Genomic DNA, 144,179 nt, shown 5'->3' with positions numbered 1-144,179 from the left:
TGCATACTTCAAGTTACTCTCAACATTTCTCTGCGTCTGATATTTTGTAAGTTATCAAAATCTATCTTCATGTCATCCTTTTTATAAATCCATAAAAACATAATTCCAAACTTTAAACAAAAACTAGTCTAAGACAACTCTATGTGTTCAGTTTCTCTTTGATCTACAGCAGAACCAGTTTCCTTCCATCCTGGTTTTATAAAACCCCAGGAACCAGCAGGGGTACCTGTGGAATCTGTAGACAGAGTATTTGTTTTCCAATCAGAACCTTCCCCATATAAACAGTGTGAATTAAGTTATAGGAATAAAATAAGATAAGGATGAGAAAAAAAATAATCAATCGCTCTACTAGTACGGATCTGGTAGTGAAACGCACATATAGATTAAGAAATAGACGGATGCTACAGTCAGCGAGGCCGACGTGCCCATAAGGCGGCCATTATGGGTCAGACCAGATGAATGAATAGGAGGCACCTCAGATCTCAATTTAATCACATGTGAAACAAGTCACAACAATCTCTTACATGACAAAACCCCTTTAAAGACCAAAACAAATTTTGAAATTACCTTTTGTTAGGTTACACATATTTATTCAGATTCAAATAATTTAAAATGAAGTCAAAATGGAAGAGACATGATGCCTACATGCAGTTCTAAGTTTTTTGATTAAATATTAATATGATAAACACATTAAAGACATTAGTATATTATTTTATATAAATATATATTATTTAGTGTATTATTATTATTATTTTCTATTTTTAATGATTGTACTTTGATAAGTAATATAATCTATAGTGGAAACATTTTTGTACTGAAAATTTAAATAGGAGGGTAAAATTATTGTTGGGTATCTTCATTAATTTTAATAATGATTTTTATTTTGTTTGTTTTTGTCAAGAATTTGTTCAAATAACAGTGAATGGTAAATTAATGTTGTGTCTGACTAAAGAGTTTTGGACCTTATAAGTTTGCACTTCTTCCAAAACTCTTTTTCAAAGTACAAATTTTTTAGTTATAATATATACACACACACAAAGAAATATAATTATACTTTATATAATGTATATTTTTAGTTAAATAAACATATATATCGATACAGTTATATATTTACAGTTATGTATAATGTATATAATTTTTATACATTTTTAGATATAATATGTATTTTTATAAATCCTCATTCGCACTTTTTAGAAATCAGGGTGTTTTAAATACTTTTCCCTGCTTCCATTTCTGCTATCCATTAGCGCCTCTTGTTTTGACACCAGAAAAGCAGTAACTGCGAAACATGAGGATAATCTGACATAAAATCCTACTTTTGAAAGGTAATCCCACTGGATCTGATTTGTAGTCTCCCTTTATTTCTGCAACCCTCGGATGAATTAAAGTCGGGCATCCTAATAGGTAGCTCTGTAAGTTTGTCAAATGTCAATTCAAAATAGTCATTTTTATCAACTAGTTGGTCCCATGTAGCCAATAAAACAAAGTTTTCAGTCAGACCATTTATCTGGAAATCGGTAGAGAATTCAACAGATTCTGAGTATTTGAAGTCATAGCAGGATTTGCTTCCATTGATGTGTATTGTCTCCAATGCTACATTCACACTGCATGCAGCAGAAGCAGCAAAGATCATGCTGCTTCATTTTTGATGCTTGAACAAATTTAGTTCTGACGCGCAGCTGAAACATCTTTGCTGCTCTTGCTGCACGGTCAAAAAGTGGGTCTGATGTGCGTTCGGCAGAGCTGCCCTATCCTTTCTTTGCCTGTAACAAGGGCGGATGGAATTGAGAGAGTCTCTTAGCTTATTTCAATGAATAATACTACATTCAGACCGCAAGGGTTGAAAGACCAAGGGCTGGAAGGCCAATAACCTCCCTCTCCACAATGTGAAAGCTCATGTCCGGGGTCATGGCGGCTAAGACAAGCGGGCACATGGATTAATATATGAGCTCAGCTCAGAAAGGAATTGGTAAAAATACCAGAGGTGCCAAACATTAGCTCCTGGTAGACAGAACAGTTGCCCGAGACTGCAGAACCTAAAACACTAACCTGAGCACTGCCTGGATTGATTACAAGAAAGCCTAAGGATCAAAGCCAAATACTTGGATCACTGAATGCCTTGAGCTATGCAACATCAACAGGACTCTAAGATCTTTTATTGCAAACTCAATGAGGTTGTAGAAAACCACCCTTGAGGCCAATGGCAGGACACTTGCCCAAGTCTCCATCAAATGTGGCATATACCAAGGAGATGCGCGGTCTCCACTGCTGTTCTGTACAGGTCTGAACCCCCTCAGCCATAATCAACAAGACTGGCTACGGATACTGACTCAGGAATAGGGCCACAATCAGTCACGTCCTCTACATGGCTGACATTAAGCTATGCTAAGGATGAGCAAGACATCGACTCACTGATCCATACCTCCCGTATCTACAGGACAGACATCGAGATGTCATTTGTACAATAGAAGTGTGGTCTGGCAGTGACTTACAGAGGGATGTTGGTCCACACATAGGGGCCTCACTCCAAGAAAGAACAATAGCAGATATTGAGGACAGTTACAAGTACCTTGGAATCCCGCAAGTAAATGGCAATCTCGAAGAGGTGACAGTGAAGGCGACTAACTACACTCTACTAGTAATCAGATACCCTGCAGTAATAAAAAGCTGGCCAAAGGATGAGATACAAGCCACAGATCTTAAGACATTTAAGCTCCTAACCATGCACGGAGCAACCCAATTCCAGCACCCTGAGACTGTACGCTAGCCGAAAGGAAGGAGGCGAAGGACTAGTGAGCATGAGAGCCTGTCATGTTTAGGTTTACAGACACTGAATAAGAGCAATCACAGAGGCAAGAATCAGTTAAAGGGTTTTATTGAAGGTTTGAGGCTGTACAGAGTAAAGTCCAACAGGCCGGGTTTTCAGGATACTGCTGGAAGAGGTTGGGTGACAGGTGACATTGTGGTGGTAGAAAAAACTAGAGGAGAGCTGTTGTGGTTGACATAGCAATACCAGGTGACTGCAACATCAGGAAAAAGGAAAATTAGAAACTAGAGAAATACCAGAGACTCAGAGAAGAGCTGGAGCAAACCTGGAAGGTCAAGCCATCAGTGGTACCAGTAGTCATTGGAGCACTCAGGACAGTGACCCCCCAAACTTGAGGAGCGGTTACAGCAGATCTCCCCAGGACATAGTCCCTCCAGCGTGTTCTGGGTCTCCCCCTGGGCCTCTTTCCGGTGGGACGTGCCTGGAACACCTCACCAGGGAGATGTCCAGGAGGCATCCTAATCAGATGCCAGAGCCACCTCAACTGGCTCCTCTCGATGTGGAGGAGCAGCGGCTCTACTCTGAGTCCTCCCCAGATGACTGACCTCCTCACCCTATCTATAAGGGTGAGCCCAGACACACTACATAGAAAACTCATTCATACACATATGTATATGTATATATAGAGTGAGAGATATGTGTATATATATTTGTGTATACCTGTATACCATATCATAATAAAAAAATCCTATTACTCTTTAACCTACTAAGAATATTTATTCTTAAGCCAACTTTGATCCCGTAAAGCCACCTTTTGTCCCTATAACTCTTCGTCAGACCTACAGTATATTAATCTCAGTGCTCCCCACCAATAGTTAAATCTGAAGGAGCCTCTCTAGAGGTGAAACATCTTCTAGGAAATTTCACATCCAGTTGCCTAGATGTAATTTTTCAAGCTTGACCATGACCTGGATGATTAAGAATCTTCACAGATATATGTTAATAGCCCCTTTTACACTACCCTTTTGAAACTGTGCCAAGATCGGTCCGAGCATGGTAACCGAGATGGCCTGCACAACTGAACAGCGTTAACATGGTACTAGTTCTTCAGTAGGGCTGCACGCGGGTCTGGCTCGATACTCAGATAACAAAGAGTGTATGAGCAGACCGCATCATCTCCTTACAGTCAGCCTCAGTGATCATGGAATTTCAGAGACTCATAAAAATACTAGCTTCCCTACCATGCCACACATTTTCCAGTGATTATTCTGCTTTGCAGTGTAATGAACCTCAACGTCTGTTATTGTTTCCTGTAAGTTCTTAATAGACTATTGTTTGTTGAATCCACTTCCCAAAAGCTGACTCTGTTAAGCAAATTCACCAAAGGGTGCCTTCTTCGACTGACTCTCCGCCAATATTCCTGAATATTATGGGCACCGCCATGTTGTTTTGCTTGTTTACATCTAGAGATCAGTAGTACCATAGATCATCTCTAAGAGGCAGGGAACTGTGCAAGCGGAACCAACCATAGTCGTAAGGAACCAAGCTCAGCACAGTTAACTGATCCAAGCTCTGGACGGATCGGTTGTTCAGAGGGCAGTGTAAATGGGGCTTATGTCTATGGACATGCACACTAAAGCAACTGGCATACTAAATATGGTGACAGCAGGTTTTTGAGCTAAGCTAAGCTAATATATGGCATTGGTGTGGACTTCATGCCGAGGACGTCGAACAAAAGATGGTTTGTATGACATGCTACAAAACCATTGCTGCAAAAGGTTGCAGTACACATTTATTCCACCACCTTAAAAGTCATCCTCTGCAAAATAAAGAATGCTGTAAACTCTGCATGTCTCCCCGTACACCAAAAAAAATTTTCAATAAATCAGCTGTGAGACAGAAGATGTTAGTCACCTCATTTGAAAAAGTGAACCCTTATGAGAGAAAAAGTTAAAAAGAAGGGACGTTCTGTTAATGTTCTCAATTTTACAATTTTTTGTGCTTCTTTAAAATTCCTTAAAATCTCAGCATGTAAAGATTAGTGCAAATAGTTTTGAGATGCTCTAATAACACACTTTTGTTTTTGTAATTTAAGGTCAATTTCTTTTTTGATACTGCATTTTTTTTTTATTACGCGCAACAAAGCCCTGCTTTATTTTACATTTTATTTAGTATTGTTGTTTTTTGTTTTTTTTTCCCCGTTTGGTTGCTGGCATCTTGTTAAAGATCTAATACTGACACCGAAAGACAATGTGACAGAATTTTTTGTGAAAAGCTTTAAGCTTTTACATCTAAAACAAAAAGTTTGAAAGAGTATATTAGTACAATTTCATGCACTCTATTACTAAATGGTACTAAATTACTGAGGTAATTTAAGCATGTTGTGATATATACTGTGTATTGCGAATATAGCTTAAATATTTCATGATAAGTCTAAAGTCTTAATATCACATTTTCTTCATATTGCCCAGTCCTAGATTTGAGTCACCTTTTTCAGTCTAACTTGTGTGAATAAACTTTCATTTAACATCACAGATAAGTCAGATGACACTGAGTACCCCGGCAGAAACTTCACTGTAAAATCCACCGAGAAACCTGATCTGAACCCGGCTTCACAACCCACAGAGGACCCATGTATAAACCATACTGCAGAGGTTTATCAGCTTAGGATGCTGCTGTGTGTTTATGGGAACATTAACAGACCAGCTAATGTTGATATACAAACATGTGAGTAAAACTTGGTGTTATTTTCTTAAGTCAGGCCATAGAAACATGTCCTTCGAAGTAAGTTAGATGTATTTCATGATTTTGCAACAGAACAAAATGTGTGTGTATATATATATATATATATATATATATATATTGAATAAAAACAAAATATTTTTTCTATGATATATTAGATATGAACACATCTCCAGTAGATCTCAAGAATCAGTTCCTTTCTTTCTTCCCACTGATCTGGAACACTGCTCACTGGAAGGTTTAGCTTCTAGTGGACAGTTGGCAGTTGGCACATCAGACCGACACTACATTCCCAGAGGTGCTTGTATTTCCAAGCAATACAAGGCTTTGTCTATATAAGACTCAAACTCACTGCGGATCCAGACATTTGAATTGAGAAAGCTTTCTGGAGAGGTGGAGAACCGTCTTCAAATCTTGGAAACCAAGTCCAGTTGATATTTTTTGAATTTTTACGGAATCCTGCAGCATTTGCAGCAAGATGCTACATATTTTCTATAGGTCTGTTATCGAGAGTGAGATCTCTTCTGCCATCATCTGCTGGGGTAACAGCATCAGTGCAAATTACTTGAAGAAGCTCAACAAGCTGATAAACAACTCCTCTAGAAGCTCTGGAGATGATTTCACAAAGAAGAATGCTTCATAAAGTGAAGAAGATTATGGAAAACACAGAGCTTGTTGCTAAACAACAACAGTGTCTTCAGTCAGAGGCTTTTCCAGATTGGTGCAAGACAGACCGCTACAGAAGTTTCTTGCTGCCTACAACTATGAACACCTACAACAACTAGTTAAAGAAAACCCTCTCTGAGTTGCTGCAAAATTGAATTTCCCTTTACGAGTAATAAAATAATTTTGAATTGAACTGAATTAAGTCAAAAATTTAAATCACATGGTTATATAATCCATAGCAGTTATCCAGTACATTAAAGCTCAAGAAAAAAAACAAAAACAAAAAAAAAAACTAAACTATAGTTTGTTATGGTGGAAATGTTTCAGGCATCATCTGAAGAACTCTGACCATTCAAAGATTAAAAAAGGGAGGATTTCCAAGGTTTTAGGTTTTTGGGAAGAGCCGTCTTGCAGATCTAAACTTAAATGAAGAAACTTAAATGTTTCTGGCACAACTTGACTGACTCCCAATGAGCCGGTAGAGGATCAAACAACTGTTGAAATAAAGACTCAGAATTTTAAATGTATTCTTAAAGCATTTAACCCTTGAATTTCTGACTACGGAACAGGACGAGTATAAAAGGGAACCTTTAAAGAGTTTAGGAAAATAAGCCCTATATCTGGTCTTAGTGCATACATTTTTTTTTTTTTTTACTCCTGCTGGGAAAACAATATTAATTGTAAAACCTGCAACATTCTGTTGACGCGCTGTTGATTCCTGGCATTCATCCATCGTTTGTCCAGCCTTCTTTTTGCAGGGGCCTGTTTGTTGGAAAAACAGTTTCCAAAGGTATGTGCAAGCATGCACTACATTTCCTTTACCCGTGAAACTTGGAATGGCGGTAGAAAAGATTGCTTGGAAAGAGGTGCAGACCTGGCGATCATCGACAGCAAAGAAGAGCAGGATTTCCTAAGAAAATTCCAAAAAAGTCTTTGGATTGGATTAACTGATGCTGATGTTGAGGGAGAATGGAAATGGGTCGACGGTAGTCTACTGAACATAAGGTTGGTAAATTGTGGATCAACGGCTCTAAAGTTGAGCGATACCTGATTATATCAAGGTTCACAGTGGGCTCTTTTCTATTTTTCTAAGGATAAAAAATAAATGTATGTTTTTTAAAAAATGCTTCAAATCCAAAATATAAATGTGATTTTTAAATAAAATAAATGTAACCATTTCGAAAGCAACCCACATCTGAGCATGACAAGCAAAATTTTTCTTTAGATGTTCCCATTAAGACTGTTAGTTATGAGCATTGTTCAGTTCAGATGTTAACCTGTTCTTCATCAAAAGCACAAGAGAAATCTAGTTATCCGCCTGTGTTACTATCCTATATTTGTAAATTAAAATTTGTTTCAAAAGATAAATACCTATCCTAGATTGCAGACACATTTGGGCCCACAAGATACACTGCCAAAAATATGACCATAGCAGAAATATTTTGCAGAGTCAGTTTTGAGAATCATAATTGCCTTCCAAATTAGAATTGCCTATTATTGCACAAAAACTCACTTCACATGCACTGTGAGAATACTTGGAGCATGGTTTAACACTGTATTATAGCAAAATGCATGTAGCGACAGTGAAGATAACTTCTTTTCATCAAGAACAAATCTCCAGCAAAAACGTACAAGCAGCCTTCTACCAGGGCTGTAGGCTGATTTATACTGTTAAACCAGAGCGTCTGCGTGTGTTTTGCAGTGAACACAGAGATGTCCTCGCCCACTCCGTAGACATTCTGGTGCACCTCTCCCAAATTTTAGGTGACTTCAGACAGTGCCGCAGACAGGAGGCCTCTGATTGGTCAAATCTACCTGTTTGGTACCTTACCAGCTTGTTTTGTTTGTATTACCTCCATTGTTGAAAACGACTCGTGAAGATGGACCGCTAGAAGATTGAGATGCGCGAGAACGCTGGGAGCCTTTTACCACCTGAATCCCTGCTCTTTTTCACCCTCATGTCCCTCCGTTGTCACAGAAACTTGCCCCCACTTCCTTACCGCCTCGGCCGTATCTAGACCCACAGCTATATAGACCATGCTTCAATATTGGGCATAAATCAAAAGTATCTGTGACATGCTCACTGCGACACACTGCTGCAGGAATATAACCAGCCCTTGACTCGGGGTTCAAGGAGACAGAAGCAAACATACAACAGCAACATGGAACAACTAATCTATACATATTTTCTGTTTTAGCAAGGGTAAAATACCTTTACAATTGCCTCTGTCTGGGAAGGAAACAGTGAAGCAGAGCTCTGAGCCGATTTTCATGTGAAAGAGATGAAAGTGCAGTTACAATAAAAGCCGAGCCCATATGAAGAGAACTTTGTTTCAAAGTAGATGTGTCAGTAATGCTTAATTTTAGGGCTACAACTAACAATTGTTTTGCAAATCATTTATTCTGTTGATTATTTTTTTCAATTAATCAATTAATAATTGGATAGGAAAAGGTTCTTTAAGGAAGACTTTTTTGAAAATGAAACCACATGAAACTAAAAATCTTCCACTTGTAGGAGTTATGGATAGAGGATATTGACAGGCAAAAACTTTTGTTTTATGATAAATGCAAAACGTTTACATATTTCTTTTACAATTTTGGTATAATTGTTACTCAAGGGGGGTTGCCCCGTCAGCTAAAAGCATGTTTCAAAGTCTCTATACTCCAGTTACAGATTTATCGATTACTAAATGAGTTGATGATTATTTCAGTAATCAATCATGATTAATCTGATTAATTGCTTCAGCCCTACTAAATTTGTAATTATTTGTAATTTGTGAAAAACATTTTCTGCTCATTTAAAGTATCAGTGTCTGCAAAGCCAGGCATACCATGTACAAGTTTTTGCCCTTTTTCTGCTGATTCTCCAGTCGTGCAAGAATTTTTTGGATTTTGTTCATGAAGATATACAGGGGGTAACTTCTATGAGCCGATTTAGCTTAAACCTGCACTGGGCATGTGCAAACAGGGGAATTTTTCTTCTTCAAGATTGACAAGTCTGAGGAGCACCATCTTTTGGTGCCGAGTCTGACCTGTGGTTTTCTGGATGTACAATGTGATCAGTTAGTTTGCATCAGAGCATCGGGACATACAGTGTAAAAGCAACCATTATCAGCTGTGAGCTTTTAAACTTTGTGGTTTCATGGTACAGTTTGAGCTGTAGCTGAGTACAACAATTGAAAAATACGTACAGTATATAATCATTTTTGTATATAACTTAAAAAAAAGACATTCTTAAAACAATGTGAAATACATTAAAAAATCTGATATTTACTAAATCAGAAAGGTTCCTATGCATACAAACCATTTCATTAATAAACATGGAGGTGACACAGCAGACACTCGCTCTCCCAAGAATGTGGTGAACTGTTCGTCTGAAAAGAGTGTGTCTCATCTAACTGTGTCATAATACAAATACAACTGACAGGATCTCCTAAACATCCGGAAAAACGTTTGCAATGTTTTGGAGAACATCACACCAATTATCTGTCATGACCCCGGCACTGGTGGCTGGTTTGATTGCTTATTCCACTCACCTGTTTAACTCTGCCCGGTTTCTCATTACTGCTTATCTGATCCACCTGTTTCCAGCTCCTATATATTCTTTTCCAGCTACCAGTGCCAGATTATTCAAGCTGTTGGTGAGAATAACTTTGGCTACTGATCTTTTCTCTGATTTTCTGATTCTGACCTTTTTCTGCCCTGCGGATACCGAGTTTTGCTTTGCCCCTGTCTGCTCTGTTAATCTGCTCTGTATTGGACTGATTCCTGGATTCTACTGGCTTACCGAACCTGGACTGTTCTTCTGACCTCGGCTGGGATTCCCCTTCTGTACCTCATCGGCTGATGTTCTGATCCGTGAACTTGGTTCTGCTACAACTTCGGCTTTCAATATTCCCTTCTGGGGACTGTTGCTCCTCGGCATCAGCTGACATGAGCTCCACTCATCAGCTCCGCAAGCGGAGGACAATCTCCGTCTCGGATTTATCTCCTTCCTCTCGGATTGGACTGAACTCTGAACCAGGTCAGTGACTGTTGCTTTAGTAGTCATCAGCCCTTTATTCTTAGTCACTGACCTGAGTTTCTGTTCCTACAAAGGATCCGGTTTATCCACTCCAGCTGACGACCAGCAGCATGCTGTTAGTAACATAAAAACTTTGTGAACTCATTCAGATATGTCTGTTTTGAATATTACATCAAAGGTTTCGAGTTTCTGACATTATCATCAAACCACCCTGAATCCCTTTCACTTCGCATACAGAGCAAAATGACGCAATCTGCGATGCCCTCACCCACCTGGAAAAGAAGGACTCTTATGTGAGAATTTTGTTCATTGATTTCAGTTTGGTATTCAATACCATAATACCACAATTCATCTGCCAACTGGACAAGTTGGGGTGAGCAATTTCTTCTGCAACTGGATGTTAGACTTCCTTACTCAGAGGCTCCAACAGTATGTGTTGGCAACTCCATCTTGAGCAGCAACATCCTTAACACAGGAGCCCCCCAAGGTTGTGTGCTCAGTCCTCTGCTCTTCACCCTGCTGACACATGACTGCACAGCAATCCAGAGCTCCAGTCCCACAGTGAATTTTGCGGATGACACTACTTTGGTGGGTCTCATAACGAATGAAACCCACTACAGGGAGGAGCTTAGGCTTCTAGGCAAGTGGTGCAGCGACAACAATCTCCTCCTAAACATCAGTAAGACCAAGGACATTGTTGTGGATTTCTGAAAGCGCCACACCAACCACCCATCTCTAACCATCAATGGTGCTGCAGTAGAGACTTGGCAGCACCAAATTCCTGGAGGTGTCATGATTTTTGTCCTGCCCTCTTTGTGTTCACTCTACCTCTCCTGATCAGCACTGATTGTTCCCACCTGGGCAGCTCTCTACTTAAGCTCCTGCTTTTCCCCTGCTCTGTGCGAGATCGTCTGCCTTTCACAGCTTTCAAGCTCTGCTGCATGAGCCAAGAATTTCCCTACCTGTCTCTGACCACTGCCAAAGTCCTGACCATACCATTGAGTGAGTTCTAACCTTTCTGATTTATGCTGAACCCTGCAAAACTCTGACTCTGATTAAGCCCCCTGGATTTTTGAAAACCCTCTGCCTGAGTGATCTTTTGTGCATGACCCTGGACTAAAAAGGATTTCAAACTGGATTGTAGATGTCTGTACCTCTGGTCTCGTTAACCGCCACTCCCCAAGCCCTCAAGGTTCCCTACCACTAATTGGACCAAGCCCTGCTGGAGCTGAACCTGGACTACTAGAGACTCCCAGAACTGACAGAACCATTGTTTGTTATTTTCAAATAAATCTTTTTACTCAATCTTGTGTTTGGCTGTGTGTTGGGTTCTGGCCTTTTCTGAAACCCTGACAGGGAGTGCATATCAGCAAGGAGCTGATATCACTTGTGAAGAAAGCCCAGCAAATTCCCTACTTTCTGCGCAAGCTCAAGAAGGCAAGTTCTCCACAACCCATCATGAGCTCATTCTACAGGGACACTATCAAAAGGCATCCAAACAGCTTCATCACACCGTGAAGTGGAAGCTGCATGCACTACAATAGGAAAGCCCTACAACTACCAGGAATACTGGTGCCCCCACTACCGACCAAAAGTGTCAAGTAACGAAGTACAAATACAGTTAAAAAGTGGCAGGCACATATACACACTGTTGTAATTCCTACACAGTTCATCTGATTTGGATGTAAATACCCTCAAATTAAAGCTGAAAGTCTGCAGATAAAGCACATCTTGTTTGTTTCATTTCAAATCCATTGTGGTGGTGTATAGAGCCAAAAAGATTAGAATTGTGTTGATGTCCCAATATTTATGGACCTGACTGTACTTCGTTACTGTACTTAGGTACACTTTTTAGGTATCTATACTTTACTCCATTACTTATTTTTCTTCCTACTTCCTATTTCTACTCATTACATTTTCACACAAGTATCTGTACTTTCTATTCCTTAGATAAAAAAAAATGTTACTTGTTACTCTTGACTTCGGTTTAATGTTTATAAATATTTATTTCATGTCATGTGTGCACCATTGGCTCCATCCACATCTAGTGAAAACTAGTGTAATTGGATGAGTCATATAACGCAAACACTAATTGGTTAGCTAAAGGAAATCATCAGAAGCGAGCAAGTGTTCTTCAGACTGCAAACGTGAATTGTCTATGCCATGCTACAATGTTGGATTCAGAAAAAGATGTTGAAATGTCTGAAAGGACGGACACAGGCGAGAGCGTATCGGGAGATGGAGACGGAGATCTAAAAGACCTCCCTCATCCTTGGTCCTATCTCAAAGAATTTTTAGAAATAGTCGTCATCTAGTGGCATCTGGCTGGGTTTTTTTAAGTTTTGTCATGATGGGTTCACTGAGGAGACCCAGTTATGCAGAACACCACGGAGACGGAAACAATAGTAAAAGTTTAACAGAGTTTATTGTCACAAGCACATGGAAATATGACTGGAACTGGTTCAGGCCTGGGGACTGGTTCACTGGAGTCTGTGTAGATAACAGAGCAGTTAGCTTAGGATCAATGGGGTTTGGTTTTGAGATGTTCAGACTTGTACCTTGAGGGTTCCGGTTTGAACTTAGAGAGAGGAGTTGTTGGGTCCAGAGAAGGTTTGTTTCAGCAGAGTCCGAATACTGCTTCAGCGTCTTACTTCTGATGAGGGTGCAGACCTTGGTTAATGGTTTCCAGCTCTTGGTCCAGAGCTGCATGGGAATCCAGAGATGAGTCTTCGGGTTTGGCTCAGAGGGCAGGCTCGGCAGCCTAAGCTCATCCAGAGCTTACGGAGAAAACTGGTTTCCTGGAAACAGAGACACAAAGGATTAGAATCCTAGCAGGACTCAAGGAACAATTAGATTTCTCAGAGGGTTCTTTGGCTCAGGTGCTAACCAACGAGATTCAACACTGCGGCGTCGAGGCAAGGTCTGAAGACAGCTTTTATAGTGTGGATCCTCTGATGATGGAACAAGCCACAGGTGCGTCGCAGGCTCGGCTCAGGAGGATCCACGGCGGACTCTGCTGGAGAAAGGTGGTACTTCTCCAGCTCCCAACAAGTTTACTTTATACTTTTATACTTTAAGTAGTTTTTGGAGCGCAAACTTTTTCACTTTTACTTGAGTAAAGAGGTCAAGTTGATACTTCAACTTTTACCAGTGTTTTTAAACTGCAGTGTCTATACATCTACTTAAGTAACAAATGTGTGTACTTTTGACACCACTGGTACCGACCTTGCAAGACATATATACATTATACCTTGCCTGCAAAGCAATCACAATTACATCTGAAGGTGTTCTACTTTCATTTCAAAATGGCAGCATTTACTAAAACCAAATAGTTTAGCAGCAATATTTACAGCAAATTAGGTTAAAGAGATTAGTTTTAGGGATTATAAGGGGCTTTCATTTTGAAATTCTACTGTTTGAAGGGACTGAGTATGGAGATTCTTCGGGGCTTTAAAGGGGAAAGTCGTTTTTTTTACATTGGGCCCTTGATTTTATGTTATTACATCATGTTCTTCTCACCCATATGAGTTTTGTGTCATTTGGAGCTGTTCTGAAGATATTCCGTTCATAGGCGGATCTACTGGGGTGGCATAGGGTGGCAAATGATACCCTAAATGACAGCTTGCCACCCCTGCTGCCACCCCAGTTGGCGGTAGGGGTGGAAAGGCTTATAAATTATGTATAGTTTGAGAATTCCGACCACTAATTTCCAATGTCAGACTGCAGTGAATGCAGCACGAGATGATGCGAGAGCGACTGAGACTGATTTGTTTTGAAAACCGAATGGGGCAAAGCGAGGGAGCCAGGGGTCATGGATCTGGATGGATGGATGGATGGATGGATGGATGGATGGATGGATGGATGGATGGATGGATGGATGGATGGATGGATGGATGGATGGATGGATGGATGGATGGATGGATGGATGGACGGACGGAAGGACGGACGGACGGACGGACGGACGGACGGACGGATGATACTCTGCCTTTTCAACCTACTGTACTTTTTATTTTAAACATTATAACAAAAGTAATTACCCTCTGGGATTATTAAAGTATTTCTGATTCTGATTATTTGATGGCCTTTGTGGCAGGGATAGAGATCCATATTTTATGTCACACACAGAGTATACATCTAGATAGATAGATGGATAGATAGATGTTGCAGTATCTATAACAACCCAAACACACAGGATTTCAGAATTAGACATCCCCAGTTATTAATTTCATATACTCATCAGATCTGAATGTCTGTGATGATGGGATTCAGGTTTCTAACCCACATGCAGAACACAACAGAGGCAGATGAAAAGTTTGACTGTTTATTGAGATAAACACAAGGTTATATTAATAATACTGAGAAGCAGGTCCGGCACTGGTCACACAGGGTTCTCTGTAGAGAGGGACAGTTTGGTTAGCCAGGATGCTGAAGATCTTAGCCAGAGGAATTGTGCAGGTTTGTACCTGTGACGTGTTTCAGGTTTAGCAGCTGAGGAGGGGAACCGGGTTGGGTCCAGAGGCTTGTGGTTGGCAGAGGGCTAAGCAACGGCAGGGCTCGACTTCAGACTAATCAGTGTTCAGATCCAGAGTCTTCTTCCGATCCTCTTCTTGAGGGCGGGCAGGCAGTTTCAGACATTTTGTTTCTTTAGGTGAGCTCCAGAGAGCCAGCAGGCAGATTTCAGCAGATGAAACTCTTCCAGAGTTCCAGGGTTCAGTCTGGTTTCTTCCTAGGAGGCAGAGAAGACAAAAACTGATCAGGTTTAAGTTCAAGGTTCAGGGGAGTCAGAGAATCAGACAGGCTGGTTGGCTCAGGCTTCGCTAACCATAACTGGCTTAACACTCTGGCACTGGAGTGTAGTCCTGCCGCTGCTTATAAGCTGGTCTCATGATGACTGATGGATCGCAGGTGTGGTCGTCAGCTCAGCTCCAGGAGACCTAGAGGCGCCCTCTGCTGGAGGAAGGTGGACAGACCTCCAGATCCCAACAATGTCCTGTTAAAAAACTTCACATCGCGTTCCCCCCGATGTCATTTACATTGAGTTGCAATAAATGCAAAACTCTCTGCAGGTTCTTGTCTTTGTCGTCCACTCTATTCAGCTGGCTTTTGAAACACACGGCGAGAAGGTGGGGGCTGGTTGGTGACGGTTACGGGGGCGAGAAACGCAAAAGTAACACAATAGTTACTTTTACAAGTAACTAGTTACTTTTATTGTGGAGTAACTCAGTTAGTAACTCAGTTACTTTTTGGGAGAAGTAACTAGTAACTATAACTAATTACTTTTTCAAACGTGCCCAACACTGACTATGACAGAAAAGAAACTATCAAGTTTGGTTGTACTCAAATCGAAACGCACAAAGGCATTGAATCTAAATAAATTTGTGAAGCGTTTTGCTGAGCAACATGGAAATCCCCACATTCAGCTGTTATAGTCATGTTTAACTTTATGTTATGCTCTCTGGTGAGCCTTTACAGAGTTGTTACATTTTGGTTTGGCACCTGAGAAAATCTGATATTTTCTTTAATAAAACCAAAAGAGTTAAAAGTAAAGTTAAAAATGTGATACTGGTGTAAATCCTGCTTAATATGAAGCAGAGTTGTTGTTTCTTTTTTTGTATATATAGTATGAAACTATCCAGAAATTACCTGTATGAACCTACTCACAAAATGTTTTGTACTTTTTCAGACTGGAAGCAAAATTTATTTTTATGTTGCTTCTTTCAGATTTGTGGAGATTTTGATGTAACATACAGTACCCACCTTTTGTTGATTTTTTTGATACAGCAGCTCTATCTACAGCATATTTATACGCATGAAATGTCCTTTTCATGTTGCCTTAACTGCTGTATGTCAAGTTACTGAGGAACAAATGGGGTAAATGTGTGTTCAGAGTAAACATACATGGATGTCTGGTACCTTGTTCGTGTGCCTTGACCCATTTATTTCTACTGTGTAGTAATGCAGACTTTAGAACAGCTCAGTCCATAGATCTCTGATGGGTAAGTTTATCTTTCTATAGTTTCTTCTTGTGCAAATGCTGCAAAGCTCCCTCTCTGACAGTCAGTCTCACACATCTGCGACTCAGCACCTGTGTCTTACTTAATACCTTTCCTGTGATAATGCCCCTTTAGAAGTAGTGTTATCATTCTTCTATCTCCTATTAAGTGAGATCACATTGTACGATGTATTATTAATATGAACTGTTTCACATGAAACACTTACTGTACATACTATTCTCACCAAACTGTGATAACTGTGATTAAATTCAGTGTAAACAATTGCCATATGTTGCCACCCTTTTATAAAGTCCCCCCCCACTTGCCATCCCATAAATATTTTTCTAGATCCGCCCCTGATTCTGTTCGGTTATATCCAAGTAACGTCTTCCTATGGGCAGTAGACTTGAAGCACAAACTAAACTGTTCATAATTTATTCTTTATGGTACGCCAGCATTCATAACATGTAGACGAATCACTGTCCCCCAGACATCCGCGGTTATATTTTTTTTAATTTCTATTTTGTACGGAGTGTGTATGACATCATCCGCGCACGCCGGCTACCACTGATTCTTCCTGTACGCTGAAGTCCTGCTAGTTTTACTCACATGCCTAGAAGATGTCTAGTGCTACTACAATAGATGATATTGCTCTTGAAATGGAATTGAACGATTCAGATTAGCTAGCAAAATAAATAGAAGGGGTAGAGCGTAGCCGCCTGGTGTAATGTACATTGGTTAAATAAAGTTATTTAGAAAAAAGAGAAAAATCCAGTCATACACGCACCGCTTTGTTTTTAAAAGATATAAAAATAAAAAATATATCTGCGGATGTCTGGGGGACAGCGATTCGCATGCATGTTATAAATGCTGGCATACCATACAAGAATAAATTATGAACCCAGCTGACCCAGCTTTATAATTCAATTCAATTCAGTTTATTTATATAGCGCCAAATTCACAACACGTCATCTCAAGGCACTTTACAGTTCAACCAGATCATACAGTCAAATTGATACAAAGTTTTCTATCTAAGGAAAACCAGTTGATTGCATCGACTCATTGACTCAAATACAATCCCTCACACTAAGCATGCTTGTAGCGACAGTGGAGAGGAAAAACTCCCTTTTAACAGGAAGAAACCTCCAGCAGAACCAGGCTCAGTGTGCCGAGGCCGACTGGGGTTCAAGGAGACAGAAGCAGAGACACAAAAAGCAGCTGTAAAAGGCGGCCCCGTCCAGGAAACACACAGCCAGGCAGACAAGCTCCAAGGCAGCTCCCATGCCAGAGGACCAAGAGAGCACATCCACTCAGTCACGGTCAGAGAAACAGGACCACACTGGAAAACAGGCCGATCTCCAACATCTATAAACAAGGGTGTTGATGGAAGCAGCACAGCTGATGTTTCTCTCCAGGATGACATCACAGCCAAACAGGAACAGACGAGGCAAAGCTATTCTGAGGAAAAGCAGAGAGAGCAGAACAATAGAGATTGAACAGATTCTGCAGAATAGGATAACAGAGAGAGAATGAAGCAGAATGATGAAATGGGGGTCCCTATGTCCTCCAAAAGTCTAAGCCTATAGCAGCATAACTATAGAGATAGCTCAGGATAACCTGAGCCACTCTAACTATAAGCTTGATCAAAAAGGAAAGTTTTAAGCCTAGCCTTAAAAGTAGACAGGGTGTCTGCCTCACGGACTAAAACTGGTAGTTGGTTCCACAGGAGAGGAGCCTGATAACTAAAAGATCTGCCTCCCATTCTACTTTTAGAAATTCTAGGAACCACTAGTAAACCTGCAGATTGAGAGCAAAGTGCTCTGTTAGGAACATAAGGAACAATCAGATCTCTGATATAAGATGGAGCTTGGCCATTTAAGGCTTTATATGTGAGAAGGAGGATTTTAAATTCTATTCTGGATTTAACAGGAAGCCAATGAAGAGAAGCCAGGATAGGCGAGATATGATCTCTCTTTTTAATTTTCATCAGAACTCTGGCTGCAGCATTTTGGATCAGCTGAAGGCTTTTAACTACAGTTTGTGGACTTCCTGATAGTAAAGAATTACAATAGTCCAGCCTTGAAGTAACAAATGCATGGACTAGTTTCTCAGCATCACCCCTGGACAGGATATTTCTAATTTTTGCAATTTTCCTCAGATGAAAGAAGGAAATTCTAGAAACCTCTTTGATATGGGATTTAAATGACAGGTCCTGATCAAAAATAACACCAAGATTTTTTACTTTATTATCTGAAATCAGTTTAATCCCATCCAAATGAAGTGACTGGCTAATCAGCTTCTTTTTCAGAGACTCTGGTCCAAAGACTATAACTTCTGTTTTGTCTGCATTCAGAAGCAGAAAGTTAAGATTCATCCAGGTTTTTATGTCTTCAAGACATGCCTGTAATCTAAGTAATGGGTTAGCTTCATCTGGATTTATAGACAGATATAGCTGGGTATCATCAGCATAACAGTGGAAATTAATCCCATGCTGTCTAATAACTCTACCAATTGGGAGCATGTATAAAGTAAAGAGAATTGGTCCTAGCACTGATCCCTGTGGTACTCCACAGGTAACCTTTGAGCATGAGGAAGATCTGTCATTAACATGAACAAACTGAATTCGATCAGATAGATAAGATTTAAACCAGTCTAGTGCTGTTCCTTTAATTCCAACAAAATATTCAAGTCTTTTTAAAAGAATATTATGGTCAACTGTATCAAATGCAGCACTAAGATCCAACAGGACGAGCACAGATACAAGTCCATTATCTGAGGCCATGAGAATATCATTAGTGACTTTCACCAGAGCTGTTTCAGTGCTATGATGAGCTCTAAAGCCAGACTGAAACTCTTCAAAAAGTTCATTATGGTGTAAGTGATCGCAAACTTGTTTGGCAACTACTTTCTCAAGAATTTTGGATAAGAAAGGAAGATTGGATATAGGTCTATAATTAACCAAGTCATCTGGGTCAAGATGACTTGGTTAAGCAGAGGTTTAATTACAGCAACCTTAAAAGCTTTAGGTACAAATCCCTGTAACAGAGATACATTAATCACATCTAAAATGGAGGAGGAGATCAAAGGGAATACCTCCTTAAATAACCTGGTTGGAACTGGATCTAATATACAAGTTGAAGGCTTTGATGAAGACAATAATTTTGCTAATTCAGAAAGTTCCACTGGATCAAAGCAGTCTAAACCCGGTTCAGATTCCATGACTACCTCAGGTACAATCGCGGATAGAGGAGTGCTTATGATCTTATTTTTAATAAGATCAATCTTATTTATAAAGAATCCCATAAAATCATTGCTGCTAAGAGCAGGTGGAATGGACGGTTAAACAGAGCTATGGCTCTGGGTGAGTTTGGCAACTGTATTAAAAAGAAATTTAGGATTATTCTTATTCTCCTCTATTAATGAGGAGAAGTATGCTGCTCTTGCTTTACAAAGGGTCCTCTTATACAGCAGTAAACCATTTTTCCAGACTAGGAAGGACTCCCGTAGGCCTGTGGAGCGATATTTTATCTCCAGTTTCCTAGCATTTTGCTTCAAAGTATGCAGCTCTGCATTAAACCAAGGAGCAAGCTTTCTATTTTTAACGGTTTTCATTTTCAAAGGAGCTGCGTTGTCTAAGGCAATACGCAGAGAACTAGCAACCCCATCAACAAAATCATCAACCTGTGAAGGGTAATAAGCTATGCTTTTGCACTCTGCAGCACTGCTCAGCGACACAGAGGAGAGAGAAAGTGAAGCAGATTCTTTAAATTTATAACTGCACTATCTGATAAAGATCTACTAAAATTGAACCTTCTTTTGGGGGAGGAGAACTCTGTTAAAGTAATCCTGAAGGTTATTAGAAAGTGGTCAGAGAGGACAGGGTTGTGAGGAAATACTGTTATTTCTTCACATTCTATGCCGTATGTCAGCACAAGATCCAAAGTATGAAGAAGAGAATGTGTGGGACTATTCACATTTTGAACAAAGCCAATAGTGTCTAAGATAGCATTAAAGGCTGCTCTTAAGCTATCGCCTTCAATGTCAGCATGGATGTTAAAATCTCCCACTATGATGACCCTGTCAGTATTTAATACCAAATCAGAAAGGAACTCTGAAAACTCATCTAAAAATTCAGAGTAAGGACCTGGTGGACGATACAAAGTTACAAAAAGAAGAGGTTTTCTTGCCTTGAAATTTGGATCAGGGAAATTAAGGGTTAAATGTTCAAAAGAGTTGTAGGTATTAACTGTTTTGGGAGTAATCAGTAAGTCAGACTGGAAGATTGTTGCTACTCCTCCTCCTCGCCCAGAACTTCTGGGTATGTGAAAATTTAAATAGCTTGAAGGAGTTGCCTCATTTATGCTCACATAATCCTCTTGCTGCAGCCAGGTTTCTGTAAGGCAACACAAGTCAATGTGATTATCACAAATCAAGTCATTAACTAGCAGACTTATAGAGGAAAGTGATGTTATGTTAAACAGACCGCATTTAATTGTTTTAACTTTTTCCCCAATTGAAGTTATTTTGATTTTAATTAGATTATCATGATTTACTCCTTTGGGAATCTTTGCTAATTTATTCGATTTTGGTCGTGGGCAAGACACTGTCTGGATGGAGTAAAGAGTGGGTAACAGTAGAGAAGCTGCAGAGATGTGTGTTAAACTACAACTCTGCTTCCTGGTCTGCATCCTGGGTGGTCAGGGTTTAATAAAATAAAAAAAGGAAATTTTGGGGCCTAGCCTTAAAAGTAGACAGGGTGTCTGCCTCACGGACTATAACTTGTAGTTGGTTTCACAGGAGAGGAGCGTGGTCACTAAGACAGCTGGCTCCCATTCTACTTTTAGGAACCACTAGTAAACCTGCAGATTAAGGATAAGCAACGTTTTCTTTTACAGTCCATCAATAACCATTGATGGACTGTAAAAGAAAACGTAATGGTAACATGGTAATAACAGCATGTTACACTATATTACTAGGAAACATGAAAAACTTTATGGAGAATTTTACTAAGTGCTGTGCAAATTTTAGGCAGACAAGGTAAAGTCAGACTTCTTGGATTTCAAACCATTATTACCGGGTAACTAGACAGCAATAAATGAATGTGTATCTGTTAAAATGCAGATTATTACCTGGTATGTAACAGAAAACCAAACCTAGAAGACAGCAAGGCAATCTTCTTTACTAAACTCTTATATATATGTAATTTGAGTTCAGTTTTATATTTGTAGGTGGTGGCTAATAATAGAAAATGTTATGTGGTAACCTAATGGTGATTTCAATGTTACATAGTCACATACAATTGTAATAATTACATGCAGGTCATTATTTTAAAATCATATACCTTAATCTTGAAGTAATTAGCCCAAAAAAGTTCTTCTTGTTACCAACTGCTAAAGCGCGACTTGCTATGTTTTTACCATGTTCTTACATGTTTATTGATGTACTGTAGAAGAAAGGGGTACCCATAATTTTAACTACAGACTCTGGACTTTCAGGTAAAGAGATGCTTTTCTGATTTATTTATTTTAAATAAGTGTTAATACAGTGACTTTGGGCTCATGGGCTTATGTTTTCTTAAATAAGTTTATATGCAAAGCAAGCAATTTTTACATACATTTTCAGTTGTGATAACACTGGCTAAATGTCTTTTTCTGACAAAAAAATCTCTCCACTCTTGCAGGACATGAGGTTTCAGACACGTTAACCTTTCTTCATTGCTGGACCAAATGGATTATAAAAATTACTTTATTTTAATAACAAGCTCAGTGTTTATTAAAAAGGAGATGATTATATGTCACATCTATAAACTTGTAGCGGTTAAACATATAATAACCGTAATGGTCAGAGATATGTTCCTCCCCGTTCTTTTCCATTAATTCTTCTTATGCATTGATCATGCACACTCCAAAGCATAACTGTGTGCCTGACCTGAACTAAATATAGGACGATTAAAGGAGCTTAATTACGGTAAGTGATGGAACATAAACACAAAATTAACCAAATGCTTAAAAAAAATTTATTTCTCATAACTACATTCTAATCAGATGTCTGAGATGTGTGGGATAAAAGGGAGTTGTAGCAGCAAGCCATGTTTTTAGAATGAAGTCTCTAAACTTAAAACAAATATTTTCTTATTTTATTTGTTTGGGTTTTTTTCAGTTTCTGGACTCAATCTGAGCCAAACAGTGCAGATGGAATAGAAGAAGACTGCGGAGAAATGACGTCCTTTGAAAAGGAAAACAACTGGAATGATGCACCATGTAAGAAAAAAAACTTTTGGATCTGTGAAAGAAAGCTGAAGGTAAATAATTTTATGGAATATTTTAACTGAGAACTGGACTTAAGAGTATTTGAATAAGGTTGAGCAAATCGGTTGAAAAGGTCAAATGAAAAAATACTGTTTTGGTTTGGTCAAATTGTGAACATTCTGGTCCACAAAGACAAAGAAGGCAGGTGGTTTGAAAGGGGTGTGACAGAAGCTATTGATGATAAGAAAGAAAAAAAGCCTTAAACAGAGGGGTGGAATGAGGTTTCAACTCTCAAAAACCTACAACACATCGATAGAGTTGATTCCTTCCCAACATCATGTCAATAGTCGTCTCCATGCAGGGATCAAAACATCTTGCCTGTTTAGCCAGGCCAACTACGACCCTAACGACTCCCCTTTATAGAGGTATAGGCAGGGCCGTGCATACATAGACACTAGGTGGTGCTAAAGCACTAGGAAGTTTGCCCTTTATCGAAGAAAATGCCCTTTTGGAACTCGTTTTTTTTTTATTATTATTATTAATATTATTAAGATTATAATGAGGTCGGTTTTGAAATGATCTTTTGAAAACCTGAGCCATTAAAAAACGACTGAAACAATGCCCCGAAATGAGCCACCTCCTTGCTAACACCCGACCAGCCTATCTCTCTTCCTTTGTCACGTGAACTCGCGCGGTCGCCCGCAGGGCATGCCAGATGCACAGCATCATAGCAGTTCAGTAAGCGTCTTCAGATAGCAGGAATGGTCGCTGACAGGCTGCTTCTCCCGTGCCCCATTAGCCAGGTAATACACAGATCAAGCAAAATTATTTTGTTGTACATTAAAATGTCTCATTCAGCAGCACCAAACAAGCATTTTTGCCGACTGGTCACCTAGGGTGGCCAGATGTCCGGCTTTAGGGCGGACAGTCCGGATTTTCATTGCACTGTCCGGCGTCCGGCGCTGCACCCAGCCGGACGTGTATTTGTCCTCCTTTACTCCCAGATTCCACATACTCCGTCAGCACTCCACCCCGCTCACGTACGGAGTACTTGTCTGTCATGTAAATCAATGAGAGCTGTTCCACATCCTCCGCTCGTCACTGCCCACGTACGTCTTCTCCTTCACCGTCAAAATACGGAGCTGAGCTATTTTTTGCTCCCCTCCGGTCCGTCCAGATCAAGACCCGCTATTGCAATCGCACCAAACAGAAAAAAGAATGTAGAGAAGACCCGGTTTGTCAAATTAAATTATAGTAAAAACAGATCGGTATCTAGAAATTAGAGCATAGTTTGTATATATTCCCAAAAACTAAGAGCAATTAATTAAATAATCAGACCAGGAAGAAGTTGTGAGATTCTAGAGTGAATCTCACAACTTTAAAAGAAAATTCTTATTGCAGGAATGGATGAAGAGATGATGAGTTTGGAAGCAGAGAATAAACAGAGTTCATACAAACTATGTATGATCCTAGTTATCCCTGTTACAAAAATCCACAACAGAAAGAAAATATTTGGGCAGAAACTGAACATCTGCTGGATGATGATGGGGATTTTTTTAATATGTCAGATTAAATTAAGCGTTCACAGGTTTTATACAGGAATGAGGAACTCTAATTTAATGCTCTTTTAATGCTATTAGAAATAATTTTAATGCCATCAACAAGTATCATGTACACAAGTTATTAGTTTACATGAAATAAGGAGCTGTAAGCACAGTTCCATGACTCAAGTTTATATATATATATATATATATATATATATATATATATATATATATATATATATATATATATATATATATATATATATATATATATATATATATATATATATATATATATATATATGTATAGATATGGATAGATAGAGAACATGGTGAAATCATCTTTACTCTCGACAGGCTGCGGCCATGTCATGAATTCCTCTTTTCCAGCCACTTTTTGCAGCTTGCATCGTCCTATTCTCTAGCTCTTTCTCGAGCTTCTTTTCCAAACAACTGCTTTATGATCAATTGCAGGAGTTCTGCGCAAATTAATCGTGTTAAAAAATGGTCACTTTTTAAACACCACAATGTATTAAATAAATACAAATGCTGGGAACCAATTCTTTTTTACATTTCTGTAATATTTTGTTCTATTCAGCTACACAAGCATCCTCTTTTAGTAATTTATTGATATGCCGCACAATGTCCTCCTTTTTGGTGCTATAGAAATGGCCACCCTATGGTCACCTGATAAACTAGTTGTCTCTTTGTAAGTATTCTGACTTTAATCTCAGAATTCTGACTGAATTCTGACAATAAAAAAGTCAGAATTTTGACTTTTTTCCCATGTTAAACTGAAATGAAATTTAAAAATCAGTTAACTTTTTTTTTTTCAGTGGCCCTAATCCTCTTCCGTACACATCTATGTGTTAAGACAAACGTTTTCTGTTGTATAGGTTTTGTTAGGTCACATAAATTAACACATTTTGGTCTCTTATTGTCTTAATTGTATATTGATTTAGTAATTGCAGCACAATGCCAAGAAAGGAGGGTTAATCGTATTGAAAAATCTTAAAAGCTGTTCACATTTTATTTTTAAGTGGTTTGTACAAAATCAGCAGGTATTAAAATAGCTATTATTTTGTAGGCTACCATAAGTCATATCCACGTGACAAGACTTCCAGGCATGTTGCCCTAATAGCCCATTATTTAAACTAATGTGGCTATTATTATTATTATTATTATTATTATTATTATTATTATTATTATTATTATTATTATTATTATTATTATTATTGTCATGATGGTTATTATTATTATATTGTAGCCAGTCACAGCAGGGAAGCTCTATACCATCAACATCTACCAGGACAGGAGATGAGGAAGAGTTCAGGGAAGACACAGAGAAATAAAAAGACCAGGATGAGGGAGAGCAGAGGGGTGAGGGAAAACAGGGAGATGAGCCAGATGAAAGAAGTATGCTTTAGTCTGTTCTGTTGGTGATCTGAATTTTTCCAATGAAAACTAACGTTTAGAGAATGTTACAAATAAAAGTCAAATTTCATTCAACATGCGTGTATTTAAAAAACATATATAATTAAGTGTTCCACGTGCGCTAAAAAGTAAGGTCTGAAATTTTCCGCATTTGTGGTTGACATGATGTAGAGCAAATATAATACAATAAAAATTGCATTTTCTCAAGAATGTCTTTCTACTGCTGTTCCAAAAAGACCTATAATTTCCGAGAATAAAAAAAACAACAACTTTGAGTCATGTTTGAACTGATACAGGTTGTTCTAGTCACCCAATTTTATAATTTATATATTAGGAAACTAGAGGATGTTAGCTTTCAAATAATGTATTGCACATGTATGTTGGACTTACAGTTCCTAAATTATTTTCTTTTCCATTTGGGTATGCAAAATAGGCGAGGATTACCCAAAATGAGGTGGATGTTAAGAGGTTAATGTAAATACCAAAATTAATAAAAACATTTTTTTTGCATTCTGTCGATTTACTTAATATCATAATTTTGATTTTTTTTTGGTGTTTGTTTCATGTTGGTTTATCCTATGTGACCATAACTAAAGAATTTTGATTACTATGGTGTCACTAAACAGCTATGTTTTATATGTCTGCTTCCCCCTGATTTTGGAACATTTCATACTTCTTCACAAGACCAAAACACATGTTATCTTTGGCTCCTTAACATCATTTATCACAGGTTGTATCTGTATAAGTGTACTCAGTCTTGGGTAACATATTTTTTCCTCTTTCTGTCATCAGTGAACTTGATGAGAAGGGGAAGCAAAAGAAAGGCTTCTTAGCTGTCTCTGACCTCAGAATGTCAACTTCCATCAAGGTTGAGACAAAGTGAAGATAGAATCCTCAAAGCTCACCCTGATCCGTCTTTGCTGCAGTTCTCTAAACTGTAATAATCTCCTTTGTGACTGAGCAGGTCTATCCATCTGGAATTGTTTAAGACAACTTGATCACTCTATCTTTTTTTATATATAATTTAAATTGTCTGCTGGGGATTTTATGCATAACCATACTTTGCACATTTATTGAAGTCACCCTTCTTTAGCAATTGCTGTAAAATATGTATTCCTATGTTATACTCAGAATTGATTTCTTTTTAAAGTTTAATTTCTATTTTAACTTACAGTTCATTTTGTATATCTGAGGCACTGATCTATGCTGTAACTCAGCCGCTGTCTTATCTCTGTGGACATCCTTTGTTTCACAAGGTGACTTGCAAAACAGTTAGACAAACACTCCAAATGTTGCTCTATAATGATAACCATCTGTGTTTAAGTTAGATGTAGAATTAACTGGGAAAATCTGCCATTACCTCATTTTGAGTTAGCCTTCTGTTGAACAAAGATAAGAAAGATATGTGCAGGGTAAAATAGGTATTGAACAAGCCACCCATTTTCTTAAATCATACTGTGTATTGCTATAGGTGCTGTTGACATGACATTTTCACCAGATGTCAGTAACAATCCATGCAATCCACACAAAAAAATAAAACAATACATGCAACATTTTTTTTCCATAGAGGAGCCACCTTGAAGCTGTCATTGCCAACAAATGCTTTTGTAAGGTTTTTGGAAGTTGACATTCTGAGTTTAAAGACAGAAATGTGTTGACTACATTTAGTAGGTGTGTTCAATTATTTCCCCTGTCCCATTCCACTTTATTGCACATAACTTAATTTCTAGACTTGTATGGTTTGATTTCTTTGTATATGTGGATTGCATGGCTTGTTACTGACATCTGGTGAAAATGTCACGTTAATGGCAACTCTAGAAATATATTTACTGAGAAAAATGTTGGCGTGTTCGATACTTGTTTTAAGCTTTTTATATTCTGAATGGGCATCGTTCCAGGATAAATTTGAGGTGAACTGTAGTTCTGCATTGTCTGCATTGATAAAAAGGTGTTCATTGACCTATTGTCTAGGCCTGAGATAAACTCGTTCTCTCTCCCGTGCTAATTAGCTTGTTATACTTGGATTAATTTCAGTTAATACCTAAAGATGTTTTTTTTTTCCTTTTTGCATTAGCCTGAGAACTTTCCCTCACAAATAGAGAACCACGTTGAAACGGTCTCAAATTTTACCTTACTACAGTTCCCTTTCTTATTTTCAACTTTTCTGTTTGCCTTTGAGTGTATTTGCATGCTTTCATTTACATTTCCTTTTTTTTCCAGTGCAGGTGGACCTCTAGTGACCTGAGGGACACTAGATGTTATTTCTGTTGTATGCTTTAATAACTGTCCTTTTTCCAAACCCCCTTAATATCAGAATAAACTGTCCTGAAATAGACAAAAGAAAAGTTCTGAATAAACTCACATTACCTTGTTTTTGCTTCATTTCTGAAATATGTTTAAATTTTAGGGGTGACAGAGGCATCTGATGTAAGAGTTTGCTTTCAGTGCCATTGTGACCTTGGGCAAGACACTTGGCCCACATTGTGTACTGATGGTGGTCAGAGGGCCTGGGCCCCGGGGCAGCTGTGGCTAATATCAAATTTGCCATCACTGGTGTGTGAGTGAATGGGTGAATGACTCAATGTGGCGTAAAGCGCTTTGGTCAAATCTCGTGACTTTCCTAAAAATGTGCTACATAAGTACGGGCCATTTCAGTGATTACTTAATTTCTAATACATCTCTGAATGTACTCTGCTCGAAAAAATTAAAGGAACACTTTGAAAACACATCAGATTCCAATGGGGCAAAAAATCATGCTGTTTATTTATACTGATATGGACTGGGTGATGTGTTAGGAACAAAAGGATGCCGTATCATTTGATGGAAATGAAAATTATCAACCTACAGAGGGCTGAATTCAAAGACCCCCCCCCAAATATTACAGTGAAAAAATTATGTGGCAGGCTAGTCCATTTAGCTGAAATTTCATTGCAGCAACTCAAAATGGTATTCAATATTTGTATGGCCCCCACGTGCGTGTATGCATGCCTGACAAAGGCGGGGCATGCTCCTAATGAGACGACGGATGGCGTCCACGGGTATCTCCTCCCAGATCTGGACCAGGGAATCACTGAGCTCCTGCACAGTCTGAGGTGCAACCTGGCGGCGTCGGATGGATCGAATCATAACTTCCCAGAGGTTTTCTATTGGATTTAGGTCAGGCGAGTGTGGGGGCCAATCAATGGTATCAATTCCTTCATCCTCCAGGAACTGCCTGCATACTCTCGCCACATGAGGCCAGGCATTGTGGTGCACCAGGAGGAACCCAGGACCCACTGCACCAGCATATGGTCTGACGATGGGTGCAAGGATTTCATCCAGATACCTAATGGCAGTCAGGGTGCCCTTGTCTAGCCTGTATAGGTCTGTGCATCCCTCCATGGATATGCCTCCCCAGACTATCACTAATCCACCACCAAACCGGTGCTGAACGATGTTAGAGGCAGCATAACATTCTCCACGGCTTCTCTACACCCTTTCACATCTGTCACATGTGCTCAGGGTGAACTTGCTCTCATCTGTGAAAAGCACAGGGTGCCAGTGGCGGACTTGCCAATTGCAGTGCTCTGTTGCAAATGCCAAACAAGCTCCATGGTGCCGGGCAGTGAGCACAGGGCTCACTAGAGGACGTCGGGCCCTCAGGCCCCCCTCCTGAAGTCTGTATCACATTCACACCAGTGGCCTGCTGGAGGTTGTTTTGTAGGGCTCTGGCAGTGCTCCTCCTGCTCCTCCTTGCACAAAGGAGCAGATACTGGTCCTACTGATGGGTTGTAGATCTTCTACTGCCCTGTCCAGCTCTCCTGAAGTAACTGCTTGTCTCCTGGAATCTCCTCCATGCTCTTGAGATTGTGCTGGGAGACACAGCAAACCTTCTGGCAATGGCACATATTGATGTGCCATCCTGGAGGAGTTGGACTACCTGTGCAACCTCTGTAGGGTCCAGCTAGTGCCTCATGCTAACAGTAGTGACAGTGACCCCAGCCAAATGCAAAACTGGTGAAAAAGAGTCAGAAAAGATGAGGAGGGGAAAAAAATGTCAGTGGCCTCCACCTGTAAAATCATGCCTGTTTTGATGGTCGTCTCATTGTTGCCCCTCTAGTTCACCTTTTGTTAATTTCACTAACACCAAAGCAGCTGAAACTGATTAACAACCCCCTCTGCTACTTACCTAACCAAATTAATATCCCAGAAGTTTAATTAACTTGATGCTATACTCTGATTACAAAGTGTCCTTTAACTTTTTTGAGTAGTGTATTATATCCGCCGTACTTTTTTGTTTAATTTCCTCACAAAGACTTGATAATAAAATATTACACAGAGAACCTCTAACACTGCCTTAAAACACCATGACAATCCAGAACATAATTTAAAAAAAAGTTAAAATAGTAAAAGGAAATAGAGAAAACATTTTTTGACAATACAAACAAACATTTGCATCCTAAACAGAGAAACTATGATGGAGAAATAATTAAAGAAGAACTATATGCCTTTTTACCTGGGTCTTTATCCAAAAAATAAATATCAGAGTATGAAATATTTATTCTGGGTATCAATTTTAGTTGAATTATGGATTGCTAAATAATAAAAAAAACACCAATCTAAGATTATCATCTTACTTCATGTGCAAAGAAAAACATATTTTTTTTACTGTAAAGGGTTTGTTGTTTGACAGAAAACAAAATTATTTTTTCTTCTGGTGGCTCTTTGAGATTATTTAATTATAGGGGTTCTGTTAACCTGCAAGCATATTAAGAATTTGCACAATGTTTAATCCATTCAGTTAATTTCAGTGGTTCTCACTAGTTCCCTAGTCTGACTCTTCATCACATTTCATTACTTAATATGTGATCTTCAACATTTTCATGGAACAGTCTGCTAAAGTTTTCTGTTGATTTGAAATTCAAGTCTTTTCAAGTCTATTTAATTTTGTAAGAGAGTTGCAATATATTACTGCTGATGGTATGATGTTTTTTGTGTGTAATAAAAGAACAAAAAGCAAATAAGATGTTTTATAAATGTCTGTTTGGATATTGAAAGCATGTAAGGGGCTGTGAAATATATATGAAGTTAAAAAATACTTTTTTAGCAACTGAATGAAAATTGAACATATCTTTTAGAATTAAACTGATTAGAATTAACCCGGAGTTGGGTCATGATCTTGGCACTGATGACTGGCTTAATGGTTCATTCCATTCACCTATCTAGCTGCGCCTAGTTTCCCATCACTGTTCATCTTTTTCACCTGCTCTAGTCTCTATTTAAACTGCTTGCTCCCAGTCACCAGTGCCAGATTATTCTCGAGCTTTCAATGAGAGTTCTCTACCATACCTGTTTTTCTGATTGATTGCCTGATCCTGACCTGTTCTGCCCTTGGATCTTTAAACGCACCTGTTCCTGTTTTGGATTTGTTTGCCTGACCTGTCCTGCTGGTTTCTACCTGGTTTCTCACCCCTCCTTCTTCCGGGCACAGACTGAAGTCTAAAACCAGAGATTTCGGTCTTTGATGCTCTAGCTGCTGAGTTGTAGATCCCATAATAAACACTTTTGTGAATCACACCTATGTGTCTGCATCAAATTCTGGGTCCTCAGTTCTAAACCTCCACAGTTTGAGTCATAAGAGTAAATTATTAAAAATGAAACTGCATTTTAATCTCTTGTAAAGGATATAAAATGTACCTAGATACCATTCAGATTCTAATCAATATACAAGCTAACCCATTCATGTTTCTCTTACATATCAGTTACTACCTTCTGTTCTTGAAGTAATTAGTTTTTCTTGGTAGAAAGGTTCTCACACTGTTCATTCTAAATAGAGAAATGGACGTGGTCTGTGCCAACTTGCAAAATAAAAAATAATAATTCAGAGGTTCACAACCATTCACAGTGACAGGGATTCAGGAAGCCTTTTAAATAAATGAAAACATATCTTACTCAGTAGATTCCTGTGTTTGTTTTTTCAAACAGAGGATTTATAACCTTGTAGACATAGTTTGGAGTAATATGGTTTATTCTCCTTGAGAAATGTGAATTTAGTGTAATCCACTCAAATCTAACCCATATTGGGAGGTCATGCACTTTTAATTGTGTCCAGTAGATGGTGCTGCAGGCTCTGCTGCAAGCACAGTCTCGTCCTGTAAATTACCCAGAAAAGCACATACAGTTGAAAAGTATTTTCTCTGTTTGGTTTCTTTACTGATCAAATTAAAGAGAGACTGTTTTGATGTTAACCTGGATTTAGTATGTAAGTAGTAAGTAAAGCATTTATTAAGCACCTTTCACAGAAAACCATCACACAGGGATGTAGAAAACCAATAACATTAAAATTGAAATAATACAAATAAAATAGAACGGAACAATCAACTTTGCAACACAAAGTTTTCTGAAAAATCAAAGTCTAAACAGAGATTCAGTCTTATAACTAGTTTGATAGACGATTAATAAAACGATTGACGAGCTGAAAAAGCAGAATGACAGTCATGTGAGGTACATTCTATGTCCAGCAGCTCTATGCTCAAGCTCAGCGTTGAGTTATTTTTCTTCTTTTTCCTTTATGTTGAACAAAGTCGCAAAGGTTTTTTTTTTCTTAGCTGTATTAGTCAAGAGGCTTTAAAAAATCTGTTTTTTGTTCATCCGATAAACTAATCAGCTCAAAAGGGTTGCAGAAGATGAAAGCAGAAGGCTGAGAAAAGGGTTTAATTAGATCCATAAATGTCATCAAATGAGTAAATGTGAATGTCCAACAAGATAATTAAATGTACAATTTATTTACTTAATACATTATTGAATATTAAACACTTTTATAGTTAAATCAATTTTCAAGGAAATTATTGAAGACACATTAAAAGAGATTAATTTATTCTGGGATAAATTTATTCTAAATTACCTCCTAGATCTTCTTCAAAAATAGCTTTTTGGTCTTGTTTATAATTTTAAACCTTGCAGCCTGCTGGTCCTTCCAACCAAACACCTCACACGCACTTTCAGGCATGTATATGTGGTGAGCTATGGTTTGAAACAGTCATTGAAGCTCACCTTTCTTTGGTTCTTTGAAAATGGCCAAAGGTTGTAAGAGAAAAAAATGTATGAAAAGGAAAGAAAGGCCTCAGAAGAGGCAGATATATCCCAGAATGCTTTGCACGGAGAGCTCTCCTCGCTAGGCTTTATGGAAAGCTTTATGCCCGCTGTCGCCATAGACTGTCGCAAACTGACAGCGGCAACTAATAACAAAGATGGCGCAGGCGGTGGAGGAGGAGTTACCTGACCAACGGGGAGCAAAATGCAGTGATCATCTGTCCAGTATATAGTCCCCGCTCTGTATAGTGATTGAGGGATTAAGGGGTTAGACCGCACGTTCAGACACAGTAAGCTTGTATGAGCTATGAGATCAGAAACTTTCAAACAGAGCTTGTGCATGCTGTTGCACGAGTTCATAGGCATTCCCTCTAAGGAGCGGGTACAGGGTTGTGCATGTGCAGCCAAGAGGGTGGGTCTTTTACAAAATTAGCAAAAAATCTTTGTGGAAAGGGGTTTAACAGAGCAGCTCTTTTATTTTAGCTGACACCTGATTTTTCAGAACATCTGGAAAAGGGGCTCTCCCTTTCTGGTACAGCGTTTGACTAGTTTAAACCTTACTTGAAGGAAAGGACAGTAAGGGACTTTAATTTAGAGACGGGATGAAAATCATATCCAGGGATCCTCAGGGCTCCATTCTGGGCCCCGTCCTATTCAATATAAATATGCTCCCTTTGATTCAGATTATAGCAACCAACATCATCAGTCACCATAACTATACAGACGACACATCAGAGAGTTGCCTAGATGCTTAGAACAGATCAATATATAAATGCGACATCATTTTTCTCTAACTGAATAAAAACCAAACAGATCATAACCTTCAGACCAAAGGAGGAGAGATCCAGAGTTGGCTCAGAGCTCCAGCTACTACAGATAGAAGCCACTGATTATGGCCGAAATCTTGGTGACATAATGGACTCAGACCTGAACCTTCAGAGGAACATAAAAGTCATCCTTTTATTACCCGAAGAAAATGTCCAGGATAAAAGGACTAATGTCCAAACAGGATCTAGAAAAATTCATTCATGAGCTAATTTCTTTAATCGACAGGTCAGGTAATCAACATAAATCAGGATTTGGAGCATCTCATGAAACCAGTGGAAAAAAAGGCACCTGGGTGGGGGATTATGTTTTTTTTTAACAAAGGGTCAGATGAGTTTGCTTTTTTCCTTAAATTATTAAAATTATTTGAAAACATTTTTTTTTTTCACTCAGGTTATCTTTGTAGATGCAAAATAACCAAATAGTGGGGAAAAAAAGGCTCTAACAGAGAAGCATATATCGGAGCACGGTACAAACAACAGAAAGCTCATTCTCTAAATATGATCAACATGGTTAAAAGGAAAATAATGGGTTAAAAGTCACTGAGGTAGGCAGGGGTCGCAGTAAACTCATCAGACCTTAAGAAGTTGATGGTATTCAGTCTGAAAACGTCCTCTAGGGTGTCAGTCTGAAACAGCTCTCTTCTCTATCCTTCATCAGGCGGTGAGTACATATGACAACATTTATTAACTTCCCAAACTTCACACAAAGAAAATAGCAACCGCCTTGTAAATACAAATTATACCATTTGTTCTGAGGTGATTTTATTTAATGCAAAGAAAATCCTTGAAAATGTGAAAAAAATAAAATATGCTGATTTTAAACTTCAACTTTAAAATATCTACAGTTTGCTTTATGTGCCTTAGAACATTATTGACCTTTATATATTTACAAAGGTACATAAAATATATTAGAGCTTGCAAAGAAACACTCTAAAATTCAGACTACTTCAAAGGTTTGCTCTATAATTATTGTTCGTTTTTGTTCTAATTAATTACATCTGTAAGTATGTTTATTTAAATTGCATTAAGAAGTGCTTGCAAAATTAAACAGGTGAAAGTTAATAAAAGTAGAATAAAATATGCACCATAAATTGTCATAAATTGCATATCATAAAAGCTGAGATTCGACCAAAAGCTTCTTGAAATAAAAATGTAGGGAGTGCCTCACACATATAATTATTCCAAAACAGGAATAAGGATTTTATTATTGTATTAAATTGGTTAGATTATCTTTAAATTATTATTGAAGGGAAAATATCTTTATGTATTACCTGAATCTCTTTAATTAAACTATTGATACATTTAGCAGAACTAACTATTGATTTCAGCAGCTTTAACTCGTGTATGGATGTTTTTAATTGTTGTCTGTTGTTCTATGTGCGAATTTTCAGAGGGAAATTTTAAGAGAAAATTAAGGTTTTCAGCTGGTCCCCAAATGATGTTCTTAACATGTAATAAAGTATAACTGCTGGGATAAAAAGTTACTTTAATTAATTAATTGAATGGCTTATTTAATTTAATATATCACAATTTAAGAAATGAGCTCTTGAGATGAAATTGTTAATTTTTAGTCTTTTTTTATTGACAACTTGTTTAATTGTAGACAATCTAGATGGGAAGTATTCTTTTTTTCTCTGGCTTAGAATGAACTGCAGCTTTTTCTGTTATGGAAAATATCAGCTTTAGATTGAGAATAAGAATAAATGAGAATAAAATAATGGACTAAGAATTTTGGAAAGGTAAAATAATATATAGTGTGTAAATAAAAAAAATTTTGATAACAAGCAAAGAATTAATGGTAAATAGAACATGAGTAAGTAATAAACATAAGTATATATTATTAAAAACAATGTATTTTTATTAAACAACCAGGGAAATTTTGAAATATTTGTTCTTTCCTCAGGTAGCGGGACCTTCTCTAGCATCATTTTCTTTGGAACATTATCTTCTGCAATCTCTCAATGCAGACATTTAGCTTTTTTTTAGACCATTTTACATTCTAATAATGAATAATAGCCAAATATAAATACATACATATATATATATATATATATATATATATATATATATATATATATATATATATATATATATATATATATATATATATATATATATATATATATATATATATATATATATATATATATATATATATATATATATATATATTAGGCCATGAACAGTGTTTTTTAGGCAAGATATTTATTTCTTTTGCATTTCTGATTAAGGAAAAATCCACTAAAATAGATACAATTTTTTTACTATGATAGCAATCAGCAATTTGAAGATAATTCTTTAACAAACTAAAACCCAATAGTAAGCAGAAGGTAAAATTAAAACATCTTTTGTGGAAAAAGGATTAATTTGGACTACTTCTCTTAAGTAGTTTTTAAAGTGGAACACCTGAGTAAATCCTAAGAATTCTAATTTAAAAGATAATTTGAACCTTTTATCAACTAACAAAGATAGTTTGACTGAAATATAAAAGTTTACTCTAAGAATATGAATATATCAAATTGTTATCATGAAGAGGTCAATATTTGGTGTTGGGACTGCTCATCAACAATATTAATTTTTGCAACAATACTAATCAAACACAGTAACTCTTACTTGTATTTGCAAATGTAACCCCCAGTCCTTAGTATTTTTGTTTTTTTATACTTTGTGTTTATGTGATAAATCAAGTACTGTCTTTAAAATCAACTCTCCTCACAGGGTTCTTGGTTCTGTGTGGAATAATGAAGGGCGCCGGTCATGTCAACGTTGCGATGATAGAAGACATCGGAACAAACGGGGTCTCTAATTCAGAAATTAGCACAGATTTGGACAGAAGCACACAGGCTTGTGGTTCCACTGTGAGCTTTCATAACATCCAGTATAAGGTTCATGTGATGAGTGGATGCTTTCAGAAAAAGAAACTAAGTCCAAAGGAAATACTCGTAGACCTCAAGTAAGTGGTCATGTAAAATCTATCTATCTATCTATCTATCTATCTATCTATCTATCTATCTATCTATCTATCTATCTATCTATCTATCTATCTATCTATCTATCTATCTATCTATCTATCTATCTATCTATCTCATGGTGTCCATTTTAAGCTTAATGACTTCTCTTCAGTTTCAATTTCCTAAAGAGTTGCCTTTCTTTTAGGTACTTATTCAGTCTGCAGTAGGGAAAGTGGATTTTCATTAAAATACATAAAACGTTTTTCATAGATGGCTGAGATCACAAGAGTCCTCTAAGTCTGTCAAACTTAAGATTTCAGCTAATTATTTTTGGCCAAATATAGCAACATATTTTAATAACCCTTTCAAGTCAGTTCAATCCGGGAGAACTTAAAGAACATTGTTCTTGTCAATTCTGCAGGATTTGGCTCATTGTATCCCCCAGCATGGCAGAACAATAGTGAATGGACTCCTACAGTAGTTCCTCTCAGATGGTATTAACGGTTACTGACATTTCCCATGGAGGAATGAATAATTTCACAAGTGTTTTGACCTTCACCTGCCACTCTGTTAATTATATTATATTAAACATGGGTTCTTGCATATAATCTCTCTAATGCACTAAAGAGCAGGCTGCCAGGGGAACGAATTAACCAGGATCACGTGATCCATCTCCGGAGTTTTATTCAGCCTTATTTGTCTTTTTGTTTCACTGACTCTTTGTGACTTTTCTTTAAGAGCTTCAAAGGATTTGCACTAGTTTTTTTTCTGGGTTATTCAGTAGGTTTTAACGTTTCTACCCTTCATTAGATCTCATTGCTCTTTGTAAGAAATCCTGTAAAGGAAATTGTTAGAAGCAAGGAAGTCGCTGATCTTGGGAAAAGCTTTGCAGTGGAAATTATATTTCTGCTTGAAGAGTTTTAGCATATAGGGAACAGATCAAAGTAGACTTATTTTGGTTAAACATCTCAAAAATGTTATGGTAAAAACTAAAATCTGAAGTTACTGGTATTTATAGATATATTTTTGTTAAATTTGCTACTAATGCCTGTATGTATGTGTTTCAGTGGGATTATGAAACCTGGCTTAAATGCCATTCTTGGACCAACTGGAAGTGGAAAGTCTTCGTGAGTACCGATCGCCAGATAAACTGAAAAACGCTTACAGAGGCTTTAAAAGCTACAACACAGTTAAAAATAGGCCAGTTATGGTCAAATGAAAAAGTGTTACACTATAAATCCCTTTTAAAGCTTTTTTCTACTTGGGGCGTGCTTTGTAGGGGCAATGGTTAGCGAACATGACCCATGTCTGGAGGCCTTAGTCCTCGAAGCAGGTGACCCGGATTTGAATCCGTTCTGTCAGCCGACAGTCCATAAAAAAAAAAAGCGATCCACCAGTGCTGTAAAAACTTTAAAAAAAGAGGTTTTCTACTTTAATTCTGGTAAATGTAAACAACAATTAACCCAAATGACTTCTGTTAAAATGAAAAATTTGAAGAAAACAAAAAGATAGATTTTGAGGGAAATGCGAGGTCTTATAAAATCTTTTCAATAGATATCAGATGTATTGGTGCTTTGGATGTGTAAGATTGCAGAAAAGATGATGAGTTTGGTTAAAAGAAGTGATCACAATTATGCAAATTTCTCCAAAACGTCTCAGTAGCAACTGAAGATGATGCAGTAAGTGTTCTCTTCTCTAAATAAACAAACTTCACACACGACATGGGTTTTATCTCATCATGCTGAGGGAGTGAAAGAAAGATTCTAATTTTATAAATATGATGGAAAGCAATCAGTTAAGGTTTTTAATGTCAGTTGTTAAAATGTTAACAGTTAAAGAAAGCTCTGCAGACTGTATTAATCCACTGACTTACAGCAATCCCTCCACCTGAGCAAGTATATGATGACAGTGGGAGGATTAACTCCCTTCTTGTCGGACATAACCTCCTGCAGATCTGGCTTAGTTTTGAAAGGCATCTTCTACATCAGCTGGTTACAAAGAGGACAGAAACCTCTGTGATTCATGCACACAGTTTATTTGGAAACAGCAGTGGCTTCATATTGGCTAAAAAGATTAGCTCAGACTGAATATGACTGAAAAAGTGCAGATGGCCTAATTAGGTTAGGTGGAGCAGCAGAGCTTCTCTTAATAACTTTTTTTTATGTGGAAATGTTTATATTAAATACCTTTTTGAATATTAATGACTATTGTTTTTATCTAAAGCTTTTTGGATATTCTGGCTGGAAGGAAGGATCCTTTGGGTCTATCAGGAGAGGTCCTTATTGATGGAGCACCGCAGCCTCCAAACTTCAAGTGTCTATCTGGTTATGTGGTCCAGGTGAGTTAATTGTAAATATTTTTTTTTACTTGTAAATAAAAAGGGACACTTAACGGTCCTGAATGGTGATAATAATTAAAGGGTCATAGTGGTGCTCTTGGTGTTCTCTCCTCTCTAGGAAGATGCAGTGATGAGCACCTTAACTGTGAGGCAGAATCTTAGTTTTTCTGCAGCACTAAGGCTTCCACCATCTGTTCCACAAAGTGAAAAAGAAGATCGGGTCAATCATCTTATTAGGGAGCTGTGTCTCACCAAAGTGGCTGACAATAAGGTAGATGTCCATCACTGCTGCTCTGCTTTAGAAGTCAAAACATCTGGTTGGGACCAGCTAGTTTTTTTTTATATTCATATGCCTCTTCAGGTGGGCTCCCAAATGACTCGAGGAATCTCAGGAGGGGAGAGAAAGAGAACCAACATCGGTATGGAGCTGATTATTGATCCTGCGGTTCTGTTTCTGGATGAACCGACCACAGGGCTCGATGCCAGCACAGCCAACTCTGTCCTGCTGCTGCTGAAAAGGTGACAGAAACCCAGGAACCTAAACATGTATTCTCTATTTGTTGCCATTACATACAGAAAATTTTTGTTTTTTTATGTAACCCATAACTTCCTTTTTCTCTGAGATATAATTATGACACCATACAGACTCTTCTCTTCTCTCTCTTAAGTTAGAAAGATGTTTGTTCAGCTTCATAAGCCAGAAAAATTATAATAAATTATAAATTATACTGTTGTCTTTACAGTAAGAGCAGTAAGTAGAAGCTTTTAAAAACTGGAACTAGGTCAAACAACACTGGACCAGGGCTTGGGTTCAATCTGTCAATATAGAAACAAGGAGCAAGATAGTGAAAAATGAACAATATTCAAAGTTTCTTATTGGGAGACTGTATCCAAGTGTAGCCATAGCCACTATCTACATGGCAACTGCGTGGGAGGGGTGCAGAGATATGTCCTTTCATTTTACTCTACTGCAACATCTACTGCTTTGATCAGTAGAAGATAAGGATGGTGCTCCATGTCGTTAAGACTAGCGTGTGGAGTAAGGTACATGATCTATACAAGTATAGCTCTTTATTTCTTCTTCTATTGGCCTGGAGACATTTTCAAAGAGAAGATCACAATTATCTCTTAGAAATAACAGGACACTTTAAATACATATCTAAATGCCTTTGTTAGAAAACTGAAAAATTATCATTACTTGATCATTCTAGTGGGACAATTAGTAGAAATAACACAGAAATGGCTATAAAAAGACCAACACTGTAGAGGCTCTAGAGCAATAGTTCCCTAATCTTTCATCTTGTGATGCACAAAATCTCAACAAAAGGGACTATTGACACCAACTATTGGTTGAAAATTCATGCAATTCTACTAAAACACACCAGAGCACAACGACAAGTCAAATAACACCAACAGACACAAAATTTTTTTTTAATATATATTAAACCCTTTAGATAAAAAAAATGCTTCACCCTTTGCATCTTTGGGATTTAGTTAATTTGTTTTGGAGGACTTAGACCTCTTTTGTATTTTCAACCCAAAGTGAGGTCCTAACTTCCACTTCAGAACCACTGATCTAAACTGATTGTTTAAAGAGGAATGTTAAAATATCGCTCTTTCTGTATGTTCTAACCCTGTGAAATATTATTTAGGAGCATTAAGGACAAATTAGACTGTAAAGAGCAGGGATTTTAAGTATGGCGTTAATCCCTCAAATATTGTGGAAAATAATTTACAACAATATGGCTACACTGCAGTCTCAGACCCGAGTCCTAGAGGGTCTGTATCCTCCAACTTTTAGATACTAACCTAGTCCAACACATCTGAATCAAATTACTTATTTACCTCCACAGTTGCAGTGAACTTCTCCAAAGAACTGATAAGGACCTAATGATTTTATTCATGTGTATTAGAGCAGACCTACATCTAAAAGGGGTAGGAAAGTGGTGTGATAGTGTACCAGGGTACCAACAAATATGGTTTACTATGAATTCAAAACAACTTGTCAATTGCTTTGAAATCTTGTGGTGGGGCTTTAATGATCTCACTATGTGTTATCAGGATGGCCAGCCAAGGTCGAACCATAATCATGTCCATCCACCAGCCCCGCTACTCCATCTACAGACTGTTTGACACTCTGACTCTATTAGTTGGTGGGAAAATGGTGTATCACGGACCAGCCCCCAATGCTTTGGACTACTTTGCCAACATTGGTGATTATGGTTCTTCAAGAATCCAATTATACCACAATAAGGCCTGTTGCTGTTTACGATAGATTGTTGGTTGGGTTTTGATTTTCCAGGCTATCCATGTGAGCCCCATAACAACCCAGCTGACTTCTTTCTTGACGTCCTAAATGGAGACTTCACTAAGCCAGCCAAGGTTCATGACACAGCAGGTACATTTGCATACATACGTTACAGTCCACTCTGGACCATCAGAAACATCCAAATAAGGAGTGCTAAACTGCTTTTGCAAAAATTAGTAAATTGCTTGTGCTACTGGAAGCTGGAGAGCAGCTGTAAAAACCAAACGTTCCAAAAAATGAAGATGGAGGTAATTATATGTTTTAATAACAATGATAACTATGATGAATATTGTTGATAGCACACATTACATGTGTGTCTTAAAGTGTTTCAGTACAAACAAAAGTGAACAGCTCCTCCTCCGATTCCCCTCTGACAAAGATGGAGTCATGGTCAGACTTAAATAGTTTGACTGACCTCCACCAGCTGCTCACAACACCCAGAACAATGGAAAGCAGTGCTGACGCATAAAAATGATATACAACATAATGCTTCATACCTGTTAAGGGTAACAACTTTGTGATAGAGCCATAAAGTTTTTGTCAATTGTCATCAAAGTTGGTTGTATCTCTTTGAGCATTGTTTGCTCTCCTTATAATTTTTTTCATCCATTATGAACCAGAAATATGAATAGAAATGTGTCGATGCAATCAACTGGTTTTCCTTAGAAAGAAAACTTTGGATCAGTTTGACTTGATGATCTGGTGAACTTTAAAGTGCCTTGAGATGACATGTGTTGTGAATAGGCGCTTTATGAATAAACTTAATTGAATTGTATTGAAATAGAATGTGATTCTATTCTGTGTCTCAAAAATAAGTGGAATAGAGAAGATCAGAAGAAAAACTATCTGGATGGAAAAATAACCACAGCAAGAAGTAAAGAAGGAGGTACAATCACAGCAAAAATCTGAGAAAGTCATGTATTATTAGACAGGCTTCCTCAAGTATACCAAATCCAAAACTGTTGTGTAAGTTTTTCCTTGAAAAAGTTGTCTGAGGTGGTTAAAAATATAATCTGCAAAAATGGATAGGAAAGTTGAGTTGGCCTGCGTACCATTATGCTTTTGCTCGGCTGTGGGCCATACAGGGAATCACTTCCTTCTGTAAAAATATTTTTTTAAATAAGGGCATTTAATAAATATATATATATAAATTCATATATGTCTGACAACCTTGGTGGTAAAAATAATTTTTAGGCTCAAAAAAGACAAAAAAGGACAAACGCTTGGCATATGTTGTTTTATTCAAAGAATTATAATATATATAATATATATAATATATATATATATATATATATATATATATATATATATATATATATATATATATATATATATATATATATATATATATATATATATATATATATATATATATATATATATATATATATATATATATGTATATATATATACATATATATATATATATATGTAGTGTTTGCTGTTTATCCTTTGGCTCATTACGTGTTTTGTGAATGTAGAAATGGATTTCAGCAGTTCCCTTAGAATTTTCTCTCTCTCTCTCTCTCTCTCTCTCTCTCTCTCTCTATGTATCCAAACTAGATCTGACTTTTGAAGAACTTGGCACAACCAGGCAGAGCATTGAGGAACACCTTGTAGTCGAGTACAAGAAGAGCAGCTACTCCAGCGATACGGGAGCTGAATTGAGGCGTATTCTCCAAAATAAGGAATGTGTATCATCGCTTAGATCTCGCAGCATCACCTACAACAATCCCTTCCTTCACCAACTTCGATGGGTTTTTAAGAGAACCTTCCAAAACCTCATGCTGACTCCACAAACATCCGTGGCTCAGGTTAAATTCAGTTCTTCCTACTGTCTTGTCATTTTTGTCTCAAGAATACAACTATTTAATGATTACATTTTTTTTTTTCGTAACAGAAAACAAACTCATAGGTCTTTGAAGGGGCCATCTTGTGGCTCTCATTAGTCACCCCAGGGCAGTGAATGCTGTTAGAGGTCTCCTCTCTTTAAGAATTATTAACAGCTAATTGGCCCTAAATAGGTCAGAATAATCCCAGTAGAGGTGCTCTAGGTGGTATGGGTGCTCTAATCGGCTTTGGTGACTGTTGTGACCCTACTCCAGCCTCTTTGGGCTCAGATCTTAAGTGATATCATATCTGGCAAAAGCCCCTTAGGCCCAAGTCAGGGAGTCATCACATGATGGCGCCATTACTTGTCGCTTTTCATCGCCTTTGATTCCACATGAAGGCCTGATGGGAATGAGGTCAAGAAGCCTCAACCTCGCTGACTTATCCGCTAACCCTGGGAACCTCTCAGTCCTCCATTTACCTGCAAATTGTTAAACTTGAATTGTGAAGCTTTTCTTTCATTTTATTCTCCTTTTGCACTTATAATTTGCATATCATCAAACCAATTTTGATATCAGACTAAATTTGCCCAAATTATGATTTTATTTATCTAGGGATAATGCTATCCAAAATAACCCTGCTTCTTAAATAACGAATGAACTGTGTTTGACCACATTATTTTTTGTTTGAAATATTTTTCCTTAATGGCATCTTGCTTTAACTCTGCCCTTTGTACTCGGTATAAGCTACTGGATCCAGAATTTCCCTGAAGGAGTAATCCCAAGGGATAAATGAGGTCGAGTCTAAGTCTAAGTCTAGCCACATCTAGACCTGATTACTGTCAGACCTGCTCAAACAATAAATCAGTCAAAAAAAAAAAAAAAATGTCTGAAGTAGATTCAACAACAAATATAAAGATATATATTAGCCTGGAAATTGTTATGAAGCAATTTATAAGGCTTACAGTCTCCAGAGAATCACAATAAAATGTATTATCCACAAACAGAGAACAAAACAGGCAAGCATGGTTGTGGTTCTCTCTAGCAGATAATGCAAAGGATAAAACTCACAATTTATTAGGATTACAGAGGAGGGAATGCATAGACTTCAGAGTAAACCAAGGCTGAAAGCAACAAACAAAAGGAACTGTCTCCAGAAACGGCACTTACGTAATAAAAATAAATCAAACTAAATGACAATTTAGCTCCATAACTAAGTAAACAAGAGAAAACCGTAATGCAATACAACCTCCTCGCACTGTGACCATACACAGCATTTCAGAATAAGTAAGATGCAACAATGTGGCTGTTTAGGACAAGCAGAGAAGAGGGATGGCAACCAGTCCTCTTTTATATGCATCTTCCGCTGGGTCCACCAATCCGCCGTTTCCATTCTTCAGGAATCCAATCAGCAGTTGCCACCTGCACACTCAGATTTGCACTGATACAAAACCCTAGGGCTAGACCCGTATAAATGTTTTTGACCTTTATGCTGCAGCACTTTTAATTAAAACGCTTTATAGTGTTTGGCTACATCTAAGCAGAACAAAAATAAATGAGGAAACCTGCTTCTGTACAGGCTGCACTGTGATTGCCTCTCCTAATCTCTTCTGTGTCCAGGTGGGAGTCAATATTTTCCTCGCTCTCATCGTAGGAGCCATCTTCTTTGCAGTCCAAGATAATCAGAGTGGTCTTCAAAACAGGTCAGAGAAATGATCCAACATGTGTCTCTAAAGCTAAGGTTGTTTCTTAGTTTCTTTAAAGGAAAGTGCAAATGTTCAGCGTTAAACTAAAACTGTAGTTACATAGTTATAGAGTCCAGTCAGTGTCTCTGATTAATTTCAGAGTGAACAGTACTAAAAAGTCAATTAGAGCCCATAAAATGGCTCTCCTTTGTCCCTCTTTGTTTCTGTGCATAGTTTAGAGCAGGCATCCCCAAAATCAGTCCTCAAGGCCCACTTTCCTGCAGGTTTTTGGTGGTTTTTCTGCTCCAGCACAGCTGATTTTAATTGAAAGCTGAATAACAGGCTTTTGCTCAACTGCAATCATCATAATCAGCTGTGCTAAAGCAGGGAAACCTCTTAAACCTGGAGGACAGAGGCCCTCGAGGACCGATTTTGGGGATGCCTGGTTTAGAGGAAATGGGGGCCAATGTCAGCAGCCTGGTAAAGAAGGTGTGCATGTGGCTTAAATGTTCTGCATTCATCGCTCCTTTCTCAGTATCAACAACATTCAGCTACCAACAATGTGGAAAGCATAACTAATATACCCAGTCTGGTAGCAGTGCATCATGAAGCCGAGAACTTACTGTTTACTTTCTGTAAAAAAGAAAAAAAAAGAAAAAAAATCGAGCAATTTAAGACCACTTGATGGTTCTAGTGTATAACTTCCATAAAAATATACTCAAAAAGTTATCTATTATTTTCCTGAGAGTATCTGAAAGTACAAGAAACTAAAAAATACTAGGGAATGTAACCTCTATGTCAAAGACTAATAACCCTGGGCCTTTCCTGGAGCCTAAAGGATTTTTAATTTCTCCAGAATATAAACCATGTTCTCTATGGAGTGTTGGCCTAGTGGTTAGAGCAGTGCGATTGTGCTCTGAGAAGGTTGTAAGTACCTGGTTTGATCCACTCAGCCTGCACTCTGGGTCCCTGAGCAAGACCCTTATCCCCACACTGCTCCCCAAGGGGATGGGTTAAAATGCAGAGAGTGAATTTCCCCACTGTGGGACCATAAAGGGATTTACATTTACATGTTAGTAACCTGTGTATTCCATGAATCAATAAGTTCATTCAAGTAACCACCAAGTTTTGGGAAAGTTGTACCTGTATCTTTTCTTAAAGTACATTATAAGTTTCAGAAAGTATTTTGCATCCTACATTAATGCACTTGGAAAATAAGTGAGTTCAAGTAGGTTCCAAGAAGCTAAGATTTAAGTCACAGAAGGTACCTTGCAAGTTTCAGGGAAGTTGCAGAATGTAACCTCTTAGCCACTGAAGTTGCTGCACTTCATTAAATTACCTCTAAGCTCCAAGAAAGTAACCTTTAGTTTGAGGAATGAAATATTTAAGTAAAGGGAGTTTAGCATAAAAGTTCCTAAAAATAAAGTTTTTATTTTATGAAAGTAACCTGTAAGATTTATACAGCAAAAAAAAGAAAGTTCTGGGAAGAAGCATAAATGTTCCAGTAAATTAACTTGTTAGTTACAGAATAAACAACCAGTAAATTTCTGTTCAGTAAAAATAATCTGTGCTCATCTAAAATGTTTAGTTTGAGAACATTTTGGGAAATGACCTGAAAGTTTTGTAAAGCTAAGAATAAATGTAAGAAAATTGTAATTAAACTAACCTGTGTGTGTTTTTTAACATCTGACCCTTTAAATACCAGGAAGTAACCCGTATGTTTTATTAAAGTCATCTCTAAGTACCTTGGAAATTCTGGAACGTACCAAGTAGGGAAATAAGAGTTTGGCTCCAGGAATGCACACACTGTTTAATGTGCTGCTACCACTTTTATCTAGTGTGCAGAACTACAGAAGCTCTGAGCAACTTGAATTCTGGAGCCATGGTTGAATGAAAAAGGAATTATTTCTATAGTTTGCAGAGAATTAGACTGACTTTCCTCCTACTAACAGAGGCTTCTAGTTTTCTACAGATGGTGTATATATGGTTCTGTGGCTTCGTCTTGAAGTAGAAATAGTATCTTGTTTAATTTAAATATTTTTTATTCAATGGTTAGTTGATTTATGCAATTTATGTTGATTTATGATGTTGATTAAAAATCTTCTGAGGAGGATGATCACTGTTGTACATAATGTTCTTCGTGTTTTGAAGAATCCTTCTTTGTGAAATACTCTCCAGAGGTTCTTGAGCAGTTCCTAGAGCCTTCTTTATTGTTAACCTTGTTGAGGAAACATACAACTATAAAAAAAAAAAAAATCATAAAAAAAGCCACAATAATACTTTGGATTAAAAGCCTGCTGGGAAAAAAAGTTTGATTTAAAAATCCTGGAACTGTGGTGAAATGGTCAATTGGGAATTCTTACTGAGTTGTGGTACTGACACAAAAAATGTAGTTTTTATTATTTTCTCCATTTCATCTCCTCTTTCTGTCATCTTTTCTCCTCTTTAATCTTTTCTCCTGTTCTACTTTTATTGCAGTGTCCATATAATCTGTAAAACTCCCTGCATGAATCATAAGAAAGCTATTTATATGCATAAATCAAGCGGAACACTGTGGTGATAGCCATACTGCTCCACTTGTGAAAGAAAAATCTGTTGGGCTCTTTTTTGGCATTAACAGTTTAGGACACTAAAAAAATAAAGAAGTTAATATCAATGCAATATTGGTCTTCAGGCCCTTTACTAAAAGTTCATTTTAAGACCTCCAACATCTGCAATTTATTGAAAATGTATAAGTTCAGTGAACTATGATGGAACCAGGAGCTGCAAAAAATAAACCATGAAAGTAACTTTCCTTCTAAAATGGGCAGGAAATTAGTGAGGCGATGTGCTTAGGGGTGCCCCCTTGTGGGAAGATTGTGTTTTGTGTTTTTTTTTTAGGTTTACTTAAAATTCAATGGATTAAATAGTCAAACATCAAATAATTGAAGAAACTTTTCCAAATTACAGACAACACTCACCAAGGACTGCCCTCCCCGTAGCCTTTTTTTTAAGGATCTGAAATAAAAATTTTTTTTTTAGAAAAGGTGTCTGACTGCTATCTATCATTATTTGAAATGGGACCCGATGACTGCAACTTAAGAGAATGGATTCTGCTTTGTCATTCCCTGCAGGATGGGCGCCCTCTTCTTCATCACCACCAACCAGTGTTTCAGCACTGTATCTGCAGCCGAGCTCTTCATCGGAGAGAGGAACCTGTTTGTGTAGGTAGCCTTACAGGAAATCACCACATGTGTGGCTCAATGTTTGGACTCCTAAAATATGCCATCTGGTTCAAGGCATGAGTACATCAGTGGCTACTACAGGGTATCCGTCTACTTCCTGTCAAAAATCCTCTGTGACCTCATCATGCGCACTATCACCTCTGTTGTCTTCAGCATCATTGTCTACTTTTTGATCGGTAAGAAAGGCTCTCTGGAGTGTTTTTTTTTTTAAAGTCTTCTGGACCATATGCGTCTGAAAGTACTGATGGAAACCTTTTCCTCAGGGTTGAAGTCCACAGCGGAGGCCTTTCTCATCTTCACATTCACAGTGACTCTGGTGGCCTACACCGCCACAGCCATGACCATGGCCATCTCAGCTGACCAGAGCGTCGTGGGTCTGGCCAACATCTTCATGACCATCACTTTTGTTTTCATGATGGTGAGAAAAGCTGCAGTACAGAAAAAAATGTTTTAACTACGTCTAGTAGCTCCTTATTCAAACCCTTCCCTATATTTTAATACTTGTGATAAAAAATTAGGCTTTTTGGCTTTAAAAACACTTAAAATCCTTAAACTTTAGGTAAGCCATGTTAATTGGAAAGTTTAAGACCATGAAGATTCATCTATGAAGAATGAATCCTTCACCAAACATAGGGAACAATCTCAGTACATGTTTGAAGGAGCACATTGATCCCAATAACGTAACGCTTTCTTCTTTAAAATACAACAATAGCCATGTAATAACATGGTAATAACATAACAAGTTACACTATATTACTATGAAACAAGAAAAACATCATGGAGAATTTTAGTAATTGTTGTGCTTCAAGTTTTAGGCAAATAAGGTAAAGTTAGATTTCTTAGAATTCAAACAGGTATTGCCAGGTAAGTCAGTCATTGCACCGACAGCAATAAATTAAGGTGTTATTATCTAGTAAAAAGCAGTTTATTACTTGGTATATAACAGAAAACTAAACCTAGAAGACAGCAAGCCAAGCTTCTTAACTAAACTCTTATTTATATGTAACTTCAGTTCAGTTATATGCTTTATTTAACTGATCATAAGCTAAAATTTACTTTGTAAGCTGTTGGTAGGTGGTGGCCAATAACAGAAACTGTTATAGCAAGGCAAGGCAAGGCAAGGCAAATGTATTTGTATAGCACAATTCAGTACAAAGACAATGCAAAGTGGTTTACATGATTAAAATATAGGAAAATAAATCACAATCAAAGCAAGTAGGAAAAAATGTGGTAACCTAATGGTAATTACCCATCAAAAGTCTCCATTGTTAAATAGTAACATACAATTGTAATAATTACATGCAGGTAATTACTTTGAAATTATATACCTTCATTTTGGGGTAATTAAGAAATACATTTCTTCTTATTACCTAGTAATATAGTGTGACTTGCTATATTTTTACCATGTTATTACATGGTTATTTATATATTGAAAAAGAAAGCGTTACCCATAATTAAGGATTATATTATAATAAAGTGATGGAAGCAAAAAGGTATAAAGACACTGTTTCCACACTCTACTACTGGTAAAAAGCAGAATAATGTCTAAAAAAACAAACATGAATATTCAATGTATTCTCTGAGCTGAGTTACCCTGCTTACTACTTATGTATTGATCTTGTTATTTTATTATGTATTTGTTTAACTTTGACTTCTTTTTTTTATGCATAAAATGCTGGTTTATTCTGAGGAGCAATGTTCATTTTTAAAATATTGAAGCTTAAGTTATTTGTGGCTGTTTGACGTTTTTGCGCGACTGACTCTGGTTCAGAAGGCACTTTTTTATCCTGATTTCCATCTAGTTTTTTTCATAATAATATTTTCCTTTTATCTTTATTTCTCATGAAATGTTAGGATCCCAGTTTTTAGGATAGAGGTTGGAATAATAAAAAATCTGTTTGAAAGCTGTTAACAACTTTGCTTAAAAAAGAAAATTGAATCCATGACCAAAGCTGCTGATACACCTGTGAATTTTCCTGTGAGTCACACAGACGTTTTTCTTTCTTTGTTTTTCTTTTTACTTTAACCTAAAATAGACAGACATCAGCACACACCTTAAAACACCTCAAAAGCAGACTCAAAAGACCCCACCTCCCATCCACCCTCCCAAAGACTGTAGAGTCTGAAATGTAGCGTTTGACAGCGTTAAAAGAGGAAGCCTCTTATTTCTATAGGCTTTTCAAATCTGAATTAATCATATTTCTTAATGTAAAATGTCTTTGGGATGGATGAGACCATAATGCACGGCACATTTTGGGATAAACCGGTTCCGGATCCAACACGGCATATCACCACCCTCATCCCATACCATCTGTTACACACGATGGTAAAAGTATGCTGATGTGGGCTTGTTTTTCATCCACTGGACGTCTTGTCTAGTCATAGGCTGTGTCCAAACGTTCGCCCTAACTCCTAAATCCCTTAATAACCATATAGAGCGGAGACTATATAGTGGACTTTAAAGTGAACTCAGTTAACTGACTGTTCGGACAGATGATCACTACTTTGCGCTTCCCGTTGGTCACATGACTCTGCCTCCCGGCACGGTGCCTCCACCTCCAACAAATCCCATAGTGCTTTGCAAGATGAGCTCTCCACGTAAAGCATTCCAGGTATTATCTACTTATCTAGTGACCATGGATGATCACTACTTTTTAAGGTGCACTCTGGGAAAGTCCACAACTTTTTCATCCACTAGACATTTGGACACTCTTCTTAAATGGCTTAAACATTGTATAATGCTCTATATAGAGATTAGTGCGGACGTTCGGACACAAGCACTGAGTAAACCATGAAATCCTTTAGCAAAGTTTTCCAATGTGCCAGCAACTTTACGACAACTGAAGCTTGGTGCAAACCTTGTCTTCATCAGCACAGATGTCAGACATGACCTGTTAAAAGCCTTGTTTCCCCTTTGTTCCTCATGGAGAAGTGAGCAGAAACATATATCTACAAACCCCAATAAATTAAAGCTGCACCAGAAACAGCAGTGGGTTATAACTCACCCAAAGCAATGACAGAGACTTCAGTAAGTCATTCAATCTTCTGTTATGTTGTTCTCCATGGTTACCAAATTGCTTTCAAATTGGACGATAACTCTTTGGTGCTTAGCTTCTTTCTATCAACCAGTCCAAATGAAGAGAACCCTAAAGGACTAGCTGAAGCTTATCGTCTGCGGATTTTGTCTGTAGATCTTCTCTGGCCTCCTGGTGAACCTTCCCAGCATCGTGGACTGGCTGGCCTGGCTGAAGTACTTCAGTATTCCTCGATACGGCTTTGCAGTAAGTTTTTCCTTCGAACCATGTTTACAGCTGTAATGCTCAGGTTTTCCCAACATCAGACTTCATTTAAAAATCTGTTATGATTTCTTGGTTTTAACATCAAATTATGGTCATATTCAGGCCCTGAAGATCAACGAGTTTGTGGGTTTGAAGTTTTGTCAGGCGACCAATACGTCTGCAGTGATGGCCAACAGTGGCGTTAGCTCAGCGGGCCAGATGTGAGTAAACCATCCACATCCACAGGAATCCTAGTGGATAATACGGTAAATTCTGGTTTTATCTTTCGACTGTGTCCTTTCAGGTGTACAGGAGAACAGTACCTGGACTACCTGGGAATAGAGTCCAGCTCCTGGGGACTGTGGGAGAACCATGTGGCTTTGACCGTCATGATGGTCGTATTCCTCCTCATCGCCTACCTGAAGCTCCGCTACATCAGGAAGTTCACCTAAAGTGGATTCTGGGTTTAACTGTAACACATTACCCATGAAAAAATCCCTTCTTGAAACGGTGTGAAATAAATGTGTCCAAATGTAATGTGTCACAGTGAAGGTTAAATTACTAATTTATTACTGTTTACAGACACCATTGGGTTCAGGTTGGTTCAGGACGGTGCGGTAAAAAAAGGAGAGGCCTCATTATCTGCTTTCACCTTTTTTCTTTGTTAGTTTTTTTGTTACAGTTTAAAAATATATATATCAGACAAAGAAAAAGCATAATAAATACAGAATCCAGTAATTTGATGAATATTGTTTTGTTTTGTTTTTTTCGCTAAAGTAAACTTTCCTAATGAAATGAGTCGACAGAAAAGGAGTTTTCTCCGTAGTGTGTCTGGGCTCTCCCTTAGAGATAGGGAGAGGAGCTTAGTCATTCGGGGAGGACCGAGAGCTGCTGCTCCTCCACATCGAGAGGAGCCAGTTGAGGTGGCTCAGGCAACTGATTAAGATGCCTCCTGGACATCTCCCTGGTGAGGTGATCTGGGCACGTCCCACCATTAGGAGGCCCAGGGGGAGACCCAGGAAACGCTGGAGGGACTATGTTTCTCGACTAGCCTGGAAGCACCTTCGGGTTCTCCTGGAGAGGCTGGCCCTAGTGGCTGGGGAGAGGGATGTCTGGGCTTCCCTACTGAAGCTGCTACCCCCGCAACCCGACCCTGGATAAGCGGAAGAAGATGGATGTATGGATGCATGGATGAATGGATGGACATTAGAAAACTAGTGTTTTTTTTATATCTGGGTGCGTAGATTAATAACAAACTGTCCTTTACCTTATATATGAAATAAATCTGGTAAAAAATATTGTTTAACGATATATAAAGCAAGTTCTTAACATGTCTTATCTGACTAATAAGACTTAGACTTTTATTGTCATTTTGTATACACAGAATGTATAGAAAACAGAATTTCGTTTAGTACAGCTTTCCACACAGTAAATTAATATTTCCATTCTATAAAGTGCAGCAGTGACCAAAGGTAAACAGAGTGGGAGAAAAAACATGGTGCAAAAATCACATTGATATTGGAGTTCAGAGCATTAATATAAATGGTGTAAATATGCAGTATTTTTGGTTTGGTGTTATCAGTGTGATGCAGTCTGTGACATGATTTAGAGTTTTTTTTTAACTCTTCAGCAGTCTAATGGCGGTGGAGAAGAAACTGTTGTAAAACCTGCTGGACCTGCATTGATTGCTGCAGTCTCTTCCAAGAGGGCAGCAGGGAGAACAGTCCACGGTGTGGGTGTGAGGGGTCATTTATGATGTTACGGGCTCGGGACACAAAGCGCTGGGATGAAATGTCTTTAATGGAGGGAAGAGGAGCCCGGATGATCTTCTCTGTTGTTCTCACCTTCTTCCAGTCTGAGGCGCTGCAGCCTCCACACCACAAAGTGAGACAGCTGGTCAGAATGCTATCTATGGTGCTTCTGTAGAAGGTGGTGAGTATGGGTGGGGGCAGCTGGGTTCTCCTCATTCTCTGCAGGAACTACATGTGTTTCTGTGGCCTTTTGGTCAATGAGGAAGTAATTACAGTCCAGGTGAGGGTGTATGTAATGTCAAACCCCAGGAATTTGGTGTTGCTGACCCCCTCTAGAGGTGTTGCTGACCAGTGGACCGTGGTTAGGACGATTTCTCATGAGGTCGACGATGATCTCCTTCGCACTCTACACATTCAGGACCAGGCTGTTATCTCTGCACCAGCTCACCAGCAAAAGGATTTTAGATTTAGAAAGACCTCTTTTTTGACATAAAGTAAATTTAAAAATAGCATAACTGTGGAGTTTAATTATGAAATGTGGTTATGGGAACCAGCATCTGGCTGCAGATGTGCAATAATTTTGGTTAGACTCTGTGTAGAAGCATCTCCAGGATAGGTTGAAAGCTTTAATAGGCTTTATGAAACAGGACTCTGATCTTTTACTAACACCAAACATGAGACAAAAAAAACTTTTTTTACTTTTCATTACAAATTTTATTTTGAAAAACAGATTAAAAACAAGATTGTCAATCAGAGATTTTAAGGTAAATGCACGGGCTTCCCGTGAACACTAGTCGCACTCCAAGTTGAAGTTTGTTTTAAGTTACAATATGTATCATAATAAAATCATAAGCTGATTATTTCAAAGCTTAACTGATGAGCAGAAGATGAGTAAATATGACAGGAAGTCCACTCTTATTTATGTAAACATGAAATGTTTGGAAAATGTGGCAGTTAACAATCAGAGTATAACTCATACACAGAATATCTGATATGCTTATAAGGTGGTTTAATGCTATTATGCTTCATCCTCAGGTGTAGCTTGTGCTTCTCTCATCAGAATAACGCTTCTTGATTGGATAGATTCTCCATGCAGAAAATTAAACACATTCAGCATCATATTTGCTTTGAAAAATCTCCAAATTTGAAGTTTTGTTTTTCAAGTCTCTTTCTGGATTGGGGTCATTTTTAACTCGTCAGGTGTTTAGACGTGTGCGCCTCCATTTGAGCTCACGTCGAGGCCGTCTGCGGAAAGGGAGGACGGGGGACGAGCCCGTGGGCCCGCAGGAGTGTGGCTGACCTGGGAGCCCAAGTCGTCTGACTCCCAAAGCTCCAGCTCGTCCCTCACAAGTCGCTCCATCTGGTCCCTGTGGACGTCAGTGTCCCGACCCAAACGCTCATCCTGCAGGTAAAAATAGAGCATTTTTACACAGGGATGTAAGCACAGCTGAGCAGCAGTAGACTGTATGTAGGATGCTCAGATCTGAACAATTAAACAACAACAAAGACAGCAAAAAAGTTAAAAAAATAAATAAAACCCTTTACACCTAATGTCTGAACATGAGGCTTTTACTTGCCAGAGTGCTTTATGTATTAGCCGGCTGCTGGAGGAAATTAAGGAAAAAATTATTCTTCCTTCATTAGGCTCTGGTAGAAAACAGAATTCATAGTTCTGTCAATAACTGAATGTCATCCAGGTCTAAAGCAGCAGAGCCGCACCAAATCATCCCACTACCTCCACCATGTTGGGTTTTGGCATATTTCTCTGAAATATAGGCCGTTTGTCAATATGTGTACTTGTGCATTCTCGTGTACTAGTGAAACGTCCTTAGCCTTAGCCCTAGTACTGCTCCAATTCACAAGATCAGAAGTACGAGAACGGACAAAGTCCCCAGATGTTGTTCTCACCCCTCCCTATTTACCCAGCATGCATCAGAGCAGACTTGTCTGTTCTTGAGACTGACAGCTCTCCCAGCATGCACTGCGGCAGCAGCAGCTTTCAATGGAGCGCTCACAGAGCTCAGAGGATTAAGTTAAAAGTTTTATTTTCTGTTGTTGTTTTTAGATCATTTATACATTATACTTTAAGCGTCACCATTTACAGATTTAATGCATCAGTAAAAAAAAAATGTCCGAAGGTGAGAGGACCACGGCAACCAGCGAAGCTCTGAGGGCCCGGGCTAACCGCAGCCCGTCTGCAGCAGCCCTCTCTTGGTATAACCGTGTGTGAAGGACCGCTGCCTATGATGGCGGTTTATTTCTTTTATTTGGCAAAATGTTCAATTGATTTGTGTTTATCTGACTGTGTTAATTATTATTCCCCGTCTAAATGAAAACAGTCAGAATTCATTATTATCTAGAAACTATTAATAACAGGAGGTGAAATGCAGCTCCAGACGAGCAGAGCGTTTGGTGATGTCATCAGTACGCTTCTGTTCCAATTGACCGATATTTATGCTGAGTGCGCCCCTTCTCCCCAAGTCCTTACTTTCCTGTGTTCTTCTCAAGATATAATAACCGTTTTCCCCCTCTGTTATTAAAGTATAACCGCCGTCTATCACATACAGCGTCGCATCCTTCACTACATTTCCCAGCATGCACCACAGACCGGCCATCATGGCGGCGGCCGATCCAAACATTTCACCCGGTAATTTACACTAGTTCTGCAATTACAACGTCACCTTTCATTTAACATTTTACTTACTCACCAACATAGCGAACTCTGAAAGTATCCACTGCGTCAGCATCAGTATACATTCCGTAGTCGGCAATAAAACTTCCCAGTCAAGTTACACTTTCTCTTCCCTTAGTCCGTCAGAATACTGGTCCGTGTGGAAACACGTACCGCATCGGAGCCAGTCTCTTATTCATTGTCCCAGGGCATTGGAAAAGACTATTAGGGGGCAGGGGTGTTAAGTGGGATTTCAGTGTGTCTGATAATTGTTTGCATGATAATAAGTAGGTGAAATGGTAATGTTTGTATGGTTAAATTATTTCATAAATATGTATGTTTTTGTATGAATGATGATATTGTCTGTATTTATTTTTCTATAATGTTAACTGTGGTTTATTTGGGATTTGCCTTCCTGTTCAGTTGGGCTGTCCCAATTGGTTAATTATTGGTGGGTCTATTTAAGGGGCATACTCACAATGTCTTTGGAGGGCTGCTTAGAGGGCTGCTTAGAGGGACTGCTTGGAGGGCTGGTTGGAGAAACTCCTTTGGAAGTAAATAAATTGCTACACGCTTTTTAACTGGAATTTTGTCGTCCGCTGGTTCTTACCATTTAATTTTTGCAAGTCATCTGCTTACTCCTCCTCTGACGTGAGACGAGAGCTGGCGAGCCGTTTTTCTCACATGTGGTGTCAGAAGTGGGATCGTGGCGCCGAAGAAGTCTACGAAAAGGAGAGGAGGAGGAAGGCTGCAGTCAAGGTCTGCGATGTCAGTGGTCAGGCGGACCAAAGCTGACTCAATGGAGCTTCCTTGTGATGAGGAGGACTTGGTGGAAGAAGAGGGAGTCCAGCGCTCAGCTGATGATGCTGAGGGTGGAGCCACAGGAGGAGCAGCTGAAGTGTCCGGGGAGCTTGACCTGCGTTCACTGTACAACCTGCTACAGACTGCTATCAAGACCCAAGAGCATGAGTCCTACAAGCATGAACAGAGGTGGCGTAGCGTTCAGGTCCAGTTGAACAATGTGTGGGATGAGTTGGACTCTGGGCGAGAGGGGCCTCAGCGACCTGTGTTTGAAGCCGCTGTACCAGCACTGCCAGTCAGGCCACCAGTGCCATCTCCAGAAGCCCAGCGGAGTCCGGCAGCCACACCACCAGTGTCACAGCATCCAACGGTGCCACCTGAAGTTCTGCTGAATCCGGTGGTGGCGTCGGCCGCACCATTTCCTGTGCCAGTTCCAGCAGCCTCACTGTATCCAGCAATCGACCCAGCAGCGCCGTCCCCAGTGGCCTGGACCAGAGCAGCAGTGCCAAAGCTGGAAGAGGGGGACGACATTGAACAGTACCTCACAACCTTTGAACGACTTGCTGTCGCCTATAGGTGGCCGAGAGCCAACTGGGCTGTGTACCTGGTGCCATATCTTACCGGCCGAGCCAGGGCAGCTTATGTGGCAATGGACAGTTTTGATGCCACGGACTATGATAAAGTGAAAGACGCTATTCTCACCAAGTTCGAGATAAATGAAGAAGTCTACAGGCAGCGTTTCCGTGATCCAGAGGTCAGGACAGGGGAGACTCCACGGGAGCTGTACAACCGCCTGATGGACCTCTACAGGAAGTGGATTAAGCCATCCGGGAAGTCGGTGGAGGAAGTAGGAGAAATTCTGGTCCTGGAACAGTACCTGCGTACCCTAGCTCCAGAGGTGCGTGTCTGGGTGAAGGAGCACCGCCCAGCTACAGGCCAGCAAGCTGCAGAGCTGGTGGAAGCCTTCCTTGCTGCTCGTCAGGGGCCAAAGATTTTCCGGGTTCAGACCTTCAGCCGACCAGCTATTGGAGGTAAGTCTGGGGGATTCGGTGGTGGAGTTGGTCCTAGGGGGTCCGTACAGAGTAGGATACCAGATAAACGGGCCTACCCTTTTCCTTCTACTTCACAGCCTAGACAGGCCCCAGCCACCTCACAGCCTAGACAGGCCCCAGCACCCACAGCTACACAGAACAGGACTTTTGTTATCTGTCATTACTGCAGCCAACCTGGTCACATGATTCGGGATTGCCCCGTTAGGAAAGCTAAAAACCTGTGTAGCCTGTCAGGGCCTGGAACTGGAGTTGTTGCCAGATTACAGACTACACCGGTCAAAGTAAATGGCAAAACTACAGTTGCTCTCTTTGACTCCGGTAGCATTCACACCTTAGTCCAGCCCCATCTGGTAAAGCAGCCAGTTGAGTTGGGGAAAGGGCAGCTCAGGGTTTGCTGTGTGAATGGAGATGAGCATGTTTACCCGGTAGCAGACATTTGTCTGGAGGTCAAAGGTCAGATATTTTCATTGGACGTGGGAGTGGTTAAAGGACTGAGCTATCCTGTAGTGTTGGGGCAGGATGTGTTAATTCTGCCTGAGCTTATTCAGTCTTCTGAGCCAGTTAGCCTGGTTGTAACCCGCTCTCAGGCCAAGGCTCAGCAGAAAGAGTTTCTAGAAGAGGTTACTGCCCGAGCCCTGATAGAAACTATGCCTTTTAGCCACACTGACATAGACTTCCCTGAGCATGAGAAGTTACACAAAGGCCGCAGACAGAGAAGAAGGGAAAAGCTATTGGGATCAGTTCAGAAAATGGCAGAGCAGTTGCCAGTTCCAGAAGTTGATAAAGCAGACATGTGGGAGGGCTGCTTAGAGGGCTGCTTAGAGGGCTGCTTGAGGGACTGCTTGGAGGGCTGGTTGGAGAAACTCCTTTGGAAGGTCTGCTTTAAAAAACTTTATTTAATGTCAGCTTGCTGAGAGGCTGTCAGTTTTTTGTATTGCCTGCAATGGCCGGTTTTGTTTTCTTTATTTGAAAGTATTTTGTTTGTTTTGTTTTTTTTTGTCTTCACCATCGCCAGTAAATAAATTGCTACACGCTTTTTAACTGGAATTTTGTCGTCCGCTGGTTCTTACCATTTAATTTTTGCAAGTCATCTGCTTACTCCTCCTCTGACGTGAGACGAGAGCTGGCGAGCCGTTTTTCTCACATGTGGTGTCAGAAGTGGGATTTCAGTGTGTCTGATAATTGTTTGCATGATAATAAGTAGGTGAAATGGTAATGTTTGTATGGTTAAATTATTTCATAAATATGTATGTTTTTGTATGAATGATGATATTGTCTGTATTTATTTTTCTATAATGTTAACTGTGGTTTATTTGGGATTTGCCTTCCTGTTCAGTTGGGCTGTCCCAATTGGTTAATTATTGGTGGGTCTATTTAAGGGGCATACTCACAATGTCTTTGGAGGGCTGCTTAGAGGGCTGCTTAGAGGGCTGCTTGAGGGACTGCTTGGAGGGCTGGTTGGAGAAACTCCTTTGGAAGTAAATAAATTGCTACACGCTTTTTAACTGGAATTTTGTCGTCCGCTGGTTCTTACCATTTAATTTTTGCAAGTCATCTGCTTACTCCTCCTCTGACGTGAGACGAGAGCTGGCGAGCCGTTTTTCTCACACTTGGCAAGGACATGAGTCCGTACTCGCGTTCTTTTGAATCGAGAAAAGGCAATAGTATAGACAGATTGAATAGATCACACACTTTTTAAAATTATAATCTTGGGGAACATTAAGATTCCTTTTGGAATTGTTGCCCAAAAGCTGCTTTGCCCCGTTTCTTTCACTCGTTACAAGATTGTGAGTCAGCTAGGGCTGAAACAATAAATCGTATTAATCATTATTAAGCATTTAATTAAATAAATTGTGATCAAATTAGATCAAATGGAGTATGCTGTCCATTCACTAAAAGAAGCAATTTGCTGAAACCCCAAACATGCACCACCATTATACAGAATTAAAAGTCCACTCAGATGTTACAGAAATTAAACCCATAATAATAAGATCTAAGCTCCCTCTGCACTATGCATAAATCAGCAGTGGAAGTGTGATAATATTTACTTCATGTAGAAATGTTGGCAATTTGGGCTCATAATCAAGCCACCACTAGGGGGCACGCATGGGGCACTGTAATTACATTTCCAGATGGCGGCTGACTTTTTTTTTTTTTTTTTTAAACCAACCCAGCAGCACACTGTGGTCTCAGGCACACCTAGGGTTGCCAACCGTCCCTTGGAAAACAGAATAATTCCGTATTTAGAAATAGAAGTACCTGTCCCGTATTTATTGGAAAAGGAACACACTTTGTCCCATATTTTACTGAGAGAGTAAAAAATAGTCAGTAAGAAGCTAATGGAAAATGAAGAACAAGGGCACGTTAGATACAAAACTTACGGTAAACTTGTTCCTGGGCCCTGTCCTGCATTGTGACCAATGAGCTGACAGCATATATGTAACAATCCAGAATCCCCTAATCCCATTGGTCGAGCCAAGTGTTGCTCACAGAGTACATAGCGGGAGACAACAGAGCAGCAGCACTCAAAGATAAACAACTCATCACTGCCACAAGAGCTCAGAGGGAATACAAGGGGGAAAATAATAGGCTATTGCTACATAATTTGGCACTGAGCTAATGATTTTTTTTCTGTTTTACAACTGGAGCCTACAGTCATTCAATTTAAGGCACAAATATGTTTACAAGTTTGCACAAGTTTGCTGTTGCACCAAAAATGTGCACTATTTATTTATTGTTTTATATTAATTTTTACATTTTGAAGTTAAGCAGGACAGGCTTAAGTTTAAAATACCTATTTTATTCAGCAAAGTTTGTTATTTTGTATTAAAGTGAATTGCTGGATAATAATTTGTTTACCATGTTTTCATGTCACTCACAAATATGCATCTAATTTAATGCAGATTGGAGTCAAATAGTTAAAAAATTATTTTACACACAAAGGGGGGTAAAAAAAAATCACCACGCCAGGAGGGGTAACGGCAATCAGCTCGTGCCAGTCAGCTGGCACGCACATGAGGTGTCCCCTTGGCAATGCTAGGCACACCTGAACTCTGGACAGGAGCGAATCACACTTCATGGACAGCACAGAACTCCATGTTCATATAAAATCATTTATGTCTTACCTGTGCAGAAAAAAAAAAACAAAACAATATTTGTTGGTTCCCACCAATCTGAGCACTCAGATCAGACCTGAAACAGTTCTCGAGAGACCTTTTAGTTTTTCATTATTAAGGTAGAAGTCTTACTGTTGTTGTTCCTGCACTGAGAGAGCAAGGGGACAGTGACGCCCCCTGTTGCTCTGCTGCCCTGTGCTCCACACACAAGCAGTCGGGTCAGTTTACCCCCATCCAAATCACCCTTCCTAGTTGAAAGGGATGACTTATCATTTCACTCCAGCTAAGCTTACTATCATCATAATATATTAATGGATGTTTTTATAAGACATTTTTAATCTGCTGAGGCCATTTATTCTGAATATTTGCGTTGAAAACCAGGAAATATGATCAGCATAGGCTTTATGAGATTCAAAGGAAGGATGTTGCTCAACACCTTGTGCAGCTCTTCTGACCGAGTTCTTGTTTCTGGGTTTTTCTTTTTGATTGCTTTGGATTGCATCCAAAGCAATCATCACACAACGTGTCACTAATGAAACACAAACTAATGTTGATCCTGAAGCCTCTTACCTCGATGACTCCGTCAAGCAGCCTGCCCAGCACATCTCTTCTTTTCAGCTTAGCTCTCTCCATTCCCTCCAGCTTCACAATCACTGCATCGATCTTCGACACGATGCTGCCGATGGAGTGCTCCATGCGGTCCACTCTCCTCACCAGCCTGCCAGACACGAGACAGAGAGGTTTGGAATGTGATTTGACCCCATGCTGTCACCTTTTGATGTCATGGTTTACAGTCTAATTAGAAACCGTTTTGGTTGATCGTCCTCTCCTGGTTTTACTAGTAAACATTTTTACCATCAGAACCAGGGTTACGTCATCGCTCTGGTTTCGATAAGTGCTCTAATCTACAACCTTTGCTAAAGTAAGCTAACATCCAACTTAAATACATTACTACCCCGAAGCCCTAACGTCTTCCAAGTGATTGGTTCTGCTTCAGAAAGCTTTCTCTCTTCCAGTGTTTCCAGCTTTGGTATCTGTTACTCTTGTCCATCTTTAAATGTTCACTTTTTTATCTTTAGACCAGCAGGAAAACCTCATGGATTCCCTCAGATCCATCAGCTGGACCTAACCAAAGGATTTCTTTTTGTAGCACCCTGAAAATGCTCTAATAATCCCTAGATTTAGCTAACAGGGCTAAGAATAAAGAGTAGACAACCTCTTTCGTCAGCACAAGTTATTAGAGTTTGAACCTCCATCCACTTGGCCTGATTAGAGGAAGGCTTCCTGTCACATGACTGATGCTGGGCTGATCTGTGTAGGACGTAACACAGCGAGGACAGTAAGAACAGGAGCTGCATACACTTGGAACTCTTCGTAGGAGACTCCCCCAGAGCTGCTGCCACGGCGACGGGAGCTGTGACCAGAGTCCTCATCATCATCCTCCTCTGAGTCATCCTGAGTGCGAGGGAAGCTCCGCCCACTGCTGGGTCGGGTCAGAGAATTGCGCTCCATCTCCAGGTCCTCCTAGCATATGAGCAGAAACACACTGAGCGTCTGCGGGTGTCCAGGCTTTTTTCTTCCACAGTAACAAGGCGCTCGCCGCGTCACTCACTCTCTCTTTCTCCAGGTCGTCTCTCATCTGCTGGTGTTCGTGCTCCGTCAGCTCAGGGTCGCCGTCCTGATCGTACTTGGCGAAGATGGCTTGAATCTCTGCGTCCGTGTGTCCTTTTCTGAAGGAGACAAATAAATCGAACAGACGGTGAATTTAAGAACAAAAACAACCTTTCATCAGCTCTGGATGTGGTTGGAGACTCCCGTTACCCTTTCAGATCCTGACGGAGCTCATCAAAGTTCATTTTAGCGCCTGCTTGTTGCAAACCATTGGAAATGGGATCCACGGGCGTTTTCTTCAGCCTTAGCTTCATCAAAGCTTTGTTGCAGCCCTGTGGGGAGAAAACGGACTGAATTACTTTTTAAATAAACACGACTGTGAACATGTTTTATATCAGGTCCCACTGGCTGCCATTGCTTTCCTTTTTGTAGTCTTTACAATGACCATCTAGTAACTTTGCATTAATCTCAGCATCTTTCTGCTTCAACTGATCCGTCATCTCTTCCCATCATCTATCCGTTAGTTTTTCACTCATCTCTTAATCCCGTCACTCTAACTTCAGCCTTTATTATCGTTATATCAGTTATCCTCGTCTATTATCCTAAACTCTATGTTATCCCAGTTTTCTGACTCTTCTTCTTCATGCATACTTTTATTTTCCCTCTCAGCTCTCATTCCAATATCACTAAACTGATCTGTTTTCTTTTAGCCAATCCAACCCATTCTTATCTCATAATAAACAGCTAGTCCCTGAACGGATTAATCCTCCGTAATATACTTCCTGAGTTAACTCTAACAGTCTTGGACTGGTTGCATTGTCCTAAACCGCATCATCACAGACGGAGGAAACCCAAACACCGATTTAATGATGTATATATAGCCATATTCAATATTAAAGGCTTGAAAGCATTGGTCTGGTTTTAATGCATTATATTACTGAAAAACATTTACCTTTCAGTAATATTGTACTTTATTAAAAACAATTGTATACCCATCGTTTTGTCTCTCATCTCAAGAACACCATCCCTACTGTGAAGCATGGGGGTGGTAGCATCATGCTTTGGGGGTGTTTTTCTGCACATGGGAAAGAGTAACTGCACTAGGGCTGCAACAACGAATCGATAAAATCGATAAAAATCGACTTTTAAAAGCGTTGGCAACGAATTTCATCATCGATTAGTTGTGTCGAGCGATTAATGCGTAATGCAGCTGGTGCCGTGGGACGCCTCCCCCATCCCAACCCCGTTCTCCCGCGGCACTCCTGCAGGAGTCCCTCTCAGCGCTGCAGTCAGAGCCGCAGGATGTTTACCCTCAGCGTCCAGACTGCAAATGAAGCGCGCATTCGCCGGGATTGACGGCGCAAATTGATGACAATAATAAAAACTAGCCTGCGCTTTTTAAAGCGAAAAAAGCCGTAACATGCAACTTTTGTAAAAACAAATGAACATGGCACAGAAGCACCACTGTTATGATGCAGCACCTGAAAAGAAAACCCGTTGGAGCCTTCAATGGCAGTGAAGAGAGCTGATCAGCAGGATGAGTAACCGTGTTTGTTTGGTTTTAAAGTGGGGAAACGTAACGTTAGTTTCTCAGGTAGCTCATCTGATGCTTTCCTTACCTTGTTAGTAGGTTACAGACAGTGATAAGGTTGGCTACTTATTTTACTTTTAATTTCATTTGAATTAGCTTAAGCAGCGTTTATATTTTCTTTATAAATAAATTAACTTGCAAATTATGAGGGCAAGGCTTTTAAAGTTTAAATCTTCTGGCAAAGATAAAGTAAAGAAGATCCTGCAATTTATGGAAGTAAAGCAGAATAAAATCCAGCAAGATCAGTAATATGTCAATTAATTATATGCCACATTCCCATGTAAATATCTGTCTTTGGAGGATGTGTTTTTTTAAACACCCCTAGTTCTCTCATTTTTATTCCAAATACAATTTATAATTGAATTTGAATCACATGGCTATTTTTATCTCTATGGTTCAGTATTTTCTCAAGTAGCAACTTTAACTGCTATACTTTCCTGTCTTAAAAGGCAGAACTCTTCTAGTCTAAAAAAAACTCATTTGTTGAAATGGGGGGGCCTATTGTTTGATCCCCTAAGGGGCTTTTAAAAACAAAAAAGGCTTTTTTTTGCACTTTATGAAACAAAGTAGCCTATATTTTGTGGATGTACAGCTACATTTCTCATGTAAGTTTGCGTAGTTTTAACACAAACATTTATTTTTCATATTGCACCAGTACAGTTAATGAGCAACCTGTACTTGTGTGCTTGTTTGTTCTGTCTAAAATGTTTATTTTGGAATAAAGAGGTTAATATAAAAAATATTTTTTGTCTGATTCATCGATTAATCGAAGAAATAATCGGCCGATTAATCGATTTTTAAAATAATCGTTAGTTGCAGCCCTAAACTGCACTGTATTAAGGAGTGGATGATTGGGGCCATGGATTGCCAGGTTTTGGGGAACAGCCTCCTTCCCTCAGTTAGAGGATTGAAGATGGGTGGAGGCTGGGTCTTCCAACATGACAATGACCCGAAGCACACAGCCAGGAGGAGTGGCTCTGGAGGAAGCAGATCAAGGTTCTGGCGGGGCCTAGCCAGTCTCCAGACCTAAACCAGATAGAGAATCTTTGGAGGGAGCTCAAACTCCATGTTTCTCACCAACAGCCCAGAAACCTGACTGTTCTAAAGAGGATCTGTGTGGAGGAGTGGGCCAAAATCCCTACTGCAGTGTGCAAACCTGGTGAAAAACTACAGGAAACATTTGACCTCTGGAATTTCAAACAAAGGCTACTATACCAAATATTGACATTGATTTTCTCATAATTATTTGCTGCTGTATTATACAAATAAAAAAAAAAAATATATATATATTGTGATTTGTGGATTCAATTTTTTTATATCATGTCTGATTTCTAAGTGGGAGAACTTGCAAAATAGCAAGGAGTTCAAATACGTATTTTTGTATATATACACGTATATAATATTAAATTTCTATTTATTATAACTTTTTATTTTATTATTTGAAGTATTAGTGTAAATTTATTGTTTTCTTTAATGGTAGGGTATGTAAACTTTCAAGCACAACTGTATACTTAACAAAAATTATGTTAGTAGAAAATGATATTTAGACAGCTCTCCTCGTCTTTGATCTAAGAAAACAAAGCATTACTTTCAAAAACATTACATATAATTAAACTGAATATGATTGAAACAGATTAAAATAACATAAGGGTTTACACAGGAAAGAGTAACTCAACTCTAATTTAATGCTTTTTAATGCTCTTTTAATACTCTTAAAAATAATTTCAATGCCAGCAACAAGTACCCATGATATATATATATATATATATATATATATATATATATATATATATATATATATATATATATATATATATATATATATATATATATATATATATACAGTATTAGGGATGCAAGATATAATCGGCCCCCTATCGGTATCGGCCTGTATCGGCCTTAAAACTGAATATCAGACATCGGCCACCCCACCGATATTTAACCCGATATTTGATCAGCTTCTGAGTTTCTAAAGTCTAAAAAAAATAAAAAAATAAAAATACTACTTCTTCCTCAAAAACTTCTTTTTTACAGACTTAAAAACTTCTAAAGACAAGGGAAAAAATATTGATACATTAAAATATCACAATATCTTCATATGCTGATATATTGCCATTTAAAAACACTATATCAATCTCTTTTACTAATGAAATATTGCTATATGTCATCGAAATGTTGCCATATTTTTATATGTTGATATATTGACGCGGTATCAATCTATTTTACTGACAAAATCTCACAAGAATTTGCTAAATATCACGAGAGTTTATAACAGAACGATGAAATTTCACGAGATTTTTAAAGTAAAATAGATCGATACCGCGTTTTTAAAAATCAATTTGATATCAGCATATGAAAATATATTTGAGTATATTATTTTTCAAAGTGTCAGAAATGGATAACAAAACCGCTATTTTCAATGACTACTTATTTTTGTCCAGCTTTAAAATCGGTATCGATATCGGTTATCGGCTACATGAGTTTTAAAATATCGGCATATCGGATATCGGCCAAAATCCCAATATCGTGCATCCCTAATATACATATATATATATATATATATATATATATACATATATAATATTGTCATCTTTACCGTCGACAGGCTGCTGCCACATCCCGAATTCTCGTTTTCCAGCCACTTTTGTTGAAATGTACCTTATCCCATTCTTTACGATAAACCAGAAGCAGTTCCGCGCATATCTCACAAAATTGTTTTTATAAATTTATTTTATTATATAAAGCATTTTAAATGATAACAACGATAATAACATTTAATGAATTTTAATGCCGATTAAGGCCTTAATTTAAAAAGTAATAATTTAATGAATTTTAATGATTTTTAGTGACCAGCGGAAACACTGAACATACTTCACATGGCTAACAACACAACTTTCATAGGGAGTAAAACCTCTCAATCAGTAAGCTTTTTCATAATTTAGCGTATTTTGTGAAATAATTACCTAAAGTAATAGGTCTGTTACAGATTTTCCTGTATTTTGAACGTACCAAACTATTGGAAGCCCAAGAAACCTAACTTGGTTGGGACAACCCTCTTTTCTCCAAGGCTCTAGTGTCAAACTGATTGCCAGTGTTAGTTCTAGTCCTAATGGTAAACACCTAAAACTTCCTTTACAGGAATGTAAACCCCTAACCTAACAAAAAGCAGTAAACTCACATAGCTGATATGTGACACCATGAATGTAGTTGACACAGCGACATACAACTAATCCTATTTTCATGTAATTCAACAGCACATTTTTGGACAAGATCCAGCGTTTCTGTTTGAACCCCAGTAAGAGATAAAAACAAAAAAAATCAGAAAAAAGAAAAGGTAAAGGTCTGCCAGTTTGGTACCTTCTTGATGAGGTCCGTCATTTCCATCTCAGACCTCTGCTGGGACATATCAGCCTTCACCTCAGAGTATGTGTCATTGATTATAGCCAGGAATATGTTCTATACGGACAGATCAAAATGTCAACCGCTTTGCCTTAACAGGATTTTTTTCAAACGTGTTTTGTTTTTTATCACGTTTAATCTGAACTCACCATTAATATAAAGAATATAAAGAAGACAAACGTAGTAAAATAAACTGGTCCAAGGACTGGGTTTGCCTCCTCGATCTCTGAGAAGTCAAAGTCGCCCAGAATGATGCGGAACTGGGTGAACCTACAAAAAAAAACAATGAAACGTTGGACATACGTGTAAAAACGGAAATCGCTGTGAAACGCAACTGGAAGGATGAGAAAAACTAATTACACGCTGGCTTGGAAGGTGCTGAAATCATCAACTTGAGTTCCAAACACCAAGTAGGCGAGCTGAGCGTATGCCAGGAAGATGATGAAGAACATGATGGCGAAGCCCACAAGGTCTTTGGCACAGCGGGACATGGTGGTGGACAGCTGGCTCATGGTTTTGTTGAAGTTGATGAACTTAAACAGCTGGTGAAGGGAAGCCACATGTTACGAGATGATACTTTAAAGAACTACAGAACTACCGTATGAGGACACGTACCTTGACCCAGGAGAAAAAGACAATAACCGCGGCCATGTTGTTGAACTGGACCTGGAGGTTGGCCAGAGCCTCGAAGCTGGGGTGAGCAGAGTAGTTCTCCAACAGCCCACCGAGCAGATTTCGAGCCATGGCTGTTCTGGTTATGTTCATTATAATGGCGACAACACTAAACTGTAAAAAGAGGAATTAAAAAAGGAAATATAATTAAGCTCTCCAAAAATGTTAAAAAAAAACAATCCACTGGACTTGGTTTCCAAGTTTGAAGACGTTTCAATTCCCATCTAGGAGGTTTTTTCAATTAAAAATGTCAGAATTAGCCATGAGTTCGAGGCTTTATAGAGTGAACCAAAAACAAAGAATGTTTTGGCTTAGAAAACATGCAAATTGAATCAGACAAAAGGGTCCGTCCCTTAGAAATGGAGGTCCTTCGGGGTATTTGTTAGCCTCCAATACCCGTGATAAATTTTTTAAGCCAAAACAAGGCTTTGTTTTTGGTCCACTCTATAAAGCCTCAAACTCAACACTAATTCCGGCATTTTGAACTGAAAAAGCTTCCTGGATGGGAAGCGAAACGTCTTCAATCTTGGAAACAAAGTCCAGGATGACTGAGAATCTTCAGGAGCATAATCAAACACTGCAATTCAATAAATGTTATTTTAAAAAACAGAAAGGAGCCTTGATACGCACCACAACGATCAGAACATCTAGACAGTTCCACATGCTTTTGAAGTAGTGCAGCCGGTGGATATGGATTTCCAGAACCTCCTCCACCACGTAGTAGAGGATGAAGAGGCAGAAGGCCACCTCACACACACAGACGAAGTAGTCCCAGCTGGACACGTATCGGATCAGCCGCACCGTCTGGAAGTGCCAGGAGGTCACAGCTCCTCCGGTGGCTGGAAACTCCACCAGCAACCTGATGAGTCCAAACATTAGTGCTCGTCTCATGATGAAGGAGATATTAATGAAAATTATTTTAAAAAATCTATTAAACTTTGAACTATTATATTTGTTTTTGGAACTTAATTCTGTGAAAGCAGCCAAGAAATATCATGTGTCAAATTTTACTGTTGATGGATTTTTGTAACCTTAATTTAAACTTGTTTTTACCTTGTTAATAAAACTAGTTTCAGCACCGATTAATCATTATTTTTACTCAATGTAAGGAAATGGTTTGCAACTAATTATGGTGCAAAAATCTTTCTTAATCGTTATATCTCTCGTTATTAACCTTAATTAGAAATAGCATAACTTTATGTAACAATAAATACATTAGAATAAAGACAAGAATAGTAAAGCTTTTAATGTTGTCATTTTGCTGTTGCTCTTTTACTTTTTTACGCATAATTGTTTACTTTGTGCAAAAGGCAGAGGTTTGTAAAAACTAGCTACATTTACTTTAGTAACTCTTAAAAAAAACTTTTAAGGATAGTTTAAATGCATTTTACTTTTTACTTTTAATATAGTGAAACCATGTACGGAGGCCTTAGTCCTCGACGCGGCCGACCCGGGTTCAAATCCAGCCTGTGGTCCTTTTCCCCATGTCTCTTCCCCTCTCTTGTACCCCCTTTTCTGTCCGCCCACTGTATAAAAAAAATGAGTCACTAGTGCCTTCAAGACCTAATAAATATATATACTATGAAGAAGTTTTAATTCTTTTATTTGACTAATATTTCTGGCTACTCTACCCATCGTAAGCAACTTCACCCAGAGAAGAGCGGAAATGTTTTAAACCAAACTACCCCAGAGACACACGCCTGGAGTTTATGTTAAACTGAAACTTCTTTCTAGTTTCATATGTTTAAACTTTTCTATCTGTTGATCCTGCTGTGTCAATTGAGGTCAAATCAAAATACAGCAAACTGTTTCCTGTATCTAGAAGTAACTTACCCTATTCTAACCTTTATACATACAGTTAAGATCAGTGTGTGAATGTGTGCATGAATGGGTCAATGAATGTAGTGTAAAGCGCTTTGGTCAAGTCTGCTGACTTGAATAAAAGCGCTATATAAGTACATGCCATTTACTATTTAACATATCTTTACTATGTTTTATAACAAAAGAATATGTTGCCTACAAAAAAGTATATTGTGAAAAGTGTTTCTTCCACTCCAAGTTTTTTTTATTTAATTATACTTTCTTTTTATCTCATTCCTTTAAACACCAACGTTTGCATATTACATCTTTAAAATATTAAATCAGATATTATGATCACAATTGTTAGTAGATCAGTCACTTAATACTTGAGTAGCCTTTTTTCCAAATACTTTTAAACACTTTTATTTCATTGTTAATTCTGTTTAAAGTAACAAATTATAATAAAAAATGTCTCTGGACCTTTACTAGCTGTTGATTTTCTTTATTCGGACCCTGCTGATTTTTAATTGGTTACCCCTGATCTAGCAGATTTAAATCATTTTGTAATGTCTCCAGTGGCCTTAAGGGGTGCAAAAAGTGAAAGTTTGACGTCTGGCGCCCCTAGTGGTTATAAAGCTATCATTTCCAAATAAATCATGTTCTGTGGCAGACAGAGGCATGGGTGGTTCTAGATGGGGGCCAGCAGGGGGCAGTGCCCCTGCAGAACTGGTACTGCCCCTGTACTGAAAACATATACTACAAATATGGAAATTTAATAAAGCACATTTTTCTTGGACTAAGTGTATTTTCCCCTTAGTTTGAGCAGGTAAGTTGGAGAATTTGCTAATGGAATTAGATGATTTAGGTTTATAATGGCCCAAAAAAAATTATATGCATAATATTTATCTTATTTTAAGAGAACATTTACTCATTCCATTGGCAGATTAACAAAGTTACCTGCTCAAATGAATGCACCACATTTTTTTAAAAGACAATTTTACTTTTTAAATCAGTTTATTTAGTTTAATACAAAATAAATGTGTTATGATACGCGCTAATTGTCCCTTGGACCAACTTAAATATTTTGCGTTTACTTTAACAATCACTTTGAAATTGCAGTCAGCCTTAAACTTCAGTGGTACCAAGATGGGATCAGTCTTCATCAGTTAGATCAGGAGTTCCAAAAAAATAAATAAAAAACAATCCACTGGACTTTGTTTCCAAGTTTAAAGATGTTTTGCTTCCCATCCAGAAAGCTTTTTATATTCAAACTGTCAGAAATAGCGTTGAGTTTGAGGTTTTAAAGCTTAAGTTAAGGTTTAAATGCTATTCCTGACATTTTGAATTGAAAAAGCTTCCTGGATGGGAAGCGAAACATCTTTAAACTTGGAAACAAAGTCCAATGGATTATTTTTCATTTTTGTTTGTTGGAATGACCTGGACCTGGACTTAGATCAGAAGTCTACAACCTTGGCTTTGTGGCTCAATTAAAGGTATAGTGGAGGATATTAATTTTCAGGGTGGATCATCAAAATAAGGGGTTACTTCTAATTGTCAATCATTGTGGTGATCGGTTTACGTAAAAGGCCGTCCTACGTGCTCGTCCCCATTTTCACTTACCGGTGGTGAGTCTGACATAGTGGAAAAATTGCAAATCTTCTTTTGGAGAGTAAGCTTGTAGGAGTGACGCAAACAGCAACTTTTAAACGGAGCGTGCCCGAGGAGAAATGGGCTCGTGCACACACTTAATAGGCATTCCCTCTCGGGAGCAGGCACAGGGTTGTGCATGTGCATTTTTTTTTTAAGTGGCAAAGTTGGGTCTTTTCAAAAATTTATGAAAATCCTCCACTATACCTTTAATACACTAAAAAATTAGCCCTTGCCCTGTTTGTTTGATTTTTATGTTTGATACTCTTTTGTTGTGGCCCCATTACAAAACACTGGCCCCATCTTGGCCCCCCTTGTAAAGTTCGTCTCGACTCACTACTGACAGAGGTCAGAGACCGTTAATCTGTGTAGGTCAGCTGCTGAAAGCCTCGCTCTCTTAGGCCCCCGTCCACACGAAGTCAAAACGAACACGAAACGCAAATTTTTTCCAGAACGTTTGTCGTAAAGATGGAGACGTAAAATAAATGTGATCGTCCACACGAATACATGAAAACGCTACAAAATGTATGCCAGGCCTATAAGTGGCGCTGTGGTGCAAAAGCAAAAATAGGCGACGAAATGTTGGGCATGCGCACTAATATTTATACATGGTTGCCCTGCGGATCCATTTTCGTGGTTCAGTCAAATTCAGGTGCTGAACTATGTCGTCGATATTGCTCTGTTCTTCCTGGAGATATTCCAGAAGAAGAAGATTCTGTTGTAAGCCCGACAGCAGGGTGAGTAGCATGAGCAGCAACCATTCAACACAGTACGGCGCCATTGTTGTTGTGATACTGTGTCGCGCATGCGTGTTTAGAGGCGACGCTATGACGCATGCGTGTAAAAAAAAAATGCGGTTAGAGCTTAAAGATGGAAACGCGAAAACGGCGTTTCAAAATCTTCCCACTCTGAAGGCTGAATAAAAAAAAGATCGTTTACAGACCCCCAAAACGCCGGCTTCGTATGGATGAGGCTGGTTTGGTGAAAAATTTGTGCGTTTAGGCCAGGGTTTGGTTTCGTGTGGACGGGGCCTTACTGTCTAACTGGATTGCAGCCATATTTAAATATGTAGAAGAGATTAAAGTTTCCCTGTTAAATAGCTTCTCTGTTCCTCACTGACATGGAAAAAGACCAACTTTAATTATGCTTTCCTCTGGACCAGCTTCGCCACTCAACAGCATTTTTGCTTATGAAGTCTGGTAGTAGTTAGTAGGGAAACCACCTAACAATCAAGCTTAAAATCTTCTTTTGTTTATCTAAAAGCTACCTGCTAAATTAGCTCCTCCTCCTCTTCTGATGTAAGCATGTTATCGGAGTCTGCAAACTAAGCGAAACCATCACTGTGAGGACTTTTACCTTGCAATGCAAAAAAGGTTTATGTTCCCGTTGTAGACTGAGAAGTCAAGGAAGACTGCTCTGGTGCCTCTGTCCAGCCACAAGTTGTCTTTGAGAAGCTGCAGATGGTTAGCTGACTCCTCCTTTGTTCGGGACAAGTCCTGGTAGTACCCTCCACCTCCATACTTCGACACCTGCCCCCAGTGGCTGCTGCTGTTCATCTCACTCTCTGGAGTGTACACCCACCTGTCAAACATCCAGACAAAGAGAGACTTAGGATGCAGCCATGCTTTTAAACATCTCATTTGCTACGATTGTTAGTTATGTATGAACTGACGCTGTTCCATTCTTTGGACCAAAGGGGGCGGTGTCCTCATTGCTGGGGGTGTATATGTTATAGCAGTCATGAAGCTCATTCCTCAGGTCTTGGTGGACAGAGCAGGACTCATTGCGGACCTTGACCTGCCGGAGCCGCGGTACGCCGAGGAGAAGGTTCTCATAGTAGATGAAGCTCTGATTCTCAGGCAGGCTCTTGTTGTTGTACCACACCTCCCAGTACATGCCGCTGAGGAAGGGCCCCTGGGTGAACTGTAAAGGCAAAATAACACTTTTTCTTAGACATATTACACAAGAAAGTGGAGTTTATACATTGGTGCTCCGGTGATAAAGGCAATCTGTCTCTATTTTACCTTCCAGAAGTCCTCCATGGTGGAGAGGCTCCTAAATGTGGTTGGCTCCCCAGGAGACAGTGGTGTGTCCAGGAAAAGCTGGGACATAACTTTGGTGTAATGGTACATGTTAGAGTTCACCATCCCATATGTCACTGCAGAAAAAAACAAAAAAACAATGATGGTTTAAATTCCTTTTTCACTAAAAGATGTAATCAAACTCACAATAAGTAGCACTGAATGATTCTTTTCCCTTTACAGCTATTATAAAAACAGAGCAGGGGTTGACGTTAAGGATTTTTACCATTTGCCCAGAAACAATTTTTACTTGCCCAGTATAACATTTGATAAATATAGTTCCTAATATTAATTTTTGTAGATATATCAATGAAACATGTTTGTTTTTTAAATGTTTTTTGTAATTCAGTATTTTTTAAATTTACAGGTTCCTGGTGTGTATATGCATGCGTCAGATAATGAACTCAAGCCTACATTACCGTGTTAACATGCTTTTCAATCCTTCCTGCACATTCTTTTCAAACTAAACTTTGCTTTAAACTGCTGTGTGCTTGGAAAAATATAAATTGTAATGTTAAAAATCTTAAAAAAAACTTGACAGGTTAAAAACTTACACTACTACTACTCACCAATTTAACATGTTTAACTCTATAACATTTAAATGCACCACTACAATGTATAGGAGAAAAAAATTTGATGAACATTTTTTAATGTATGACCACTGTACACAAGACTGCAATATGATAGAAATATTTACACTGTGTGCATACAGTTATTATTTTCCTAATCCCTGACTGATCATTTTTAATCTAGCGTGTATTATAGTTTAGATTAAATTCATCATCCAGTTGCTGCTCTGCAGAATTCTCTCCCCAAGAGCTGAATCACACCATCTAGCGGAAAATCACGCGGCTTTTTCAAATCACGTGAGAATGTGTACAAAACAACAAAAATGGCGCTGACAACGCTTGTGGGTCGTTTTCAGTGAATGTGGGTGATTTTAAAGTAATTTTGAGTGATAAATAATTTTTTTTTGCGATCATTGCACTTGCCGAGCGGGCAAATGAAATGAAATTTGTACTCTCCCGACAATAAAAACTACTTGCCCCGGGAGATCGGGCAATGGTTAACATCGAGCCCTGCAGAGTATCCTTTCTTTAATTTGAAGATTTTGCTTTTTGGCGTAAAGATATAAAATATTCTGAATTTAACCTTCAGTGGAAAAAAACCCAACAGATTCAGCATTAAGCAAGAAGGGTGTGCTTCGTTTTCATTCACAACTTAGCAATTTTTGCTCCATCTTGATTGAATCACCTATAAACTGTATTTCCAAAAGATTTTTATTATGTCTTTTCTTTAAAATGACAAAGAGGGAATGTAATATCTAAGTTTGTTTGAGCTCTGCAGTGCAGGTCTAATAGCTGCCTTCAAAGTTCGGGGAAGCTAAGCTGTCCCGTTCTACACTGATGTCTGCCAGAAAATTATTTCCTGATCCACCCTAAACCACATCATGAGCTTTCTTCAGCAGTAAAGGCCAAAAAAAAAGGAACTCTAAAGTTAGTCTTCTATTAACACAACATGCAATAATACCATGTAAGACTGGGTACTTTAATTTGAATCATTGTTGAATTTACATCTTCATCAAAACCTTTGGAATCTGGGTGAATTCCTGCCAATCTCATTAGGCTTGAAGCTGGAAAATAGCTGGTGGCGGGAGCTAAGGGGTTGGTACCATATTTAAGAAAAAAACAAGGACTAAAGAATCTCTGCAGATGGAAATAAAACTGAGCTTTGCACAATTTGATTCTGTATGTTTACTTACGAACGCAGACAGTGATGAGGAACCCGACATATGTGAGCATCTCCCTCAACACATTTCTCAGGTACCTTTCTCTGCTGCTGTCGCCGTCCTCCATCAGCTCAGTTCCCCACAGAGCTGCAAAGGAGGAGGTTACAAATCATCTCAACATTTAAAAACACAGCATGCTTACAGGTAAAAAAAAATAAATCAGTTCAAGCGTTTATACTGATATTTTAATCAAAAATAACCCTGCGATTTCAATAGGACCAGCACAAAACAATAAGTAATTTCTATACGTAATAATAGCACCATTAACCAGATTTAGGGCTTCCCACAATGGCTCTTCTCCTTCCATTTCACTGCCATTATTAGTTTCTTATCCTCTTCACTACATCCATGCATCTACGCTGAGGTCTTCTACTTCAGATAAACAGATTGTGCTCCTCTAATGAAACTAACAATGTATTTTAATTTTCAATTAATGGTTTATTAGTTAAAGATTTAATCCATTTGATCATAATAGCGTCGACTTAAATGGAATTTCTCTTAGTGTTGTAGTGTTACAGTTGTCCACTAGAGGGCTAGAGCAGAAAGATGAATGGATTCAGTCTGGTCATGATTGTGCTGTTTAATGGGGACAAGGATGCAGAATAAACATAATGTGGTTCTGTTTCTAAATATAAATACTTATACTGGATAAACTCCATACACTGTATGTTTTTTTATGCAGTTTTTGGGACGATTCTCCAGTCGTGCGTGAATTTTTTCGATCAGAGTGGGTTTCAGCCTCCTCGTGTGTCCTGCGTTGTGTGGTGTTCAGGGGGTAGGGTTGTCAAAAGTATCGAAACTCAAAAAAGTATCGATACTGAAATGTTGTATCCGGATACAATACTCGTTTTTAAAAGTATCGATACAGTGCCGTCACCAGTGGCACCTAAGCAGTCATTCATCTAAAGTGCAGAATAGAGGGAAATGCACTTTCATAACACTGTGTGATTCAATAATTCTGTGCACTCTTCAGTTTCAGACTTTTTTTTTGTAACAGGTGCAGCTGCTGAGAATTATTTTTGTTTCTTAACCGGTTTGGCTAGTGCCATTGTTATGTGTGCAAAGCTTAGCCAAGGAAGGAACACTTCATTTGAATTTTATAAGTTTTTTTATCAAGCTTGCTTAATATTATGCACAGCATACAACCTTTATTGTGTTTATTTATTGTATTTTATTTATTAATGAAAATATTTCTGTAGACTTTTGGAGTCTTTGTTTTTTTCCTTGTGGTATCGAAAATGGTATCGAGTATCGAATATTTTCCTTAGTATCGGTATCGAGTTGAAAAGTTTAGTATCGTGACAACCCTATCGGGGTATCGAGGGGCGATCAGTCTCTCACGGCCATCTCCAGATCAGGAATCGTGAGGTCGGGAGAAAAACAAACATGTTTGAATTCCAGTCAGATTTGTGAGTTGTTTTTGAGTAAAGCCTGCTGTTGAAGCAGAGCTGCGAGCCTCTATGAGCCGATTTACCAGAACCTGGAGTACTGTGCATGTGCAAAACAAGGGAGTTCTTCATCTCCTTCTTCCAGATTGACGTGTCCAACCATTGCCATCTCTCGGCGCTCAGTCCGACGTGTGGTTTTTGGACGTGCAGAGTGAGCAGGTAGATCGCATCAGAGCGTAGGGCCGTACAGCGTATGAACATACATAGTGAGCTGTGAACTTTTAAACCCTGCGGTTTCGTCGTACGGTTTCAGCTTTAGCTTTGTGCAACAACTGAAAATATGATACAGTGTATGCCCAGCTTTAAGTTATCACCTAAATGGCTCCCATTCAACTGCGCTGCATGGAGGAGCAGCATGACTTCTCTGCTGTGCTAGTAGAGAGAGCATGTGAAGATAGAAAAGAGCACTACACAAAATTCTCGCAATATCATAGAAAAAGACATGCTAGCAATAAGCATGGTAGACCGGAGAGGCTTATGTTGGCTAATGAACTTTATAGCAGCATATAGAACCAAATGTTTAACATTATTCTGAGAATTTAAAAGTGCTGCTAGCAGCACAAAGTCAATAAAAAAGTTAGCTGATTTTTAAGTTTTATTTCAGTATATTATGAGAAAATTCAGAATTCTGACTTTTTTCTCAGAATTTTGACTTTGATATCTATTTTGGATCTTAATGTAGATGAGAACCATGTGGGAGCACTCAGCTTCACTGACAAAGATGTGAGTTGTTTGGGATGGCCAGTAACACATTGGTGGAAAATGACGGAATTAGGCAACTTTTCTGTGCCCGAGGGGTCCCCGGTGATTGTATTTCATTAATGAAAGAGCACAAGGTGATTAAAACAAGAGAGCTAGTTTAGTCTGTAGACAAGGCTATGTCTTGGTGCTTACATGTTTGTTAGCTGTCAGAATTCAGCCAGAATTCTGAAATTGAAGTCAAAAATCAAAGATTAAAGTCAAAATTGTGAAGAGAAAGTCAGAATTCTAAGATTAAAGTCAGAATTGTGAGAAAAAAGTTAGAATTAGGGATGCACGATATAATCGGCCCCCTATCGGTATCGGCCTGTATCAGCCTTAAAACTGAATATCGGACATCGGCCACCCCACCGATATTTAACCCGATATTTGATCAGCTTCTGAGTTTCTAAAGTCTAAAAAAAAAAAAATACTACTACTTCTTCTTCCTCAAAAACTTCTTTTTTACAGACTTAAAAACTTCTAAAGACGAGGGAAAAAATATTGATACATTAAAATATCAATATCTTCATATGCTGATATATTGCCATTTAAAAACACCATATCAATCTCTTTTACAAATGAAATATTGCTATATGTCATCGTTATACTACGAAATCACCCGAAAATTCACGAAATTTTGCCATATTTTTATATGTTGATATATTGATGCGGTATCGGTCTATTTTACTAACAAAATCTCACAAGAATTTGCAAAATATCACGAGAGTTTTTTAACAGAACGATGAAATTTCACAAGATTTTAAAAGTAAAATAGATCGATACCGCATTTTAAAAAATCAATTTGATATCAGCATATGAAAATATATTTGAGTATATTATTTTTGAAAGTGTCAGAAATGGATAACAAAACTGCTATTTTCAATGACTACTTATTTTTGTCCAGCTTTGCCATCAGTATCGATATCGGTTATCGGCTACATGAGTTTTAAAATATCGGCATATCGGATATTGGCCAAAATCCCAATATCGTGCATCCCTAGTTAGAATTCTTGGATTAAAGAAAACATTTTGAGAAAGAAATCAGAATTCTGAGATTAGTCAGAATTTTGAGGAAAAAAAAGTCAGAATTCAGATTTTTTTTTTCTTTCAGATTATACTGAAATAAAATCTAAACATGTTTCTTTAGTTTTTTCAGGGGCCCTAATCCTCTTCTGTATAACTAAGTGTCTTTTAGAAACAAAATGTCCCTATAAATAGTTCTTTCTCTAAACCTCTATTGAAGGCTGATTCTTCGTGGTCTAATAAACCTGACTTACTTCTGATTTTCTGGAGGATGTGCTTCAAACAGCTGCGGGGCTGCCGCCTGTCCTGCTGCCGGCCATGGATGGTGGGGGTCGGTGTTGGGTACAGCCCCCCTCTGGTGATGTGGGCGCTGCCGCTGCTGCTGCTGCCGCTGGAGGCCGTGGACACAGACCTCCGCCCGGGACTCGCCTGAGGCCAGTCCGCCTCCAGGATTTCTTCCTCCGGCTCGAACACCGGGTTGTCTCGGCTCCACGCCTGCCTGGATGGTGGAGACGGTGCACCGATGATTCCTCCCAGAGCCATGTCTGGGTGCTGGATGTTCTCCATTTCTATCCCCTCACTGGAGCCCGCTGCTCGGGGCGACCTGCCCGCCTGGCTCTGGGGTCTGACCCGAGAGGAGCTCATGGTGGTCCGGCTAGCTGCTCCGATGGGCGACCATGGGAATGTGAACGACCATCCACCGAAAGCACAATAAGCCTAAAGAAAATTTACTCAAATGTACAAAAAAGCCTTTTTCAGTCCTACAAACTGTTTCCGAACCGTTAGAGACTTCCCTCGAACCAGAGTCTGAGAATCAACACATTTCGCATTAAAATAAAACCCCAAAAGTTAGTCATGCAGTTAAATATAAAAGGTAAAGTGAGCTCCTTTACAGGAGAAATGGCCTGAAGTTAAAAAGCGAAGATGTTTTTCTGACCAGGAACAGCCATCTTGTTCCTCTTGGACCATTCCAGCAAACTTTCTCCTTTTTTTCCGCCTCTCCTTCCTTCTGGACTCAGGTTACATCAAGGCATGGCGTCGAAGTGGAGGATGGAAAAAAGAAAAGAAATGATGGAAAACTTTTTTCTTTCTTTTTTTTTTTCACTTGAATCGTTTGGAACATCTGGACGTAATAATTACAGTGTTGTACGGAAGAGGTAGTTATATGATTAGCCGTCCAGTGAATACTTTATCAACTTTATCAACATGTCGGAAACAATTCTTATTTTTTTATTTACAAATTTCTTTCCACATTTTTCCAGAATGTTTTGAAACTTTTTAAAACTGCGTTAAAAGTAAAAAAAAAAAAAAAAGGAACAAAATGGCACTAAAAGAAAAAAAATCCCGTTTCATGCTTATGCTTGTTTTGGTTTGGGGTTGCTATGGCAACGGGGTGTTTTCACTGCTAGACTAGTGCCTTTCAGATATTCTTCTAATAAAAGATAATCAATATAGAAACATAAAATGTTCTGTTGTATTTAGTCATATTTCTCCATCTCTATTTTGGGTTAATTGTTTTATCTAATATGTTCAAATCATTTCATTTCTGAGATAAATTCTATATCACTTGTATTAAACTAATTTGGTAAAACTATCTTGAATATGAAAAAAATGTTAGATTTTATTTCAAATTCTGTATTTTTTAATGAATAAAAACATTAAAAAATATATAAAATATTGAAATAAGATAATTAAAAAAAAATCTGTATTTAGTAGTGTTGCACCAATACTAGGGGTGTAAATCACACCCATCATGGCGATTCGATTCAGTATCAATTTCCTGACCCTGTCAAGAAACAGTGTTTGTTTGGAGGACCCAAATGCAGAGACCAGTAGGCAGAGGTGAATTTAAGTGGGTTTATTAAGGTTCACATGAACTGAGGCAGGAATCAGAATCCAACAGAAAATTACCAAACGACGCAGAACCAAGGAGACATCAGGGGAAAACCAAACTTTAGGAACCAAGGAGAGACGAGGAAGGCAGACAGACGATTGACGAGGATCCAGCAAACAGGAACTGAAGAGGGAGGGCTTTTAAAGGGGACAGAGACAAAGAGAGGGCTAACGAGGGAATTGAAAACAGGTGAGGGTAGAACAGAAAACAGAGCAAGGGAAAGAGGACACAAGAGGGCAGCAGAGGACAACAAATGGAAAACCAAGAAAAACAGGAACTAACAAACCAAGACTTTGACAGACCCAACGATTTGATTACTTTCCATACTCAAGAACACACCACAATACGATTCAATTCGATTGTTTGTTTTTGTTTTTTTACCTTACAGGCTAGACAATGTGTCAAATTTGATATAAATCAATGAAAGTTGTAATATTATTATGCATTTTATTTGAGAAACAACAGCAAATAACAGAAGTAGAAAAGTCTGACTCTACCTAGGCTTATGAAAACCTCAATCACTGAAAAATAATAAAGCCTCTGTGTTTACGCAAGTGTTTGTGTGCAAGCGGAAAGAGAGTAGTGGCTAAAAGAAGCGAGGTAGGAGGGCAAATAGGTTTAGCGCCTCCGCAGCACAGGAGTCAGAGTTATGTCCAGGAGCAAATGGATAAAAGTAGACATGGAAAAAAAACAAACATGAATCGATACTCTTGCAAGACGTGTCAATGCATCGGATCATTGGCTGTTGGATCGATATATTGCAACAAAACGATTATTATTTACACCCCTAACCGATCCAGCACTAAAATGGTGGTATCGGTATCGGCGAGTACCAACAAATAGGACACTGATACCATTTAGAGAGCCAAAAGTTTATTCAACTAGTGTCACCCATTCCAGGTAGGCAATAAAACGTTCTACTGGATTTACTTTGTATTAGTCTTTTTCCTGCTTCACAAAGGCAGGCAGCAGCTTAACAAAGCCATGATGGCAATTATTTTACATCCAACTAGTATGCAGTTCTTCATATATACACACACACATCACTTTCAAACAGATGGTATCGGTATCGGCCCATACTGCACAGCCAGGTGTCAGGTATTGGGGCCAAAAAATGGCATCACTAGTAACAATACTAGTATTTAGGATTAATATGATATGAAGAGGAAAGTATGAATACACACTATGGAATTAATTAACACAATATATTGCTTTATTTGCCAAAATAAATTCCAAAAAAGTGTTGACAGATCCTCAGAAACAGCTGTGAATGTTTTCTTACTTATTGGTGATAAACTATTTTTAACAACAACAAATTCCCAGTATCGGGAAAATACAATAGGCAGTGATGTCTGCTAATGGACAAATAATTTATTCCAGCTTCCTCTCAATAAAACCTCTTCAAACAATATTATGCCACTGATTGATTTTAATCATATATAATTATATGTGTTATATTTTGTGAACTTTCATTGGTTGACCAGTAGATGACAGTAAATACAGTCAAACTATAGACCAATAAAGTGAATATTATGTAACTATGCCATCATTACTAACATGTGTAAAAGAATCATGCATTTTTTTGTTTTTGTTTTTTTTTTTCTTTGGTAAACCCTAAAAATGTGATGCATAAGATCTGAAGCTCTCTTGCTAAAGACACCAAGGAGTCTGAAGGGAGAGTCCGTAGCTTTGAACTCTGATCTAAGTTATCAGTCTCATAAAAGGAAAAAAATGTTAAAATCCTTTATTTTGATAAGACAGATGAATGCATTTATGTGTTCACTGGTGTCAGAAAAGAAATCAAGAAGATTCAGCATATCTGAAAAGCTGCTGCCAGAGTCCCAGCCAGGAAGATCGTACATGTCACATGTTAAATCTCTGGCTCCCTGTTTGTAAGGAGGAATTTTAAAAGTTTTAGTTTATAAAATAATGAGCTAAGGCCATAATATGGGGTCTCTTGTCGATATAATGCTCTTAAGTTCCTCCGGTCATCAGAGCTCTGGTACACACAGGAAAAATCGAAATCTAGATATGTCATTTTTTCTTAAAATAAGTGCATTTGTTCTTGGATTGAGGAGGTAAAAAAGAAATTTTGCCCATGGAACAACACAATTTACACTTAAAATGGGAAAACACAATTATATTGTCTTATTTCAGGTGCATATTATCTAATTATCTTATTTTAAGAGTAAAAATACTCACTCCATTGGCAAATTATCTAATTTACCTACTCAAATTAAGGGTAAATACACTTAATTTAAGACATTTTTATTTCTATATCGTTGTTCCAGTGCTGTGTTCACAAAACCAGAACTAACTCACGTGAGATAGTGTTTTCAGATAAAGCATAAAACCTTTAACCAATATTTATATATGATTAAACTGTCTTTGTGACATGCCTTGAAGTGGCGCGTGTGGTTAATTGGCGCTAAATAAATAAACTGAATTTAATTTTATTTCTTTGTTCTGGAACAGAGCAGCTCAAAAAAAAACAGTGGGGGCAAAAAATCTTCCTTCCGTTGTTGAAATACATAAACCTATTTTTTACTGTAACTTTTGATTCAAGCATCTTAATAACCAATTTGTTAAGGATTCCTTTTAAGCATGTAAATGTCTTTTTTTTTTGTTGTTGCTTTTATTCATTATTATAGATGTCATATAAAGCTATTTGGATTGAATTGTGAGTTATTAGTATTATGAAAGTAAAGTTGACTTGCCAAAGAGGAAAACATATGCATATAACATTCATTTACTGTTTTATTTCATCTACATTCTCATGTTTCTCTTATTTTCTAAGTTTTTCTGTATTGGATGCCCTTTTGTCTGACTTTAATAAAGACTGTGTGCTAAATTCATAAAGCTTTAAAATACTTCATGCACTAGATGTTGATCTGTGGTTTCTCCAAACAGGTTAGACAGATTAGTCATCCTTCTCAGTATTTATGTTTCTTAATATGCTCTGTCTGTTATTATAACCTGATTCTTGTTTTCCCTGTCTGTCTGCTTGGTTTCTTTTTTCCTGATAAACCATAAGGTTGCTGTAGGGTTGTTGTTTTTGAATATTCAGCCTAACTGCATTTTTCTAAAGTCAAACACTTATCGGTTTTGAGTTGTTTTCACCTCTCTTCCTCTGTTTCTGGACAGCTTCAGCTTCGACTCTGTGTGATCAGTTTTCTTCACATGATCGCCTGACTTTTTTTTTTTTTTTAGCTCACCAGAACATTTCCATTAGATTATTGGGTTAAGGTCATGGCTTTCATTGGACCATTTCAGAGAATTTCCTTTGAACTCAGACCTTCTTTGGTTAAAACAGGGATACTTATGTGTTCTTACTATTGTTGAAATCTGATCTAGTAATTGAAAAAATTATATTAGCGCTTTTGTATTGCATTATATTTGTATAATCATATGTGGGAGGGTTAAGAGGTATTCAGGCAAATAAAAAGGCATTTTTCTGATGTTCTTTTTGAATAACAGAAAATACATACAATGATGAGACGGGCTCCATTGGTCAGGAAAACAGCAACACTTAATTTGTTTGTTGTTTTTTTGGTTTATTTTCTACTTTATTTTTCAAGTTTTCCCGAAATAAGTCACGGCTGTAAGAGAGTAAGTATCAAGTTTATCCTTACTATCTCAAAGCTCACTTAAACAATGTATAGAGTACTTGTACAATATAATTTAATTTAATTCACTTTATTTCTATAGCATCAATTCACAACACATGTCATCTCAAGGCAATTTACAGTTCACCAGATCATACAGTCAAACTGATTCAAAGTTTTCTATCTCAGGAAAACCAGTTGATTGCATCAACTCATTGTCTCGAATGCAATCCCTTACACTAAGCATGCTTGTAGTGACAGTGGGGAGGAAAAACTCCCTTTTAACAGGAAGAAATCTCCAGCACAACCAGGCTCAGTGTGAGCGGCCATCTGCCGAGGCCGACTGGGGTTCAAGGAGACAGAAGCAGAGATACAAAAAGCAGCTGTAAAAGGCGGCTTGGTCCAGGAAACACACAGCCAGGCAGACGAGCTCCAAGCCTGGAGCGAAGCAGAAATTGGGGTCCCTGTGTCCTCCAGAAGCCTATAGCAGCATAAATACAGAATCGAAAATATACTAATGTAACAACAAAAACATATTTTTTTATGTGTATAAAAAGTAACATTTCCCTTTATCACCGTTGCTTTTGAACTCTCGGGTCCTGTGTGACTCTTGGAAACTGTTGATCTGCTTTTTACAACAGGGCCCATTTTTATGTTCAACCAACAACAGAATCTGCAGCAGGAGGTGAGATGAAGCTTTCCTGCAGAAAGTTTGAAATGGGCGTGGCTAATCCTCCGCCGTCACAAATTATATCACCTAGTGTAAGCAGCCCATTGGCCGAATAATTGCACGGGGTTCCCTTGACGAGGCAGCAGGGGTGAAAAAATAAACTGAACGTATCACTTTAAAAATCTGCAATCTGTGGTTCAGCAGAGACCACACTGGTGTTCGAAGGGCAGTGTGGGAAATATCGACTATTTCGCCTGGGATACGTCGTGTTTCACAGCAGTTTCGAGCCTGTTACTTGTACTTATTTATTACACCTTATTCTGTCTGCATAGATAGGTCCCTCAAAAGGTAAGTTAGCTCTCCTCCGAGACGAGCCGGCGAGTTAGCCGTGTTAACTAGCTTAATGTTAGCTGCATTGTCTAGCCCAAATCACAACTGGTCGATTATTAACAGTTATTGTGTCAAATGTGAATGTCATTGTGTTGCCATCCGTATTAAAAGCATTATTATTTATTAAAATAGGCATTTTGAGTTTTGTGGGACTTTGTCTATTTCCCTTCCTTTGTTGTATGCTAGCAAGATAGCGTACATGTTGTTCCATTGTGGCTTTTCCTTTAAAAACTCGTATTTGACGCCAGTTGTTGGCGATATTCTGTATTTCTGTAGTGTTTGTCGGGATAAAACACTTCTTCCTACTTAACAAAAAAAACACAGCAGTGGAGGAAATGCAACGACGCCACAAGTTGGCCAGCGTTAGCTTGTCAAGTAGCAGCATCAGAGCTGCTGTTGTAGCAGTGAAAAGGCCGACTTATTAGCACTTAAAGTCCCGTTTTATACGGTCTAGATAATGTAGGGTTGCTGCTTAGTGGTGGCACCCTGTACCTGTAAACCTTCCACCTGGGGATACTCGTGTGAAACGTAAATCCGTCACATCATGCAGCCTGTGAACATGCTACAAATGTGCCAGATTGTGTTTTAAGCTAATGCATGAAAGGCCGCGGGCACCAGGCCAATTATTTGTATACATAAATTCTACTCGGGGATGCGAAACTACTCCAAAAGCGATGTTTATGCAGAGTATTAGGCTGTTTCATCCATTTCCGAACTTGAAAGACAACGAAGGTCGCTTCCCCTTCTCCTCTGTAGCCGGTTTCCTCTCTTTGTCTTCTAGCAATCTGATGTCGCAGTTCAGTGATGGTTAGCGTGTTAGCCGTTTAATGGGGGAAAAAACACGTTTACGGGACCCATCAATTTGGATGATTTCTGACTGATGTTCACCGATGTTTTCGTTATAGTTAAAATCGTAAACTTCCAGTCCAGGTAATGCAGCTTTAATTATGAAGCCAAGACTATCATATATAAGGTTCTCGGAAGTTGTGGCTCGATTGTTATCTAAACTCTACATAGACTTGTTCTTAAGATTCTTACTACGTAGCTTTTGAAATTTACCAGAATTAGATCTTTGGAGATGACAGCCTTTCTTTGAAAGCCATCAGTTTTGTAGAACAAGTAATTCAAACATGTTCTAAGTTACGGTGAGTGGAGAATGGACATTATTATTATTATTAGTCCATTCTCAGATTTCGGGGCCTCTTATTAATAGCCACTGTGGCAATTCTCTGGATTGAGTCACAAAAAAAAGGGGAGGAAATAACATGTTTTGTTAAAGGGAAATGTCTTGAATACCTGATCTTGTACTTCCATTACTAGCTGAGAATGTGCCCCTGTTAGTTGTGGCAGAGCAGACTGTTCATAATGTAAGCAGAAACATCATACTGAACTGCTTGTGGTTAATAAATATATATGTAGGCGCACATGCATGCACTATTTCAGTTTACATCAGATCTTGGAATAGTTTATATGAAATTTAGAAATAAGGAGCAAAAGCTCTTTAAAGGGGGTTATCTGTACACATCCAGCATGGCTGGCCCTGCTGTGCAAATGCTTCCTCCTCACCTGAATATTAAATAAGCTTAAATAATTATATGCCATTAATAGGGGATGTAAATAATAGTTGTTTTGTATCGATTCATTGATCCAACAGCCGACAATCCGATCCATTTGCTCCTGGACGTAATTCTGACTCCCGTGCTGCGGTGGCGCTTAACCTATTTTGCCCTCCTACCTCGCTTCCTTTAGCTACTGCCCTCTTTCCGCTTGCACACAAGCAATTGCGTAAACACAGAGGCATTATTTTTCAGTGAATGAAGTTTTCATAGGCATAGTTGGAGTACAACTTTTCTACTTCTGTTATTTGCCGTTTCTCAAATAAAATGGATGACGATATTGCAGCTTTCATTGATTTATTTAAAATTTGAAACATTGTCTAGCCTGTAAAGTAAAAAAAAAAAAAAAAATCGTATTGTGGTGTTTTCTTAAGTATTGAAAATAATCTAATCATGGGTCAGGAAATTGATACTGAATCGAATTGGCATGATGGGTGTGATTTACACCCCTATCCATGAAACAGAATTTAATGGCCATCGGTAACTTGGGTTTTCCAAATTGCTCAGTTCATTAACCAGCTTCCCATTGGAGCGTCACCATTTCCAAATTTCATTGTTGGTTTGTTCTGTACATCAAAAATTTAAGTGTTGGTTTAAAGCTGGCAACTGGTTACTTCTGATTTTTCTAAGATTGTATGTTCCACCTTAGTAGGGCTGCATCATATTAGAAAAACTCCATATCTCTACATTCATTATTTTGATAACTATATGTTGAAATTTGCTTGGATTTTCCTAAATTTTCTTGTAATGTTGTTGCTACCGTTCTTCCAACTTGATCACTAAATGCTACTCATCATGGATATCAGGGATAGGGCTTTATCTAGACTGACAGAAGTTTACATCAAGAATTAAATGCATGACGCATGAAAAATATTTTGGCACACATGATATTTCAAGATCAAAACAGCAAATGTATGACTGTTGGTTGCACCATTATTATTGTTTAAGCCACTGTCTATCTTCTGTTTCAGCACTTAATATTGTTTACCAAAGAAATGGTGATGGAGAAGCCAAGTCCCCTGCTTGTAGGGCGGGAGTTCGTGAGGCAGTATTACACACTCTTGAACAAGGCACCCGATTATCTGCACAGGTAATTGTTTGACACTTTCCTAGCCTCTTTAAGTGTTGGAAAGACTTTTGACAGTTTTTTTTTTTTCTTGTCATTAGGTTTTATGGGAGGAATTCTTCTTATGTTCATGGAGGAATCGACCCAAGTGGGAAGCTGGCAGAAGCTGTGTATGGACAAGCGGTAGGTCCCACAGTTCATTGGTGATTTATCCTGAAAGTACACTGTTTATCCTTAATTCTTACTTTTTTTTTACTAACATTTTCCCAAAAAGTCATGACTATTAGATGAACCAGTGTTGATGGAATGCTCTGAGTCAAAAGCATAAAGCTTTCAAGTCTAATTGAATTTTTTGCTGATATACAAAGTTCATCTTTAGCTGTATCAAGATCTTTAATTGAAGAAAAAAATTTTTTTAATCTTAAACATTAATTTGAGGTTGGATTAAGCTACCCTTTAAAGCTTTTGGGAGAGATTTTTATAAGATGGCTGATTTGGATAAGTTTACCTAATCTGACCACATTTTTTCTATCAACTTTTTTCCATCTACTTATTTTCGTCTGCGTTTTCTTATCTTTTAGGAAATCCACAAGAAAGTCATGTCATTGCAGTTCAGCGAGTGCCACACAAAAATCAGGCACGTTGACGCTCATGCCACACTGAGTGATGGAGTTGTGGTTCAGGTCCTGGGAGAGCTGTCTAACAATGGCCAACCAATGAGGAAATTCATGCAAACATTCGTGCTTGCTCCAGAAGTGAGTACCTCCATCACACTCCACATTTACATGGTCAAGAAAGAGTTTTATTAAGCAATTATTTCCATGAGTTATGTCAGAATTTGCCTAGTTGTTGTCCTGGTCGAACTTTGACATGAACCTATGAGGGAAAATGTTTTTATTTGTTGCCAGGGTTCAGTGGCAAACAAGTTCTACGTCCACAACGACATCTTCTGTTATGAGGATGAAGTGTTTGGAGACTCCGAGGCTGAGCTTGAGGAAGGTACGTTGATCTTTAAAACTTATTTTTGAACTGAAAAGCAACTTTCACCTTAGCAATTTCTTTAAAATTAATTTCCTTCAACCTTTCTAGAGTCTGAGGAAGAGGTTGAGGAGGAGCCTGAGGAGAGGCAGCCATCCCCCGAACCGCTTCAGGAAAGCCCTAACAGCACATCCTACTATGAAACCCACCCTGTCGCGTAAGGAATTCTTAATCTTAAATCTAAAGTTGCTTAAGGAAACATTATTTATTCAGTTGGCCCCAAAAGTGCAATATAAACAAAACCAGTAACGGGTATGGAAATTAACTGCTAATATCAACTAGAGCAGCAGATTAGCGGACCAGGGTCCGGATCCTGACACAACTGCTGGCTAATCCAGACCCAACCTGATTTTAAACATTTATAAATTACTGCACGACGTCAGTGTCTAACTTCACTTGCGCCGTATCTCCTGTTTGTGCGGTAAAGCCCTCCAAAGCGTCCGGCTACAGGCTACACATGATACAGATTAGCCAATGAGCTGCTGTCAGTCTGGGTTGCTGCTGCTGCTACTTTTAGACACAGCAAGCAAACCTGTGGAAAGCCAGGTGATGGGAAAGAAGAAGATGATGAGAAAAAGAGAGCAGAAAAAGTGTGGACTGCTGGAAGAACTGTGGTGAACTGGTGAAAGAAAAGTGAAATGGTGCTCAAAGAGACCCTGCACATTTTGAGTATGTTTGGCTCAACCTGCTGCTGTGAAGCAGGATTCTCCACCATGAACAGAATCAAAAATAAGGGTCCAGGATCGAAATGAGCTCCTTGATATGTGCTTAAGAATGGCTTTGTCTCCATTCAGACCCAGGTTTAAAGCCTTGCAGGGCAGCATAAAGCCACTGCTCTCATTAAGCATTAAAAAAAGAAGGGGGGGGGGGGGGGGGGGAAATGTTGAATTCAGGTGAGAGAAAAACTGAGTCAGGAAATTGTCTATATACCAAACTAAAACCTTATTCTCTGCTTCAAAAAACATTTAGATTTTAAAATGGAAAAGCATTCTATTAATAATTTTTATTTAAACATTCAATGTATAACATGGATGCATAAATACCTACGTTTTATTTAAGCGTTAAATTCTGTTTAAAGTAACGGATTACGACTAATAATGTCCCCGAACCTTTACTGGTTGTTTTTCTTTATTCGGACCACGCTGATTGTTAATTGGTTACCCCTGTCCTGGAGCGTAAAGAGACTTTCCTATCTGGCTAACACAGACCAGCTCTGTTGAATTCCCCTGTTCTGTGCCAATTATTTTTTTCATTTTAGAATTTATCATATCATTTAGAACCAGTTCAAGGTATAAAAAAAAAAAAAACAGTCAACTTATTGTCCCGTTATACAGAATCTAAATGTAATCAACTTTATTATATTATATATCAATGTGATTTTTTTTTTTTTTTTTTATCTGTTATAAAATAGTGAAATGTAATTGATCACACACATTCCTCTTCATTTAAGATGACTTAAAGAAGCCTTACATTGGGACGTCTTCCAGTAGAGTCTGCCAATCGTTCATTACAATCAAAGCAGAACCCAAATTAAGACAGAAGTGGAAATTTAATGTAATCAAAATAAGAATAATCAGCCAGATGCATGCCTCGCTCCGCCTAGCTCCTAGCTGGGCGGAGCGAGACATGCATCTGGCTGTTGTCAGGTTAGTAGGCCCTAGCTGTCTGAATGATGGCGCGCACTGATACGAACAGAGAGAAAATAGGACCAATTGATAACGACGTGTGACTTTTTCCACTACAATGTTTGTGGGATGCAAAAATATCACTCTTTTGAACACAATGTTTTGGGAAGAGAAACGTTTTATTTCGCTGGGTCTAGCAAACCTGCCAGACTACTTTCGGCTTGACCAAAACTGTACGAGAACTCTGCTCACAGGACGCTGCCAGGGGTAAGTCAGTGTGATTGCATGACACTGGTGATGGGGATGCCATACAGATTCATGTCAAAAATCCCGAACTATCCCTTTAATGCATGCAGCAGGCATGCCTGGAGATTGTGTCTATTTTGTGTATTCCTACCTCCTCCATTGGCTATCCATTGCTAATGTTGCATTTTTTTCAACTAAATGTCTTCTTGTTTTTGTTTGAGACGTGTAATAGTTTTCGTTTTTAATTTTGTAAATGTCGCAAAAAATTTATTAAAAGCTGAAAGAATCAGGCCACTCAGCAAGACCTACCAGGGATCAGTTAGTCTGTCAAATAATCAGCATCAGTCTTAAAAACTTACATCAGTCCATCTCTACTTTTCGAGGTAGCCTTATTGTTCTTGGTGTTTCAAGAGCATATACAAAAAAAGCAACGGTAGCTTGAATAAAGAATTGTTACAGCCAAAGCATAGTAATTCAGGCTATGAGGTTGGTCTGGATATAGCAGCGTGGTAGTGACTGGTTTTTGCTGTCAGATAGGAACAGGAAGCTGAGGCTGAAATGCGTTCAATCCCACAACAATTGAATCAGAACATGTTTTTTGTTTTGTTTTAGGTGGATGAGTCATAGTGTCAGAGGCTATTGTCTGTTTGGCTAAAACAGCCTGACTTTGTGCATACATCCTATATTATATCATTGGTGGAATGTGTTTCTTAATGACTAGAGTGTACCTGTCTTCTCATGATGAGGTCAACTGCAACATTTCACACAGATCCAATACTTTCAAGATGGAGTTGAATGTGACCGGTTCTCTGTGCTCCTACGGTCACCAGCTCTTAATCACTTTTCGTTTGATGAGCCGAGAGCATGATGGATGTGCAGTTACCATGATGCCATCATGCTGATATGGGTTCAGATGCCTAATAAGTAGTGATGGGTTAATGAGGATTCTTGATGCGTTTCGAAACGTTGCCAAACTGTATTGATCCTGAGTTGATTCTGTCCCTCAGAATACTGACACCTGCTGGACCTTTAAAGAAACTACAGACAGCTGATTCGACAGACTAAACTGAATTGATTTGATGACCAATTACAATGATATAATATAAGTTATTGTATGTTATATTGTATTATTTCATATCTTCGTTTAAATTGAAAATATCTTTGATATTTTTAGATGCAGCCAATAAATAATGTAAACGTATATCATAACGTGAAAATATAGAGGAAAATATGATTAAGGATTTTTTTTGGATTAGGATTTTAAATTATATTTTTGGTAAGTATGGTAAATGGTAAAAATATTAAACTAGAGTAACTTTAATTCAGATAAGCTGAGTGATAACAGAGGAAAAGAATGACAAAACGAGAAAATTAAAATAAAAAAGCTGAAACGTTCCTGTTCCTTTTAGTTTCTACAAAAGTATTGATCATTTTAATGATAAACAACAAAAGATGAGACTTTTTTTGGTTAGCACATGCATCATGTTGACATTCGTTTTTAAACCCAGTTTAGTGAGTCAGTCAGCTAGAAACAACTCTGTGTTGGTCACATTACTCTAGAAAAGACACGCGCATCGATAGTGTCTTGCTCTGCACGCACCGCCGCATCTGTGTTACTGGACCAATCACTCCTAATAAGGTACCCAGTGAGTGTATTTGATCATGTTTCCACATGGAATTTAAAGGACACACCTCCCTATGGTGGCTGAGCGGGAACTCTGCCTTATTTCTTAACAGCCTTATTCGTTTTTGTTTTTTTGTTTTTTATCTGTGTATTTATACATCTACCTGAATTTTGCTTTTTAGGAATGGTGTAGAGGAGCCTATGGAGGAACCAGCCCCAGAACCGGAACCAGAACCTGAGCAGGAGCCAAAGGCTGAGGAGGTTAAACCTGAGGTGGAGGAAAAGGTTTTGGAAGAGCTGGAGGAGAAGGCGCCGTCTCCGACGCCTGTAGAGTCTCCACCAAACACCCAGGAGCCTGCCAAGGTAGGACGAGTACGCTCTCCTCATCTGTCTGTTTAATCGGTAGATTCACAGCCAATCAGATTTTATTAAATATTTTTTATTCCCTGTAATGTTGTCCCACCAATGATTAAAATGGAGTGAATCTGTTGTGATGATATCTGTGCTGGAAGGTCCACCAGTTTTATCCTGGAGCGTAGTTGGTTTTAACAATGCATCATTGCATTCATTCCAGCCTTTCTCCTGGGCTTTGGTGACCAGTAAAAACCTGCCTCCTTCTGGCACAGTCACCTCCTCTGGACTCTCTCCTCATGTTGTTAAAGCTCCAAGCTCACAGGTAAACTTCTGTTGTGTTTAGATTGTTAAGCTGGATGTGTTGTTTCTGTTAAACTGTTTAAATGGGCCTCAGTAGAGGAGTACGGTGCAGTGTTCAACTCAGAACCTATGAAGCACTTCTGCATTTATCATTTCAGACTGATCTAAAATGTTTATAACTCCTGGACAGTGTTTCTATAAATTCAATTTAATGTTTAATGCGATAAAAAAAATAAAATAAATAAATAATAATAATAATAATAATGGTTTGCGTCTTACAAATATAATATTTGACAAATGTAGAGGTGCACCCCGAGGAAAATGCTCCATATGCCAGGGGGACGAGGGAACTGATCCTCGTGCCTTGGAAAGCAGCAGTGAAGTTAGATTTAGGTTGGATATTGACGCTATGTGGATTCTGGGCTTTCATGTTTCACTCTGGGGTGATTCTAAAAGTTTGGTTACAGATGCTGCGTGGCCTGAACATATGAACAGCACTGACACGTCTTAACTTAAAACTAGTTTACAAATGACCGACTTAATGCTATGTATTTATTAAAACTGCTCGGGGCAAAGGAGGAAAGTTGTATGTATTGTTGGTGATCAGCAGGCATGGTTCTCTTGCACTGACTCTCTGACTCAAAATTCTGAATTTCCGGGGCTTTTCTAAAGGGCTAATGAGACCTGTCCTGACCTGTGAACATGTCGCTGTGGACCAGGATGTTTAGTGTGCATTGCTCTTGTAGCGGTGAAACACAACAAAACTTTAATGTTTTCACCTCATACCTTTGCAATGTCACATGAGCCTTATAATATCTCTCACCCCATCTCCAGAAATATGATCTCCAATTTATGCAGATTATATATACACTTACTCTGATAACTTCTTTAGACATGTGTTCAATATCGTGCTGATGATCACATCTGTGATGGTGCAACCTCATTATGCAACCACTACATTGAGGTTTTATTATCCTCAGCTCTATATGGATTAAATTTATTGAGATTAATTTTTGTTTTATAGGCTTGTTGTTGTTTTTTTATGCTTCAGGAGTATAATGTTTTGACAGAATAAACCTGGAAATGATGCCATGAAAGACACAAGCCTCTTCAAACAATCCCTCTTACGTTAATCACACAGTTTAGGGAGATAAAAATCAAACCAGCATGTTGTAGAGCTCAGAGTTGTTGGGATGACATGCTGTGAATTCAAGATGATAATTAAATGAATGATGAAAGATGTTGCGCGTGTGTTGGTTCTAATTGAATGTTGTTTATTTAGCCACGAGTTGAAGCAAAGCAGGAGACGCAGGCGGCACCTCTGCGCCCCAGAGACCAGCGCACCCGTGATAGACCGACCTTCACCCAGCGAGGTCCCCGATCCGGTAATGACTCACCTCTGACTTCATAGTGTTTTCCTCTTCTCTTGGGATGGTGTTCTTCTTTTTCTCACTACCTGCACATCTCTGTCACGATCAGAAGGGGTTCCGTCTTCAGAGTCACAAACGGGGAAACCACACATAAGTTTTGTCAACAAAGGTACATAAATCCAGGGCTTGTCTTTGTATCGAAAAAAATTGTTTTTGGGGGGGAGGATGTTGCCAGCTCATGAGTCATCCGTTGTAACCTGCAGGAGGAAGAGACGCTGAATCTGGTGACATGGACAGCAGACGGATCGTGCGGTACCCTGACAGCCACCAGCTTTTTGTTGGCAACCTCCCACATGACATCGATGAGGCCGAGCTCAAGGAGTTCTTTATGAGTAGGGTCATTTTTTATTAAAAATATTAATACATTTATGATCCCGTCAGTCATCCTTGGGTGTCTGTAATGGTTACCTCTCAAGTAAAACTTACCCGTCGTTTCTCCTTGCAGCTTATGGCAACGTGGTGGAGTTGAGAATTAACACCAAGGGTGTCGGTGGAAAGTTGCCCAATTTTGGATTTGTGGTCTTCGACGACTCTGATCCCGTGCAGAGAATCCTGGGGGCCAAGGTAGAAGGGGCATGTATCAACATTTCATTACCCACTTTCATTTGGTGGTGGTGTGGTGACTCATTTAAGTAGCTGAAATAAGTTTTCCCCTCATATCATCGTCTGTTTTGTATTTTATTGTTCAGTGTTTGAAAGGCCGTCTTCCATGATGCCTAATGCTTGCATTATCTGTTCAACATTTACCCAGTTTATTAGATTTATTCATTTTTCTCCTCAAATGCTAACTGCTGACAGACCAGTTCTCATGTAATGTCTGTGCTCCTTTTCCTGCAGCCCATCATGTTCCGAGGCGAGGTTCGTCTGAACGTGGAGGAGAAGAAGACCAGAGCTGTGCGCGAGAGAGAGACCCGAGGCGGGGATGACCGCCGAGACATGAGGCGCAGCGACCGGGGCCCTGGTGGTTCGCGAGGCATCGTCGGCCCTGGGATGATGCGTGAACGCGACGGGAGGGGACCGCCACCTCGAGGCGGAATGGCCCCCAAACCCGGCATGGGTCCAGGAAGAGGCTCCGGCGGGCAGGGGGAGAGCCGCTTCACCCCACAGCGCCGCTAAGAAGAGCACCACCTGTAGTGTGGAAGTAGTATTGTGTTCTTGATCTTCAGCCGTTCTCATTAATGAAAAGAAATCATCATGTATAAAGTATATATTTGGTGGTGTATTTTTTTTTTTTTTTTTTTTTTTTTTTCCCGGCTTTTTTTTTTCTCCCCCCCCCCCCCCTCTCCATCTTGCTTTGGAATGTGACACAGCCTGTCAACCATTTCTGTGAAATAGACAAAACAAGCAAACAACAAAAATGTTCACTTATTAGTTGTGAGCTGAGCATCCTTTTTTTTTTTTTTTTTTTTTTTTTTTGGGTATCTCAAGAGTTCAAACCTGAATTTGTCAATTTGTGATTGAAGGCAACCTAAGCAGCACTAGTCTGCCACATTTAGGAGGGACTGATGAGACTTTAATCTACAGCAGAACAGCCCAACAGTTTCAGAGAGATTATAAGCCTTGACATAACTGAGGTATTAATTCATAAAATTCCTCAATTGCACATTTTATATTGTAGATTTCTGCCCGTCATTGAGGGAAAGGTGATATGCAGGATTTGGTTTGCCTTTCACCTTTCCCCTATTTTGAGAAAGAGACCACTGCTACAAAATTGCATAATGCACTCATCAATATGCACTAACGGGTTCCTTTGTGTCGTTCCATTGACGTCCTCGCTGGGACCGCAGCTGAAGAGGCCTGTGTTAAAGCTGTTTCACAGCCTGGCTGCTGTGACCAATGTACTATTGTATCTTTGACCCAAAACTACCCTGCAGTCACAGCTGGATGGACAAACAAGTCTTTTTTTTTTTTGTCATTTGTAAATAAAGGTTAACTCCTGGACATGACCTTTTACCAAACAAGTTGGGGACGGAGGATCAGCAGATCGATGATGGTGGCTCGCTGTTTATATTTTGATTCCAGCTTTTTTTTTTTTCTCCTGCCTGCTTGACTGCGAAACTGGGATGAACGAAACCATTTCTCCCTCTTCCCTCCCTTCCTGTCATGAATGTGGAGAAACTGAATAAATGTAAAGCAAACAAAATCAGTTGATTATATGCTTTGCTTTTCTATGTATAATTATTTTCTCTCAACTTGGTTTAAGGATAAAATAGCATGATGGTGCCTTTCGAGTTCACCTCTTCAAGTCTTACTGAAGTGCAAAGCGGTTCGGGGTTTACAGAGCTGCTGCTTTTTGAACTATAATCTGCAGATAGCAGACAGAAATCTAACAGTATTCATAAGATTTATGTTATTCAGGTCCAGACTTTACTCTTTCCGTACTGTTTGACTACCTAAGATGATCTGCTGTGAGCTTTGTACATTTTTATTTGCTGTGATTCTCTTGGGTTTTATTTTTTTTAATAGATAACAGGTGCCTGCCGTTTGTTTAAATGGGTAATAAATGCATCCAAGGAACTTTCAGTCCGAAACAAAAGGTACATAAACGGTTATTAAAATGTCTAATCCTTGGTTTACCAGATCGTTGCTCCACAGGGGCTTGAATTACTGTCGGACTTCTTATTCCACCTGGTGGCAGAACTTCAGATGATCCTTGGACTCTAAAGTTTGTTTCCCAACGGTTTTGTATCTGCAGCGTTCGGTCGAGTAAATATTTGAAAATTTTTCTATTAATGCATTTGTATTTTAACATGCTGATCGCTCACTGTTCATTTTAGTGTTTTTTTTTCTGCTTCTGGCCAAATTAGTTCTGATGCCCTTTGAATGGATTTTTATTTTCTGTTTATCATTCAGTAGGGAGGGAAGTGGGGAAGAAACATTTAATTACTCCTTGATTTATTTTGTCTTGCACTGAAATGGAAAGTTAAGTCGTTATGTAGCTTTCTTATTTTCCTCTCCTTGATAAATATACTTTGGTCTTCCTTGTGTGGTGTTGTTGCACTAAATCCAAGGTTCCTGGGACAATCTGTCACTGAACAAAGGACTTTCAAAAAAAAAAAAAAAAGATCCAGCAATGAAGAAAAATCTGTAAATCTGAACTGTTTGCTCTGACTCATTGTTTTGAAGTGGATTCCCATTTTTTGGCTGCTTATCATACTCTTCACAGCTGGTCAATGAGGAATAAAGGGTGAGGATCAATTCAGAGTAACGGAAAATTTGTTAAAGCATAGAAATGACCAGACTTGTTTGGTTTCCAATAGGGAATCCATGAATTGGCCCGATTTTAACCAAACCATTCCAGTCCTTGTTGGCTTCAGCAGTTGTGAGCAGCATGCTGCCATCAAAATTTTACCCTTTAACTTTATTCTAGTGCAAAATATTGCAGGTGGAGAAATCCTTCATTTCTAGTTAAGATTTCTTTTCCGCTTTTGCAGTTCTGAATGTGTCGGATTTAAATACAATAAACTACTGATAACAGCTTTGCTCACATTTTCATGTTTACAGCTGATTTAGAGGTTGTTTTGAATTTGAAACTTTTGACTGTGATGCAGTCAGATGGGCAGGTTGTATGTTTAAAATGACCCCCTTTCCCTCCTGTGACCAAACATGGTAATATAGCTCTGCTCTCTTTGAACCGCCTGTGTGAAGATGCAGAACATTTTCAGATTTCATATCTTCTTTGCCTTTCTAATAGATTTTTTTCACATTACAGCCACAAACGTCAATACATTTTATTGAGACTTAATGTGGTAGACAAACGGTGCATCATTGTAAAGGAAAATGATACCTGTTTTTCTTTTAACTATTAAAAAGTGAAAAATGAAGAGCATTTTTATTCTGGATCCCTGACTCATTTCTTTGTATAACGACCTATCACTGCCCTGACAGCTGAAGGTGTTTTGATGTCTTTTGCCGCTTCTAACAGGTTTTCCTCCCAGGATGGCCCTGTGTATGCAACATTCATCCTCCATTGATTCTGCAGACCCAAAGCAGCCCTCAGCATGACGCTGCTACCACCTTTCCTTGCAGGAAGAGGCTTTACTGGGTGATCTTTCTGGTTTGTGTTTAATATAACACGTTGCAATGTGTGGTTGTAAGGATATGTAATGTAAGTGTTCTTAGAGGGTGGTGCTTTTACTCCATAGGTAATCAGTTAAAAGGATTCCTATGCAGTTTACTAAATGTTACAGGAGTTTATTTAAAAATGTTCCAGTTCAACATCCTGAAAAGACAAAATAATGTATTTATAGGTTTTATTCTGGTAAATGGATTGTTAATATTTAAAAGATGTAGAAAAGCTGCGGATTAAATTTTAAATTAAAAAACAATCCACTGGACTTGATTTCCAAGTTTGAAAACGTGTCGCTTCCCATCCAGAAAGGTTTTTCAATTCAAAAGGTCAGGAGTAGCGTTGAGTTTGAGGTTTTATACAGATGCCCATCAGGGCCTTGATTTTGTTTTAAAAATGACCCCCGTTCCAAATGGATGAACCCCTTCGTCTGTTCCAATTAGCATGCTTTCAAAACAAAAACAAGGCCTTGTTGGGCTTGGTACAATGTAACCTTAGAGGCATTAATGTTGATACTGGCACTGACATTTTTTACTTTATACACCTAATATAATTGTTATCTAGGCTTGTTAACTTTTTATTAGCTTTTTACCTTTTTTCTTGACTTAACTTTCTCTTTTTTTCCAACTTAATTTACAGTAGGTAATATATTACCCAAGGGCTCATAATTGGTCAAATGCATAAATAAGATGTACAACCATGTAGCAGCATCTGAATGGCTGGATATAGATCTTGTTCCTTTAGATCTCACTGAGGGAAGTGGGGCTACATTTGTAAGGGGTATGCAAGTGATCAAAAACGCTCTCTTGCCCTATAGAGGGTTAAAGTTGAATGATTAAGTATTAAACTACAAATATCTGTAACTATATACAACAGCTCTATCTTTAAACAAACTACCCAAACATATGCCTATTCTATGTTACACTTGTCTTCCACAGTACTTCATCCAGTCACTTCTTAAAGCCTGCGCTTCCTGCTTTGCACACTACCTATCAGAATCACTGTATGAGATCTAACCACCAACAGTTTTTACCTCACTTCTACCATGAAAGGTGTCAGGTAGTTTTCATCCGTTTTAGATTAGAAAATCTATGATCTACAGATGCAACAGGATGGATGGATGATAATTAGTGAAGGTATTGGGGGAAAAAACAGACTCAATAATCTAAAGGAGTTAGTAAGTACATCAATAACTGTAATACTACTTCAACTGAAGTAAAACTAAATATTTAAATGTGATTTTTTTTATATATATATGATCTCTCTTCAAAGATTTCCTTTAGTTAATGACTTTTATGGTGATCAAGTGTATATTATTTTGTCTCACAGACACTTGGCTACAGCATGTGACTAATGCTAGCACCATAGAATTAACTCCTTTTAAACATTAAAATCTTAAAATTTCTCTAAACTTCCTTGCGAGGAAGACTATAAAAAAGTCTTTCATCGATTAATGACTAGTCCAAAGCCAATTTATACTTACAATGGTTATGATTCATAAGAAATAACAGTACCTGACAATTTTTTATTAAGTATAGGGGACGATTCTCCAGAATCTTTGAGAAGAACCGCCGTGCCCACTTAAAAAATATGCACATGCACAACCCTGTACCTGCTCCCGTGAGGGAACGCCAATTAAGCATGTGCAAGAGCCCATTTCTCCTCGTATTAAAAGCAGAATTGTGAAATTAATTTCTTCAAATAGCATACCTGAAACCGTAGCTCACCACACATATATGCCTGAAATCACGCATGCGTAGAAACATATCACCAGAATGATTGACATTTAAGAGAACCCCCTATTTTGATGATCCACCCGGAAAAATTACATCCTCCTCTATACCTTTGACAGTTTAGTTTAATTTAACTGAGTTCTCCTCCTGTTCCCATTTCCATCTCCTTGCTATCACAGAAAAACACAGCAGAGGGCAGCTATTTAAATTATTCCCCCTCATAAACTGATGGTTTTGTTGACAGGGTTGCTTCCTCACAGAAATTTTGTATTTTATTCATAGGGGCTGGCTCCCTATTTCATTTTGTAGCTATGCGATAAAAAAAAAAAATGATGCTCTACACATCTAGAAATGTCCTACTTAATATGGTATATAACAATAAAAATAATTGTAACTTTTTATTTGACACAGTTGCCAAACTCACTCACAGCCATAGTTCTGTTCAACCAATTGTTTCCAAAGCCTTGAATAGCAATGACTTTAGGGGATTCCTTATAAATGGCATTGATTTTATTCAAAATTATTTCAGTTTAACCATTCGAAATAAAACTGGTTCATCATTGGAAAGTGAGGCATCATTGGAGGTAAAAGTAGAATCTAAACAAAGTTCAGGTTCATGCTGCAATAGCACTTGTCTGGTTTAAATCTAGCCATCAAGGATGACTTGTGAAGTAACACAGGGTACAGTGCTAGGGCCAGTTCTTTTTATTATAAAAGGATGTATATAGATTTGGTTTGTATTGTCGGACAGCATGGGAATACTTTCCACTGTTCTACTGATGATATGACAGATGAAAATGCTGATGATAACTATATTTATCCATAAATACTGATGAGTCTAAGCCATTAGATCACAGTTATATTGTGAACACATATTCAACCTGGATGACTTAAAATTTATTATTTTTTTATTCAGACAAGATATAATTTATTGTCTTTGACCTAATATGTGAAAAACTGTCTTAGTCAATTAATCTGGATTGCATTAAACTGGCCTCTGATGATAATGTAAAAAAAAAAAAAAAAAAAGGAAAACGTTGACCTTTTTTTCATCAGGTAAAGATAAACAGGTTTATATGATGTTCTTATTTCAAACCTGGAACACTTAAACATTGGAAATATCCTTTAGAAGTTTACTAGTAGTTCCTAAAGTTTCTGAGGGTAGATTGGGAGCCAGATCTTTTAGATATCAGGCTTCTTTCCTGTAGAACCAACTATCAGTTTTTATATGTGAAGCAGACACCCTGTCCATTTTTAATGATAAAGCTGTTAGTTATTGCACACTCTCTGCAAATCATGGCAGCTTCATCTGGCCTGGTGCTCAGTTTGGCTGGGACCCCATCCTGCACTGCAAAAAAATCGACATGTAGATAAGTGATTATTTCATAAGATTTTGCCAATGAAACAAGAAAATGTTCACTTAAAATAAGAAAACACAATTGCATTGTCTTATTTCAAGTGCATGTTATCTAATTATCTTATTTTAAGGGTAAAAATATTCATTCCATTATGTAAGAGCAGAAGGTGATTAAAACAAGAGAGCTAGTTCAGTTTGTAGACATGGCTACAGCTTGATGCTGACATGTTTGTTAGCTGTCAGAATTCAGTCGACTTCAGAGATTAAAGTCAGAATTCTGAATTTAGAGTTCAAAGTCAGAACTCAGAGATTAAAGTCAGAATTCAGAGAAAAAAGTCAGAATTCTGAGATTGAAGCCATGATTCTGAGAAAAAAAAAACAGAATTCTGAGGGGGAAAAAACAGAAATCTGAGATTAAAGTTAGAATTCAGAGAAAAAAGTAATGATTCTGAGATTAAAGTCATAATTCTGAGGTTAAAGTCAGAATTCAGAGAAAAAAGTCAGAATTCTGAGATTGAAGCCATGATTCTGAGAAAAAAAACAGAATTCTGAGATTAAAGTTAGAATTCAGAGAAAAAAGTAATAATTCTCAGATTAAAGTCATAATCTGAGATTAAAGTTAGAATTCAGAGAAAAAAGTAATAATTCTGAGATTAAAGTCATAATTCTGAGGTTAAAGTCATAATTCTGAGATTAAAGTCAGAATTCTGAGATTGAAGTCAGAGTTTTGACTTTTTCCCCTATATTAAACTGAAATAATATTTAAAAATCAGTTAACTTTTTTTTTTCTTTTCAGTGGCCCTAATCCTATTCGGTAGTTTAAAATATGAAAGCAATTAAGGAAAAACATGCACTGAAAAAGGATGGAGAATAAATGTCCAATACAACCTTAAAGGATTTCAGAAGAATATAATAGAATAATCCTTTATTGTTTTTATAGCTGGTAAAGTACTGTAGTTTATAAATTTTTAAGGATAGGAGATAGTTTAATATTCCTATCAAAAACAATAATAATTCTGAATAGGTTATAATATTTGGCAGAGTGAGAAGCTTTTAAATCGATCAGTGTACTGGCCCTTTAAATATCAGGCTATTCGGCTGCTCGTCCACGTAGCGCCACGTCTGCGCGCATGCGCATGAAACTCATTTGTGTTCCGGGGCTCGGTCACTGTGTTGGAAATTACACCAGAGCTCCTCTGTTTTTATAGTCACTTTACTTAGATAATACCGAGCTGTTTATTGGCACAAATAGACGCTTTTGAAATTTTATATTGAAGATGAATTTCTTCAGAGGAGTGATGGGAGGGCAGGCTACCGGGCCCCAACCGTCAGGAGCGGAGACGGTAGGAATGCTAACAAATTAGCTTCTTTTTTTATCTTTGGTTTAGAATTTTCACTTAAAGTCAGGCCGGTGACGAATACTCTCTGCCTTTCACCTTTTAGTACCTTAGATTTTTTTATTTTTTTTCAATTAGTTAATATGGGCAAAGGTTTCTGAGCTAGTTATCAGCTCTGCTGCATGGCGAAGTTAGCAGACCTGTCAGTTAGCTGCTGATGGGTGATTTTGCAGATTTCTGTCACTTCAGCAAAGAACTCTGTTGCTTTATCGACTTTTTTTTTAACGAAATTGCTCAAAACTGTTAGTTTACACGTTATATCTGTTTAATAAATAATAAAAAAAAGTAATTGTTGTCTCTGCCTTTGTCATATAACTGATGAAATAATACCATGAGTATTATAATAAAATTGTCAGACCCTTTTTTGGAAATATTTTTTCACGTAAATCAATTAATGTTGTGAAAAGTTCAAGTGTAAGGAAAATACAGTTGGAGACATAAAACAGATACAAAAACACAAGAGCCTAAACCTTCAAATAAAGGCTAATGAAAGGTCAAAATATGTGATTAATCAAAAATTCAGGTATAAATGTAAGGAGAATATTTGTTGAAATTGAAAAGTGATGGAACTTGGATAAGTTAAATTCTACAATGTATTTAGAAATGTATTGTCAATGTAAGACAATGTATTGTCCCATATCTGAAAAAGTTTTTTTTTCATCCATACCATCAGATTCAGAAACTGTGTGACCGGGTCGCCTCCTCCACACTACTAGAAGATCGCAGAGATGCTGTTCGAGCTCTGAAATCCCTCTCAAAGGTAAAGATTGGGTTAGAAATTCACTGAAATGATTAAAAGATTAGACTTAGTTCAAATGTTGTCTTAAAACTGCATATTCCCTTTTTGTTAGTGTTATTGACACGGATCTAAAAAGTTTAAGTAGCTCAAATGTTGCTGATTTTGAGTTTTATATTTTTAAATAAATAAGTTAATATGTTTGTCCTTGTTGGTGCTAATGAGATATGTGTTTTTTTGTATTTGGTTGTAAAGTGTCGACAAATTTAACAGAAATGTTTACTTTTTTGCAGAAATACCGCATGGAAGTTGGCACACAGGCAATGGATAACTTGATTAACATTTTGCAAACGGACAGGTATGGTGTGCCTCTAATATGTAGAAAGAATAATACAGAAGAATACAAGCTGCATACAACTAGAGATCAACTGATACGTATTTTTAAAGTCGTAGGGGGGTCATATTTAAATGTCAAATCATTTTGGCTTAAAAATGAAATATTGAAATGTACTCTTTTTCTTCTTAAAATCTGTGTTGTCTTTTTTTCCCCGTTATCTTATGCAGAGCAGTTAGTTAAACTTCAGCTTGTACACCTAAATTTGGCCAATCATATATCAATCATCATCTGTCAATCCAATTTTTTCTGTCATAGCATCTTGATTCATATTTCACAGCTAATATACGCAACGGTTGAAATAAGAATAATTTACTCTCCCATTGAGTTGTTGTTCATGGGGATGGACGTCTGTGTCTTCAGCAGGCGTAGAGCTAACAGAACTGGCAGCGTTGCGAGGCAAGGGCTCAAACATGTACAGCTGTAAGCCTTCAACACCAAACCAAGCTTCTGCTGCCCTGGCGTCCTCTTCCACAACATCTTTGTCACCGCTTTCCTCCTCTAAATAAAAAATGTATGACAGAGGAGACTCATCCACGACCTCCGACACAAACTCTCCTTCTCTTGCTTGTTTCCGCTGTCCATAGCGTTCCTTGACAGTGTCGTTTCTAAGTCACCAATTTAGTGCTACTTGGTCCCAATGGAATTTCCCATTGGGAACCCACTAGCACTAAGTTGCTAACTGGTTAGCAAGATGCTTCTGAGACACCGACACAACAATCCCGCCCTCTTGATAATCGACCAATCACTTTCACTTTATTCACTCGTGTAAAGTATTTCTTTATTCAGATCAGATTTGTTTGTCTTGTGAGACAGCTTGGCATGAATTTAATTAATTCAAACTGAAGTAGAGAAAGGGTGCATTTGTTTCATTTGAAACGTGTTGGCGAAGGGGCGGATAGCACTGCGCCTGATGGAAGAAAAGCCAAAAAACTCAGGCACATCTTAAAGGGCTCATTAAAAGGACTTAAAGAGTAGGATGGTAAAGTCTTGGCAGTATTTTTTCCTTTCATAGCAATGCTGAGCCTTGTAGAAAGCCTGTAATGGAAGAACTGATTGGTGAAATTTAGTAGTAGAGATCAAGGATGCCTTTTCGGGACCAGAAACCCATTTCACCATGCAGGTTGTACAAACTCGGTCTTGAATTTTCAGCTCTATATTGATCTAGTCTAAGGTTTCACAACAGCTGGTGCGAGTTTTTTCTTTAATCAGCTCTGAGTAGGTTCACTCGCAGTTGAGTGCTTGTGTAACAACAATGAAAAGCCATTATCAGTGGAGCCCCTACTTGAAGATTCACCAAGACAACAGGAAGTCTTCCTGTTTCACCCCACTGGAACTAGAGATCTAAATGCAGTAATAAAAGTAGAAATAATGGAAAATGTGTTTAAAAGACAGAGCAGCAGAGCTAAAGCTGCAAAGGAGAGGGAGCTGATGAAGAAGATTGCTGCTCAAGTTAATGCATGTTTATATGTAGTCTGTTAAAGCAGGTCATTTGGACATTTATTAAAAGCACTCTCCTCTCTGTCGTTCCATTTGTAGATCACTAAAACATGATTCGTCCTGTCAAAATTACAATCCCAGTCAAAACTGTAATAAACGATTACCTAAAATACAGTTTTGCGATCAGAAATTGAATTTCATAATGTCAAAAAACAAAATTGTACTGGTAAAGGGCTGGTTATCCTCCCGCAGCAGTGTGTCGCAGTGAGCTTGTCGGAGATATTTTTGATTTATGCCCAATATTGAAGCGTTATCTGCACTATGTTATTCCACGATACAAACCAAGAGGGACAATCAGGAACTAGCTGTGGGTCTAGATACGGCCGAGGCGGTGAGGAGCTGGGGGCAAGTTTGTGCCACAACGGAGGGACATGAGGGCCAAAAAGAGCTGGGATCCAGGTGGGAAAAGGGTCCCAGCGTTCTCACGCACTACGCTCTTCTAGCTGGTCAATCTTTACAAGTTGTTTTCCACGATTGCGGTCATACAAATAAGCCGGTAAGGTACCAAACAGGAAATGCGCATAGTGTAAAGCAGATGTAGATTTGAGCTATCAGAGGATGTCTATCTGCGGTCAACTACAATTTTGGAGAGGTGCAGCAGAGTGTCTGCGGAGGGAGCAGGGGTGTCTCTCCGTTCACTGACACACACTCAGACAACCTGTTTTCTGAGCATAAATCAGCCTTTAGAATTAGGCTTTATATACCTTACAATTGTTTACACATTTTAAATTGCCGTTTTGACATTGATCAGCTTTACTGAATATGTATTTATATCTGAAATACATTTCTTCATAGTAAAGTAATACTAATTATGAAAAGCAACAGTAAGAATATGATCTGAAATTAATTTTTAGACACCCTGAATGTAGATATAATAATTTAGATATAATAAATTTTATTTTGTTTGAAATGTCTATTTTGACAAAGGAAAAATGTATTTCAGAAATTAATGTTCAGTCAAACAAATGCATTTCAGAATGGTTTTCCATAGCCTGTTTTGGCCACAATAACATGCCAGGGAAAACTAGTTTATTTGTTAAATGGTATTGGATCAAAGTATCTATTTAGGTAAAATCACATGGTATTCCTCATTTTATTTCTGTCTTACATTACACAGTAAATACTAAGTTGCTGTTTGTCTGTGCAGTTGTTTTCTATAATGCTTGTTTCACAAACATCAATTTTCCGTCACTGATATCAAGTTCTGTTAAATATCTGTCAAAGAAGCCTGTGTAATGCTGCAAACGTGATAATTGATAAGCTGGTGGATGTATGTGATTTGAAACTTTAGAGCTCATAAAGAGAAGTTTCTGGATATGAAAGGTATCCGCTCTGAGAGCCTTCTCCCTATAGGTATTTAATTCTCTGGAAATTAATTCAGCTCATTCTTTAATTGGTGCCTGGTCAAAAGCACATGCCATGTTTTTGTTTTTAACATCTAATTGCTCTAATAGACCTAATGAAAGATTTTCTTTTCAGTGTTTGCACCAAACTCCTCTGACTGAATCAGGAAATAAAACAACCAGATTGGCTTGGGGGAGTGCGGAAACAGAGCACAGAAGTTTATTGAGAAAAACCTGTTCTGGCCAGGTTAGCTCTGGGGAGAAAGTTACTATGGTAACAGAAATAGAGGTCGAGTAAACTCTCTTTGTAAAACAGAAAACTCAGTTTCTTTAATTTGTGGTTTGATAACGTAGTTTTCAGTAAACTTGTTTTGTGAAACAGGCCTCAGAATAGTAACTGTTAGGATCAGATTAATTTCCATAACCTGTGATCTGTGCTGCTATCTTTTTTGCCATGTCGCCATTGGCAAGGTCTTCATCTCATGTGTTTTTATTTAGTTTAAAAAGGTTCAATTCAATAATGCCCTTCTCAATCCACTTGGTTGTAACTTTAAGTCTTTTTTTCTCTATAATTGATCAGTGATATCTTCACTTATTGAAAAAGTAAAGATAAAAGAGAGATTATGAATATTTTTACTAAAGCGACCAAAATCTGCTGCACATTAAACACCTTTCTCTGTATGTTATTTTTTTGTGTTCCTTTTTTGCCAATATAGCTCAGGGAATCAATGTCCCAGAGATGGATGATAACCATAATAAACAGATTTGCTTTCATTAACAGACCATTATATTTGTTGTCATAAGGTTCTGCATGTTACCTGTATATGAAATTTTATTGAAAATTATTTAGGTTGAAAAATCTGGGACTCTCTAAGGCCTGTAAATTGGGGTTTGTTGTGCATTTATTTGCTGTAGGGATTCAACTAACTGATTAATAGCTGAAGCTGATTAATATCATCAATTTACTAGGAATTTTCCAAAAAAACCTAGGTTTTACCTTGAGGATCTGTCTATAAACGCTTTTTAACAATATGCTCATATTTTTACAATTTTATAGTCTCAGCTCATTTACACATTATCACTCTGAGAGACTGTCAGACTATTTGCTGCTTTGTTTCAGTAAAGTGGATGCCAACTGGATTGCAGCTCTTTTTTTGTTCTTTTTAGTAGGATCCAGCATGCATTGCTGGGTGAGACTTTGTGTTGTTAGCAGTGATTTTTAACTCGTGGTTCTAGTTGCTCAATTAAGAACAAGAAATTGCTTTAACATAGTAAAACTTTCTCTGTCTACTACCCTCATTGCCACCATGTCTTTTTCTATCATGGTACAAATGTTTTGCATAATGCCCTCCAATTTTCCCTCTAATCTTTACATTTCGAGCTCAGCTGAGAAATGGATGCCGCTCTACCATGCAGCACGATTAAATGGGCTCTATTTAGGTGTATCTAATGTTTATATTTACAAAAGGAACCAAACATTTTATTCTCTATCCTTGTTGTCATTAAACAGTAAAAATAATCTAGACTGGACTCTGGACTGATTCATGTTTTTGCTCCACATTTAATCCTTGAAGCTCCATTTGAGCCTGAGCAGCAGCGTCCTTTAGTGGAAGACGTTAACGCTACAACGCTAATAGAAATTCATATTAAGTGAATGTCAATAATTCATCAGATAAAACTAATTTGAATCTAATAAACTAATAAATCAGAAATCGATTATTTGTTTACATCCCCATTTGGAAACAATTTTTACATCGATATGAGTTGAGTTTAAGGGTTGTGGCCAGTTAAAGCCGTTTTGGAACCTGAAAGGAGCTCAAAATAGGTGTAACTGAGGAGGTGAAATTTCATTATTTGGAAGTGATTTTGTGATAAAATGTAATAGAGATATTTTGTACAGCCCATAGACCTCTCCTAAATGTTTTAAAGGAAGCCTGATGTCGGGTTTTTAAATCTAGACCTACAAAAAGCTTGGTACTGGAGTTTGTGTGTGTGTGTATATATATATATATATACACTATATTGCCAAAAGTATTTGCTCACCTGCCTTGACTCACATATGAGCTTAAGTGACATCCCGTTCCTAATCCATAGGGTTCAATATGACGTCGGTCCACCCTTTGCAGCTAGAACAGCTTCAACTCTTCTGGGAAGGCTGTCCACAAGGTTTAGGAGTGTGTTTATGGGAATTTTTGACCATTCTTCCAGAAGCGCATTTGTGAGGTCGCACACTGATGTTGGACGAGAAGGCCTGGCTCTCAGTCTCCGCTCTAATTCATCCCAAAGGTGTTCTATCGGGTTGAGGTCAGGACTCTGTGCAGGCCAGTCAAGTTCATCCACACCAGACTCTGTCATCCATGTCTTTATGGACCTTGCTTTGTGCACTGGTGCACAGTCATGTTGGAAGAGGAAGGGGCCAGCTCCAAACTGTTCCCACAAAGTTGGGAGCATGGAATTGTCCAAAATGTCTTGGTATGCTGAAGCATTCAGAGTTCCTTTCACTGGAACTAAGGGGCCAAGCCCAGCTCCTGAAAAACAACCCCACACCATAATCCCCCCTCCACCAAACTTTACACTTGGCACAATGCAGTCAGACAAGTACCGTTCTCCTGGCAACCGCCAAACCCAGACCCGTCCATCAGATTGCCAGATGGAGAAGCGCGATTCGTCACTCCAGAGAACGCGTCTCCACTGCTCTAGAGTCCAGTGGCGGCGTGCTTTACACCACTGCATCCGACGCTTTGCATTGCACTTGGTGATGTATGGCTTGGATGCAGCTGCTCGACCATGGAAACCCATTCCATGAAGCTCTCTGCGCACTGTTCTTGAGCTAATCTGAAGGCCACATGAAGTTTGGAGGTCTGTAGTGATTGACTCTGCAGAAAGTTGGCGACCTCTTCGCACTATGCGCGTCAGTATCCGCTGACCCCGCTCCGTCAGTTTACGTGGCCTACCACTTCGTGGCTGAGTTGCTGTCGTTCCCAAACACTTCCATTTTCTTATAATACAGCTGACAGTTGACTGTGGAATATTTAGGAGCGAGGAAATTTCACGACTGGATTTGTTGCACAGGTGGCATCCTATCACAGTTCCACGCTGGAATTCACTGAGCTCCTGAGAGCGACCCATTCTTTCACAAATGTTTGTAAAAACAGTCTGCATGCCTAGGTGCTTGAATTTATACACCTGTGGCCATGGAAGTGATTGGAACACCTGATTCCAATAATTTGGATGGGTGAGCAAATACTTTTGGCAATATAGTGTATATATATATATATATATATATATATATATATAAAATCTTTTTTTGTTACATTTCAAAAATGAAACTTTAATAAATGTTTTCTCTTTTTTTTCTCTCTAAATTCAACAGATCTGACTCAGAAATCCTGGGCTACGCTTTAGACACACTCTACAACATAATCAGCAACGATGAGGAGGAGGAACAAGGTAGTTCTGGTTTTATCTGTTAGCAGACTGGAGCAGGAAAAAACGGCTAATCTAGTCAGAATATGTTGCTAATCCTAAGAGTGTGGCAGCTAAATTGGACTTGGATCCAGTTTTATGTTTTTTATGTGTTCAGTTGGACCACATTCTGCCTGCATCCCTTCTTCCTAGGGCTGGGCGATATGGAAAAAAAACTATATCACGATATGGATTATTTTATATCACGATAACGATATATATCACGATATACCACAACTGATGTTGCATTTTATGTTTTCATAATCCGTCAGATGGACAGGGTTGAAAAAAATCTTTCATCGCCTATTTCTTACCCATCATCTTGTTTCCTAATATGAGAATCCCAACCCAACGTAGGGAAAACCCACAGACATACGTTCTTAGGTGTATGGAGATAACTCTAATGGGAAATTTGGAATAACATGCGTATGCTGTAAAAGCACACAGTTCATTGGTGTAAGCATATTAGTAAAATCAATAATAGTAAAACTAGCGAACGCACAAAAGTGCATAGCAATGTCAGGCTCATACCTTGGGCGAGCATCACTCCGGTGTGGTCCTCAGGAAAGTACACGGTCTGTAGACACCGAGCGCAGAGGGTCCAGTCCTTGATGAAATGGATGGTGAGACTCATATAAGGCTGTGTTGCTCTACTCATCCACATGTCCGTAGTCAACGCATAATGCGTCGCACCACTGCGTACCTCTCTCTCCACTTCAGCCCGACAACTAGCATATAAGCCAGGCAGCTCCACTTTACTGAAATGTTTTCGACTAGGCATCACATATCTGGGATCGAGTGTACGGACGAGGTCCCGAAAGCTGTCTTTCTCGACTATGTAAACGGGGGCCATGCCTTTACAGATATAGCGTGAAATAGCACCTGTGATCTGCTTGTGTCGCTGAGACGTCTTCTCATATTGTGATCCTTGGGCGAATGCTTCCTTAAGCTTCGGCTGTGAGAATTTCTTTCCAGTGCTTCCTGTATTTTCATCCCTTGTTTGTTTTGATCGGAGTGGTTGTAGTTTCCCGTGTTCTTGTTCATGATTTTTCTTTAGGTGGTAAAAGAGGCCGGAAGTATTTGCATCAGCCGCTGGAACGGCTTTGCTGCACAGTTTACATATCGGCTGCGTTTGTTCTTTATCAGATGGCTGAAATCCGAAATATAACCAAACAACCGAGCTGCCTCCCCTTTTGGGCAAAAGTGGTGTTTGTTGTGTCTGTGACCTGGCAACCGTTTCGAACTCTGTAACCGCTGCTGTGGTAACATCTTCTTGGGTGTCCATCATTCATTTTTTTTCAAGCCAGAAAGAAATTTCGCGGGCTCTCTCCGTCAGTAATGTCGCAAACGTATGGTGCAAAGCCGCGTGACGTAAAGCGGCGTAGTGTCGCAAAACCACGTTCTCTACATATTATCTTTTTATTCTCTTTTTTTTTCGTTATATACACTTAGTTTGCATAGCAAAAACGCAAAATGTTATATTAACAAATTATATTAAAATGTATATTAGCAGTAATAATAATAATAAAAAAGTTTATCACGATAGAAAAAATAGAGGAGAAAGGTCACGATAGACATGTTTCTCTCGTCCTCACGATATATATCGCCATATCGCCCAGCTCTACTTCTTCCATGTATTGATAGCGAAATCCTTCATGTAAAGCCTTATGTCTCTCTCTTCTCTTTCATGTGTTAATCCTACAGATGAATCAGAAGGTAAACATCTTTTTCTGTGCATGATGCAAACCACCAGCTCCTGCCAGTTACACATGCTCCCTTTTTTTTGGGATATGGAAATAAGTGCATTATTATTTTACTTGCTTATTTTACACTTTTTACAGTGTCTTATTCGCTATGTAACATTGCTCAGCTGTGTTTGTACAAGAGTCTCTCAGCTTTGGCTTAAATTGAAAGCATTTTGGTTTCCTTTCCACCCTTCACTCACAGAGGAATTAATCCCTTCACTATCACAGGAAACCATGCAATTGTGTCTGCTGGTCATTAAAGTAGTAAAGTACTAAAACTTTAACGGACCTCACTAAAATCCAGATGGGTGTTGGGGTTACAACACGAATGCTCTACTAACTGCACCGTGCTTCCTGCTGAATGTTCTCCATCTTTTTTTCACTATGAATTCTTTTATTTTTGTTTAGTTTCTAAAATTGTGATTAATAATCATTTTGTGAACTCTTTATTTTTCAGTTCACATGAATGCTGAGATGTTTTTTTTTATATTTTTATTGTTAATTTCTCTGTTAATGTGAAATCTATGGATTCCCCGGAATAGTTCATTTTAAAGTTGGCCCAATATCGGTCTGTCCGCATTCTCTTTATCGTGGTAATGAGGCTAGAATCATGTTGGAAAGTATGAGTAGAGCTGCTGCTCCTCCACCTTAAAACAGTTGGTTGAATATGTCCGTTCATCTGATCAGGAGTTCCCACAGATTTTCCCTTTTGGAAGTTTTAGGTTCATCCCACAGAGAGGACATATTTGAACAAACTACAGTATTGTTACCTTCTTCACAAATGGTTTAATCGTCGCCACTAATTTCATCCAACCTTACGCAACTTGATATGTTCTGCATAGAATTGACTAAACAGCCTAAAATAGGTTAGCTAAGCTTCAAGCATCGTTTCCAAAAACACTTCAGGTTGTTTTTACCGCCTAAAGACCAATTTATGCTTCTGGCGCATAGCCTCTGCAACCGTCAAATCTGTCTAAGTGTGCGACCACGCCCACCCGCGCACAGGTTCTGCAACCATCATTACGCATCCCAAAAAAAATCCTGACGTTCGCAAGCCCACGCAGACCTCAAACGGAAGTGTGCAGACAAAAAGCAGCTGTCCTTGGTATGCCTTTCCGGTTGTCTGTGTGGTCGTCCTTCTTGATTCAGTGCCGGGCCAGAACTCCTCATTCTCATCCCTGGTCTGATTCAAGGGCCGTACACACCACCTCCTTTCTCTTTTTGGCAACTCCATTAACAGAACCTGTTCTCTTTCGATGTCTAGCAACTCTAGATCCATCTTCCAGATGCGCCATTACTCCTGCCGGCGCAGGCAGAAGTTCTCGTGACCATCCGCTGAAGTTCTCATGAGTTCTCGAATAGGCTCCCCCTTGCTCTTTGGTGGGAAACTGCTGTGCGTCCCTAGAAATTCTAGACCGACGGTGCAACAGGTTATTAAGCTGCAAATACTAGTTTTTTTTTATTTGTCATAGATTTGAAAAAGTCTTGATATTTAGTTGGGATATTGAATGTAAAATTATGAGTTAAGAGTTTGATTACTTCCATTTGGAACATAAATAAACAAGCAGTCCTGTGAATAATGTGGGAAGTAATGTGTGTTGCTGGGGCGACGGTGACGTCGCCTGAAGGTATTTTCCTTGGAACCGGAGGGTTGTCTGTTCAAGTCCCTGTGTCCTTGGGCAAGATACTTCTGATGCTGTTCCGGTGGTGGTCAGAGGGCCTCGTGGTGTCAGTGTATGGTGGCCTTGCTTCTGTCAGTGAGCCCCAGGGCCGCTGTGGTTACAATGTAGCTCACCACCATCAGCGTGTGTGAATGGACTAATGACTTAATGTAGAGTAGAGCGCTTTAATCAAGTCCACTGACTTGAAAAAGAGCTATATAGGTACAGGCCATTTATTATTTACCATAATTATCATTAAGGTTGTTTTTTTCCCCCATTATTTTCATGTTGCTGTTCAGACCTTGGTGGAGGATTTTTGATTCTGTGACTTGAAACTCTGAAGCCCCAACAAATGAAACCTCCCATCGGTTCATCTGTTGGTTTCCATCTTCCTTTCATGTCTTCCTTTCATTTAAAGTCTGTTCCAGTAATCAGACTTATTTCATTGGGTCTCTTGTGACGTCCCTGTGATTTCACCTGTCACTGCGTTTCACATGTCACTGCGTTTCACATCAGAAACGGGAAGGGGCAGATCCCTAACCTTTCCTCTGAGGTAGTATTGGGCTCCTGCTGTGTTATTTAAAGAAGATCTTACCATGGTTGTTGACTTTCCTTTGACAGATGAAAATGCGCAGAAGCAGGCAGATGACCTCGGGGCCCTGTTTACAGAGAAATTTCTCCAGGATTCAGAGAATATAACCCTACTCCTCACCCTCCTGGAGGTACCGACCCTGTTTCGGTCCATTAGCAGCTTTATTCCAAAAGTTCCACAGTGTTTATTCTTTAGTGTTTTATTATATTTGGTTTGTTTTACAGGAGTTTGACTTCCACGTGCGCTGGCCTGGTGTAAAGCTGCTTACTGCTCTGCTGAAGACTCAGGGAGTCCAGGTGCAGGGGATCATTCTTGTCAGCCCTATGGGTGAGGGTCTCCCCATCACTTCATAATCCACTACTCTTACCTCAGACCTTTATTCTGAAATCAACAACTTATATCATCTTTTAGTTACTGAGGTGGAAAGCGGTTTATTTATGTTGACTGAGCAATATATATGTTTAATTTCCCAGGTGTTTCCAGATTAATGGACCTTTTGGCAGACTCAAGAGAAGTAATCCGTAATGATGTGAGCAAATCCGTCTTTCAGCCTTTCCCAAATGGAATTAAGCTGTTAAAAAACGGATCTCCGACAGCTGCTAAAGGAACTGCTTTCTGTTTGCTTTGTCTCCACCAGGGCTTATTGTTGCTTCAGCAGCTGACCAAAGGCAACGCAGCCATTCAGAAAATTGTGGCATTTGAGAATGCCTTTGAGCGTCTTCTAGATATCATCACAGAAGAGGGCAGCAGTGATGGAGGTGAAGCTATTGAATGGTTAAAATGCATTTTTTTTTCTCATATGATTATTAAAGGAATACTTCACTTCCATTTGTACACATCACTACAGTCATGAATGCACTCAAAACAACTTTTGTTCAATTATGAATGCGTATGATTCCCTTTAGCCAGCATTCTCTAACATGTCGTACAGAGAGAGGGATCTTTTGCCTGTCGTTTAGGACAGGGGTTTCAGAAGTCAGTCCTCAAAGGCAGGTCTCATTTATGTTTTCCCTGCTTTAAAATGGCCAATAAGCAATAATCCTATGATCTTAGCTGGATGGAGTGGAGATGAGCAAGCTTGGCTTGTTACACATCTTGTTTTGATCTACAGAGGTCAGCAGCTTCACCTAATGGGGAAAATTCATGTATTGCTCCTTTGCCATTGATTCAGATCGGGGCATTGAATAGGAGAGTTCTGACAACTCCACTGGCTACATTCCAGAGAGCTTCAGTAGTTCGAGGGAAGCTAGCCGCTCATGCTAGCATTGCCATAGGTCATTGCAGTAGAAAATTATTTTTTGGTTGCTCTACTCATCTTAAATCATATAAACAAAACTTTAATATCTATGAAAGTTACGTTATGAGTCAATTGAATATGGTCGAAACTATTAAAAAAAATATATATTTATTTCACATGGCTAACAACAGAATTATAATATGGAGTACAAGCCTCCTAATCAGTTCTCTATCAGCTCTCTTCATAATGGTTGTGTATTTTGTTGAAATAATTACCAAAAGTTTCAGGTCAGTCACAGATCAGCCTATCTGCTGCTGCACACTTCCACTGAACTATGAGGTGCCCTAGCAACCTAACTTTCTCTGTCTTTCACTGGCAAAACTCTCCAATGCAACGGCTCTGATTCAGATGATTAGTTCAGCAAAAGCCTGTTAATCAGCCACAATTGAAACCCGGCTGTGCTGCAGGAGGGAAGGATAAAACAACCCCTGAGGACCGGACACTAATGATTAGACCACCAGTTGTTTCCATTTGGTGCAGGAATCTTTGGATTCTTCCCTGGAGTTTAAAAATGTCTTAAGTTTCCATAAATGAGAAGGATTAGATGTTGCTGATCAGTTGTATATGATGATTGTCATCAGCAGAAGGTTTCATCCTTGATGCCCTTGGTTCCGATTGTTGCTGCCTGTCTTTATTGCTAATGTCAAAGCAATCAATGAATGTCACCATCAGCTTTGAAAAACTGTATCAGTCAATCTCCATCTTAAAGGTGGAAAATTGTCATCAGAAAACCTGGAGGGCTTTAGAAACTGTTGATAAAGCCACTTAAAGTCAGACTGCCTGTTCTTTACATTCTGATTCATTGTTGCTGCTCTCTCCAGGCATCGTGGTGGAGGATTGTTTGTTATTGCTTCTGAACCTGCTAAAGAACAACAGCTCCAACCAGAACTTCTTTAAGGAGGGTTCCTACATCCAGAGGATGAAGCCTTGGTTTGAAGTGGGGGATGATAACTCCGGCTGGTCTGCACAAAAAGTCACAAACCTCCACCTCATGCTTCAGGTAAAGTATCGACCATCTCTTTAATGGGACTACTGATTGAAATGACTAAAAATCTGGTCATAAGACAGTTTTTATTCCTTTTTGTATATTTTTTTTATGTTGTGGCAGCTGGTGCGAGTGATGGTGTCACCCGTTAACTCACCCGGAGCGACTGCAAGCTGTCAGAAATGTATGTACCAGTGTGGCCTGCTGCAGCAGCTCTGCACCATTCTGATGGCAACTGGTGTCCCTGCTGACATCCTTACAGAGGTAATAATCCTAAAACATTTTACTTAATGCAGGTTTCCACCATAAAATAAATAATTTATTTGGATTTAATGTGATAGAGCAACAATACGGTCCTTCACATCAAATCCAAATAATTTGGGAATGTTTTAAAAGCCTCCCAGTTTCTGTGGGTGTGCACTCATCTGGCTGATTTCTTTTAGACCATAAACACAGTTTCAGAAGTTATCAGAGGCTCACAGGTCAACCAGGACTACTTCGCTTCTGTCAATGCTCCGTCAAACCCTCCGAGGTAAAGCGTCCATTGCTCCATTTGTTTCAACTTCCATCCGCTTCTGACTCAAAGCGTTTATGTTTAAGGATGTTTGTTTTTCAGGCCAGCCATCGTGGTGCTGCTGATGTCCATGGTGAACGAGAGGCAACCGTTTGTGCTTCGCTGCGCGGTCCTTTACTGCTTCCAGTGTTTCCTTTACAAGAACCAGAAAGGTCAGGGGGAGATCGTTGCCACCCTGCTGCCCTCCACCATCGATGGTAGGTTTCCAGTTCTCCTCCTTTAACGGCTTTACCACTCCCTGTTTCTGTTTCTTATCAGTTCTTCCCTTTCTCTCCTTCTTTAGCCAACTCCATCTCTGCAGGCCAGCTGCTCTGCGGAGGCCTGTTCTCAGCAGACTCTCTTTCTAACTGGTGCGCCGCCGTGGCCTTGGCTCACGCCTTGCAGGACAACCTCACCCAGAAGGAGCAGCTGCTGAGGGTGCAGCTGGCCACCAGCCTGGGCAAGCCGCCAGTCTCTCTGCTGCAGCAGTGCACCAACATTCTGTCTCAGGTAGAGCACCGCTCCTGCTGTCATAACGCTAACAGGCTTGGGGCTTCTGGGTAGCATAGGTGTGACACGGACATGTAAAGCTCAATGAAGCTGTGGTTTTGCAGGGTGATAAGATCGTCCGGAGGGTGAGTAGAGTAACTCTCTAGTGTGTGTATTTGTGTGTGCTTTGAGTCGTTGGGTGGTATCTGTGCTGGTCGTTTTTTTGGCTTGGCCTGAATAGTAGGGGTTCAACTTGCTTCCCTTTAACCTTTTAGTGCCTTGCTTTGCCCCTAACTGACCAGCCGGGTCCAGAGAGCATACTGAAATGCATGAAGGACACAAAGAGAGGTTGAGAGGAGAGCAATTGAATAAGTTTGTGGTGGTAGTCGTCGTCTAACAGCTGACCTGGATTATTTCTGTGCTACCAGCTCTTCTGTCTGAAGAAGTGTGTGCTGCCGCTAATCTGGGGTCTTTCCTCTTCAAGTTAGAAACTTTAACTTTTGTTGTTCTTTCTAAAACATTAAAATACTTCTTAGGATAACAGAAGAAACATCCCAAGTTTGTTATTTAGATTCCAGCAGAACCTCAGAAGAAATACTCTTCTTTACTGTGAATGATGTCGAGTTTAAGTGGGCTTTTAGGCGTGACAGCTGCTTGTCTTTTTCTAAACCCCATCATAGGTCTTTGACACACTGAAAACTTCTAGACTCAGATTTTCTCTTGCTTGTAGTCAGCCATTAATGTGTTCACCTATACCCATATAAGTGCTTTATCTTTAGAGCTTTTCTAATGCCAGAATTTGATACAGTCACAATAATCAGGGAAGGTTTTCTATTTTTTAATGTAAGCATTCAGTGAGCCGACCTTGTGTTTATGTCTAAGACACGCAGTGGAGCAGAGCCGGGAGACATGATGGTAGGAATATTAGAGCTGTATTTATGAACTTTTATAGCTTCTTTCCAACAGCAAAGAGAGTCGGAAACCGTCTGAACCGTTCGGTTCGACTGTCTCGGTTCGGTTCGCGTGCGTTACGTTCAGTTCATGCGCTGCTCCTTTTTCTCATAGGCGAAGCGTTTATACTCCAGAGCAGAAGGTGGCGGTACTGCGACCAAAGCCAACCACCAGTAGTAAACAAGAAGAAGCAAAGCAGCGTAGCCAGGTGTAGCAGAAAAAAAATCAGTTATGGAGAATTGTGTGGGTATGGCGAGTGGGAAAGAACAGGCGTTGGAAGAAGCGCCAGCAGCACTTTAAATGCCAAGTGGTCCCATACAGCATACCTATAGAGTGACCTACGATGACGGCGGAAAGAAAGTTGTGGATAAAAGTGCAACAGTGTGCAAGCATTGTGCAACACGTTTTGTTTATGCTAACAGCAACATGACCAACATGTCATGCTAACCCCGAAATCCCACATACTCCATCAGCGCTCTGCTCCGCCCCGCTGCGCTCCAGACCGCCTGCACAAAGCAAAGCCTACAGCCTCCGCTGTGGCTCCCGTCCGCTCCGGTCTGAGTTCCTTGGAGATCTCAGAGAGCATGCACGAGATGATTAAATTCAAAGCAGCAAAACATGCGGAAATGATCTATGGTTTCTGCGAATCATTAAAAGTAATTACAATTCATTAATTTTTGGGGATTTTTTCATAAAAAAAAAAATTTCATTAATTTTTATTATTTTTTTTATTTTTCGGTGTAACAATAAACATATAGCGAACCGAAAACCGTGACCACGAAACCGTGAGCCGAACCGAACCATGGATTTTGTGAACCGTTACAAAATCGTCTTAATTAGTGGGCAGGTGTTTGAGCATTTAGTTGATGCCAAAACATCCTAAATGAGTTTCCTTTTAAATTTAACTAGGCCACTTAGAAAATATCTTAAATTGTTGCCTCTCAGGCCACTTGGGTGCCGGTATGCTTTGGGTCATTGTGCTGCAGTATTGGGTAATGAGAGGACACTTTTCTTCAGGAGTTTCTGCTAGAGAGGAGGAGTCATGGTTCCATTGGTACCAATGCACAGTTTCTGTTCTCAATGGTGTATTATGCCCACGTCATCATAATCTGTTGATTTATGTACCCAGAGCAAACTGATGATGATGAGGTGGCTGCTTCACAGATATTACTAGCTGCAGATGGCGAGTCGAAGCTTGGGTTACCTTTGGTAAACCAGCGTCTCCCTAGAGAACCTCCATTTGTGGGAGAAGGTCCCAAAGTTTCACTGATGGCTTTTGACCCTGATGTCCTGATGATTTTGCAGGTTTGCTAGAAGTTACAGGGGATGAGAATAAATAAAACCAAAACAAACCTTTTTTGTTCTCAGTTTTTGTGGCATGTGTAACAAGCTGTAAGTTTCTTAGTGTAGCATGCTGAATAATAAAAATAAATGTAACTTTATTGATCTCACAATGAACTTAGAAATGAGAAATGAACTCTCTGTATTTAACCCATCCCCTTTGGGCAGCATCCCCAGAGAGCAATCGGGTCCCAAGGTGTATTTAAATTCATGGGCTGATTCCTCCAAGGACGCCGCCTACCTGGACTGGATCCTTTAAAGTCTGTGAAAATAAGGAGAATGAAAGAGTTTTAGCTGTGAATTCAAACAGTCGCTTAGCAAGCATGACAGTTGACACAAAGCAATTAAAGAAATTAATACTGAACTTTTCAAAACTGGTTCTTTTTTAGTTTTTTATTGTAAAGTGAACAAAAACTTCATGAGAATACAGATTTGAATACAGAGTGGAATAGAGGTGACGACCACCAGGAGCATCAACAAATGAAAGCAAATGATATAAACCTTAATCAATTAAATGTCCATAGCTCTATATTGGTTATTTATTCTCCAGGTGCACAGTTTTTATATTCCTAAAACACTTTACTGTACAGTATTTTATTATCTTTTGACTCTTCACTATTATGTTATTCTTATATATTTTTCTAAAATCCTCATTTGTGTGACCAGTTTTCTTCTATAAACTTTTGCTGCTGTAAACACCAGAATTTCCCCATTGTGGAACAATAAATGATTTTCTATTCTATTCTATTCTATAAAAGGGGTAAAGATATAAGTAAATCTAAACTATGTATGTATAAAAATATATCTGCAAAATCTTTTCAACAAAAATACTTGGTTAAGGAAATTGTGCAAAATAGCACAAAAGCAATTAAAAAATAAAAATCCTATCAGGTTTATAGTCCCCACACTGCAGATATATTAGAATCTGTCCTTAAATTACAGCCAAACCAATTTACACAGTAACAGATAAAAACCTTTAGATGAATCAAACATTACCGCCACATATCTGACTCAATGACCATTAAAACAACAATTTACATTAATTTCAGACTGAACTATTCACATATTTATGTTCAGCCGGGCTGCTTGGTCTCGCAATGAATCCTGGGATATCCAATGCCACGGAGGATACAGCTGACCCATCCTTTAAATCTGGCAAAAAGAAGGACGCATTTGTCGGCCGCGAGTCTTGGAATCTGACCCGGCCCCAGCACAGCGCTATGACGTAATTGGCCTACAAATCTGGCCTTCGGAGGACACATCCCAAAAATTCGAACGCACCCCAGAGTGGCATTCTGAGGGAGTGGGTTTCAAACTCACAACCTCAGGATTCCAAGCTCTATGCCCTAACCACTAGACCCCCACTCCACCCTATTCTGAAATGAGTTTATGTAAATCACCTTTAAACTCCTAGATCAACCCCAATCAAACAAACGCGTTATAATTTGCCATTTTTACTTGTCTTTTATTTTCTGTTTTCCTCATTTTTGCATTACTTCACATTCGGAGGCAAAAGCTGAGAAGGTGACTTTTCTAAATTGTTTTAATTCCAAAATAAGTTTTATTTCTCTCATTGCACTTAGCTAATATTTCTGTAGATGCTTGTCAGCCTTTGTTTTGCAGAATTACATTTTTTCCCTCCTTGCTTTAAAGCATGCAGAGCTTTGGGTCATTTCTTGAATTAGCTGAATCACAGGCTGGAGCTGCAACTTAAGCAACATTTTTCATCACATCTCCATGAAAAGCAGCTTATTTTCATTACAGCTTTCACAAACAAAGTAGCTCCTTTACTCCATAAAATTATTATTTTTAAAAGAGGACAGATTTTAATCCGATTGAATTAATCCTCTCCAATTTAATTTCCTTAAAAGGACATTTAGTCACGTTTCATCTGCATGTTTTCATACAAATTTAACGTGATTTACATTGTATTTTAATATATAAAACCAGAAACAATATACATTAAAAATTATGTGCCAGTTGATCATCTGAGGGAAGCCAAACTAGGTCTCCATGCTTTCAATTTAAACTTAACCTTCATAAGATAGCTAATTTTCTTATGTCTGCTTTAACCATGTATGGGAAATATTTTAGAGAAGGTTTTATTCTTGGATTCTTCCGTCTGTAAATGTGTTTGGTCTGTTTTCTCTCTCTGCAGGGCAGTAAAGTTCAGACCAGAGTGGGCCTCCTCATGCTGCTCTGCACATGGATCAGCAACTGTCCCATCGCTGTCACACACTTCCTACACAATCAGGATAATGTCCCATTCGTATCCTTAACATTGTGTGAGTTGTTTTTTAACTTCAGATCAGGTCTAAAAGGTTTTGCAAAAATTTTAATTCAGATCTTTATTTTTTTGAATTTTCAATCAGTATGTTGATTTTATTTGATTTTTTTTTTCTGTACTAACAATGAGCATGTAGATGTTTAGTTATTGGCATGTTATTGAAAAAAGAGCTTCTACTTACATGCATAGATCTCTGCACTGGTGGCAATGATGTTACTAGCAAAACTCTTGGTCAGGTAGGAAAATGATAAAACAGAAGGAAATAAATTTGAACTGAATTAACCCATCAGAAAGATGCATGTAGATTTGTAGTAAACCGGATGTGTGAGGGGAAACGTGCTCTTTTAAGTATAAAACAGAATAGCCATCATCAACCAGTCAAGGTCCAGAGACATTTTTAATTATAGTCTGTTACTTTAGACAGCATTTAACACTGAAATAAAATGAGGTGTTTATGCATCCATGTTATACATTCACTTAAAAAAAAAAAAAAAGAATATATATATATAAAAATAATATTTTTTTCCATTTCAAAATCGAAAGTGTTTTTTAAGTAGAGAACAGCCATCGTTCAGTTTTGTTTAGAGACAATGCACATATTTTATAAAACACCTGAACTGACTGCTCTCATTAAGACAGACAAAGAAAAGCAAAAAATAAACAGTGGTCTTTATGCTGCCCTGCAAGGCTTTAAACCTGGGTTTGAATGGAGACAAAGTCATTCTAAAGCACATACCAAGGTGCTCATTATGAGCCTGGATCCATATATATTATTATTTTTTTGATTCTGTTCATGGTGGAGAATCCTGCTTCACAACAGTAGATTGAGCCAAACATCCTCTAAATGTTCAGGATCATCTTTGAGCACGCCATTTCACTTTTCTTTCACCAGTTCACCACAGTTCTTCCAGCAGTCCACACTTTCTCTGCTCTCTTTTTCTCATCATCTTCTCCTTCTTTCCCATTGCCCGGCTTGCCACAGGTTTGCCTGCTGTGTCTAAAAGTAGCAGCAGCAGCAACCCAGACTGACAGCAGCTCATTGGATCATTTATATGACGTGTAGCCTTGTTCGTTCTGGAGGTCTTTAGCATTCAGGAGAAGCACCACAAGTGAAATTAGACACAGTCGTCGGACAGCATGCAGTAATTTATAAATGTTTTAAATCAGGATTAGCCAGCAGTCCAGATCCGGACCGAGGTCCGCTAATCTGTGACTTCTGATCTAAACCTTTGAATTAAATCTTTGTGTCTAGTCTTTGTTTTTTAATCTCTCCCATTAATCTGAAGCAGGACCATTCCTCAGTATGATGGAAGGTATAGTTCTTTTAAAGCTTTACTGTAAAGTGTTTTCTGGAATAAATCCTTGACGTGTGGACCTCTGCAGCTTACGGCTCAGATCTCAGAGAATCTGGGAGAAGATGAGCGATTGGTGCAGGGTCTTTGTGCGCTCCTGCTTGGTATCTGCATCTTCTATAACGACAACTCCCTGGAAAACTATACAAAGTAAGTGTCCTTGCATGTAGACAATATACAGAATTTACTTACTATCCACTTGGCAGGTATAGTTTTTACTAAGTGTTGAATGAATAATTTTATTTCTGACAATCCAGTTTAAATTAATCATTACAAACATGGAAAAAATAATGATACACAAAATTGTTGTTCTTTCTAACCTCTTGAGGCAACTCTTAACTTCTCTTCCTCTGGTCCATGTTGGGTGTGATACACACCATGTCACCAAACAGCTCAATGTTTACCTGTAGCCCACTGATTGATGCTAATTAGTGGGCACACCTTGATTTGGCCACATTATTTTCTTTTTCCAAGGCCTGTTTCATTAGTTAATTTTAAATCATTCTCTTAAAGCATGATTGATGAGCAACTTTCATTTGTTCATTTTCATAGAATTTTTATTTATTTTGTCAGATTCAAGTTATTTCTGTAACTTCTTCGGGTTTTTCTTTCTTAAAAAGAGGGATACAGACAATTTAATGTATATCTAATCATTACATGTTTGTTTTTTAGTGTTTTTAAGTCTAAGAAGTGGTATGAAGAAGTGAAACCTTTAGTAGAATTACAGCTAATTAATCACAAGAAACATAATCTACCTGGAGAATAATTAGAAATGCCCAACTTACTCGCATGTGAAAAGAAATACAGGTGCTGGTCATAAAATTAGAATATCATGAAAAAATAGATTGATTTCAGTAATTCCATTTAAAAAGTGAAACTTGTATATTATATTCATACATTACATACAAACTCATATATTTCAGATGTTTATTTTGTTTAATTTTGATGATTACAAATGACAACAAATGAAAATCTCAAATTCATCATATCAGAAAATTAGAATATTACTGAAGACCAATAAAAACAAAGGATTTATAGAAATGTTGGCCAACTGAAAAGTATGAACATGAAAAGTATGAGCATGTACAGCACTCAGTATTTAGTTGGGCCTCCTTTGGCCTGTATTACTGCAGCAATGCTGCGTGGCATGGAGTCGATCAGTCTGTGGCACTGCTCAGGTGTTATGATAGCCCAGGTTGCTCTAATAGTGGCTTTTAGCTCTTCTGAATTGTTGGGTCTGGTGTATTGCATCTTCTTCTTCACAATACCCCATAGATTTTCTATGGGGTTAAGGTCAGGAGAGTTTGCTGGCCAATTAAGAACAGGGATACCATGGTCCTTCAACCAGGTACTGGTAGCTTTGGCACTGTGTGCAGGTGCCAAGTCCTGTTGGAAAATGAAATCTGCATCTCCAAAAAGTTGGTCAGCTGCAGGAAGCATGAAGTGCTCTAAAACTTCCTGGTATGTGGCTGCGTTGACCCTGGACCTCAGAAAACACAATGGACCAACACCAGCAGATGACATGGCACCCCAAACCATCACTGACTGTGGAAACTTTACACTGGACTTCAAGCAACGTGGATGAAGTGCCTCTCTTCTTTTCCTCCAGACTCTGGGACCTTGATTTCCAAAGGAAATGCAAAATTTACTTTCATCAGAGAACATGACTTTGGACCACTCACCAGCAGTCCAGTCCTGTTTCTCTTTAGCCCAGGCAAGACGCTTCTGACGCTGTCTGTGGTTCAAGAGTGGCTTGACACAAGGAATGCGACAGCAGAAACCCATGTCTTTCATACGTCTGTGTGTGGTGGTTCTTGAAGCACTCACTCCAGCTGCAGTCCACTCTTTGTGAATCTCCCCCACATTTTTGAAGGGGTTTTGTTTCACAATCCTCTCCAGGGTGCGGTTATCTCTCTTGCTTGTACACTTTTTTCGACCACATCTTTTCCTTCCCTTCGCCTCTCTATTAATGTGCTTGGACACTGAGCTCTGTGAACAGCCAGCCTCTTTAGCGATGACCTTTTGTGTCTTGCCCTCCTTGTGCAAGGTGTCGATGGTCGTCTTTTGGACAACTGTCAAGTCAGCAGTCTTCCCCATGATTGTGTAGCCTATAGAACTAGACTGAAAGACCATTTAAAGGCTTTTGCAGGTGGTTTGAGTTAATTAGCTGATTAGAGTGTGGCACCAGGGGCCATCAATTTTGAACCTTTTCACAATATTCTAATTTTCTGATATGATGAATTTGAGATTTTCATTTGTTGTCATTTGTAATCATCAAAATTAAACAAAATAAACATCTGAAATATATGAGTTTGTATGTAATGTATGAATATAATATACAAGTTTCACTTTTTAAATGGAATTACTGAAATCAATCTACTTTTTCATGATATTCTAATTTTATGACCAGCACCTGTAGGTGTAAAACGTCAGTAATATGCAACTCCCATTACGGTAAGAAGAGTTCATCCAATTTGCAGATAAAAAAAAACTTTTAAACAAACCTTTAAACAGAAGACAAGAGCTGATGCTCAAACTAGATGCAGCTCAGAGTTTGTCTGGTGGAAGACGGACATGTTAATCTGTTAAACTCAGGTTAATATGGTGGGAATACAGATAATTTGTAAAGGCGAGCTACCTCTGTGGTTTGGGTGAACCCACGACTATTACAGCACTGTTATCAGATTGGGTTTACTGTTAAAAAGTTCAGCAAGGTCCAAACTTTATGAAAATGTTTAAGCCTAATAGATTCAATGCATTAGGCAAGGCAAGGCAAGTTTATTTGTATAGCACATTTCATGTACAGAACAATTCAAAGTGCTTTACATAAAACATTATAAGCAAAAGGGAAAGAAAACAATTAAAAACAATTAAAAGCGTGATTCAAAATTAAAAACATTTAAAATTAAAAAGAGAGAATTAGAACACCAAATCAGTCCAGGCACAAAATAACTTGACGTTTATAAACGTAGTTCCTGCTCTCGAAGCACAGAAAGGACAGGTTTACCACAGACATATCTTTGGATTATTTCTCATTATTTAACAGATTTAAAATCACTGTAACTTCAGAGGGGGGCTGCACCATTCTCATTTATTTATAATAAAGGGAGGAACATTATCCACAGACAGCAATGGGTCTTGTTCATTCAGTCTGTCAATCTCTCCTGGTGAGGTCAGGTCCTGTTTGTTTCTTAGAATCTAAATTCTTAAACATTTTATCATCACTTGGGGTAAGATCCCTAATGATGCATTGCAGACTGTTTATTTTTCCACCTTCTCAGAAGCTAAAAGGTCATTCTTTATGTTAATCAATATTTCTAAGAAGGTTTGAATTAATTGGCTTTTAGCTAATGGTGTGAAATTTAAAGTTGAACTGTAGAATAATTTGTCCTGAGCTTTGATTAAATGTGGACCCAGTAGGAGATGTTACCACTAACCTCTTAACTTATAGGCACGTTTCACTGAGCGAGATGTACTGAACTGTGGGACAGCTGCAGGCCTTTGCATAGAAATGTTCTTTTCTGATTTTTCTTTATCTTCTGGTTCAGGGAGAAGCTAAAGCAGCTGATAGAGAAACGCATCGGGAAGGAAAACTTTGTGGAGAAGCTCGGCTTCATCACCAAACATGAGCTGTATTCCCGGGCGGCGCTGAAGCCACAGCCGGTTTTCCCGTCTCCGGAGCAGATGCTGTTTGACCACGAGTTCACCAGGCTGGTCAAAGATCTGGAAGGTCCGTCCTCACCCACAAGGCGTTATCCGAAGAGTTTTTGTAGAAAATGAAAGATTTCTCTCTGCTGCGCACAGGTCTGATCACCAAAGCTGTTCACAAGTCCTCCGAGGAGGAGAAGAAGGAAGAAGAGGTGAAGAAGACATTAGAGCAACATGATAATATTATAACTCAGTATAAAGAGCTGATCAGAGAACAGGTAAATAAAAAGCTTCAAGTTTATTCCTCCGGTTTAAGATGTTGCATCTTTGCCTAAATGTCTTTGTCCATTTGATGTTCAGGACACTCAGATTCAGGAGCTGAAAGAGAAAGTAACATCGATGACTAACCAGACAGAACAGCTGCAAGCTACCATCAGCCAGCAGCAGTCTCAGATTCAGCAGCACAAGGACCAGTACAACATCCTCAAGCTCAAATTAGGTGAGATCTTCTGTTTGTCTTCAAGAATGTCGTTTCTCTCCACTGGTTCTCTGGACATTCAGTCCTGCAGGGTTTATGTTCTCTGCTTGAACATGATTTAGTTTAACCCTGAAAAAGATCTCCAGGTTAAGTTTTGAAAACCTTTTAATATTCTGATTAGCTGCACGTCTTACCTGGGTTCGACAGCGACAACCAACCAACAAAAAAAATCAGCCATTTCTAGGAATATGTCCCAGATGAAGAGCTTAAAGCTACAGTGTGTAATAATTACAGGGATATACAGTCAGAAATGTAATATATTACACATAACTATGTTATTTATCATCATCTACGAGCTCAGCCTCTTAACTTTAATATTTGCGTTGCCTTAGAATTCGTTATTTATAATTACATAGGAGCGGGTCTCGCAGCCATGGAGGCAGACATCTTTTCTCTACGGCAGCGCAGAGCCAACAAACTAGTGATTGCGAGATCGCCAAAATGTCACAACAATGTAGAAAAAATAACGGGTATATTTATTATCTTAAGTCTACATGAAATCTATACCCTACACAGACTAATGAAATACTATCTGTAAAATTATCTATGTAAACAAACCTCATCACTTGAGAAGGTAGGTGATGCGGACGTCTTGGAAGACATTTTGTCCCGTAACGCTCGCTGTACTGTTGGGGGGGAGAAGCGGTGTGGGGAGATGTTCATGTTGCTGCAGTCTGCAGTCTGACCGCTAGATGTCGCTAAAAGTTACACACTGTAGCTTTAATCCCAGAACAGCTTTGCATCAGACCCCCAGAAGTATGTGGATAGAATCTCTGCAAACAACCTGTGAAGTGATCCGTTCTAAAAGGTTTATCCCAGGGCTTCATAATATGAATACAATATGCAACTGTGATATTATTTTATAATCAGTTTCTATTATCTCTACATGCTTTTAAATCTTTGTTTTCTTTTATATCAATCCTAAAGATTATGACAAAAGAATAGAAAATTAATCAGATTAATTGTGATCAATCGATTATCGAAATAATTGGCAACTATTTTAGTAATTGATTAATCGTTAATGGAGTTTAGAGATGCAAAAACAAGCCTTTAGGTGACAGATTGACCCACTTAGAGCAGTAATTATATCAAAATTGTAAAAAAATAAAATATGTGAACATTTTTCATTTAAGTAAAAAAAAATACTTTTTCGTCTGTCAGTATGCTTTATCCAGGATTCCTTAAGTGTAAACATTTCAGTTTTATGTGGTTTCATTTGTGAAAAAGATCTAAGGAACTTTTGGTTGTCAGATTATCAATCGATTAATCGAAAAAATTATCAACAGATTAATCGATTCTTAAATAATTGTGAGTTACAGCCCAAAAAAATCAAATAAAATCCCATTAAAGGTTTGTACTTTCATAAGAGAAATCATCTGAGAGTCGAATCCGAGTTTTCCTCCTAGAGCCGTTAAAAGTAAGGAAAGGAGGAACTGAAAAAATACCCTTTTTGTTTTTTAGTGAAGGAAAATTAAGTGACAGAGGAGGAGGGTGGGTTGAATTCATGGTGATTCCACTCAGAATCAGCTAAAAAAATATTCAATTTTTTATAACATAAATGTTGATATAATATTGAACTGATTTTGGTTGTTTTTGTGTTCAGGGAAGGAAAATCAGAGTCAGTCCAACAACCAAGGAGAATCTCAGGTGAACGGGCTGCAGACAGAGGAGCTGTCTCAGCTCAGGGAGGAGCTGGAGGAGCTACGGAGGCAGCAAACAGTCCTGCAGACACAGCTCGGGGAGAAGGATGCTCTCATCGACAGCCTGGTTAGTAACACGACAGAGAGCATGCCGGTCTCTCTAATGGCTCACTAAAAGTTTTCTGTTTTTAAAGTCTTCTGGAATTAAACTTTGTTTTTGTTTTGTATTATGTACATAAATTGGGTTTAAAGTCCCTTTCTGAATATTTAGGTAGCAGGGAAATCATTTTTATTTTCCCAAACTTGATATGTATGAAAAAGACAAATGAATTACCATTTTTTTTTTTTAGAACTTATCTACCACAAAAATATCTGAACTTGTTAAAAAGGTTGTTAGACGATACAGATGGAATCACGTCTGTGCGATGAATCTAAGTCGATTGCAACTTCTGGAAGTTGGAGTTGGCAGATACTTGTGGGCTTTTATGGTTCGAACAACAAAAAAAAAGCAATTTTCACACCCTAGTTTTTCCTGCAGGTTTTAATTGAAGTCTGATTCCTTCCTGATGATTCCTTTAATATCCATGAAAGCAGAGCAACTGATCATTTAAGGCTTTGGATTCCTACTGGACTTGGTGTGGCTTCCTTTGTGCATATTTGTGACCATGTGGAGTTAACATGACTGTTTGTTTCCATGTAGAAGTTGGCAGCACAAACAGCAGAGGCTCCAGCAGGAGGATCAGACAACTCTGAGCTTCTCCAGGTGGGATTAATGACCTCTCTCAGAAACGTCAATCAATTTACATCAGGGGTGGCATTAGGATACCAAAGCATTAGTTTAGTAAAGAAATTAGATTTGCCTGTTTAAATTAGTTGTGAAGACCAAAATTGTCAAGCCTAAGTATTTAAGATCACATAAAATGTTTTTTTTTCCAAGCAACAAAAGTAATCTTTACGACCCATTGCATCACTTCCCAAGGCTCTTTGTTGCCGTAGCGAAAGGATCAAGAAATCCCATCAAAGGAACCTGTTTGACAAAATGAAGTAGGCTAAAAAATCTAAATAAAACAGGCATAACTCCCCCATGTTTAGTCATACAAAAACAGAGGGGCAGAACTACTTGGCTTTATTAGCCCAGTAAACTCAGAGGAGCCGTTGGAGCCTTCTCCAAATAAGAGAAAGCTGTTGAATAATTATCCTAGTGTAAAGCAGCAGAGTGGCGTTACTGTAACAAATGATCTCAGTTAAAATGAAGTCAGCTTCCTCCTGGAAACACTTCTTTACAGTCGGCTTTTACGGCTGGGTTGGTGAGTACAACGACACGTATAACTTTGCTTCCATTTTGCTCTGAAGCAAAGACGTTTTTAGTTCAGATGTACAAAAAGATAGATGTGATTGTATCTGAAGGCTCAAGGCTCTCAGGGATCCTCAGTAATGGTGACTGAGGTTAACCCCTGAAGAAAAAGTCACTTATTCTGGGAAAACAAAAATCCCCAACCAGGAATTGTGTAAAAACAGACACCTTAAAACCAAAGCAATGGATGTGAATGACTGAGGATCTACAGTTCAGGCTGAAAAGTGCAAAGGCAGTGCCAACAGAGTTGATTTTTAAAAGAAATCCCAATGGAACAGCTTAATGGACCTGTAGCTCCACTTTCTGGTTCCCTGTCATTCACTTTATTTTCAGCAGGCCTTCTGAACGTTTCATTATAATAATATCACCATAATATATTGAAATGTGGTCTGTGCTGTTATTCCACGTCACAACGCAAGAGAGACAATCAGGAACTAGCTGTGGGTCTAGATATGGCCGAGGCGGTGAGGAAGTGGGGGCAAGTTTGTCCGACAACGGAGGGACATGAGGGTGAAAAAGAGCGGGGATCCAGGTGGAAAAAGGGTCCCAGTGTTCTCGCGCACCTCGCTCTTCTAGCTGGTCCAACTTCACGAGTAGTTTTCCACAATGGCGGTCATACAAACAAAACAAGCTGGTAAGGTACCAAACAGGAAATACCCATAGTGTAAAGCAGATGTAGATTTGACCAATCAGAGGCCTCCTGTCTGCGGTCACCTACATTTTGGGAGAGGTGCAGCAGAGTGTCTGTGGCAGCGGCACATTTGCATTCACTGCGACACACACGCAGATGACCTGGTTTCTGAGTATAAATCAGCCTTAAGGAGCACCCCAGCAGTTTCTTATTTTGTGTTTCCTGTTCCAGGAACTGGAGGCGTTAAAGAAGCAGGTTCAGACCCATCTGGCAGAAATCGGCCATCTGAAGACGGAGAGGCAGGAGCTGCTGAGCAGAGCTGAATCAGTGGTAAAGATCCTAAAAACAATCATGTGACATCATTTTAAAGCACGTCAAACTGAGCTGTTTTAATGAAAGAGCCTGTTCTTTGTCAGTCCTCTGACACAGCGCCCCCTAGTGACAGCTACTCAGATGCTGCCAGGGCAGAACTTGAGAGCAGACTGGCAGCTCAGACGTCTGAGATGGAGAGCCTTAAGGTATGTTAGCAAACTGTGAACTTCTCTTCCGTTTTACCATTAAAAAAAAATAAACAGCACTGTGTCCTTCCTTCCAAGCATGTCTCTCTTTAAATCTCTTCTCTGGGATTTATATTTCTTTGTTTTAGGAAAGTCGATCAGAACTGGAGAAGCAGCTGGCTTCGGCCACAAGCACAGTGGCCATCCTGCAGACGGAGAAGTCAAAGCTGCAGACCGAGGTCCAAGAGTCCAAGAAGGAGCAGGACGACCTGCTGATGCTGCTCGCAGACCAGGACCAGAAAATCCACAGCCTCAAGCAGAAACTCAAAGACCTTGGAGAGACGGTAAGAAAACTACTGCTGAGAGTTGGAATAAGAAGAAACTGATGTTATTTTCTACCCTGAGCCTCATAGTTGATGAGTTCAGGATCACATACTTGGTGTTTGGGAGTGTAAAGCTGCTTTTCTGAACACCTATTGAGTCATCAGGGTGTGTCGTTCCTCCATATTCAAGGTTCAGAGCTCTACCTATACGTTTTCTAATTACCTTCTTTCTTTTCTAGTTACCTTCATTTTTCGCTGCTTTCCTTAGTTGGTTCCTTTCGTTCTGCCTTGCGTCCTTTTTTCCTACCACCTTGTCCATTTGATACATTGGGTGTGCCATACCAGGGTTGGTTTACATGTAATTATTGGGGATGCACCGCCACAGCAAAATCAGAGCCACCAAATCTTCAAAAGAATAAAAAAAATATAAAGCATTTAGCATTCTTTATATTTGTTCTAATCCTAATTGGAGTTTAAAATCAATTTAAATATCAGGAAATGTTAATGTGTTTTTAAAAAGAGAGTTAACTTTCCCAGTGTTACCAACTTTGACATGATGTTGCTATATTTGGGGACTTTCTGGGCTCCTTTAGCAAGTTTTTTCTTTTTTTTAAGTGATTAGAGACAAAACTGGTGACGTTTAGTAACTTCATCTGAAAGCAGCCATCATTAATGAGCCTCACTGCTACTCTAAATGCTGCCCCGTCCTTAAAGCCCTGCATGCAGTCAGAGCAGAGAGGAGAGCTGCTCTGTTCCCCCAGAGCTAATGTTTAACACATGTACAAATCTGCTAAGGAGTCCCACCTGGATTATAAAGCAGGATAGAAATATAAAAATCTAGTCTTAATCTAGTCTTTTTTTTTCTTCTTCTCTGGAACTGTTGAGCTAAAATGATCTGATTTCTGTACAGCTTGAACCACGTATGCCCTTCATAATATGTATGTACTGTAACCCCTAGGGGATCCATGGAGGTACTGCATGGGCGTTTCAAAGGTTTTGGTTGATTACTTTTTTTTTTTTTTTCATATTCCCCCCTTCAATTTTTTCAACTAATTGAAATGTCTTTAAATCCACATTAACATGAATTCAGCACACTGTAGTAAACAGATAAATGGAGGCAGAAGATGTCTTTCAGTCATCAATGCAAACATTCAGCGACACACAGGAGCATTTTCAAACTGGGCACCGTTTCATTCACAACACCTGTCCCATCAATGAGGAATCAGAATCAGAAATACTTTAAGAATCCCAGGGAGAAATTACTTTCGTTCCATGACTCCATCTGTTTTTTGTTTTTGTTTTTTTTGGACTCCATCTGTAATAGAGTGACTATAGGACCAGTTTGATATAACACAATTTCATAAAATATATATAATTAGGTGGTCCCCTCTACTCGCCTCACTAATGTTTCTTCTTTAGTCACTGACGTGCGGAGCAGCGACACGGTGGGCTTCCAGGTGACTCAGCCTTGTTTTTGTCTGTTATCTTTAGTTAGACTGTGACCCTTCCCTTACAGGTGGAAGATGAAGACGACATTGATGCCCGGGACCAGACATCTGACGAGGAGGATGAAGATGAAGACTAGGCAGAAAACACTACAGAAAGAAGAGAAGAAAAGACTCCACACCTGAGAGAAGGAGGAATGGGACTAGAATGTCTTCACTGATCCAGTTTCTCCTCCAGCTGCCGTGCTGTCTTTGTTTTCCTGTAATCGGTCGCGTCACACGAGCACATTGAGTTTAGGACATTTTCATGTTTGAGTTGAGGCTGATCTTCCAGTTTCAGATGGAAAAAAGATGTTTAAGCTAGTCTGTGCATTCATCTCCACCGTGTTCCTCATCTGCTGTGTTCATTTAGTTCTGCTGTTATATTTGTTCTAATCACAAAACAGAAGTGAGGTTAATTTATCACTGTTAATGTGGAGAATCTGAGGAGCATTTAAATGGTAGCATAGTGTGACAGAGTTTTACAGGATGTCCTGTTCCCACTAAAGTCTCCTGCTTGCTCCAGCAGGATTTGCTTGGATTTGCTCCTCCTTCATGTTCAGTACCATCTTAGTGTTTCTGAACACTCAGTTGTTCATTTCATCCCGACGGCTCCAACTGCTCTACGATATGCTGCAAAACACTGATGGAAAACATGTAAAGACCCAGGAAAATGAGACGTATTTTTTCAACTTTTTGTGCAGTTCTGGCATCCAGCTTCTGTATGATACTGTAACTTATAAACTTAAGAGCCACCTTGAGAAAAATTAATGATCTATCTGTATGCCGTATGGAAAAATATTTGTAGATAAATAAAATTTTACTAAATCTTCATCAAAGACTCTTTCTTATTTTTATCTGTTTGATATTGCTGACATGGGAAAAGGTAATTTTACTATGTGCCATAATTCATTCTGTCATTCAGATCGCTGTACAAGAAATTAAAGCAACATAAAGAACCAAAAATACACTAAATGGTAAACTTAATAAGAAACATGAACATTCAAATGACCTTTAACATGAAAACAAACCGAAAGTAAACATTTGTTTTTATGAAAAGCTGCAACTAAATAAAAATGTCTCACTGAGGAAAAGGAGCAGGTGGTTTCTGGAAGTTTGGTGAAGAGCTAAAGGACAGAAACATAATGCTGGTCCTGAAAATACTGAGCAGGTCTCCATGACCTTAGGGTTCAAACAAACCTGATCAACAACCCGTAACCCTTTATAGGCCACTCATTGGAAAAACTTTGAACATCTAAATTTGAAGCAAAGATTATTACAGAGGGCAGGACAACACCTAATTACTTTTGTAACGTTAAAAAAATATGCTTACGTTGATGCCAATAATTAAGGTCAATATTATAACAAAAAACGGCCACTTGCCCTAATATATTAAGAAAAATAAAAGTGCTTCTATAATAAATTCATAACAGGGTTTCCATGGATCATTAAAAATAATTTAAAGTCATTAAATTGTTATTTTTCAAATTAAGGCCTTAATTGGCATTGAAATTAATTAAATGTGATTATCGTGGCATTTAAAATGCTTAAAACAAGTTTTTAAAAACTATTTCCTCAGATATAATATATCTCAACATATTTGAGAAAAAGCTAGAGAACGGAAAAATAAATTTTTCAACAAAAGTGGCTGCAAAACGAGGAATTCGGGACTTGGCTGCAGCCTGTCGATGGTAAACATGACAAATGATTTTGTTGTGTTTTATATTTATTTATTTATATATATATATATATATATATATATATATACTATATTGCCAAAAGTATTTGCTCACCCATCCAAATTATTGGAATCAGGTGTTCCAATCACTTCCATGGCCACAGGTGTATAAATTCAAGCACCTAGGCATGCAGACTGTTTTTACAAACATTTGTGAAAGAATGGGTCGCTCTCAGGAGCTCAGTGAATTCCAGCGTGGAACTGTGATAGGATGCCACCTGTGCAACAAATCCAGTCGTGAAATTTCCTCGCTCCTAAATATTCCACAGTCAACTGTCAGCTGTATTATAAGAAAATGGAAGTGTTTGGGAACGACAGCAACTCAGCCACGAAGTGGTAGGCCACGTAAACTGACGGAGCGGGGTCAGCGGATGCTGACGCGCATAGTGCGAAGAGGTCGCCAACTTTCTGCAGAGTCAATCACTACAGACCTCCAAACTTCATGTGGCCTTCAGATTAGCTCAAGAACAGTGCGCAGAGAGCTTCATGGAATGGGTTTCCATGGTCGAGCAGCTGCATCCAAGCCATACATCACCAAGTGCAATGCAAAGCGTCGGATGCGGTGGTGTAAAGCACGCCGCCACTGGACTCTAGAGCAGTGGAGACGCGTTCTCTGGAGTGACGAATCACGCTTCTCCATCTGGCAATCTGATGGACGGGTCTGGGTTTGGCGGTTGCCAGGAGAACGGTACTTGTCTGACTGCATTGTGCCAAGTGTAAAGTTTGGTGGAGGGGGGATTATGGTGTGGGGTTGTTTTTCAGGAGCTGGGCTTGGCCCCTTAGTTCCAGTGAAAGGAACTCTGAATGCTTCAGCATACCAAGACATTTTGGACAATTCCATGCTCCCAACTTTGTGGGAACAGTTTGGAGCTGGCCCCTTCCTCTTCCAACATGACTGTGCACCAGTGCACAAAGCAAGGTCCATAAAGACATGGATGACAGAGTCTGGTGTGGATGAACTTGACTGGCCTGCACAGAGTCCTGACCTCAACCCGATAGAACACCTTTGGGATGAATTAGAGCGGAGACTGAGAGCCAGGCCTTCTCGTCCAACATCAGTGTGCGACCTCACAAATGCGCTTCTGGAAGAATGGTCAAAAATTCCCATAAACACACTCCTAAACCTTGTGGACAGCCTTCCCAGAAGAGTTGAAGCTGTTCTAGCTGCAAAGGGTGGACCGACGTCATATTGAACCCTATGGATTAGGAACGGGATGTCACTTAAGCTCATATGTGAGTCAAGGCAGGTGAGCAAATACTTTTGGCAATATAGTGTATATATATGAGAGTAATGGGTACTTGTTGATGCCATTAAAATGATGTCTAAGGGCGTTAAAAGGGCATTCAATTAGAGGTACTCATTCCTGTATAAACCCTGGATAAACACTCAGTGAAAGAAACAAATTTATTTTCTCATGTAACTTTAGAGTATTAATGCTGATACAGGCACTTTTTTAAACTTTTTAACTTAACTACCTTTCAACTGTTCACTTAGCTTTTTAAATTTTTTCTTGCCAACCTTTTTTTTAACCTAATTTATGTAGGTAATAAATCATTCACTGGCTCATCTAATTACTCAAATATAAAAATAACATGTTTTTTGCTGAAATGACCAGTCTTGAAAATTAGGAACCAATTTGATAAAATCAGGTCTTTAGATCCTGGTCAAAACTGGCAGCACCATTTTGGATTGACTATATCAACCTATTCAATATGCTTACAAAAATGATTAATGTAAATGATGATATAGATTTGAGTCTCAGCATGTGTATAAATAAGGAATTTGACTCTGATTTATATCCTAACAAAAGAGTGAATTTGATTGTTTGGGATATAAATTGAGCCATGATTCTAAATCTAAGCTGTTTCTTCCCCAATCAAAGCTATTGGGAGCATCTAGATACTGAATCAAACTGGAGGGTTTCCTGATTATAGAGCCTTGAGGGATCCTAAATTGTTTTATAATGACCAAATATGACCAGTAAATCAAGTCTACCAAGCAAGATCTGAACCAGTTTGCCGCAATATCTGAAAATCCCAACCCTTTATCTAGTCAGCTAGGCAATCTAAACAGTTATAACACCATTAATAGATGTTTTTAATCATTTAAATAAATGCAGCAGCCTTTCTCTGTACAACAAATGATGGAATCATAAACCTCTTGTGTTGAAATACTTTTGTAATAACTGTAGCTGGTCAAAGGGGGGCGCCAAATATCCTGAGGACACTAAATAGCAACATGACCTCATGAGTTATTAATAATCTGTCTAATGGAAACATAAAAAGGTATCCACCTACAGCTGAGATTTAAATATCCTGTTTCTCTATTGGGTCGTCGATACATAAGCGTCTCTATCAGATTGGATCATAGTGATATTATTCTGCACCTATTTTCATGTAGGATTTATTCAACATATTCTGCTCTAGAGATGTAAGAACTTTCTTCACCGATTAGTTTAAAGGAGAGAAAATGTTATTTTTTCCAGAAATCTACCACCAATCCACAAAAAAATTGTGAAGATGAACATTTACAGTTCATATAGAATCTAATATGGTCAGTCATCCTAATGCAACCTAATCATTCACACTCACACCTATGGACAATTTCGAGAAGCCAATTAACCTAACAGTCATGTTTTTGGACTGTGGGAGGAAGCCGGAGTACCCTGAGAGAATCAGTTCAGATCATACATATAAATGATCATAGAAAGGGCTTCTCTATGGAGCTATAATACTAATGCTCTGAGGCAGGAAAACAAAAGGTGGAAGGAAAGAAGATGGGGGAGAATTTTTCTCTGAAGGGGATCATGACAGACCATAATGTGACTTTCTGTCCAATCTGAAAAACGTGCATTTTTCGACTACTTTTTGTTAATTTTCTACATTATGCTTTTTGTGAGCCTTTCAAAAATCAAGCTTTGGCATTTAAATGATGAAATATTGCCTTTGGCTCTACAGAGTATTCATGAAATCTTAGTTTTCCTGATGCTATTTTTCCAAACCGGAAAAAGACGCTTGCCTTCACAGCAATGCCTCCTCTCCCTGTGTGGGTGCATCCGTATCACACCTCTTCTGGTGATTAGATTTTCTTTAGAATGGCTGACTAAAGCCTTAGACCTTTCCAAAATCCCATTTTAAATTCACTTCAGATTATTTATACACTGTGTATTCCAATTCACTACACGCCATCCAAAGGCACTGTGCAGAGACCGTTTCATCATGTCATACAGACAGGCTGCTTAAGTTTTTTATCCAAGTGAACCCAGCTGATTGCATCGAGCCATCTAAATTGGCACGTGACATCAGTAGATATTCACTTGCATTGGGCAGCAATCTCTCACGCTGAGGAGGCATGCAGCAATGGTGAATAGAAAAACATGGAGGTTAACAGCAGAGAAGTCCAGCAGAACCAGGCTCAACCAGGCTGACTGAGATGCTTTTATTCAAAAGGGAGGAAAAAGAGCAGATACAGTAAAAGTTGAGCCAATAACTAGGTCTAGGAGAGAATCGGGACTAAACACTGAAAAAAAGGCTCAACTCTATCAGGTGTAATGGGAGTTTGTGATGGTAGCACCATGTGTCACAGCTAAACAGAGCTTGATTCCCTGTAAAACCGTGTATTTTAACATTATGAGGCGAACCCAGCTAGGAGCTCAAAAAATGGCCGTCTTTCTATCACAGTTCTTAGGTTTAACCATAGCTTAAGCCTTTAGCTAACTTTTGTACTGTAGTTTAGTTTTTCCTTCCTCCACTTTTCAGCCCCACTTTAATTGGTCCACTTCTTTTCTACACACTGCCTTTCCAGATCCTTTTTTGACTACAGTAGATGGAATAGTCCCTGTAAATATTTGGAAAAGTGTTTTCTTCTCATAGTAATGACTCTAAACCATAATTATTTTTAAACATACATAAATAATCCTCGGGTTAGGGGAATAGGAAACCAGCAGGGGCCTTTACTGACATTGCCCTTTGCTGGTGCAGGGCCCCAGGTGGGGGCATCCTGGACATTCTTTGGGTTAATACTTTTTTTCCCCCTTGGCTGTAATACATTCACAACTTAAGGGTGTCTGGACTTTCTAAGGTGAGCAGCAAGGCCTAAAGCCCACTTCTCTCATTACGCCGTAAAAAAAATAAAATAAAAAATAAACGGTCAGTTCAGGTGTTTTATAAAATATGTGAAACTGAACGATTGTTGTTCTCTACTTAAAGGTACACTATGCAACCGGTGTTGATTTTCCAGCGAGACTCCCCCCAGAGGGCGAAAGTAAAAGTGCACTGTCGTAAATATGCACAGCTGTTCTCCTGGTTTCTCCGTCAAGCCAGGCGCGGTTGTTTTGAGCTTAGCAGACAGGCGAACGCAACGAATGACTAATGCTGCGTTCACACCGCAGCTGGCGCGACAGAAGCAGCGAGTTTACATGCAAAGTCAATGGTTGACGCCTGTCAAGGCGCAGCAAAAGGTCCCGCGGCGCGTTTTGAACAGCAGGCCCAGCGCGTCTGAGCAGCTGAAGCAGGGAGAGAGACACAGCGCTGACGATCAGAGGCTATGATCTCTCCTCTTAAACAGTTTATTGACGCCTAAATTAACTTAAAATGCAGAAATCTGCCGGCAGAGTATGCAGTTTGGATTATTTAGATGAAAAACAGCTGCCGCGGTGAACCGCGAGGAGGTGACCTGGCCAGAGGCTGCTGATGAAGGGATCCCTTCTGTCGGCGCACCGCTGGTATGTGGGGGTCTGAGCGGCTCCGACAGAAAAAATATTGAAGGCAGGATAATAATCTGAATGAACTGACGGCACTGATTACGTTTTCAGGTGTATTTTCTCATTTAAACACATATTAAAACTACTTTATTCCAAATGATCACAGCAAATATAGCTGCAAGGCAGAGAAAGGATAGTGAAGCTCCGCCCAACGCGCGTCAGACACACTTTTGCACCGCACAGCCAGAGCAGCAAAGCTGCTTCAGTCGCGCGTCAGAACTAACTGGTTCAAGCAGCAAAAATGAAGCAGCAGACGCGATTTTGCTGCTTTTGCTGCGTGAACGTAGCATAACTGCACAAGGATCGCCACTGTGCTAGCAACGAGAATGCTTTTAACTGGGGGGTGTAGCAGTTCTCGGCCGTAAAGCAAGACTGACTCTCACGAGACTTCTGAGCCTGTGGGTGCGGGTCGGTGCTCCTGCAATTGCAAGTGCAGTATTTCCCCCACAGACCACCAGGGCGGCCGAGAATACCTTTGTTCAACCTGAAATGACTCATTTAATCATCCAAAACGTGATGGAACACATTATTTAACTGAAAAATGTTGCATAGTGTGCCTTTAAAAAAACATTTTAGATTTTAAAATGGAAAAATTATTTATATATATATATATATATATATATATATATATATATATATATATATATATATATATATATATATATATATATATATATATATATATATATATATATATATATATATATATATATATATATATTTTTTTTTTTAAATTAAATGTATAACATGAAGGCATAAACACCTCATGTTATTTCAGTGTTAAATTCTGTTTAAAGTAACAGATTTTAATAAGAAATGTCTCCGGACCTTTACTGGTTGATGATTTTCTTAAATCGGATCCCACTGATTTTTTATTGGTGAGTGTCTGCCATTGAGGGTCTGTCACATTAAGTGCCATCCCAAACCAAGTAGTGGGTAGGGCAAGTGGACCATTCAGCCCTTAAATAGTGAGTGTGCATCAGTGCAAGCTCGCTTTAACAGCGATCTGGTGGTGGAGCACATTCCTTCAAATGTAAATTCTGCTGGTTTGCTGCACTTCGTCACACTGAGAGAAAATCATCAAACTACTCTATGAAAAAAAAAAATTGTATTAATTCCAAAACTTTTAAATAGTTTCATTTGACCGTATACATTTATTTTAAGTAAGGGGTAAATGTTTAATGTTATGTTAACCTGTGACTCAGAGTTACAGTCATGGACCTGGGGCATCACTGTGTTGCCATACTAACGACTTCTTTCCTTTTCTGTTGCAAGGGAAGAGGCTGTCCCATTCATGGTCGTTTATACCCCCCACCTTCAATCAAGGCGCCTTCACCAGCTTTGAGTGAGACTTAAACTGGGAGTGACAGTTGATAGTTAAGGGTTAGTGTTCAGGGACCAGTCTTGGATTGGGATTGGACCCATGTCTGGTATGGGATGGAAAGAGACAGCAGAAGACAATGGTCCAAAAAAAACACATATATTTCAAGTCCTTTTATAAATAATACGCTTAACTTAGTTTCCTTTCACCAAATTGATTATTTTAAATATTGCTTTAGAAGTACTGTTTGTGCAGAAATGCTTATTAGGATTAATTGGGCTAAAAGCATCAGCCCTCATCCTAGTTTTAAATGGGGATTATAGAGCAACAGTTGAGCTGCAAAACGTCAGAGCCATTAGAAATATAGCCTCTGTGAAGATGCTGAAACTTTTATTCCATATAAAATATTTAATGATTTGGTAAAGAGTGCATCTAAAATGGTCATATGTTCTTGTGGAGTACATTTACAGAACGTGAAAGAAAATATATTTTCATGCAAATTTAAACTAGGCATAGGAGGATGGAAATTGGATAAACTAGAAACAAATGATTGAAGAACACACATTTTACTAATCCGTTTTAAATCACATGACAGAAAAACAGGCATTAACAATTTCAATTCTCCCAAAAATGTAAATTCTGTCAAAAAATTTCGACTTTTTGTGTCAACATCTTAAAAAATAGATAAACAACCACAAAGAAAGAGCCGGGAAGGGCCAGGAGGGCCCTGGTCCATGACCACCAAGCAGCAGAGCAGCACTCAGGCTCTGTTCGAAAACCTAGGACGCATCCTTAGAAGACCGGATTCGAAGGCCGATTACGTCATAGCGTGGCGCCGAGGTCTGGTCGGATTCCAAGAATCCTCGTTTATGCGGCCTTAAAATGCGTCCTTCTTTTTGCCCGATTTGAAGGACGGGTCCGATGTATCCTCGGTATTCTTGGATATCCCAGGATTCATTGCGAGACCAAGCAAGCTGTGATCAGAGGAAAGGTTACTTGGCGCCGAACAGTGGTGAAAATTGGAAGTTCAGTTTAATATAATACAACTCTGTGAATAGTTCCGTCTGAAATGAATGAAAATAGTTGTTTTAATGGTTACTGAGTCAGATATGTGGCGGTAATGTTTGGTCTATCTAAAGGTTTTAATCTGTTACTGTGTAAATGGGTTTGGCTGTAATTTATGGACAGATTCTAATATATTTGCAGGGTGGGGACTATAAATCTGATAGGATTTTTATCATTTTATTACTATTTTGCACAATATGTTTAACTTCGTATTTTTTGTTGTTGAACATTAGAGATTTTGCAGATATATTTTTATAAATATATTGTTTAGATTTACTTATATCTTTCTACCCCTTTTATAGAATAGAAAATCCCTTTATTGTCCCACAATGGGAAAATTTACAGCAGCAGAAAGATTATTGAAAATGGTCACACAAATGAGGACCTTAGAAAAATGTATAAGAATAACATAATAGGGAAGAGTTAAAATATAAACAATAAAATACTGTAAAGTGTTTTAACAATATAAAACTGGGGAATAAATAACCAATATGCAGCTATGGACATTTTTACAGTAATGGATATTTGAAAATAGCAGCAGCATCAGAGATGTGCAGAATGACAGCAGCATTTTCAGAATCAGAATTCTTTATTGTCATTGCTCCACAGGGGTGCAACGAAATTACTTGATTATTATTTTATTTAACTGACTAAGGTTTCTATCATTACATTTGATTTTATTTGTTCCTGCTCCCGGTGGTTGGAACATTTATTCCATTCTGGATTCTTGTGAGTGTAGTCTTTGTTCACTTCACAATAAAAAAGAAATAAATAAACAGTTTTGAAAACTTCTGTATTCATTCTTTTCCTGCTTTGTGTGTCAACGTTCACGGTTGCTAAGCAACAGAGCATACGGCGGTAAAACCCGCCGAAGGGTAGACCTGGTCGAATTTACAGCCAAAACTCTTCCGGTCTCCTTATTTTCAAGGACTTCGAAGGATCCAATCTAGGTAGACCGCGTCCTTGGAGGACCCGTCCTAGGTTTTCGAACAGAGCCTCAGTTAGTCATCAAACTGACACACCTGCAGAGGAGATTTACCATTAGGCAATACCCCTAAGTTCCTGGGGCCCACATAAAACTCTGTTCACATGTATGGTTAATACAACTTTTCCTTATTTGTGCACATTAATGGTTTCTTGATAAAAAAAAAATCCTTTCTCTAAAATAAGAACGCTTATAATATTAAGTGTCCCTCAGTCCCCCCCTTCAGTGTCCACCATATTGGATCAGTCCATTTGCTGCACATGTTCAGAAAGGTCCAAACAGACAGCAGCAAACCTTTTAAAAAAATAAACAATGCAAAGAGCAGTGTTGCCAACTTAGTGCTTTTCTTGCCATATTTAGAAACTTGTCAGACCCCTCTAGCACCTTTATTTCAAGAAGCACCTAGTGCCAAATCTAGAGACTTTTTTCTACTACTGGAGACTTTGGCGACAACATCTAAAAGCAGCGAACTCTGCTCTCCAGAGCGAGTAGATTGGTAACCCCGCCTCCTGCTCTCCTCTATCTTGTCTGCTGTCATGATTCATGCAGCTATTATTTCATCCAAATGAAAAATGGAGAACAGATATGCAGATCATGGCTAGTCTACAGTGAAAAGAAAGACTGGGTTATTTACTTTTCCCTTCGCCTTTTTGGAAACAAAGGAAGGAGCAATCAGCTAAGTGAGCTTAGTGATTGGAAAATTTTTTTTAATTGCTTTAGAGACAGCATGAGAAGTCAGCTGAGTACAAAACATGGAGATTAAAACAACAAGAAAAGGGGAGAAAAAGAGAGGGACAAAACCTAGAACTAATAATGGATGTCTATTAAAATTGCTGTGTCTGTTTTATGTGTTGTTTAAGGTGGCCCAGAGGTGTTAACACTAATACATAAGCTGTAACGGAAATAAAAAAAGCTGCAGCATAAATACAAAAGCTGCAACGCAAATACAAAAGCCACAACACTTC

General features: G+C 38.8%; 4 protein-coding genes across 9 annotated transcripts; 3 read left to right on the top strand and 1 right to left on the bottom strand.

Annotated features, from left to right (window-relative positions):
• The first annotated feature begins 33,918 nt into the window (after nucleotides 1-33,918).
• Nucleotides 33,919-51,466, top strand: LOC119779088 (broad substrate specificity ATP-binding cassette transporter ABCG2-like). The gene is made up of 16 exons (XM_038278617.1): nucleotides 33,919-33,977; nucleotides 36,035-36,269; nucleotides 37,335-37,394; nucleotides 38,491-38,605; nucleotides 38,724-38,876; nucleotides 38,967-39,124; nucleotides 40,667-40,818; nucleotides 40,908-41,003; nucleotides 42,477-42,727; nucleotides 44,363-44,445; nucleotides 47,541-47,630; nucleotides 47,706-47,827; nucleotides 47,915-48,069; nucleotides 50,843-50,932; nucleotides 51,053-51,150; nucleotides 51,234-51,466. Exons 2-16 carry the CDS (start codon nucleotides 36,058-36,060, stop codon nucleotides 51,379-51,381), a joined length of 1,983 nt encoding a protein of 660 aa, XP_038134545.1. The 5' UTR covers nucleotides 33,919-33,977; nucleotides 36,035-36,057; the 3' UTR covers nucleotides 51,382-51,466.
• Nucleotides 51,467-53,370: 1,904 nt separating this feature from the next.
• Nucleotides 53,371-79,146, bottom strand: pkd2 (polycystic kidney disease 2). Of its 2 annotated transcripts, none has more exons than XM_038278616.1 (15): nucleotides 78,377-79,146; nucleotides 74,884-74,997; nucleotides 73,065-73,198; nucleotides 72,713-72,963; nucleotides 72,397-72,621; nucleotides 68,224-68,452; nucleotides 67,537-67,707; nucleotides 67,282-67,463; nucleotides 67,071-67,191; nucleotides 66,880-66,978; nucleotides 62,142-62,263; nucleotides 61,933-62,050; nucleotides 61,681-61,841; nucleotides 60,891-61,038; nucleotides 53,371-54,082 (listed from the first exon to the last, which is right to left on the bottom strand). In XM_038278616.1, the coding sequence occupies exons 1-15, from the start codon at nucleotides 78,765-78,767 to the stop codon at nucleotides 53,885-53,887; spliced, it is 2,664 nt and encodes an 887-aa protein (XP_038134544.1). In that variant the 5' UTR covers nucleotides 78,768-79,146; the 3' UTR covers nucleotides 53,371-53,884. The 2 variants fall into 2 exon arrangements, with proteins under 2 accessions (XP_038134544.1, XP_038134543.1); XM_038278615.1 differs by having other exon boundaries at nucleotides 61,681-61,844; nucleotides 78,377-78,767.
• A 5,313-nt stretch (nucleotides 79,147-84,459) lies between these two features.
• On the top strand, nucleotides 84,460-97,809 carry g3bp2 (GTPase activating protein (SH3 domain) binding protein 2). Of its 2 annotated transcripts, none has more exons than XM_038278614.1 (13): nucleotides 84,460-84,639; nucleotides 87,269-87,387; nucleotides 87,465-87,546; nucleotides 87,945-88,118; nucleotides 88,272-88,362; nucleotides 88,453-88,558; nucleotides 92,079-92,259; nucleotides 92,471-92,572; nucleotides 93,833-93,935; nucleotides 94,030-94,089; nucleotides 94,184-94,312; nucleotides 94,426-94,544; nucleotides 94,818-97,809. In XM_038278614.1, the coding sequence occupies exons 2-13, from the start codon at nucleotides 87,293-87,295 to the stop codon at nucleotides 95,094-95,096; spliced, it is 1,521 nt and encodes a 506-aa protein (XP_038134542.1). In that variant the 5' UTR covers nucleotides 84,460-84,639; nucleotides 87,269-87,292; the 3' UTR covers nucleotides 95,097-97,809. The 2 variants fall into 2 exon arrangements, with proteins under 2 accessions (XP_038134542.1, XP_038134541.1); XM_038278613.1 differs by having other exon boundaries at nucleotides 94,426-94,553.
• Nucleotides 97,810-102,267: 4,458 nt separating this feature from the next.
• Nucleotides 102,268-134,174, top strand: uso1 (USO1 vesicle transport factor). 4 transcript variants are annotated; one of them, XM_038278608.1, is made up of 26 exons: nucleotides 102,268-102,482; nucleotides 103,210-103,296; nucleotides 103,566-103,630; nucleotides 109,883-109,959; nucleotides 111,679-111,690; nucleotides 114,002-114,102; nucleotides 114,197-114,299; nucleotides 114,446-114,501; nucleotides 114,610-114,730; nucleotides 116,091-116,269; nucleotides 116,378-116,518; nucleotides 116,698-116,786; nucleotides 116,871-117,025; nucleotides 117,112-117,317; nucleotides 117,422-117,442; nucleotides 121,747-121,857; nucleotides 123,259-123,377; nucleotides 126,776-126,957; nucleotides 127,032-127,153; nucleotides 127,236-127,374; nucleotides 129,017-129,180; nucleotides 129,754-129,816; nucleotides 131,270-131,368; nucleotides 131,455-131,556; nucleotides 131,685-131,879; nucleotides 133,375-134,174. In XM_038278608.1, the coding sequence occupies exons 1-26, from the start codon at nucleotides 102,417-102,419 to the stop codon at nucleotides 133,441-133,443; spliced, it is 2,844 nt and encodes a 947-aa protein (XP_038134536.1). In that variant the 5' UTR covers nucleotides 102,268-102,416; the 3' UTR covers nucleotides 133,444-134,174. The 4 variants fall into 4 exon arrangements, with proteins under 4 accessions (XP_038134536.1, XP_038134537.1, XP_038134539.1 ...); XM_038278609.1 differs by lacking the exon at nucleotides 111,679-111,690; XM_038278611.1 differs by lacking the exon at nucleotides 117,422-117,442.
• Nucleotides 134,175-144,179: the final 10,005 nt, after the last annotated feature.

This window comes from Cyprinodon tularosa, unplaced genomic scaffold (genome assembly GCF_016077235.1).
Source record: "Cyprinodon tularosa strain WSP-4 unplaced genomic scaffold, ASM1607723v1 ctg142, whole genome shotgun sequence".
Taxonomy (NCBI): Eukaryota; Metazoa; Chordata; class Actinopteri; order Cyprinodontiformes; family Cyprinodontidae; genus Cyprinodon; species Cyprinodon tularosa.
The sequence above is the reverse complement of the archived record's forward strand: the minus strand, read 5'-3'. Positions and strand labels throughout refer to the sequence as shown.

Bases quoted from the DNA above. Each gene is read 5' to 3' on its own strand.
- LOC119779088 (XM_038278617.1), top strand. From the start codon at position 36,058: ATGAAGGGCGCCGGTCATGTCAACGTTGCGATGATAGAAGACATCGGA. The intron at 39,125-40,666 runs GTGACAGAAACC...ATGTGTTATCAG, and splicing joins GTCCTGCTGCTGCTGAAAAG to GATGGCCAGCCAAGGTCGAA. The intron at 47,828-47,914 runs GTAAGAAAGGCT...CCTTTTCCTCAG, and splicing joins CATTGTCTACTTTTTGATCG to GGTTGAAGTCCACAGCGGAG.
- pkd2 (XM_038278615.1), bottom strand. From the start codon at position 78,767: ATGAGCTCCTCTCGGGTCAGACCCCAGAGCCAGGCGGGCAGGTCGCCC. The intron at 67,192-67,281 runs GTAATTAGTTTT...TTTTTTTTGTAG, and splicing joins AGCACCTTCCAAGCCAGCGT to GTTCACCCAGTTCCGCATCA. The intron at 62,051-62,141 runs GTAACGGGAGTC...TGTCTCCTTCAG, and splicing joins CTCCGTCAGGATCTGAAAGG to AAAAGGACACACGGACGCAG.
- g3bp2 (XM_038278613.1), top strand. From the start codon at position 87,293: ATGGTGATGGAGAAGCCAAGTCCCCTGCTTGTAGGGCGGGAGTTCGTG. The intron at 88,363-88,452 runs GTACGTTGATCT...CAACCTTTCTAG, and splicing joins CGAGGCTGAGCTTGAGGAAG to AGTCTGAGGAAGAGGTTGAG. The intron at 93,936-94,029 runs GTAATGACTCAC...TGTCACGATCAG, and splicing joins CCAGCGAGGTCCCCGATCCG to AAGGGGTTCCGTCTTCAGAG.
- uso1 (XM_038278608.1), top strand. From the start codon at position 102,417: ATGAATTTCTTCAGAGGAGTGATGGGAGGGCAGGCTACCGGGCCCCAA. The intron at 103,297-103,565 runs GTAAAGATTGGG...ACTTTTTTGCAG, and splicing joins CTCTGAAATCCCTCTCAAAG to AAATACCGCATGGAAGTTGG. The intron at 121,858-123,258 runs GTATCCTTAACA...GGACCTCTGCAG, and splicing joins ATCAGGATAATGTCCCATTC to CTTACGGCTCAGATCTCAGA.